The sequence below is a fragment of the Microcebus murinus genome, chromosome 10 (genome assembly GCF_040939455.1).
Source record: "Microcebus murinus isolate Inina chromosome 10, M.murinus_Inina_mat1.0, whole genome shotgun sequence".
Classification (NCBI taxonomy): domain Eukaryota; kingdom Metazoa; phylum Chordata; class Mammalia; order Primates; family Cheirogaleidae; genus Microcebus; species Microcebus murinus.
In genome coordinates this window covers 78478269-78622447 of record NC_134113.1, presented here as the reverse complement: position 1 = coordinate 78622447, position 144179 = coordinate 78478269, and the positions used below count along the sequence as shown (strand labels likewise).

Here is a 144179-nt window from a genome sequence, read left to right as displayed (position 1 = left end):
TAGATTCAGTTTACGTATTTTGGACAGAAATACCACACATGAGACGTGTTCTTCTCTAGGGTAATACAATAGGAGGTGCATGATGTCTGTTTGTCCCTTTACTGGGGATTTTATCTTTGATCATTTGGTTAAAGTGTTGCTTAACAGTTTTCTCTACTATAGAGTTAATGTTTTTGTGAGTTTATTAAGGGCTGGAGTTTGAATGTGATTACATTGTTATGAGGAAAACCCTAGACTAGTGCTGTCCAATAGAACTCTCTGTGATGATGGAATGTTCTGCACTGTCCAATATGGTAGCCATTGCCACATGTGCCATTTAACACGTGAAATAAGGCTGGTGTGGCTAAGGCAGTTTAAGGAGTATAATTTGAGTTTGAAAACTTCCAGAAAACACCCAGCACTAGCGTTTCCTAAAGAGTGTTTTCATACCCTGGTTTCCTGAAATGCTCTGAGACAAAAAGGGATCCAAGATCAAATAAGTTAGGGGTTATTCTCAGCAGCATACATTTAGAAACACAGTACTATGTGCTGCCATCTTGGGATCTACACGTCTTTGTTTTTCATTCGGTTTAGTGGTCCAGTGTAGGTGAAATTGTCAGCCAATTGCTCTGTGAGTCCCCAAACAGCTCCTTAATTAATTTGTGTAAATGGCTTACTGAAAAGCGGAGCCAAGTCTGGCAACGGTGGGATTTACACCTAAGGCTGGCCACCTGACTCCAAAAGCTGAGATATTTCTGGAACAGCAGAAATGACAATGGAGAAAATGTTATTGTAGTTCAGGATGCCTCATGAGATTTTTGTCTAAGACTGACAAAGGTAAGAGTCCTTCAAAGACATATTAGTTAGTATGTGGATGCCTTTTTAGCAATGCAAAACCAGGAAATGTTTAGCACTCACAGAATGTGGTCATCTCGGTCTTTCTAAAGGAATTAATATTAATGATCCTTTCAACTCACAGCATAGCTGTATGAGGATGTGCTTCCTTCTATTTAAGCAGAAAAATTCCTGGAACACAGTAGTAGGCGAATACCTTACTCAGAGTCACTCGGATCAAATATTCTCATACAAATGTGTTGTCATAAGAGGATCTAAGTGCCTCTTAAAAATCACACACATAATCAGTTACGGAAGGGTGTATAGGATGGTTAAAAAAGTACGAAGGAAGGAGGTTTGGAGGGCAGAGAAAGGAGAATAATTTACAAAGACAAAGAAATCTTCCAGCCAGAGATTAGAGCCAGCAATTGGCTAGTTTGAATTAGAGGGGCGTGAGCTATGTCAGTTGCCTTCCTTCTTTTACTGCAGCTGCAGCTCCTCTGGGAAGTTCTTTGCTGAGCCAGGGTTGGAGAAATTTTATTCCTGTAACTGTAACTGTTGTTTTGACTGGCTTGCCCCAGCAGTGGAGAGCTGCAGTTTGAAGAATTCTCAAGCCAGGGAACTTTATCTGGTTGATGAGTTCAGAATTCAAATACAATTTCGAAAGTGGTATCTGAGTCATTCTTGTTGTCAGAAGGTATAATTCTTATAGGCAGATGTGTTTAAAAGCGGAAGAGTTTGGGAGAATGATTTCATCCTCCATAAAAGCAGATTTCACTTTCTTTTAAGGTACCAGTGGAAGTTATGACCCAGAAATGCCCCAATAAGACCTTACAGATGGCTATTTTCACGTGCAGATTTGGCAAATGTTCGGGAAAACTACAGGGGAAAAATGGCTTTGGAATTCTTGTACTTTAAGACATACGGGGTAATACCTTGTAAAGACTCATTCTATTGCCTAAAACAACATTCAGTTACCAACTGGAAGTGTAAAAGTTCATAATTTTGTGAAAATCTTACCAATGAGTTTAACAGGCTTGCTTAATTGTTTCAGATTTTTCCATTCTTCCGTGCCTGCTTAGTCTGCCACTAGAGGGCACTGTTGGCAGTGACATCAAGAGAAAGCAAGATTAAGCATTTTGCCAAAAAGTTTTTTTGAGATCTTTTTCTGTTTTCATTTCAGCCAGTAAATAAAAATGTACATTTAAAAACTACTTTATTTACTGTTTTATTCTTATATTTTATGCAGCCCAAATACTTAACTTTTTTTAGTGTATTAATTTAATAAAAGTTAAATCATTGTAAAATTTGGTTCTAATTTTCTGACAAATGTTAAATCTAGAATCTGTCCATTTTTTCCCCCTGCAATGTTATATAATTTTGCACATCCTCTTTTGGAATGTTATTGAGCACCTGGAGAGTCATTATTTTTTATTTCCCAAACAGTGGAACAATCCTATTTTTCAAATCATACCTTTCCTGATGGCAAGGGACCTTCAGTTTATGTAGTTCAACTATTTTTCATAGGTGGAATCTCTTCTACCCACTGATGAAGAACTGTCTAAACTTAAAAACGGCAAGAGAAGCTCTTTCCATTTTGGAAGAACTGCACGATTTCTTGGAAAGTTCTTCATGTGAGGGGAAAAGTTTGCCTCTTTGGAAATGTGTTGTATTAGACAAGATATTTTTGTTGCAAATAACATAAACCAAATCAGGCTTCCTTATGAGGAAAAAAAAAGGGTGGGGGGAGAGAATATTGTTAGGAAACAAAGATGTCTCACAGGCTGTGGCTAACTGGAAACCAGAAATGTGCCAGGATTCAGTCTCTGTCTTTTGCATCTGGGTCTCTGTATGTGAACACTTCATTCATTCCTCTCAACACACCAGTATTTTCGGCTTCTTGCATCCCCATGGCAAAATATGCCTTTTGAATGACTCAGAATGACAAAGGGCTTTTGCTACCTAGCTAGAGCGGGCTGTTCCAGCATTCTGTGAAGCTGTCAGCCCCTGGATGGTGCAGTCTATGGTATGACTGTTGGCTCCCACGGTCAGGCGCCCACTCCTGTACTGCCCGCACAGTGAAGTGTGTCTCCTAGGTGGATGCTTTGCTGTATGGGTTTCCAGGCCCGTGGATGACATAAGTCCCCGACAGTGGTGCTGCCTAAGGCCGTGCAGGCAGAAAAGACAAACACAAACCTGGAAAAGGTATCTGTCCCTGTGAGGGTGACTGGCTGGCTGGCCTTTCCAGGATGGAAAGTTTCCAGGTTGTCAGCTTGCTACTAAGTGGCTGGTTGATTTCCTCGAGGAACAATGCCATATTGGAAGTTAAATGTTGGTCACTGTTGGATGTTCATAGGCAGCAATAGTTTGGTTGGCCCTGGTGGTGAGTTCTATGCTATAGGGCTCACACATAGCCTCCGTTTCTGCCACCACGTCCACTCTGTCCAGGTGTCCATCATGCTTTCTCTGGGTGACTCATGACAGAGATTGGCCAATGTCAAGGGGCTGGGTCATTTTGTCTACTTGGTTGTTCGGTGCTCATTTTATGGTAGTTGCTTTCTTGTGGTTATCCACATGTAATACACACGTCTTCATATATTCACTCGTTTGTCTATCTGCATGTCTTGGATAGACTCCTTGTCTCTGATCTTCCAGTCCTTTTCCTTTCGGTTCCCTGACCAGATGACCAGGCTATTGGCCACTTCCTAGGAATTTATATATATTCGCATCTTGGGTCATTTCTCCTACTCAAAGTGGATGACCAGTTGTACTGTTCCCAGCTCTACCACTGGAAAGATTTCCTCTCCACTGTCTTTCCCTGAATGTGGTTGTAATGAAGTCATTGTCTATTTTTTTTGTCTTGCTTCCATGTACTGAGCTAATCCATCCATAAACCAAGCTTGGACTTTTCCTTTTTCTTTCATCTGGTCATACGGGACCCCTCCATGCCCACCCCTATATCCCACCCCAAAATGTCCATAGGTGCAAGGGTGGGGGACACTGGTACAACCACACTTGGGGACATGGGATCCTGGTTCCCTGCTTGTGAAGCTCACTCATGCCTTATGTTCCTGCTTAGGCTCAGTCCCAGATATCATCACTGTCTTACAGTGGGCTACTACTGGGTCCATGTGGCTTTTTGGTTTAATAGATCCTACAGAATTGCTCTGGAATCCTAGGGGCCTGCATTGTGATTCTTTCACTAGAGTTTGCCCAGAGCTCCTTACTGCATCTTTCCCCACCTTATGCAACCTCTAACACCGTGGGGGTCTGTTGGATCATATGGACCAGGTGACAGGATATACTGTGGTCTGGTCCTGCTTTGACGTCTTTTTGTACTCAGGGCCCCACTCAAAGCTGGAAGCTTTCCATGTCACCTGATATATGGGCTGTAGAAATACCACTAGGCATGAAATACATTACCTCTAGAGCTCAAAGGAGCTGACAAGGAGTTTCTCTTCCTTCTTCGTGGTAGGAGATGCAGATGCAAGCTACAGCAATTTGTCTCATACTTTGGAGGAGATAACCCCACACACTACTGACCTACAGGACCCCCTCCCCAAAATTGTACTGAAGTAGCTAGTCATGAATCTTCATAGGTTTTATCTCCCACCTCTTGGAATGCATGTCTATGATAATACAAAATATATATCTAGTCTTGTTCCTGGTGCCTGACACAGAGATTCTAAAACACTTGGAATTCCCTGAGTGATAGGGGTAATAGAAGCACCTTATGTTATTCGTAATAGATACCTTTCAACTATATCTCAGTTTATACATTAAGATGGCTCTTGGCGGGCTCCTAGACAGCTTCAGACTGGGGGCTGGTTGCCAGAGGAACCAACCCTGTAATTAAAGGTTTCAGTTCCATCTCCAACCTCCAGGGAGGAGAGAGAAGGTAGAGATTGAGTCTAATCACCTTTAAACAATGATTTAATCAAACATGCCTATGTAGTGGAGTCTCCCTAAAATCTTGAAATGATGGAGTTCAGAGAGCTTCTGGGCTGGCGAACACATCAGGGTGCTGGGAGGGTGGCACCCCCAGAAAGGGCATGAGAGCTCTGTAGCCCTCCTCCCAAACCTTGCCTTTTGCATCTCTTCCATCTGGTTCTTCCTTAATTGTATTCTTTATGATGAAACACTAAGAGTAAGTGAACTGTTTTCCTAAGTTCTGTGAGCTGTTGTAGCAAATTATTAAACCTGAGGCAGGGGCTTTGGGAACCCCAATTTGTAGCGAAATCAGACAGAAGTGTGGGTAACCTAAGGACCCAATGCTGTGACGGAGTCTGAAGTAAGGGCAGCCTTGTGGGGACCAAGTCCCTAAACCTGTGAAGCTTGATGCTAACTCCAAGTAGTTACTGCCAGAATTGAATTGAATTTTTGCACACCCAATTGGTGTTGGAGAGCTGGAGAATTTTCTTCATGTAAGAAAGAAACCCTACACATTTGGTGTCAGAGTGTTGTGAGTAAAACAGAACCGAATGTCTTACCACGGCTTCCAGCATGCTATCTATCTCCTACTTATCCTGTCCGATAAGCATGATATCACATTGTAATGGATCAGACATTGTGTGGATGTCCAGGTGGTCCAGATCTTTTTGGACTACATAGTAGTTCCTCCTTATTTGAGGAGGGTACATTCCAAGCCCCCCAATGGATGCCTGAAACTGTGGATAGTATCAAACTCTATGTATAATGTGCACAAGTTTTGTTTTCCTTCACTATTTCACAGATAGAAGATTCATTCTTACTATAGATCTTGGCAACGTTAGAATATGAAAACTTTCACCTTTTCATTTAAAGGAAGCACTTTATGACTTTTCTTTGGCATATTAGAATTACCAGCATTTTTACTCTTGTGCTTTGGTGCCATTATTAAGTAAAATAAAAAGGTTGCTTGAACACAAGCATTGTGATACCACAGATATCAGTTGATCTGATAACCCGGATGTCTACTAAGTGACTAATGGGCAGGGAGTGTAGACAGCATCGATACATGGGACAGAGGAAAGATTCATGTCCCAGGTGAGCCAGAGCTGGATGGCGTGGGATTTTATCAGGCTACTCAGAATGATGAACAATTTAAATCTTAGGAATTGCTTATTTCTGGAATTTTCCACTTAATATTTTCAGAGCGTGGTTTACCTAGAGTAACTGAAACTGCAGAAAGCAAAACCACAGATAAGATGGGGCTACTGTTTTGTGATCAAAGGCGGGAGAATTAGCATAACCTAAAGGCAACACATATCTATGTGAATGTGATTCCTTACTCTCCTCTCTATTAGGGATGGGAAAGAATGCATTTGCCAAGTCAATGAGCACATACCATGTACCTGAGGCTTTATTAATCTGCTTTAGCAACGATAACCTCTTCCAGTACTGTAGCTGCGATTCAGGTATCGTACTACTCAGTTAAATCTGAAGTCGTCTATTGTCAGTTTCAAGGATCTGTCTAGCTTCTGAAGGAGTCAGGCTGGTTAGTGGAGATGAGAGAGGGATCATCCCTGCATCCTTTAGGTCTTTAACAGTAGCCTAATCTCTGTCATTCCTCCTGGGACACAATATTATTCTTGATTTACTATCTTGGCTAGGGACAAGGAGGACACTTTCAGAGGTTTCCACTTTATATTCCCCACTCTGATAGCTCTTGTTCCACAGAGCAATGACCCTCCAATGTGCCAATTATTCTATCTGTGAAGTCCACCGACTCTATGCACTGTGGACTGGGGAGATGGCCATTGTGTGTGTCTGCAGACCCAGTGGCTCCATTGAGAAGCTGATTTAATTAATTAATTAATTCAAAATATTAAGGGAGGTACAAATGTTTCTGTTACATGGATTACAAGCCTTGTATAATGCTTAAGTCAGGGCTTTTAGTGTGTCTGTCACCAGAATCGTGTTCATTGTACCCAGTAGGTAAGTTTTTATCCCTCAGCCCCCCATCCACCCTCCCCGTCTTGGTTTCTGATGTCCTTTACATCTCTTTGTGCCCATGTACACCCATCGTTTAGCTCCCATTTATTAGTGAGAACACGTGGTGTTTGTTTTTCCATTCCTGAGATACTTCACTTAGGATAATGTTCACCAGTTCCATCCAAGTTGCAGCAAAAGTACTCCATGGTATGTATATACATACCACACTTTCTTTATCCACTCATGAACTGATAGTCACTTAGGTTGGTATCACATCTTTGCAATTGTGAATTGTGCTGCAATAAACATTTGAGTGCAGGTGTCTTTTTTTTTTTTTTTTTTTTTTTTTTTTACAAAATGACTTCTTTTCCCTTGGGTAGATACCTAGTTAGTGGGATTGCTGGACCAAATGGTAGGCCTACATTTATTTCTTTGAGGAATCTCCATACTGTTTTCCATAGAGGTCGTACTCATTTGCAGTCTCACCAGAGAAGCCAGGGGGTGAGCACGAGGACTGACATGAACCCGGAACCTGGGCTGCCTTCCTCCACGGCCCCAAGGACATGGCACCTTCTGGGCCAACAGTCCCCTAGGGTGACAGACATGGCTGCATCTCCTGCCAGTCCCCTTGAGCTCCCCCCGCCCCCAGAAGATCATTGTGAACTCTCCATATCTCCTGACTGTGTACCCACCTCCCTTTCCCAACCCGCCATCTTGACTCCTGCCATTATAAATGTGGTGCTGCAAGGTAATTCTGAAAAAAAAAATGTTTTTTGGTCAAATCCATCTAAGAAACTCTGTAGGCTATAATATTCACCAGTTTGTTAAAAGTCCTACAGTAAGTAACTTGTTTAATAGAATGTTTTCTAGACTTATTTGACCTCAGGACTTTCCACTACCTCAACAAATAAAATCTATTAACACTCTGCAGAACTAGAGTTATGTGGAGTACATTTTGTGCAAAACAGCACTACATTATTCAGTCTCCCAGATGCTGCTGGTTATATCACCCTAAAAGGTCATTTCTGCATTATTTAATAATAATTCAACAAAGCATTTGACAAAAACTACAGTGCTAAATTTTACTAATTTTATTATTTCCTACAGAAAAACACACATTTAACTGAATATTTAAAATAAATCTACTTTAAGCCATGCCTTTCTTAAAAGAAGAAAATGGCAGATGTAAGAGAGACTAAACTATTAGCATAATAAAGTACATTTTTATTTCAAATATATTCTCCTGTCTAAATTATGAAATGAGTCGCTCTATCCATATCAGAAATGAACCATTTTGTAACACATGAAATGCAATTTTAGAAGTATTTTATATCAAAATAACAAGGAAGTTCACCAACTGAGAAATTTGTAACTGTCCATATAAAGGTCATAAAAACAGAAGTATTTTCTTCATAGGGTAGAAACACTGGCTCTCACATATATCACTTCCATTGATGTTTTTAAGTGGATTTGACTGCCAAGGTTAAAATCAAACCTGTAAAATATGTATTTTGCAGGAAATGGGTTACAGTGTATTCATTTGGTTAAGACTCATGACATAAAGTTCTTATGAACTAAGAATCAAATTGGCGTCCACTGGATCTTCTGGAATTTCTACAAAATTCTGGAGTAAATGAATATCTATGCTCTTCTTTGAGACAGAAGGAGTTTTTGGTGTGGCATCGTGACTATGATCTACTGAGTGGTAAGCTCAGTGTGTGGAATGCAGATGTATCACGCAGTTTCTATGACCCAGAATATCAGGATGTGCTTCCTCATCGCAAATACCAAATGTTCACTGAGTAACGTGTGCCTACCCTTGACTAAGAAAGTCTCATGACACTTACTTTCCAGTGTTAAATAAATGCTGATCAGTGGTTCCTGTTATAGGACATACAAAAACACAACTTCTATCTCAGAAAAATATAGTGACCCCTCCCATACCCATAATTCCAGTTAAATCAATAATCAAGTCTTGGCCAATCTTGATTCCTCTATACCTCCTCCCACTTCCCATCATTCCCATCTGGATTCAGGATGATTCTTGATTCTCTATTTTTTTTTTTTTTTTACCTACACATTGGTTTTTTGTTTTTTGTTTTTAATTTTTATAAACCTTTAATTTTGGAAGCATTTTAGGTTTACAGAAAAATTGCAAACCCAGAGAGTTACTATATATCCCATTTCTACCTTCCCTTATTATTAACATTTTATATTAGTATGATATATTTACCAGTTAAATGAATCAATATTGATGCACTATTATTAACTAAAGTCTATGGTTTATTCAGATTTCCTTAGTTTTTTGTTTTATTTTATTTTTACCTAATGTCCATTTCCTGTCCTGGGATTTTTATCCAGAATACCACATTATATTTAGTTGTTGGGTATCCTTAATCTCCTTTTGGCTGTGTGTTTCTCAGACTTTCCCTATTTTTTATGATCTTGATAGTATTGAGGAATACTGGTCAGGTATTTTTGTAGAAGATCCCTTAAATGGAACTTTTCTGATGTTTTTCTTATGTTTAGACTGGGGTTTTGGGATTTGGGAAGGAAATTTGAGAGGCAAAGTGCCATTCTCATCACATCACATCATATCAATGGTATATACTATCAGCATGACGTATCTCTGTTGATATTAATTAACCTTGATCACTTGTCAGGTTTCTTCACTGCAAAGTTACTCTCTCTCCCCATTTCCACACTGCACTGTTTGAAAGGAAATCATTATGTACAGTCCACACTTAAAGAGTGGAGAATTAGGTTCCACCTTCTTGAAGGCATTAGTATCTACACATCAATTATTTGAAATTCTTCTGCCAGATTTGTCTATTTTCCCTCATTTATTTATTTATTCAACCAATCATTGACATCAGTATGTATTCATGGGTAATTATCTTACATCTTGAGTTATAAATACTAACTTACTTTATTGTTTAAATTGTTTCATCTTTGGCCATTGGGAACTCTTTCAGTTGCTATCATTGGGAGATTTTGCACCTTTTGGTTTTTTGGTTTTTGAGTCTTTTCCTAAATTTATGTGTTAATAAATGCTTCAGGCTCACCTTGTATATTTCTTGCCCAGTCTGACAACCAGTCATTTCTGGTTTCTTTTATTGGAAAATGGTACTAGAAACTAAGATCTGGGTTCTAGGTGTGTTCATTGCTACTGGCTGGGGGGAGGGGGTCACTGCATCAAAGCCCTCTTGGCTGACAGAGCAAGGAAATATGTGCATGTATTCACATATCTATAAATCTTTCATATGCAGCTATATATAAAAATGAGTTCATACTGATGTCTCCAACTCTAATTTATTAACACATAAATCGTTCTAGATTTTTCTCCTTGCTTTTCTGTAACCTTCCCTTCCAAACAGTCAGAATCCTAGCTTCCACCATTTGACATCCCTTTACACAGCTGTTTAATTCCATTTTTTATATATAGTGATTTCCAAATTGTTAACCCATATCCCCATGGGAAACAGCTTTAGCAACCAAAATATAGTGCTTATGTACAATTCCTTTTGCCTTTAGTCTTAGATTCCACTAGTTTCCAAAGTTACTTAGGTCAGCATCTTATTCTCCTACCCCTCTGAGGCTTTGTAAAATCCCAAATTACAAAAAAACTATAATAATCAAATAGAAACAATCCATACTACCATTTTACCTCCTCAAATTAACATTAATTCCTCAATATCATCAACTAGTCAGTGTCAAAATTTTCTTCTATTATCTTATAAATGTTTTATTGTTAGCTTGAGTCACAGTATAAACAAGTCTCACCTATTGAATTTGGCTGATATAACTCTTCATGTTTCTTTTAATCTGTAGGTTTTTCTACTCTCATTTTTATCTTGCCATTTATATTTTGAAAAAATGATTGGTCATACAAAATTTTTCACATTCTAGGATTTGCTAATACTTAAGATCTTCATTCTCTGCATTTCCTATATCTAGTATTCCTATTATCTGCATTTCTTATAATTTTGTATTTAGATCCAGAAGCGAGAGCAGATTTGGTGGGAGAGAGGGAGGGCTACGATATTTCACAGGCAGTATTATGTATTTCTGACATTACATTAATAAGCAAATAGTGTCTACTTATCTCTTGTTTTTTGATAAGACTGATCAATTATTTAAGATTGTCAGTTTGGTTATATATTAATATTATAAAGCTCACCATAAGCCTTTTACCTAACCATTTTAGCAATCATTGATGATTCTTGATGAGACCCACTAGTTCATCAGGGCTTAGAAAATGATAATATTCTAATTTTGTCATTTTTAGGCATTTCTGACCTGAAATTCTTTAATAAAGAACTGTATCTATTCAACTATTTGGTTTCCTTAAATACAGTTTGTTCAGGGATGCCCTATTCTTTCCCTTTATTTTTTAGTTTTCACCCTAATAAGTCAATACCCTAGTAACCCTTATGGGTGACCAATTAATTTTTTGGTATTTTTTAGTGTCATTATGAGTTTATGGTTTTCCATATAATTTTATGCCTTTCAAAATATTGCTATTCTTCTTATTATTAATTTTGATTACCAAAGTTTCCTTTTTTTGATCCATGAGAGACTTCAATTGGTTATGTCTTTTTGACTTGAACCCAGTAGTCTTTGATAGCTTCCTGCTGTCTGGTTCTAAGGTTATCTTGTGCCATTCCTGCCTCAGACCCAGAATGAGCCATTTTTCAAGGATCCCTGGTTCCTTTTAGTAGGGTATAGTATTTAGAAACTACAATCTGGGTTCTAGGATGGCTTGTTACTTCTAAGTTGATCATTATTTTTAGGTTTTTTCAGTGCTAGAGCTACAACATGTATATTTAAAAGAAGAAATGCATCATGAGTTTATGTTGATATTTCCAATTTGAATTTAGTATCCCGTGCTTTTTACTGAGCTTCTTTTTTCTTGTATTTATTATGCCCCAAATCTTTTCTTTTTGAGACAGAGTCTTACTCTATTGCCCAGGCTAGAGTGCCGTGGCATTAGCCTAGCTCACAGCAACTTCAAACTCCTGAGCTCAAGCCATCCTCCTGCCTCAGCCTCCCAAGTAGCTGGGACTACAGGCATGCACCACCATGCCCGGCTAATTTTTTGTATATATATATTTTTAGTTGGTCAATTAATTTCTATTTTTAGTAGAGACAGGGTCTCACTCTTGCTCAGGCTGGTCTCTAACTCTTGACCTTGAGCGATCCTCCCGCCTCAGCCTCCCAGAGTGCTATGATTAGAGGCATGAGCCACTACGCTGGCCCTTATGCTCAAAATCCTGATTGCAAGTGACAATAATTTATTATTCAAAAGGAAAACATACTCTGTGATTCCATTTATACAAAATTCCCAAAACAGAAAACAATAATTTATAGTATGCAGAGATTAATGCTTAGGAGGAAATAATCATTTAAAACAGTGAAAATCGATTACCATAGAATGAGGATAGCAGTTACTTTTAGAGGAAGAGAGGGATTGCATCTGGGAATGGGCACCTGATGAGTTGCTGGCACGTTGGCAATGCGTTGCTTCTATATTCAGGTGGTGTTTACGTGGGTGTCCATTTTGTAATAGTTCCTAAATTGCTATTTATGTTTCATGACTTTTTCCTTTATGTGTTCTATTTCTGAATTTTAAAGAAAAAGGAACAAAACAACACAAACAAAATGCAACCAGAAAAACCATAGAGAGATTGAAAAAATCATGTCTCCTGATTCTCTCGGAGAAATCTCGGAAGTAGTCTGTGTTCTCTGAGATTGGCCTCCAGCCCCAAAGCAGGGGCAGAAGTGAACTGAAAGATGGCGACGGTAATCATTGAAAAGAAAGCACGTGCTGCAGCCTGAGAGAAATAATTTGCTCATTATTTATTCATTCATTCAATAAACTTTCATTGAGTTCTTCCTGTGTGCTAGGCCCTGGTCTAGGCACAGGAAAGAAAGAGCTGAGTGAATTATGACATCCCCTCTGGGAGTGTCCCCAGACAGTGGAAGAGGAGGATGGGCTAGAGGTGCTAACTTTCATCTAAATAAATCTGTACAAGAAGATGTGTCATGGATGCCAAGACAAATGCTTTCATAGACTACAGTGGGGGAAATGAGTAATAGCTCGGTGAACGATAACACGCACTCTAGTTTTTTTTTTTTTTAAACCAGAAAGCGATATTATACAGGAAATGAAGAGTTCAGAGAAGTCTTTGCAAGTTAGAAAGGATCAAGATATCTTCACAGAGGAAGGGCTATCACTATCTAAAACCTGTTTCCTATTATTCCTTGAACCCTCAAACAATGAAAACAGTTAGGATCTGAAATTCCAGAGAACGGAGAAATTTTGTTTACGCGTACAGTTCAGTAGAGTGTGGAAGGTTCTGTGTGGAAGAAGGCACAATGTTCTGTTTATGGGTGATGGGCACACTTATAAGTGTGACCCAAATGGCACAAAAGCAATTTATGTAACTAAAACATTTGTATCCTTGTGATATTCTGAAATTAAAAAAAAAAAAAACAAGTACCAAGAAGAACTAATATTTAATTACTTATTCTCTACAAGAAAAATTTAAATTAAATTTGATAAACTGAGAATGATGGCTTATGAGAGTGACATTTAGTCTTACTGCAATTTTTTTTCTCACAATATAACTGAAATTTGAGAGCTGATTTTGAGAGCTGGGAAGTATTGGGTATGATATGCTTCAACTTTCCAGGAAGATTAAGTGATTTTCCCAACATCCTACATGTAGCTAAGGAGTGATAAGGCGAGAGAGAGAATCTACATCTGTGAATTATGGATTTGTTATTCTTTCCACCAAATCCTGAAGCCATCCTGCTTTTTTGTGCCCTTTAGCATTGAGCCAGCAGGTACGATAACCTCATTTACCTGGCAATCGGGAAAGATACAGGATTCGCCTACTTAGGAGAGAGGGAAGCTCATTTAATTAGCAACTGGCTTTGCTTCATAGAGAGAAGGGGTAGTCTGTACCCTCCAGTTAAGAAGAAAGTTTGTTCTGGTGTGGGGTCTTGGATTATTCCTTGCTGGATTCAGTGACACAGGACAAGAAGCCAGTGGAGCACCGAATTTGTTTTTTAATCCCAGCTAAGAGAGAATGTTGACTGAAGAAAAAGAACTGCATGTCTGACCTGTACAAAATAAGGGTGTTGCAGATAATTCCAGCCCTTTCTGAGCCGGCCCCAGGTTTCCTGACTGCCGGGCAGCAGCAGGAACTTCCTCGTTCTCTGGACCAAATCTACAGCTAAAAGCTGAAAGCTAGTGGTCCTCCACCCCCTGTAATTTTTGCTGCCAACACTTTTAATGGTTTTGAAAGCATCTAATTCTATGTACCAACTCTTTTCTGTTTGAAATACTATACGCGGCCGGGCGCGGTGGCTCACGCCTGTAATCCTAGCTCTTGGGAGGCTGAGGCGGGCGGATTGCTCAAGGTCAGGAGTTCAAAACCAGCCTGAGCGAGACCCCGTCTCTACCATAAAAATGGAAAGAAATTAATTGGCCAACTAATATATATAATATAAAAATCAGCCGGGCATGGTGGCTCGTGCCTGTAGTCCCAGCTACTCGGGAGGCTGAGGCAGGAGGATTGCTTGAGCCCAGGAGTTTGAGGTTGCTGTGAGCTAGGCTGATGCCACGGCACTCACTCTGGCCTAGGCAAGAAAGCGAGACTCTGTCTCAAAAAAAAAAAAAAAAAAAAAAAAAAAAAAAAAAAAAAAAAGAAAAAAAAAAATGAAATACTATACGCAGGAGTACTATTCAGCCACAAGAAACCATGGTGATCTAGCACCTCTTGTATTATCCTGGATAGAGCTGGAACCCATTCTACTAAGTGAAGTAACCCAAGAATGGAAAAACAAGCACCACATGCACTCACCAGCAAATGGGTATTAACTGATCAGCACCTAAGTGGACATATAGGAACAATATTTATCGGGTGTCAGGCAGATGGGAGGGGGGAAGGGGATGGGTATATACATACATAATGAGTGTGATGGGCACCATCTGTGGGATGGACACGCTTGAAACTCTGGGGCAGGGGAGCAAGGGCAGTATATGTAACTTAAACATTTGTACCCCCAGAATATGCTGAAATAATAAAAAAAAAGAAATACTATACGTAGAATAGTTTCTACTTTTCTGACTGAAGTCTGACTGATTAAAATAGTTGTAAACAGAGTGTCTATGTCTTAAGTTGAAATGGTAGGACCAGTTTAACTCTCTGAAGGTAAAGAAAATAGGAAGATGCAAAGTAAGTTATAAAACTGAAAAAGAAATCACATTTTTACTTAAAAATGGAAAAAGTACAGCGAAGTCATAACTGTGGAGATTTTGCTTTGTCTTTTTCTAACAAACGTTAAAGATAAAGCTAAGTCTACTTTACCCTTTAGCGCCTCCCACACCATCTCCCATTCTGTTCTCCCTTCCCCAGAGTAACCACTATATTGAGTTTGTTTATATTCTTCCAACCCATATTTTACATGTGAATATATAGCAATATTTTATGTGTCTTAAAAATAGAATCAAGAGCACACATTCTCCATCTTGCATTTTCCCTTCAACATCACATTTTTGATCCATGATAATATATGTAGATCTAGTTTCACTTCAACTGCTTCATTGTGTCTCCTGACGATCATTTCACATTGTATAATATGTTCCCCTATTGATGGGCAGTTAGATTGTTTCCAGTTTTTATGCTATCTTTAAAACAACGATATAATGAGCTCCTGTTGTTTTTAATGCTGCTCGAGCCTTGAATTTTAGGGAAACTAAGCTTAGCACATAGATTTTAAAAAATGTCTTCTCACTCTTGTTTTTCTCTTATAAGACATATGTTTAACAATAATCATATACTCTAACAACTGAGAAAAGTCTTTCAAATGACCAAACAAAAGACAGAGTTTAGGTGAACAGGCTTTTCTCAACATTCTCCACTCTTTTAGCCTCTATGAAGTCATGGAGCCAGAAAGGAATCATCAGTGTTAATTATTTGCAGATCTTTGGCTTTTAAATTGCACCAATGCACATTTGCTTTTATGGTATCTTCTTGTGCCCACATCAGAAAGTATCAGCGGGACATTCTTTGCTTAATTTGGACTCTGTTCATCTACACTTTTTGCTTATACTCAATGTTAATTTCTTGTTCCTTGACAAATTCCCTGGCAGTGCAGAAGTTGATGTTGGGGCACAGTATCTGGCAAGTGTGACGATTTTCCTTAGTGACTTGACTGTTTGGGGTAGTCCTTAACGAGAGTATTTGGTGGCTCACTTGCTGACATGTTTCATGCAGAAAGATAAGCTTTTGTACAGATATAATTCCAATAGGGATGAAAATGAGTCATGGTGGTTGATCAGTGTAGGGTGGTGATGAGTCACAGGAACCAAAACATTTTGCCAAGTGCTTGGCAGACGACCAAATGCGCTGGCTTCAACTACTGAGATGTGACATTTTGGAAAATGGGAGGAAAACTGTCATATCTCACTATCTCCTCCAGGAAGATATTTGTCAGCTGCCTAGAGGAATATTTTCATTGTTGTACGTACCGATCCCCAGATGCAGAATGCCCACTCTAATGCCACCTCCTCCGATTGGCAAATTCTCATTACTCAAGACCCATCTCAGACCTGAAGCATTTCCTGCAGCACAATTGCTCACTCCCTTCGCTGAGGCCCTCAGCTGCGGGTTTCTCCTGTTATTAAACCATCTATCATGTGATACTGCAATTTACCTGTTCCTGTATTTATCTTCTCCCCCGATCTCTGGGGCAGAGACCCTGTCTCTGTCATCCTTATGTACTTAGCACACGGTACATGGTAGGGCTCAACTCATTTTTGTTTCTTTGTTAAACGGATGTGTTTCTATTTATGTAGGCACTACGAGATGATGATAATTATAGCAACGGTAATAGTTAACACTTACTGAGTACTCCTTTAGTACCAGGTGCTGTCTGAAGCACCTTAAGTATATTAACTCTCCCAACATCATCCAGGAGATGAGGACTGTAATAATCTCTTTTTACAGACGAGGAGACCGAAGCACAGAGAGGTTGAGTAACTTGTCCTAAGCCACACAGCTACTCAGCAGTGGAGTTAGGAATTGTGCTCAAGCAGTCTGACATCAGAGGTTGCATGCTTAAGCGCTGTGCTAGATGGCTTCTGTTTTTTTTCTTAGGAAGAAAATCTAAAGACGATTTTAATGAGACAGGATAAATAATTTTACATAGAAAAATAAGAATTGCAGTCACTAAAAGAGAGTGTCTCAGGATGAACTTGGAAGCTATACCTGAATGAGGGAGAGCTATATCTATTTGCCTGGGGAGAAGTCTATGATGTATCATTAAGAAACCAAATGGCAGAGTAATTGTGCAATGTGATTTTTGTGCACGTGTGTGTGAAAAAGAAGAAAATTCTAGAAGGCTTATACAGCCTGGCCCACTTCCTTTCGTACCTTTCTCCCTGCTTACAAAACATGTACCTGTTGGCTGGGCTGTAAATGTTTGTTAGGCACAGAAGGGGACGAAAGTAGGAGGCATTACTTTCGTTCTTTGCATTATTTCATTGGTTTCAGTGGCAAGATGTCATTCTTGGAAATATTTGAAGAGGAATATAATAAAGAAAAAATTTTTGAAGATTAGGAAACTGAAATTGGAGAAATCTCAGAGACGGTAACTTGCCAAGTCACACCGGGAGCAAGCAGGCAAAGTCACTTAATTCAAAGCAGTTTCCATGGCACCCTCCTAGCAGAAGCGGTAGTTTCATTCTTAACCCGGAGACCTGCAGGGGATGAGGACATCGCAGCCTGAGGCTGCTGGACCCGGCCCAGTGGCGGGTTCCGTGCTCACAGGTGCATCTCCCCGCACTCACTTCACCCCACTTGCTCCTCACTCCCTGGCTACATGCTCAATGAGGGGTCCTGGCCCCTGCCAACACCTGCCATCTCAGCCTGTCCTGGGCGAGGATGTCCTCGGGCATCCATACCTGGTCACTGATCTCACAAGGGCTCTAGCTCTTGCCTCCCCTTCTGGGTTCAGAGGAAGTTCATGCTGGGGACAGGGGACCTGGCTTCCCCAGCAGCTGCCTCGACACAGGCTCAGCCTGGAAGCCCAGGGGAAGGTTGCGGCTCTGTGCCACACCGTTGGACAGGAAATAGAAAAGAGCCAGAGGGCCGGGCGCGGTGGTCACACCTGTAATCCTAGCACTCTGGGAGGCTGAGGCGGGAGGATCACTAGAGGTCAGGAGTTTGAGACCAGCCTGAGCAAGAGGGAGACTTCGTCTCTACTAAAAATAGAAAGAAATTAATTGGCCAACTAATATATATTAAAAAAATTAGCTGGGCATGGCAGCGCATGCCTGTACTCCCAGCTACTTGGGAGGCTGAGGTTTTGGTTATCCTAGAACTTTTTCAGTTAAAAAAAAAATCACTAAAAATTTCTGTAGGCAGAAGTGGGTTTATTTATGTATTATTTGTGCAGGAGGGGCAGAGGTTTAGGCTATTCCAGCCTTTGAAATCACACTTTTGGTCAATGATGGGGGTCCCCAACTCCTGGGCCGCAGACTGGTTCCGTGGCCTGTTAGGGACTGAGCCACAGAGCTCCATCGCTCTCCCTGCCACCCCCCTCCCTGGGAGAAGAATTGTCTTCCATGAAACTTAGGAACCAGGGGGCCAGGTGAGTGGTAGGCAAGGGAGCAAAGCTTCATCTGTATTTACAGCCACTCCCCATCCCTCCTATCACTGTCTAAGCTCTGCCTCCCCCATGACACCCCTGCCCCCAACGCCTCCCCCTTGCCCCATCCACACCCCTATCTGTAGAAAAATTGTCTTCCATGAAACTGATCCCTGGTGCCAAAAAGGTTGGGGACTGCTGGTCTATGACCTTCTTATCAACCACTGTGCTATCTTTGTCAGTGCAAATGACTCCATATGCATTCCAGAACCTCTATTTTCATAATCGTTAAAAAAAGACCTTGTTTCATCTGTCCTGAGTAGATATAAGGGCAGAGAACAATGCAAAACACAAAGGATTTGGAAACATGGACACTACTTGTGCTTGCATTTTTTGCTCTATCAAATCAACTCTGTGCTTTTAGAGTAATTACTTGACCTTGCTCATCCGTAAAATGAGAAAAATATATATATTTTTTACCAGAAAGTTTGTTCAGTTTTGCCAGAAATTAATGCTCTCCATTATGTTCATAATAGCACCATTTTTAAAGTTGTTCAAGGCAAAAACTTAGGAGTAATCATAAAAATTTACTTTCATTTTAGATAACTTCTATTGCCATGTCTTCATGTTCACTAATCTTCTCTTTGGCAGTATCCAATCTGCTCTTAATTTCATCCATGCAAGGAAAGAGTTAATACAGTAGGCTTCATGTTACCAAGTTTAGAAGGACCTAGTTGTGGTGGCTGGCCCTTGACTGCCATCTGGGAACTTGGGTTTGGAATGTTCTCTACACTGATAAGGATGATTTGCCCACCTAAGACACTGAACCCTGATGTAACAGCTTACCTAGATTATCTGTGCAAATGATGTAATTTATGGTGAATACTGGCTTTCCTCCTGGGAGTCTGGAATTTTGGTAGTTGTGGCTTGTCACGCAGGCAGAAAGTACCAGAATGACCTTCCCCCAGTGAAAATCCTGGACTTTGAGTCTTAAGCAGACTCATCTGGGAAGAAACATTGCATATTTTGAAGGAAGGAGTGTGTTCTGTGTTTCCACCCCACTCATCTCCAGCCCCAGAGGGAGAACTTTGGAGGCCTGTGCCTAAATTCTTCCAGACTTCACCTGATGGGACGTTTTCCCTTGCTGGGCCTGTTGTGTATCCTTATTCCTTGATAAAACATAGCTGTGATTACTGTGCTCTGAGCCCTGTGGGCCTTTCTAGTGAGTTCTAAATTTGTGGGTGGTCATGAGATATCTGAAACACCACCCATCATATTTTTAATATCCAGGGATTTAATTTGGGTCTTTTTTTTTTTTATCTATGCACTGAAGTTTTATTTAAAATATTGAAATCGTGGAAAAAACAGACACATTCATTAATAAGGGTTTGTTGTATAAATCATTGATCATGATTGCGTTGAAGTTACAGATCAAACAAATGGCCTTAAGACATAATCAAACTTACTCAAAATGAGAACTATAAATTAAGACTAGAAGGAAAGACTATTTTTCACTTCTCAGATGGCAAAGATAAAATGTATCACATTGTCACTTAGGGTGTAGGGAAAACCTACGTTGATAGGACAGTCAACCACAGCAGGGTGAATGCCATGTTTGGAGGACAATTTGGGAACACCTTTCCACCCCCAAAATGCACATGATCTTTGACACGTCAGTTCCATTTCTGAGAATTTACGACCTACGCACACTCTAGCGTGCACTGAAAGACCTAAATGTACTGCAACATTGGTAATAGTGGTGAAGGCTGGTTAAATACATTACGTGGCGCCCACAAACTGGGATTCTATGCAGCTCTTCACTCTCTGGACAAATATTACTTAAGCATGTACTGTCACCAGGCACTGTTTTAGGGGCTGGGGACTTAAAGTTCCTTCTCTCACAGTGCTAAGATTCTGGTTGGAAAAGACAAAAATGTTCTAAATGTTTGTAATAGTCAAGTGATGCAACGTACTAAGAAGAAAAAAATCAAATGAGTAGGGGACAGAAAGCATCGGGGATATGTGTGTGCTATTCTATGGGTCAAGGAAGGTGTCTCAGGTGACATCTAGGGGGAGAGGCTAGGGGAGCGAGGAAGTGAGCCATGCAGGGGTCTGGGGCCAGGCACAGTGGGTCTTTTTTTATTTTTATATCATCCATGTCTTCTCTTAACAAACATAATCTTTTCTCTACTTTCTCGAGCATATGGAACACATTTATTATAATTGTTTTAATGTCCATGTCTACTAATTCTGTTCTGTCTATCATTTCTGGTACTGTTTCTCTGGAATAATTTATTTTACTCCTCATTAGAGGTTGTATTTTCCTGCCTTTTGGTATACTTAGCAATTGTTGATTGGGTGCCAGACATGCCGAATTTTACCTTGTTGCGTATTGGAGACTTTTTAATACTCCTTTAAATATTCTTGAGCCTTTTTTCTGGTTTGCAGTTAAGTTTCTTGGAAATAGTTTGATCTTCTTGAGGCTTGCTTTGCAACCCTGTTAGGTGCAACCAGAGCAGCCTTTGGGCAAAGTATGGAGTGGGTCCTCTTCTGTGTTCTCTACCTAATGCCCTGTGCATTATGAGGTCTTTCCACTCTGACTGCTGGGAACACACATTACTCCAAGCCCTGTGTGAGTCCCAGGGATTATCCTGCCTGCTTCCCTCAGGTGGTCCTTCCTTTGGCTTTGGGCATTAAGACTCAAGAGGAACTCAGGAAATCTCCAGAAACTTCTTTCTGTACAACTCCTCTCTCTCTCCATGCAGCTCTCTGCTGTCTGGTGCTCTGCCCTGCGACTTCAAGCTGTGTCGACCTCCCCAAATTCTCAACTCCGTCTCCTCCAATCAGGGAGACTGCGGGGCTTTGTTCGTGTTCTGCTTCTCTGTGCGCAGGCCTGGAAATGGGACAGTGAGCAGGGACACCCATGGGGCTGACCTCAGCTGCTTCCCATCTCTAAGGGAAGTCCTCCACTGCCTGTTGTCCAATGTCTGAGAGCTACTGTTTTATGCATGTTGTTCATTTCTTTTTAGTTGTTTAGGGTGGGAGGGTAAACCAAGTCCTGTTACTTCACCATAGTCACAAGGGGATGTCTACCCTTCCACACTATTCTCTGAATCATTAAGGGCCTTGACTTCTCATTGCTGGGATCAATGCCTGGCACGTAGCAGATAGTCTATTGTCAACAAACATTGTCTCTTGAATAACTAAATAACTGAATAGCTGGTTACTCTTAAGTTAAAGATACAATATTATTTTTCATTTGCCAGACTAGATACTTATTATTATTAATGCTTAAAAAAATATTGCATTTAGTTTTATGCAGGCTCGGATTAAAATCCCTGCCCTGTCACTTAGCAACTGTATCACCTTTTTCCTTCTGAGGATAGCATGTACCTTGTAAGGCAGGCATGAAAATTAAATGAGAGATGGTGTAGACAGAGCACACAGTAAATTCTCAGTGAAAATGGGAGCTCTTGCTGCTGTTCTTGGTGTCCTCAAATAGTGACCATTGGGTTGATATAGGGTTTTTACAATTCATACTTTCTTATATAATCCTGGCAACACATTTTCCCTCAAATAATTATCCAGGCTTATCATAAAGCAAATAAAAGTCCAATGGAATATTCTGGAAGAAAAAAAACCCAGGCTAATATTTGAGTATTTGGAGACATGAGAGCAGAGCTTTGCTTGTGTGGAGGGCTCTTGAAAACCCCACTCTATTTCTGGCTTTGAAGAGGAACATCTGGGCTTGCATGATAGACTTGTCTCTCAAGTATTTTTTTTTTTTACATGTTCCTTCTCATCTATGTGCCTATGCCAGAAGTTGTTTTTCACACACTCCCCTTTGTCTCCACCTTTTGTGGTGTAAGGCCTAAAATTAATAGTACGTGCTGCCTTGACGTCTGGTAAAATTGGGAGGGTCTTGAGTGGCCTAGCTGCAAATTCCCCTCCCCACTCTGCTCTCATGGATAAAGTCCCCCCCCCCAAACAACCTTTACCATTGAGGGGACCAGGTGCAGTTCCTGTTTATCCCTGAGTAGCCGATTTCAGTTCCCTGCCAGCCCAAGAAATGATTCAAACAAGCCAACTGCATCCTCCTGTGGGAACAGTGGCACCCCCCCCCATCTTCTTGGTACCTCAAAGCCTGCCCCCCCCCACAGCCCCGATCGATCGGTCACTCTCTCATGCATAGGCTGTGCAGGAGGCCATGCAAACCCATCTGTATCTCCCACTTGCACCGCCTCTCCTCACCTTTCAGCTCTGGTAGGGAATGTCAAGGCATTTGCTCCCATGAACAGGAAGTTTAGGTTAAAGGATGTGAGGGGGAGGAAAGTGTAGTCTCCCTGAGACTGCTTTAAAAATAGTTTCTAACTGCTGATTACAATATCATGATTTTATTTAGTATTAATCAATTTCCCACACAAAATAGTCCCAGTATATAATAATCAAAAGAAGATACAACTAGAACACCAGTTATCAATGGTTGTCAAGTAAGAGGTAAAAGCTGCACGTGGTTTCTACTCCAAGACCACACACTCTGCTTCTTTGGATTCTATACATACCAAATAACACAATTGATCCGATCCTCCACCCCCATACTCCAAGTATCTAAAAACTACATATTTATTAATAAAAAGGTATAGCCTACATACTGTTTCTGGACTTCACAAAGCCATAACAGAACAAGAAATAAAGGAAAATAAAATATGTGGTAAACTTGAAAAAAAAAAAGTGTACTTACTCAGCCTTTGAAAACTCTGGGAGTTTGAAGACAGGTTCCCATAAGAAATTGGGAGGGGAAATAAGAAGTGAAGCCCAGACTCTCCTGCTCTGGTTCTCCACACACTGGGAGAGGATAACACAAAGTGTGGCAGACAGGATGCCCATCCTCTTCATTCTCTCCTTCCCTTCATCCTCACCCCTCATGGGGGAGTCTTTAAATCCCATTATTCATCCATGTTATGCGGTGAGCCATGGTCAGTATTAGGAGGGGGAAAGTTTGCTTGTCTAATAACCTCTTTGGCCAAGGATCCTACTAAGGATGTTGGAATCCACTGTCACATCCCAGAATAGAACGAGGAGCAATAGTCTGGCTGGCTTGGAGAGGTGGTGGGTGGAAAGGATGGAGCCAGAGTCTTTGGGTGAAAAGAGAGAGAGAAAAGGAAGAAGTATCCGGAAAGCATCTGTCCTGTAAGAACTGACATATTTAGGGACATAATTTCTACCAGACATTAAAATAATAATACTAATATAATTAAATTTTAAAAAGAAATATATGATGTAGTTTCTGTCTATAGCTTATTCCCCCAGAAAATTCCTAGTTTTGGACACATTTAATTGAATAAGTTAATTTAAGTTAAAAGGAGAATTTTAGATGAATCTGGGAATTTTTTCATAGGCAGCTGAATTTAAAATCTTCCTGTTAGCAGGTAACAGGTTTTAGCCAGTAAAGATCTCTTCTTATATTGACTGAGTAGAATGGTCTTTCCTAAGGGAGCGAGACAGAGAATTCTACTAATATTCCATTGAACAGTTTGGGAACAAGACAAATAACACACCAGGCTCTATGCTAAGCACTTGCTTAACATGCATGATCCCATTTGACACCCATAACATCCCTAAAAGGCAGGTGTTATCACTGGTTGTGTAATTTCTGGGAAGCTACTTAACCTGAGCCCCATCTATAAAATGGGTAGAGTCACAAAACCTAGCTCATCGAGGTTGCTGTGAAAATGAAGTGACAGAATAGATATAAAGAAAGCACTTAGCCCAATTCCTAGTACACATTAGTTGCTAAAAATACTAGCTATTAAAAAGTTATGCTATTCTTTTGTTCCTAACTATTTATGGGAAGTGTTTACAGATTATGGATGTTAAAAATATTTGAAATTTTAAAAGCACTCTAAACATTAAACATCCCATCACTGGGCCATCAGTTGAGTGCAAGCTTGGATCAGTGCCTGTCGCAGCTAGACCATCTCTGAGACCACGCAGGTGTGTTTGTGTCTTCTGACCCAAGGCACACGGTGGGCAGCGCAGTGCGGGGGAATAGCACAGTGGCTACGAAGTGGAGTGTGGAGCCAGGCTGCCTGTTTTCTAATCCCAGTCCTGCCATTTAGTATCTGTGTATCCTTGGGCATTCAGAGAACCTCCCTGTGCCTTAGTTTCCTCACCTGTAAAACAGGGAGGGCAAGAATACCTACCTCAGAAGATGGTTACGAGGATGACAGGAGTCAGGGCATATAAAGTGTGCCTTGCATGTGGTGAGCACTTATAAATGGTAGTTCTGACACCTTGATGAACAGCATTTGAGTGGACCCTAATACAAAATACTAATTAAGGTGTGAGACCAGGAGTTCTTGCCCTTGTCACGTGGCGAACTCTGATAAGAATGGATTTGGGTGCTTAAACAGCTATTTTAAATGATATGTATTGCATACTATTTGCAAGGCATTGTGCTAAGCACCTGTTTTCACTTATTTATTTATTTATTTTTGAGACAGAGTCTCACTCTGTTGCCCAGGCTAGAGTACCGTGGTGTAAGCCTAGCTCACAGCAACCTCAAACTCCTGGGCTCAAGCGATCCTTCTGCCTCAGCCTCCCAGGTAGCTGGGACTACAGGCATGTGGCACCATGCCCGGATAATTATATAAATATATATATATATTTAGTTGTCCAGATAATTTCTTTCTATTTATACTAGAGTACTAGAGATGGGATCTTGCTGTTGCTCAGGCTGGTCTCGCGCTCCTGACCTTGAGCTTCTGCCTTAGCCTCCCAGAGTGTTAGGATTATAGGCGTGAGCTACCATGCCCGGGCCTGAACTTATTTAATCTTAACAATAATGCTTTATGATAGGCACTGTTGTTCTTCCCATTTTAGAGGTAAGGAAACTGAGGTGCAGAGAGGTTAAGCACCCATTGCTCCAAGCAGTAGGCAGGACTCATTACATCTGAAGGGCCATATGAATGCGGCTTAGGGTATGGAGGTCGTTCGACCACAGTGCTCACATGCTCAGCGCAGGGCTGCAGACCAGGAGGCAGCGGCTTGCTCTGGTAACTGGGAGAGGCATGCTGAGCCTTTGAAAATTCACTTACTTGTTATTGGAGAGGTCCAGATGTGTGGGCGTGGTGAGGGCCTGCAGGGGACATTCCTTATCCTTTTTTTTATTTTATTATTATTTTGGCATATTATGGGGGTACAGATTTTAAGGTTTCAATAAATGTCCATTTCCTCCCCTCCCCCCAAAAGTCTGAGTCTCCATCATGACCATCCCCCAGATGGTGCACATCTCACTCATTATGTATGTATATACCCGTCCCCCTCCCCCCTCCCCCCTGCCCAATACCCTATTACTGTAGTACCTATGTGTCCACTTAGGTGCTACTCAGTTAATACCAGTTTGCTGGAGAATATATCTGGTGCTTGTTTTTCCATTCTTGGGATACTTCCCTTAGTAGTATGGGTTCCAGCTCTAACCAGGAAAATATAAGATGTGCTATATCACCATCGTTTCTTAGGGCTGAATAGTATCCTTTCACTGTGAAGCCACTGCCCCAAGAGGCCGCCTTACTGAGCCTATTAGCAAAGGAGATCCCAGAAGAAGGTTTTGCCAAACCTTGGGTCCCTGGCATTAGGGTGAACTGATAAAAGCAAGGAGAGAGGCACGGAGAAAGCTTTCTGAAGTAGCATGCCTCTCAGTACAACACTGAGATGGGTCAGAGACGACTCCTGTCTGTCCAGAAATGACTCCTGTCTGTCCAGAAATATCCATGCTACCACCTGTCTGAAAACCCCTCTATTTTCAGAATTCCTCATTACAAAAAGGGATTCAGGGACCATGTTAAACTGTCTTCAGATAACGCTATTACCAGCGAATCCCGCGGAGTAGCTGCTTTACCTGTATTTGTTGAAAAGATCAAATTTAATGTCATCCAGCTGAGGGTGAGAAAGGGAAAAAGATATAGGAAGCCGAATGCTGTGTGTGGTGGGGGCAGGGCGGGGTGGGAGAGGGGGCGGGTGGGGGGTCTGGGACGGAAATTGGCTGCGCACCAAAGACAGTCCTGCCTGCTTCTAATTTCTCTCCAGCAGGCCCTGGAGATGTCATTCACGGGGACCTCATGTGACTCTCTGGCATGCACATTGTGTAACGCTGGCCCTTAGCAGAGAGCCTACAGGAGCGAACGCACTTTGCTTTCTGTTCTGCAGCTGCTGTATTGCAACTGAAGCACTCATCAGTCAAGTCGACAGTAAGTGGCTTCTTGTATAAATACTTGCAGAATTGTGACTTTGCAAGGGTCTCTGAAAAGCATTCTGTTCCTCAGAAGTTCTTTGAAGTTTCCTTTTGGCTCCATCAACTGTGTACAGATAGGTCCGGAGATGGAAATTGTTCTGTGCGAATTAGCTTCACCAGCACAAAGTTAGGATGAAAGATAATGCTCAAAATCCACTGCTGCAGCAGCCCCCAGAGGGCTCATCATCAGGTAACGTGCTTGGGAAATTTCTTTTGCTGTATATGATTGTCCTCATTTAGAATAGAAACTTAAAGAAACGTTTTTCTTGATTTTAAAATGTTCTTGATAAAGTTAGAAGGATATGGATAAATGAATATGAAAATCACTTGTAATTACAATAATGGGATAATTTCCATTAACAAATTTTGTTTAGAATTTTTCTGTATCTTTGTCTTTGTTTCTCTTGATCAACCAATTGATTGTGGCCACAATAATATTTTGAGATATTAGCCAATTTTTATGGTAAATTTATGGAGGTATATCTAGACAGAAAAGTGCACCAATCACAAGTATACTAAATGTTTTTATAAGCTGAACACACCTGTGTGCCTAACACTCAGTTCAAAAACCAAAACATTAGCAGCACCAGTGTGTATTTGTTCTGAATTTACTTGTACCTTGAGGCCCTTTCTTCACCTCAAGCATCTAAGATTTTCCATCTTCATGCCTTGGGAAAAGGAGGTCTCAGCAGATGTTGAGAAAAAAGAGCTTCACTTTTTGACAGAGGTCCAAGAATAAGACAAGAGATTTGGAAGGACATGAATCAGTTTGAGCCGATTTTTCTAACTCTAAGCCTCAGTAAAGGATTCTCGGATGGGGGAAGAGGAGAGAGAGGAAAGTGATCACACGGCGATCAGTCACTGGCGAGTCTCCTAGAAGGAGTGTTGGTCCTGCCCTCTGTCTAGAAACTCTGTAAGAGAAACTGTGGTTATGAGTTTTGATCCACATGGAAATATTTCCAGACTTGGTAGCTTCCTGCTTTCCATACAGTAAGGGCCCGAACGCTGGTTCAGCTCAGCCAGAGTAGCCTGCACGTTCCGTTTCTCCGCGTAGCTGTCCCTGTCCTCATGCGCCTGGCTCAGACACGCGGGTGATTCTGCTGTAGGTGGTCCCGGGTCCTCAGTCTCAGAGACATGGGTGTAGATTTTTGTCCACGCCTTGGCCGTGGTTCTCAAACTTGTCTGTATCTCAGAATTACCTGAAGATCTTATTAAATATCCAGATTCCCAGGACCCACTACTGGATTTAATATGAGTGTTCACCAACTCTTTAAGTGATTGTCATGCATCCAGGCTGGCACCTCTCAGAAGGTTAGATTTGTTATTATTATTTTTTTTATTTTTATTTTTTATTTTTATTTTTTGAGACAGAGTCTCACTCTGTTGCCCTGGCTAGAGTGCCATGGCATCAGCCTAGCTCACAGCAACCTCAAACTCCTGGGCTCAAGCGATCCTGCTGCCTCAGCCTCCCGAGTAGCTGGGACTACAGGCATGCACCACCATGCCCAGCTAATTTTTTCTATATATATTAGTTGGCCAATTAATTTCTTTCTATTTAGAGTAGAGCCAGGGTCTCGCTCTTGCTCAGGCTGGTTTTGAACTCCTGAGCTCAAAGGATCCACCCGCCTCAGCCTCCCAGAGAGCTAGGATTACAGGCGTGAGCCACGCGCCCGGCCTAGAAGGTTAGATTTGGGAACTGCTCTTCCTGTGGCCTATCAACCGCGTCATTCTATGGGGACAAAGCTCAGTGCAGTGCTGTCCAAGTGACCCAGCAGAGCCCAGTTAGAAGCTCCTGATGGAAGGGGAGAAGCTCAGATAGTGAGGCTCCATGCCTGCCTCTCATTCAACCAGCCCAGCCCCTTCTACCTAACTGTATTTGCATAAAGGATTCCAAGATCAAAAAAGTGTGTGAATCACTCTCTGGCACAATATCAACCACTCAACTACACCTTTTGCTCTGTCATTCATTATTTTATTTTTAATTAATTTTTTTTTTTTTTTTTTTTTTTTTTTTTGAGACAGAGTCTCACGCTGTTGCCCGGGCTAGAGTGAGTGCCATGGTATCAGCCTAGCTCACAGCAACCTCAAACTCCTGGGCTCAAGCGATCCTTCTGCCTCAGCCTCCCGAGTAGCTGGGACTACAGGCATGTGCCACCATGCCCGGCTAATTTTTTTCTATATATTTTTAGTTGGCCAATTGATTTCTTTCTATTTTTAGTAGAGACAGGGTCTTGCTCTTGCTCAGGCTGGTCTCGAACTCCTGACCTTTAGCGATCCACCCGCCTTGGCCTCCCAGAGTGCTAGGTTTATAGGTGTGAGCCGCTGCGCCTGGCCTCTGTAGTTTATTTATCAGCAGAGGAGTTTATGTGAGTATAAGGGAAGCCCAGAGAAGAGCTTTGCATGCCAAAGTTCTCTCCTTCTTCCCCAAAGAAGTGAGTGGTGCAGCTGAGATACTGCTGGTCTGTTCTTTCTAGCACCATGGCAGCATCCGCAGGCCTCCTGAGGCTGCCGAGAGATGCTGTCATGGATTACATTATGTCCTTTTGATTAGAAGTTCCCCACAGCCTGGCTATGGAAGGCTTTTAGAGCTCTGTTCTCAATTATTCAAAGCATACCAAGGGTACAGAGAATATTTACAATTTTAAAAAGCCCTTAAAAGCCACAGTTACAATAGACTAATTTTTTTTTTTTACCCCTCTAGAGGAGTTAATCTAAAGTGAGAGCTCCAAGTGTAATAACCCATTAGGATAATGTATAAGCCCTTGAGCAGTCACATTTAGAATATGTACTGCTAAAGCCAGCACCTGCCTCCACTAGTGTCTGGGCATGTCTTCTTGCTGCTGGTGAGGATGAAAGCACAGTCAAGGCTCCATGTATGCTGGTGGGAGCAAATGGGAAAAAAATGGAAAAAGAAGCAATAGGATGGAGCAAAACCTAGAATTTGAGACCCACCCAAAACAATTCTCTAAATCTGATACTGAAGGAGAAGTTAGAGAGGATACAAAAGCAACTTGTAGGGACTAGGTGATGTTCACTCAAAATATGGGACTGTCCAAGAAAAACAAAGGGTAGAGAAGAGGTTATCATTCTGTCACTCAAAGTCCTGTACTGGCTGCAGGGTAAGATTGTGTCTTAGTCTGTTTTGTGCTGCTATCACAGAATACCTGAGCCTGGGTAATTTATATTGAAAAGAAATTTATTGTCTCACAGTTATGGAGGCTGGAGAGTCCAAGATCAAGGGTCTAGCATCTGGGGAGAGTCTTTTTGCTGCATCATCACACGGTAGAAGGCAGGGGTGAGAGAGGGTGAGAGTGCAAGAGAGCGAACCCCCTTCCCCAAAGCCCTTTTTATAATGTCACTAATCTGTTCATAAGAGCAGAGCCCTCATGACTAAACACTCCCCATTAGGACCCACTTCCCACCTCTGTTGCATTGGAGATTAAGTTTCCAACATGTGAATTCTGGGGGGCACTGTTTAGACCATAGCAGATGGGGAATGTTGTAACCACTCAATTGGATGCAGGAAGCTAGGACTGGAAAATCAGAATAGAGTGGTGTTTTTATTTTTTTAATTTGATTTTTATCAAAGTAAACATCTCATTGAAGTATAGCTTACATACATAAAAATACAACATCATAAATGAACAGCTAGGTGAACTTTTACAAAGTGAACTTCTTTTTACAAAGTGAGCACAAGATGAAGAAATAGAATATTAACAGTCCCTTAGAAATCCAATCTTGCCTTCTCCTAATCACTGCTTCCCGGGAAGACAACTGCTGTTCTAACTACTAACACCAGAAATCAATTTAATAAATGTTCTCAAACAGTATGTGCTTTCTAAAATAAAACTGGCTTCTTTTGTGCTACACTGTCTTTGTCTTATTCATCTACGTATTTGTGAGTAGCTGTTTATTTTTATTGCTATATAATCATATGAACTTACCACTGACTCTATAGTCTGTTGTCAGACCATTTAGGTTATGCCTACTTTTTTGCTCTTACAAATAATGATGCTATGAACTTGTTTGTGTGCTTTTAAAATAGTTTTCATCTTTTATATTATTGTAAAAAGAATTCAACTGTTTTTATTGAAGAAGAAAATGTTGAACGCATGGCACAGTATTTTCTTGGAACTGAAAGTGACACTTCAGCAGTACCATTTTACTTTTCTATAACAGTAAAATATTATTAGCATGTGTATTACCAGTGGTCCTCATCACAGTCTTCTTTTTTACATTTTGAATAGTTGGAGAAATCCACACACATGATCAGAGGATTGAGAAAGTATTAGGCATCAAAAAATTAGGTTTATGGATGGGTCTCCTTTAGTTGAGATGACAAATTTATAATGTAGTTTTCTGCATTTCATTATAGTCTATAATCTGAGTGATTTTTTTCATGATAGGAAATCCTTAAACCAATTCATTATATATTATAACCCCATCTTTAAGATTCATTCAAAACTGTTGTTTCCCTGTGAATGTATTCTAATCCTGGTCTTTATACTAACATGGTTTAGTATAACTTTATATTATAATAACATGAATGACCATTAATTCATTGCTGCTTTCTCCCCATAGTCTAACTTGCAACTTATCTGTTTGTATCAGTTAGGAGCAAGTTCAGCTCCACATTACAAATGACAATATGAAACAAAACAAAATAACAGTGGTTTAAACATGATAGAAGTGTATTTATCATAAGCAGTCTAGGGATATAATATGATATCTTTAAGATAATATCAGAGATACAAGCTTTTATATTTCTTGTCAGTCATCCTAAACATATGGTTTCCATTTCTATGGTCACTCTGTGATTCAGTATGATTGCTAGTGATCCAGCTGATAGTATGTTCACATTACAAGCAAGAAGCAGTAGGAGAGGGAAAAAAAAAAGGCATGCCACCTTGGTCTAGAAAGATTTCCCAAAAGCCTCATGTACTTCCATTTACATCTCACTGGCCAGAATTTCCCTGGGAAACATGGCACACCCCATGCAAATTGGGGCTATAACTGAGGCTGGATAATTTATAAAGAAAAGAGATTGACTTGGCTTGTGGTTCTGCAGGCTGTGTAAGAAGCATGGTGCCAGCACCTGCTTCTGGTGAGGGCCTCAGGCTGCTTCCACTCATGGGGGAAGGTGAAGGGGAACTGGCGTGTGTAGAGATCTCATGGTGAGAGAGCAAGCAAGGTGGGCAGAGTTGCCAGGCTCTTTTAACAACCGGCTCTCTCTGGAACTAACAGAGGCAGAAGTCACTCACCCCCAGGGGGGGCATTAATTTATTCATAAGGGACCTTCCCCCCATGACCCAGACATTCCCATTAGGCCCCACCTCCAGTACTGGGGATCAGGTTTTAAGATGAGGTTTGGTGGGGGCCAAATAGCCAAACTATAGCAGGTAGGCATTAAAAGTGTTTGCCACACTTTCCAAGATCCTAGACAATTTTGCTCAGGGGTAGCAAGCCAATGCCATGTAGCAATGTCATAGATGCCAGAGAAGAGCACAGAGGGCTGTAGAGATGAAATTATATCTGAGACATGCCAGGGGTTAGACAGGCCTGACTTGGCTGAAGGAACTCCAGATTACTCCTGCAGGAGCACCATACTTAGTAGCATGTTTTTTCAAAATACAAGATAAGTGAAAGGAAATAAATCATTTATTTTTATCAAGAGCATGAAGACATGATGTGTTTTTGTTTGTAAGTTGGCTTTTTTTTTTTTTTTTTTGCCAGTGAGGTAAAGAAAGACAATAGAACCTCCTCTGGAGAATTTTCATTTATTAAAAAAAAAACAATCTGGCTAAGTTGGTGTTCCTGAAGGTAGGAGAATGAACTAGATTACATTTTAATGGATTTTAAAAACTAATAGGAGGCAATAAATCTAAGTTTAAATAGGTCTTACTGGATTTAAAAAATATTTATCAAATGACTAGTCTTTGACTATTGGCATTATAAAGTGTTCTCACATTTTAAAAAGTTCTAAAAAATTTCAAAACATTTAAATTCATTTGAAATTTAAATTTATATTGAAATATAGTTCTCACTGTATGTATATCCAGAAAACAATCTCTGAATATTCCCTTTTAAAATGACTGGGGGATTCTATAACTATTCATTCCTTAAATAATTTGGTGTATTTGTAATAATAATTACAGAAACAATGAAAGTAATGAACAATGATAAATTTATTTTAGTTTAATATTTGCATTTAAATAATATGGGCATGCAGGCCAACAACAATCTGAACAGTCAGGGAACAATATTACTCACTCCAGCTTTGTGGTTAACCATGGATCTCATGGTGGAATCAAAGTCTTCACTGAATATTTAATGAAAAGCACAGTTATGAGGAAAGAGATTTACCAGTCAATGTAAATGGTTAAATAATTGCATATGCTCTTCCTTTGTGATGTCTGTGCCCAAAATAACTTTGTTTACTAAAAAGAAAAATCTCAGACAAACAATTTTATCCATTTAATACTAACCATCCACTTGTTTTTCACAGGGGTTTGGAAGGCAAGAGTGGCAGAAATCTTTTATGTTATCAAGCATCTACAATGCACCAGTTTTATACAGCAATACAAATTTTTGTATCCTTGTGGAGTAAGCCTCAGGGACTTGGGTTCTCTTCTTGCTTTGCTAGTAATTGGTTGAGAGTGGACTAGATTAATAATAATTATAACAAAATGAGACTGATCTATTATTAAACTCCGTGTGTCAGTATGCTAAATTCTTTACATTCTTATCTCAATTAATTTAATCCTTTCCATAGCTCGATGAGGCAGGCGTGTTTACTGTCTCCATTTTACAGATAAGGAAATCGAAGAATAAAGAGGTTGAAAACCGACCCGAGTTTGCATGGATGCTTGGGTTGAACTGGTAGAACCGAAGTCTCTAGACTAAATGATGATTTCTAAGGCTTTTCCCCAGTTTTGACTTTCTTGGATTCTATACTTTATTACGAGGATACTGAAACCATGAGTAATGGAATATGGTCCTCAATGTTCCTGCTGTTGGACTGGTTCAGAGAAGTGATTAAAAAAAAAATCTCCCAGGATTTCCAGGGCTCCCCTAATAAGCAGCTGAGGTGCAGCTACTTCCAAGGCCGGATACACCTGGGGCCATCATTGTCACACCAAGTCCCTCTGTCACCCTCCCCAGACCCTTGCAGAGCCAATGGATGGGCTTCAAGGGCTCCATCCACCTCCTGAAATCAGAGGAAAAATTTGAATGTATTGATGTGAGTATTTCTCTGAAGGGAAACCCATAGCTTTCATATGAAGAAATATTACATTTTTTTTTTTTTCTAGAAGCTTATCAGTGAGAGAAAGTGAGATGGGAAAAATATCCTGAAGGGAAAGTGAGGCTGACAGAAAGTTTATTTCAGCATACGAAGGAGCTGGGAGCATCTCTGACCTCAGGGGCAGGAGGCAACAGAGGGAAAAACCGAAGAAATAAGAGGAAAAGCATCAGTAGGGCGTTGTTTTAGTGGAGATCGGTAGGGATAAAATTGGTGGTGGGAAGTAGGAGGGCCGACTCTTTCCCCTGAGACAAGAGGGGAGGATGGGGAAGACACAGAAGATAACAAGTTGGAAGGAAGAAAAGTTGAGAGATAAGTTACTGGTTAAAAGTAAGAGTTCAGGGATGAGATTAGAGTCAGGAGAAAAGTAGAGGAGGTTCAGGAAAGCTGTCTTGAGGGATGTGAGGCCCAGCTGGGATGGAAGAACATAGATTTGTCATGAAACAAGTCAATGTAGCCATGAGATTTTTCCTGATCATTCTGAGCAGCCTCAGATTAGAAAATATAGCTCCTGTCTAGACTTACTTACACGTCTTCCTGCGTGCATGGCTGCCACACATGGTGGCATGGTTTGTGCAGTGCTCAACTTGAGGGTGGGTATTCCTATTGGAGATGAAGTGCATTTGTATTTTACCATGATTTTCTGGCAGATGGCAGTAAAGCATCTTGTCCTCACAAAGTTGGTGTGCCACAGTGTTCCAACAGATGAAAGTAAAGTATCTTGAAGAGGGGGAGGCTTTCTCGAATTTGCAGAAAGGTGTCGTATGGTCTAGCAGCAGCCCTAGGTGCGGAGGGGTGGTAGGATGCAGAGAGGCATTCCGACCCTTTGCTGCTGTCAAAAAGTTCAGTCTTCTGTCTGCTGAACGGACCTGTGCTTTTCTGCCTTAGCTAATGCAGAATTGTTCCACTTTGTGCTGCTCTTTCCAAACTCCAAGGATCCTTGAAAATCTAGCCTCATTCCCCCTCAGATACTTTCCTGGATTCAATGCCTGATTTTTTTTTCTCTGCTGAAGTCTGTTTGTCAGCACCTTGTCTGCTTGTCACCAGGCACTAACTTGTGTTACTGTATTTTCAGATGCATGTGTCTGTGCAGTCTCTAAATGATTTGAAATCCACAGATAATAGAAGAATTAGTCAAGCCAACTGAGGAGCTATTGGAGTCAACCTTGAGCTGAAAAACCCCATCTCACATGCAGATCTGTCTGCCTCGCTGCCCAGAGATCTGATACTTGCGATGTTCAAGAATCCTTAGGATCCAGGTAATTTATTCCACGAGGCTCCACAAGACCTGCTCTACAGCTTGCCTCTCTGATGAGATATTCTTCTCTCTTCCTATGCTCACTGGTTTCTCCTTCCTGCTCCTCCCACCAGAGTCTCTGTGCTTGCCACTCCTACTGCTGAACTTTTCCCTGCATGTCCCACATGCTAGTTCCCTCACCTTCTTCAGGATTGGCTAGCATGTCACCTTCCCAGTGGTGACACCTTCCCTGTCCATCCTGTTTAAATCTCAATAACCTCATTCCAGCAGTCCCGTGTCATCCTTCCATTGTGCATTCCAGCATATCCCCGCCTTTTAACGTGCTGTATGAGTGTGCTTATTTTGTCAGTCTGCCATCCCTAAAATACAAGCTTCACGAAGGCAAGGATTTTTATCTGTTTCCTGCCCCTGGCCTGGGTTGAAAATCTCCCCAGCATCGAGCACAGTCCCTATGACATGACAGGTGCATCATTCTGTATTGCATTTATTGTTTGCAAATAGCTTCATATATTGCTCTTCTATTATAGATCATGTGTTCAATGACCGAAGTATTTCTAAACCAAAATTTGAAACCTATGGTCTGACATTTTTACGTCACTTCCAGATTTCTGTGCAGCCTGGGTATAGAGGTTGGGTGCTAGTGCTGCAATTATTTGGAGAACTTTTGATGATTCAAAGATAATAGAACAGGGATTTGAAATCCGGTTGGCTCTGAAAAAAATCTCGAACTTATCCCTACTAAATTGTGCCTGGATAGACAATAGGCTAAATCCCGATATAAATTCTTTAAGTCCCTAAAGGGGGGATCTCATGTGATCGCTGTGACAGTAGAGAGATTGCAGAGCAGTCAGATTTTTCAAGACTTCTTTCAAATCAAAATTGAACTGCCTGGTTTACTTAATAAGTTAGGTCAGTGGGTACATCCTTAGGCCACCAACATACAGTAACATCTTGTCTCTTTATTCCTGTATACATACGAAATGTATATATGAAAGGAGATGGAAAATAAAATTTTCTGGGTTTCTATTTAAAGATCCTGAGAAAAGCAATCATGTTTTATGAAACCCAAATCTCTTCAGTGGTATCTTCCCTTGTGGTAATGGCACATAGCTGATTGTACATGATTAGATAGAAGTGAAATAATTTGGAAGACAGTTCAGAATAAATATGAGAATAAAATGGAGGCCAAAACCAAGGAAGTGATTCCTCATACTCCATTTTAAACTTCAGGCTAAAAAAATTGTTGCCCTCAGCATGTTTGACAGTTTCGAGGGAAAGTGATTAATTGGCTGAGTTTGATTAGAATCAATAACAGATAACACGTTGAGACCAACTAATGTAACTCTGCCTGTTGACCCCAGGACCACATTAGCTTCTACAGTCTCCATCAGCTTTAATTTTACATTTCCCAGTAATTATATGTTTTTTATAGCTGGCAGAGATAATCTTAAAATTCTAAGGTAGTCAATCTACTTTCATGAGGAAGAAAAGAAAGCCTGGGATTTGAACACAAATCTAACTGCCACAGTAAGCAAGTGTTAATACCTATCTGTTGACCCATCGTGCTTTTCGACAATGATTTGGGAGTGTCTCTTTTCCTTTTGAACAAAATCAGTTAACGACTGGATGGATCCTTTGCCAATGTTCCCGAGTAATAACATTCCAGCATGAGAGACAAGTGGCTCTCACTAAATCGAAGAAAGAGGAAACAAAGTGGTACCTACCACATTTTGAATTTTTCCAGAGAAGCCTCTCTGGTGTCTCCAGAGTAACCACAGGATGCTCCAGACTCCTGCCGTCTTCCTAGTGCCTGGCTGGCTGCCTGTGTTTGTGTCCTGCCCCCTCACTCAGTGAGTCACAGGCTGAGGAAACAGCTGTTCACAATTAAATTAATTATCATTTGTCAACAGAATTCGGAGGCCCGGAGATTCTGTGCTCACAGAAGAGAATGCTGCCAGGCCACAGTGCACTTCAGAATGTGTGTTCCCTACATCGCCCGCCTAGTTCGGTGAAGTCTCTTTAAGTTAAGGTTTTCAAAGCAGTGACAAGATCTCTGTACAACTACTGGCATACAGTTCGCTAATCTTTCCCTCCTAACTCTAGGGCAGTGGTCCCCACATTTTTTGGCACCTGGGACTGGTTTAGTGGAAGACACTTTTTCCATGGATGGGGACAGAGGAGGGATGGTCTCAGGATGATTCAAGCGCATGACATTCATTGTGCAGTCAGACCTCTCTGCTAATGATAACCTGTGTTTGCAGCTGCTCCCCAGCGCTAGCATCACCGCCTCAGCTCCACCTCAGACCATCAGGCATTAGAGTCTCATAAGGAGTGCGCAACCTAGACCCCTCACATGCGCAGTTTACAGTAGGATTCGTGCTCCGATGAGAATCTAATGCTGCCACTGATCTGATAGGAGGTGGAGCTGGAGAGCAGCTGTAAATGCAAATGAAGCTTCCCTACTTGCCTCCTGCTGTGAGTCCTGGGGTGGGGTGGAATGGGACTTGGGGACTCCAGCTATGGGGTATTTATTTGCTCATTTGTTTGAGAATTTATTTTCCCGTAGATTTTGACATACCTTAAAACAGAAGGACAAACAGCGGAGGATAAAATGGGTATAAGAAACATCAGTGTGGGCCTACCATTAAAGCTAAATAAAGTTCCTTGGGCAGTAACCCCACAAAATTTATGAATGAGAATTCTAACCATTTCAATCCTGGGTTAAAACACTTCTTTGCTGATATAAATAATCTGCAGAGTTAAATATGATTTAGAGGACCAAGAGCTCTCACTTGCTGACTAATCCTATGGTTGTGTCTACATGGGAAAAGTTCAGCCAAAAATTCGTTAACCTTAAACTTGCCAGATAAATGAGAAAAAAAGCAAGTGTGTTTAAATTACCTGGATAGTTACTTTTGGGCTTCTCTTCTGGAAATTAAAAAAAAATGGGGGAGTTGAGAATGGAAGAGACATACTTACAAAATATTCATACTTCGTCTAATTAAAGTTCTCAATTAAAGTTAAATTCTTTCTAAATTATTTTTTACTTTTAAAATAAAAATGTTCATGTAGAAAAATAATGTGTATGAGTACCTTTCTTGAAGCATTGTTTATAATAAGAAACATTTGGGGAATAATTTAAATATCCCATAGATGAATGGGTAAATAACTTATGAGAAAAAAACGTATGAGAAATTCTACCCAATGGCCATTTTACACTGTTATTCTAGGCCTATGATGAGATAACAAAAGAAAACCCAATGATATTGAAAAACAAAAAGGAGAATAAGGATTCAGGATATAAGGATTGTATGTACTGACTTCAAGTATGTTTGTGTGTATAGCTTCCAGAATCTTTATGGTGTGGCTATAAATTTATTGGTTTAATTAAAATAATACATTAGAAAGATTTATTTTGATGCCAAAGAAAGACTGTGAAAACGTAAATGATAAGATCATAAAGGAAACCAGAAAGTTCAGTTTCTTTTTAATCTGAGTTTCAATAAGAACCGGTTTAGCAAATACCTTTTGAGCTTCCTGCTCCCTCATCCCCCAATTTGTTCAGCATTTGAAGATTTTGGATAAGCCTATAATGTGTAACGTATTCTTCTGTAACACTATCCCTTACTTTTCTCTAATCCCTCCTTTTTAAAAAGTTAGAAAGAAATAAGCAAGCAAACAAACCTACAGCTGGCAAAGAAACACTGGATAATGATAGATATCCATCGTGTTTTTTTACTAGTTGCAACAGAACTAGCAAAAACTCCACTTGGCAAGTTCAAAGAGGGTTTACTTAATAACATTTTCCTAATGTTAAGTGGAGTTTAAACTATAATACCTCTTCCTTCAAGGACATCCTTTCTGAAACCCTTGGCAATTACAAATCTGAACAAAATATACTGGTATTCTTAAATTGCCAATGACCAAAAGTAACAAATCTATTATCTAGGGGAAATGGATCAATTCAAAAAAGTTAGACATGAAGCACTTACATTTAAGGTATGAAAAAAGGAAACTTTATTTTATGGAAGCATGGAAGGGAACTAGAAACATGAAAATCACTTTTTAAGTGTTTGCAAATAGTTTGAGAACTAAAGCCTTCCCTTTCTCTTTTGCACCACGAAACGATTTTGCTTTTCTTCTGGGGATATAGGGTCAGCAACATCTCCTAATGCTGAGCCAACAGTCCCAGTTGAACAAAGACCTTAATCAACAAGCATTTGTGTAGGTTCTGTGAACCTAGTAATTCTAGATTAGTGCTTCTCTAAATTTGACGTGCACACTAACCACCCACAGAATTAAAACGTCGGCTCCAATTCAGTAGCTCTTGTGGGGGGTTTTCTAAGATGAGAGATTTCTAACGAGCTCTCAGCTATGCAATGCAATGTGCTACAGGGACTAATCTTTGACTAGCATTACTCCGGGGTACCAAAGGCAAAGTGGCATGCCTTTAGGAAAGTGAAGTAGAGTGGACAGTTGACAAAGGTGAACCTCAATGGAGCAGCCACAGTTGCACCCTGGCTGAGTGCTAGCGTTTGGTGCCCAGTGACGCCTGCAGATAAAATGAAAAATAGTTAAAGTATCTAGTTCAGGGACTCGTTACATTCTCAATCATTGTTTTTTCCTCTTCTTTCTATAAAATAATCACCAAATGAAACTAATAGGGAACATGACCAAATAGCATTTGAGCATCTTATATTGATAAAATCAAATGCCCCATTAGAGAATGGGGCAATGGGTATAATGCAATGTGCAGAAGATGTTACTTTATATCTGAAATCTCTGTTCCTTTTAGAAGAAGACTAGCTTTAACCAAAAGAGCTAGGAAGATAAACTTGCCACAAGAGAAGTAACAGGAAAGTCTCCAGTGGTGGTGGGGAGTGAGTGGATCTGGGCCCGGACTATGAAGCCAAGGAAATGAGACTAAGAAGGAAGGTTGATGGAACAACATGCTTTTAGGGGGAGAAAGTCTTTGAGAAGTTTCTAGAGATGGTGATGGCCAAACGACTTCAAACAGGTCCAAGGGTAGTGCCAGCCTGATGGGGCCATGCTGTGGGGAAGGAACAGCATGGACAGAAGGCGACACAAAAGAAAAAAAAATAAAAGATTAAAAAAAATAAAATTAAAAAAAAAAAAAGAGAAGGTGACACAAGAATGGACCATGGGGAATCAGCAGGAGGTCATTAGTGACCAGAGAAACTTCTCCTCCTAAACCATCAACAATCTCAAGAGCTACTGGGAGAGGATAACAAATTTCCCATTGCAGGGGGTTGGGTACTGGGTTAGGGGAGGTAATAAGCCAATTTTTTGTTAGCATTTTAAAAGAATAAGGGAACTCTAGCAAGCTGGAGTCCTTGGGAATATTTAAAGAGTTGATAATGTATATAAAAATAAGGTGCTAACTGAGGTAGTAATTATGGCAATAAATACAGAAAGGAGAAATGTGGCCAGAAATCAAGACTTAACACACTTTAGAGTTAACTTTAGATTTCAAGCCATAGGTGAGTCAGAGGCACTGTGAAATCTTGAACAGTAACATGAGCTAAGTGGGGCAGATTTTCATTTTGGCAAAACTGATAGGACAAGTTTAGAAAAGCTTATCAGTCGATCTTATTAACACATTTTTCAAAAGTTTTAAGATTAGAATACCTCCCCATCCTCCATCAAGTTTCTACCTGAAAAATTTATAGCATAGGCTTAGTATAATAATTCAAGCCAACTTTTCAATTTAGGTTCTTATCTCTAATCTTTACCCTTCACAGGATACCCGCCTCACTTCCTGAGACAGCTCCTTGCACATGGCAAATTTCCCTCTGGCATATTTTCATAATGGGGATTGGACAATGTGTCATTTATTAATTAGGGAACATGAGTTACATTGTGCAGATTGATGTTGACTTAACACTGAATTTCTAGGGGAAAAAAGAAACTGTCATACAAACCATGGCTGCCTTGAGTATTTTATGCTTTGTTCATTCTAATAGTAGATGATAAAGGTGAGAAGAATTTTAAGAGGCTCATGCTGATAGCAACGACAGACATTTACTCTGAAGCCAAAGCTAGATGTCGTCACCTTATTTGATCAATGATTTTTAGACTTTATAACTAACTATACATGTGCAAAAATGCCCTAGTCCATATTTTTTTTTTACTGAAATGTTTTAATTAAGGCAAGTCATAAAAAGCAAGATTAGAAAAATTGAGGCTTCTTAGGGAAAAACCCACCATGTTATAGTGGGATGAATTCTATCCTCATCTGTCACTATCCTATGTACTGGCAGATTCCAAAGGAGAATCTGGAATGACTATTTTTCTTCTACAACTTACGGAAGCAATTTCTGTGACTTATGGGAATACTTGGCCCCAGAAAACAAAGCTCATGATTTGAGTCAATCTACCTTTTTACTCTCATCTCCTTGTTGCTTCTTTTTTTCCCATGTTCTCAGTGTACCAATATAAATGATCATTTCTCAAAACCACCCAGGGCATGCCATGTACTTGCTGTAGATCCTGGTCAGCCTTCCTTTTCTCTGCCTGAAGCATATTACCTCTTAAAATCAGCTCCTTGGCACCTATTTGCAACTCTTTATTTTCTGAAGAGCTCACAGGATTTTGTATTATATTTAACTTTATTATAGTACTTTTATGATTCTTTAAATATTTGGATGCTAGTATGTTTCCTGTTGATCTATGACTTCCATAAAGGCATGAGCCATGTATTATTTTCATTCCAGTGCTTAGTGCATAATAGATGCTCAAAAAATATCTGGTGATTAAAATGCATAACAGGGAAAAATAAGCTTGTGAAATAAAAACTGAATGAACAACTCTATAAGCCGTTCACCATATCTCCACTAATCCAGATGGATTTTGTGATTCAAGGAAGAGGAAAATATGTTGAGGGGTCCTGGAAAGGTGGTGAAAGAAATTAAGAGTTAATTTGTAATCTCTAGAGCTAATAGAGAAATGTTTCAAACATGTTTTCCTTGTTTCAATTAAACTTACAATATAGCCCAAATAAAGAGACTGTGGTTTCTTGCCTGTTTTGCTGTGATTCTTGAAACATCAGGATTCAATGGGTCCATCAGCTGAACTTGGGGATATATCTTATTTTTCAAGATTGAGAAGACATTCCCCGTTGAGTTTAAAAAGACTGGATCAAGGTGAAAATTGATGTGTATCTGCTTGGTGATTTACACATAGTGGTGGTTTTAAGATGGCACAACATTTTTTGACAAGCTTTCTATTGAAAGGTAAGGTCTGTATTCCTTCTTGGCTAATGGAACATGACAGAGTGACATGGTCAGTTTCTGCATGCAGAAAGTGGCAGCTTCCACTTCCTGTTTCTTTGGACACTCACTCTCGGAACATTGGCACCACGTGTCAGGAAGCCCAGGCTGCCTTATGGAGAGGACAGTGTGGGCAAGAACATGTGATCGGGACCAGTCTGCCTGCCATGTGAACATGAGCCATGGCCGAGGTGGATTCCTTCCCCATCCCGACCTATCCCTGCACCCCTTGTGGTCCCTACGACTGCCTTCACCATAGCGGGAAGTATAAGGCATGAACTTGAAAAACATTTCCTGTGGGTAGTTATGCTCATGGTTACTATTTTCCTCCTATCTGAACTCAAATTATTCATCAACTAATATAAACATACAGTGTGCTATGCCGATAGAAGGCAGACAAAAGGTTTATTACTGATCTTTGCAATCTGTTGATATTAAGACAAAATTTGGCCACCTGGTAATCATATTGATCTCTTCTTTAGAAAAACCTTTCCCCCTCTTTTCCAGGACCATAATATGAACACATACATGACCTATTTAGAACAGTTAATACTGTTCTCTAACAATTCCAAAAGTCTTACATTTTTTCCATGTTGTTGTAAAATGTAAACAACAGGCTAGTAATCTCATGGCATTCAACATACAGAAACTATATTTAACCTAAGAAAAGTAAAATATTAGGAAAGTGACACTTCAGAAATAAAACTAAATTTCTACTTGTATCTAGTTTGCATTTATAATGTATTCCAAATAACATGAATATGAATATATCTTTATAGATATATTTTAAGTCAGTACTTCCATAAACATAGATAATTGGGTGGTACCATTTATATTGTCTAAGCACAAAGTCCTTTGGCTCACCCCAGCTTTATTAAGGTAGAATTGACAAATAAAATCATGTGTACTTACAGTGTACAGCATATTTTGAGATGTGATTCCATTGTGAAATGGTGAATCTAATTAACACATTCATTACCTCACATACTTACCGTTTTTCTGAAGTGACAACATATAAGATCTACTCTCTTAGCAATTTTCAAGTATACATTATTATTAACTGTAACCATGCTGTACAATAATAGATCTACAGAACTTATTCATCCTGTTTAAGTGAAAACTTTGTACCCTTTACCATCTCCTGTAAAATTGTATTATTGCTACAAATTTAAAACTTACTCAGATGGTTAAACTAATGTCTCCTCTACTTAGATTTGGGAGAAAGGGCCAAGAACAGCAGGAGTTTACCCCCTGCATGAACTCTAAGCTCTGATACCGATCTGAAAATTTGGATTTCTCTTCAAAGCTTATAGGCAATTAATCAAAACCACTATCATCGGAACAGTGTTTATCCTTTCATAATTTCTTTTACTATTTCCTGTCGAAATCATAAAGTGCGTGCGTGTGTGCGTGTGCATATGGGTGGGGGGTTAAAATGTTTACCTGTTCGGGGAGTATTAAGTAGTAGATAAAGTTTTGGATTTGTTTTTTCATTGTAATTCATCCCTAAAGTGAACATTACTTAACAATGCCCATTCAAATGTTACTGAAACAAGGCTCACGGTTTCTGTAAGGTATTTATATAAATGCTGCTGCCAATAACTTCAGAGAGCAATAATGAAGTGGCAAATTTCTGGCACCATAAGATAAAGCCCACTGTGGTCTAAGGCTGCTGAAACCTAAAAAAACCAATCTTCTAACTTCCATTCACACAAACTTAGAAAAATAAAATGCTGCAAACACTCAATATTTCTGATCATACCTGAATAGTCCTGCCTGAGCATCAGCATGTAGGTAGTTGATGATTTTTACGAGAGGGGATGAGTCTGTCTTCCCCAGCTGATGCTACAGTAGAGAGAGACTGACTCTCTCTCTTGAGCAGGAAGATGACACAATGTGGTGGAATGCTCCCTGGTGATATGACTGACAAGGAATCTTCTACGAATCCCAGCACTGAGCATTAATTTCTCTCTTTCTTTTAAGTGTAAAAGGTCATACACTTTATAAGAGCATGGTTCATGAAAGTAAGCAATGCTTAAATGTGCCATATTTTTTGACCACCCATGCAAGAAATAGTGGTACGGAAGAGCTCAGGGAAGATATTTTATTGATGAAGCATCAATAAATCAGACATATAGATGAAATTTTCCTGAAACTACACCATCTTCAAATATAAGGAAAACTCTTTGAGCTGAAACATATTTTGGATCTAGGAAAGCTCTGGTCATATGAGAGAAATAATTGAAAACACCCGAGCCTTACACACCGCTTGTTCCATGTGTTTCTATTACAAACCTTTGAGGCAAAGAGATTGGGAGGGAAGTCTGTTAGGGGTGAGGTTGCTTGTTGGCCATAGTCACCGGAGCCCTTTGCTTGTGTGTTTATACTCCCAGTGTGAGCATGACAATCATCACGAATGGCGACAGATGGAAGAAATATTAAACCATGAAATTAAGTTAACTTTTATCGTACACTCAATTCCTTACTAGTCGCCTCAAAATGTCATGACTACACAGTTTCTACAGTAACCATGACAAAGACAGCCTCCACAGTTTAGCCAACACAAGGTAATATGTAATGGTGCAAAGTAGCATGAAGTGTTATGGACAGTTTTCTGAAAATGTACAAGTCTACTCCTGAGTGTCCAAAGAATGAGGAAATAATGGGATCCATGTGGCCCAGCAACTAGAAAGCATTTATGTTGCATCATAAGCAAAAATACGTGAGAAATTATTTTGTCAAGCAATGGATGTCTTCTCAGATGCTTTAGACTGGAGTATGATCTAGTTTTTCCACCTTGGAAATACTAGTCAGATTTTATTAGAGGTATTTTTTAAACCATTTAAATGATTTTAAAGTGTACAATTCAGTGGCATTAAGTACATTCACAATGTTGTGAAACCACTACCATCGTCCATTTCTAGAACTTTTCTCATCGTACTAAATAGAGACTCTGTACACATAAAATAATTTCCCATTCTCCCCTCCGCAGCCCAGCCCCTGATAAACTCTATTATACTTTCCATCTCTATGAATTTTCCTGTTGAGATCAGTGAAATCATATATAATATTTGTCCTTTTGTGTCTGGCTTATTTCAATTAGCAAAATGTTTTCCGGGTTTATCTGTCTTGCAGTATATATCAGAACCTCATTGTTTTTGGCTGAATAATATTCCATTGTTTTATATACCACATTGTTAAAAATTGATTCATGTGTTGATAGACCCTTGGGCTGTTTCCATCCTTTGGCTATTGTGAATAATGCTGTATTGAACATTGGTGGACAAGCATATGTTTTAATCCCTTGGCATATTTTTTTTTTAAAAATTAGGCATTTTTAGCTTTTGGTGTTTGGATATAATAAACCACCACAATTCAGTGAGTTTCTATTCATGGTCACAACTGATACATTTTTGGGTTGTTTTACTCTTTATTTTTTTAAAGCACCCCAAGACACTATGCACTCTATCTTCCTATATACGATATCGATACATATATATATATATAAATTAAATTAAATAGAGCTACAAGGTATAGGCAGGATATCTTCTCAGAATCTGAAGCAATCATAGCTTCTCACTACAAATAGGGCCAACATTAATAACGAGAATATTCCATTTTTTCAACTTCTATGCTGTTGATAGGTGTAGATAAAATAGCTATAGAAAAAAGTATAATGGTTTAAAAAGGTAGCTCCATCACATTATTTAATTAAAACATTTTTGTTCCTTTGGCATTTCTTGTCCATGGAATTTTGTACATAGTATCATAAGCTGGAAGGTGAAACTATTTTGGCTGAATTTGAGATAAGTGGAGGCAGGTTTAAAAACTCCTAATTAGTTACTCTGTAGAAATTTCACCCAATATTTCCTTAGGAAGCTGAATTAATCTGTTCTTCAAGGAGAAAGATTCCAACTCTAGAGAATCAGACCCCCAAGGTTTATAATTCCTGACACACATGTGTTTGGAAGATGCACCTGCAGAAAGAGCAGAAGTTGTAGACCTCATAGCTGGGCAGGGTATAAAAGACTGAAATCACATGGGCACTTCATGCGACCAAAATAAAGACTGTGCTGGTTTTGCTTTTGACAAATATTTTTCTTCTTAACTGCTTTGAAAACAAATACTTTAAATTTGTCTACTAGCTCTCCTTATTCAAGAAGTGGTTATAGTAAAGTCTCAAAGAATTATCTTCTCTAAAAAGCAACCATTTCCTTGCTTGCTGATGGCTTTCTCTCCTGTGTACTGAAGGCTGGCTGTGACGTGCTGGCATCCTCTAGACTTGGATATTATTGTCCTGAACAAAAAAATAAATGGCAATGCATGGTGAAATGTAATTTCTACTGGAAATACGCTATAATTGTTATAGCAATATAAAGTAGAGCTGTTCAGAATCTTTCAACTCAAGTTAATCCTAAATTAAAACCTGGAATTAGTGGGTCTTGAATATACTCGTGGATGCAGGACAACAATAGCAGGGAAGACATTATTTCTATGATCCCTCATTTTTTGCCAAGGTGAAAGGATCATTCGGGATTCTTTTCCTGCTAACTCGACTCTGTAACGTGTGTGTGTGATTAGGTTACAGTTTTAATGGTGATGTATGAATGGGAAGGGCTCTTTGACCCCTAAGCAGCTTAGCTATCTCATTAGCTAGTCATGGATACTTCTGGACTCAAATCTAAGGATCAAAATGGTTCTGAGGCAACTAGTTTACTGACCGATTTCTAAATGTTTACAACCTTCATTTCCTTCTTGATGGCACTTGAGTAGTACCTAGTTATCTCTTCCTTTAAATATCTAAGATGTGCCCCAGACTTAAAAGAAATCAGGTAACACTTAAAATGTAATAGAAAAAAAGAAAGCTTCGTTTCCCTCTATGCAACTGGCTTGCATCTTCTGTAGAAGTCTTAGCAAGAGGCCTCAGAGCCTGAGATGCTTGTGTTCTTTACCTTCTCTATGGAAGTGGAACTGGCTACATTAGCTCAGGCATTTGATTTTCTTTAACACATTAACTGCCCTGTGAGTTGTATTTAATTCATTTAGTTTTGTGCCCGGGGCCTCATGAAGCATATGTAACTCACATGTCTTCACCTTGGGAGCCATGAGAACTATTTTTCAAGTTGCATATAACTCACACACAGAAAACATTTAGAAATAACAAAGTTTTCATTAACTTAGAAAGGATCATTTTGTTTTCAAAGTTTTTATTCTATTTTTGTAATAAAACACCATGGCCCCAAGGAAAAAAATTTCTTTTTCTAGTGTGGAGGTCAATGTGTTAAACTATAAAATGTCTTTGACCAACAGGGTGAGGAGCCAAAATGGCAGGTCTTTTTATTCTTCATGCAATTGAACCATGACACCATAAAAGTGAAGCTGAGAAGATGAGAACATAGTAGCTAGCAAACTCTGAAGGAAGCAGTTTGTAGAAAACAAATATTTATGAAATTTCAACTGATCGAAGAGTTTTGGAAGTTGGTAGATCACTTTGAAGATCGAGAGGAGAAAGGTATTAGTACAGAGATTGAAGGAATATACCATAAAGTACAGATAGAAAACACTGACATCAGAAACTGTAACCACTAGACTTTCAAAACTCCTTCAAGCAAGGTTAAAGAGAGCTAAAAAGTAGTCCTTCTTTCTGGGCTGTTAAATATTAACTCCTCACTCACAAGAACTGGCCCAAGGAGAAAATGTTATGAAAACTTCATGTCAGGGGCCCATGGAAGGATCCTTGGAGAGCTAGAAGGACATCCCACGTTTGGACTGTCCAGTTTGGACTATGCGGAACAGTAAGAGACATGTGAGCATAGCTGGGTTCATGGAAAGATTCTATATCCCATACTTTATTAGGAGTGCCTAACACAAAACATGAGAGTGCCTCCTCCGTATAAGAACTTTCACTGGACATGAATTTAATATCCCACATTTGCAATTTTGGTGCTTTCTGTATGTCCTAAGCAATTGCATACTGCAGAGGACAGCACTGGTGACATGTAATAAGACCTATTCTTCCCCTGCTCCTTCTTCTCCCTTTTGATTCTCTGTTCTAGAATCCTCAGTGTCTCCCAGCAAGTCTAAGAGTTCAGATGGCAGGTGGCAGACACATTAGGAAAATTGCCTGGCCATTCCAGAGTTCTCTAACTTGGGGAAAGTTCTGTTTTTGCAGCAGTCTGTGGCACTGCCCACATACGCTTTCTGTTAGTCACACAACAGAACTCCCACACATTCTTTGCAAAGTACTAAGGAGAGCATTTGAGAGCCTGGCTCTGAGTACACTGTATGTTTTTAATCACTTGTTGCACAGAAATGGATTAGAAGTCAAAGACCCCTGAGATTGAGCTTTGATTTGTGTGTATGTCAATAATTGCCATTCTGTTAAATTAGCAATTTTGGAAGCAGGACATGAATCTTGTTTTGCAATATGGAGCAGCCGTAAGGTTCTCTTAGTAGCCTACTGTCATGAATGACAATGTTTCTTCCAGTCCTACTTCTAAACGTGTGGTGTTTTCTCCTTTCAGGCAAGTTGGAGGTGGGATAATAAGAAGACGAAGGTAATCTTAAAGTTTAGTTGGCAGAGTGGTGTGGAAGATAGCATTGGCATTGGGCTGAGATCCTAGTCTTAGTCTCTTATTACCTATGCGACTTTGAGTAAATCACTTAATCTCTCTGAACGAAAACTTCTTCAGCCATAAACTAGAGACAATATCAGCCCCGCCCATCTCATAGGCTCAAATGAGATACTGTGAAAGCTGTGAAATTTTATACAAGTCACCAAGGACTAGCCGTGAATACCAGTAAGAACCAAACCAATAATGGTTTCGTCTCTGGACAATTTTCCAGAAATAAGCCAGACTCAGGAGCCACGGATGAGTCATCCACTGACAGATAGTGAAAATGAATAAGCAAAAGTTTGCTCCCAGTGAAAGCTTCAGAAATATCTTGGGGACACACAGGCGGTCAATCCTAAAGATACCACCAGATGGTGGTGGAGGCTCTGGGAAGACAGAGCATCTTGGGAGGCCTAGGGCTTTTCAAAACAAGGTGAGGAAAAAAATAACAACAAAAACAAAAAACATCAAAGCTACCAAAGAGTATGCTATAGAGAGGATCGATGAACAAATCTTTGACATTGTAGTTAAGCAAAGTAATAACTGAGGAAGTCTGACACAAGTTAAAACCTCTGCCAAAACTGTTATTCAGTATTCAATGAGATAATTCAGAACAGTTTTTCCAACCAAAACAAACAAAAAATTTCTTCTTTTTGCATATAATGTAATGTCCCCTTTCCAACTCATATGCAGATTCAGTGGAATGCCCTTCTGTCTACACAGAGTGGAGGGTAGTTTAATTGTAGAAGTGCTGGTGCAGATTTCAAATCTCACTGTTTGCATTTCAGCTGCAACTACTAGAGGTTATGGCAGTTGGAGGAAATGGATCCCCACACAGACAGAACTCAGATCTCTGGGAACAAGGACTCTACCAGTGGGAGCCAAGTCTGGACTCTCCAGCTCTTCGCAATTAAAGAGCCTTGGGCTTACTTCTGGCTTTAAGGTTAATTACTGGTTAATTTTGGTAACTCACCTCTTCAGACTTCAGTTACTTTTGCTCTCAAGTGAAATGGTTGGAAATAAATCCCTTTACAGTCCCAATGTCCTGTAAGAAGTGTCTGAGAAGATTCAAAGAGGGAGACTGTGGCTATCACATTTTTAGGAAGTACAGGATGCAATGCTATAGCAATGGGGAGAGTGGGCTTGTCAAAGAGTAGATGACTTGCAGAAAAATAGAAGATGATAATTAAGGAAAACCTAGGGAGAGACAAGCTGAAAGAAATTGGACAGCTGAGCAATCAGAGAAAATGTGAAAAGTTGGTACATGCATGAGGGTAGCTGGAGGGACCCTGAGAGGCCTGCCAGCTGTGTGGAGTAGTTAAATTATTAGGAAGTCATTTCTGCTAGAACAGTCCAGAATACTAAGTTAGCATTGGGGTGACTGTAATTGAATTTTAAACCAAGGAATCAACAGAAAGCCTAATCAGAAAAAAGAGCAAGAAAACATATAGATGGATCATCATAGATTAGGGCAGCAAAGGACGTAAACCAGAGAAGGACCCAGACTAAGCGGAACCCATGACTGAAAAGTCACCTCGTCATCAGGTTTCTGGAGAAGAGTTTAAGCTCAACCACTTAAAAGACAGAAAACCGCCTGTGTTCAGGTATTCTTCAATTACTTAGACATTATCATCATCAAAAGAAAGATCACACCACGTAGGCAGTAACTGGTTGAGTGATACAAGGTCATTTAGCAAATGAACAGTAGAGCAGAGTTTCTCTTCTTCCTTTTAGTGCCATTTTAAAAAACATACAACTACAGAGCATCTGCAGCCTCTTCAGCCAGAATAATTTCTCTTGTACAATTAATAATCTGTTGCTCATAGGAACGGAAATGTACTGGTGTAGTGGTAGAGTTGCTCTTTGAGTATTTGAAGTAACCCTGGAGTTCAACGGCTTGTTACTTATCCAACAACAGGGGTAGGGTGAGGATATGGGGCAAAAAGTAAAAAGATGCTACATTTCCTAATTTCCCATTCTTAGAGAGTTCATCATTCAACAGAGAGACAAAAATGGATGGCCTAAACAGCATAACTGTTTAATGAAAAATTAGTGACTACAGGATAAATAAGAATCCATGTTCTGGTGGCTCTTAAAGACATTTCTGCAAATTTTTTGCAGAAAAATTATTTTAGTCTTATTTATAAGACTAAATTTATATTTATATATAAAATTATTTTAGTCTTATTTTTCTGCAGAATAAGCAAATTTGCAATATTGTTACTTACCTTTAGAAGTTAAGTTGGCTGCATGTTGCTGTGTAACTTAAACGTCTTCTTTTTCTTGGTCCCTGAAAATTAAAAAAAAAAAATATGGGGGGTGTGGGTAGGGAAGGACAACAGTTCAGTCCGATATTACAGCATTGATTTTTTTTTTTCACATTAAAAGAGATCCTGAAATAAGCTAACAGCAAAAGGATTTTCTTTTGTTTGAAGAAGAAATCTATGGCTTAAGGATGGTATTTAATGGAGACTTGAACCAAGAGGTTTAAAAACCACCTGAAAGGTATTATTTGACTATTATTAAGTCCAAGTTTTCAATGAGTCGTTGTAAAAGGAAGCATATATTTCAAGACACAATTAATCAAGATTTTGAAGGAAGAAAAATCCATCTGGAAGATATAGTTTTAAAAAAATAGAGGTCTCCAGAATAATTTTACCGGACTGTGAAATTCCTCGAATGCTTTCCACACTTACAATTGCCACAATGCAAAGTAGCCAGGGGAGCAGGGGACAGATGGGGCTGCCTCAGGAGGGTGCAAGAGAGAATAAGTAGACTAGAAGGGGAGGCTGCCTCGCCTGCCACATTAGTTGACTCCACGCTGGTGACAAATGAGGTGACATAGTGGCCTTCCTCACTGTCACTCCCATATACTTAAGTAGGTATTGAAAGTCACTTTGTTTAAATATAATTTCCACATATGAAACTAGTATATCCAGCTGAAAGAGTACTGGATCGAATGATCCCAAGTGCAAAGGACTTCTAGACCGGAAATAAGATGTTGTTTTTATTCCTATAGAATAAGAGGCAAGAAAGCAAAATAATGTTGTAGGCACAGATAGCAACGAACTCCTCTGGGAAAAAAACAAGAGAAGCTCCTCAGTCGGACCTAACCCTTTCTTTGTCTGCAGGCTCAGAAGAATTATCAAGTTAAATTGTATTTGATTACAAAGAAACACTATCCAGATGCTGGATATGAAAATGTGAACTGCAAGGAAGATTAACAAAAATGCAGGATGTTTTTGGGTAACAATGGTGATTTTCTTTGCCACTAATAGGTTTCTGAATCTAGAGAATCAATAATCACTGTATAAACTTTCTGAATAGTGAGTTATGGACCTGGCATAGAAATAGGCTCCTAATATACTTTCCTTAGCAAAGGTAGTGGCTTAGATACAAGAATCTAGCTCGTCACTTCTCAACTTCTGGAGCTGTTTGTTGGAATGAAACAGATCTTGTAAATATTTTATGTGTGTCCCTTGATGGTTTTGAACTGCACCCTGAAAGCTTATTTTTCAAGAAAAAAAAAATACTGTATTTTAGAGCTAAAAACATTTATAGAAAATACCCATCCATAAGTTCTTGAAATTTAATGACAGGACTATCACTAGTAGTGGTGTTTATCTGTTTCAGTTTCACTGGGTGATGACAATTTTTTGGGTTATTTGAGCCTGAAACATTTAGCACCTACTAGCTTTAATCTGAATACTCAGACTTCTTAAAAGCTTATTTTTTGTTTGTGTGAAGAAATGGACATATATTTACATAATTGAGGCTATAATCTTTCATAACTAAAGGGCAATTTAAAAAGCTAGTTTTGCAATGTTGAAATGTTTTGAAACGAAAGAGCCAGGGATAATGTTACCTAATTATGCTGTTATGAAGACTAATACCTTGCAATTAATTCATTATTTGAGTATTTAAAAAACTTTTATTTCAGCTGTAAGAAGAGAGACATAAATTTGTTCTCACTTGTCTATTCTTTAAAAAAAAAAAGTCATGCAGATATATGGTGATATTACAATCTAAATTTTCTGAAAGTAAGCAACAGAAGAGAAATATAATTACCCTTGAATACATGATATAGTGTAATTTTTCTTTATACAAAATTTTCTATTTTTTGCTACTTTTATTTGATAACACAATCTGCATAGGACCTCTTGGCATTTTGCAGTGCTCCTTCAAGTTATTATGTTTTACTCAGTCTGATTTTAAGTGGTCAAAATACAGCAATTAACCTTTTCTATTCCACAGGATATTCAGATCTTTTTTTTTTGTTTGTTTAAAAATTTCTGTATAATGATTCATACAATTTAGAGTTATATTATTGACTAATATTGCCATACATATACATATATATTTATATACATATATATAATATTGACCAATACCCTACCCAGTCATAGAAAAGTGATGTTAGGCATTCCAAATTCTTAATCTGATAAATTTAAACCATGTGATACAGTCAAGCATCAATAAACAGAACAGATACTAATGTGAAGAATACATAAAGAAAATTTATCTCAAACCTGTATTGGAAGCAATTTCTTTCTTTCTTTCTTTACGTTTTCTAATCTTAATTTTAACTTTTACGTATCTATTTATTGAGACAGATTCTTGCTTTGTTGCCCGAGCTAGAGTGCAGTGGTGTCATCATAGCTCACTGCGACCTCAAACTCCTGGCCTCAAGCGATCTTCCTGCCTTGCCCTCCCAAAGTGTTAGATTACAGGAGTGAGTCACTGTGCTTGGCCTGGAAGCAATTTCTTATGGGAACGAAATACTTTGATCCCAAGACAGATAAGTCAGATCTATTTAACTGTAATGAGTAATTTCCCATAGTCCAGCTTAAGTAAAATTTCATGAATGTGATCTTAATATAGAGCTCACATTAATGAGATTTTAAATGTTTCATTTCTGCATCAGGTTATCTATGTTCTAGTTTCATTTATTTTCTAACAATTTGGTTTTCAGAGTGTGGCTCTGTAACCCTCAGAAACAAGGAGGCTTTATTATTACCATAATAATATCTGCATGGAAGATGGTAGCAGGTGTGCAGTCCACAGTTAAAATGAACCCTACTGTAGTGTATAAGAGAGATCACAGATGATAGGCAAAGCATGTAAAACAGGGTGCAAATAAAGTGCATTAAACAGTGACAATACTCACCATATTACTTTAAGACAGTGTTTGTAAAATGCTATCTTCAGACTAGTTTCTATCACTGAACCTGAGTTACGGAAGACTGACAAAATTGCCCACAATCTGCATGCTAATCTCAGCAAGAAGAAAGCACATTCTCTTTAGGTCCAGGATGAATAATGGCAAGACAATGCAAACCTATTTGCTTTGTTAAGAGGCCTTTGTCCTGTGTTGGAGGGACTCCTTCCTGGACTCAGACTCAAGGCCTTGCCTTTGTGCTCTAATAGCTCCTGATGCATATTACGGTCTATCAAAAAGGTCTGTTTTATTTTGTTTTTTTCAAAATTTTATTGTGAAAAATTTCAAACATATGGAAAATATCAATGAATAATGCAACCAAACCTGTATATCTATCACCAGATTCAATCATTATTTTGCCATATTTTCATTATCTGTCTTATATCTGTCATATATGCTTACGTCACGAAACCAACCACCAGAAAATAAGTAAAGATTTCAGTATGAATCTCCTAAGAACAGCCAGGATAACTACAACACAATTAACACACCTAAGAAAAGACCAATGACTCAATGTCTAATATCCATTCTGTATTCAAATTTGCCTGTCTTAAAAAATGTGTGCTGTAGCTGTGATTTTTGTTTTCTTTTTAACCAGTAGCCTGTTAAATGAAACTAAATCTTAAGTGGTAGCAGTGCTGTGTGGGCCATCTGGCTCAGACGCAATGATCCAACTTAACAATGGTTTAAACAAGATTATGTCTCTTTCACTTAACAGTCTGGAGATGTGCCAACACAGAGCACTTAGGGTGGCTCTTTCGTCCTCGACACATGGCTTCATCTCAGAGTTGAAATATGGCATTTCCAGCCCCTGCTATCATGCCACAGAGAAGATACAGGGAGCACAGACTCCAAGGGCATAATCCACATGTTGCACAAATGATTTTTGTTCACATTCCATTGTACAGAACGTTGACACGTAATCCCACTAGCTGCAGCAGAGGCTGAAAGAAACAGGCTTTATTCTAGGCATCCATGTGTTTAGATTTCCCCAGACCTGTGAATCTTGTGTCTAAAGGAACAGTGGTTTAGGGGCTGCAGTTAGCCATCTCTGCCATGAGGTATTCCTGGAAATGACTGAGATATGACAAACCATATTAAAATTAATGCCTAACACATTGTAATATAATGATAGGCTTATGCTTATTTATGGTAAGACTATTTTTTCCTATACTAAATAAGCTTCATGTTGTTAATATTCATTTTGCATTTTGTTAGATTTTCTTTCTCCTTCCTTGGCAGAGTAGAAACTGTCAGTGCTCATTACTGTGACCATGCTTTCTTCCCTTTCTAATTTTTCTTTTTTTTCATTAAGCTTTTTAAAAATAAGTTTTTATTTAAGTATAACATACATGCAGAAAAGTTCACAAATCATGATGGCACGGCATGATGAAAACAGTAACACATACTTGTAAACACCATTCAGATCAAGAAATGGAACATTGCAGGTAGTCTGGAAGCGCTTTTTGTATACTCTACAGGTATTACCACTTCCTTCTCCCAGAGGTAAATATAATACTGTTATCATTTTTGACACCATAGTTCAGTTTTGTATGTTTTTGAATGTTATGTACATGGAATCATCCAATGTATAATCCTTTTTGTCTGAAAGTTTTTGCTCAATATGAGATTCACTGAGATTATTGCATGTAGCAGTTCGTTCGTTTTCATTGCTTATGGGATTATATGAACATATCATTTTATTTAGTCATTATATTATTGATAAACAATTGGAATGCTTCTAGTTTTTGGCTATTACAAGAACAGTTACTGTGACCATTATTGTACATGTCTTTTGGTATACATATGTATGTATTTGTTGGGCATATATAGTTCCTGGGAATGGAATTGTTCATTTATGGGGTAATGAGATACATGCATATTTTTAGTATAGTGTTGAATAGAAGTCATCATTCTTGTCTTGAGGGTCATTATTTATTTAAAAATAAAATAGAAGAGACTATAGTAAGAAATATCAAAATGTACTGCACTTAGAAAAATCAATATTGTCTTTTGAAACTTTTGCTTCAGTTATATACATACATATATAGACATCAAGTAATGATATAAAACATAATTCTTCCTGTGGTTTTGGTAAAAAAAACATTTGAAAGCCACTATTCCTACTACTTTTGGTTGCTTGACTATTTTGTCTTTCACCCTAGAAGAAAAGTGCCTTAGTTATTTTTGTGTCTCTGGTGTCTAGCCCTGTGATTCATTGTAGGTACTCAGTAATTGTTGAATAAATTGTCTATGATAGAAAATACTTTGCACACTCCCATTACAGCATTTTCTGACTCAATCATACAGGGTGTGGTTGATTCTCACCCACAAGCACCAGCTACTGTCTCAGAGATTAATCTGGGCATGCCAATACAATTCACACTGTTAAGAAGACCACAGGGATAGGGTAAGAGAAAGGATTTCAGAGCCCTCCGTCCTCCCTCATCAAAGAGAGACAGGGAATCTGCCCACTCACATAGCTCACCATAGCTATAGCCCACAAACAACTAGCAACTGGGAAAACCACCAAGGCATCCATCCAGAACCTAGATCGCCATCAAAGCACCCACAGGCAAAGCCAAAGGTTCTTATCCAACATATGCTACAAACACACCTATAAGAGTGAGGGGAGGGGAATAAGCCCTATCTAAACAAAAGAAAATCCAAAAATAAGAAGCAACAGCTGCTGCAGTTGAGAAGGAATCAGTGTAAGAACTCTGGAAGTATGAAGAATCAGAGTGAAAGGTCACCTGCAAAAGGGAACACCAGCTCTCTAGCAATGGATACCAAACAAAATCAGAATATTTAAATGACAGATAAGGAATTCCAAATAAATAAAAAAGAGAAGTCACATTTAGCATAAGGCCATTTATGTAATTGAAAATACATAAATTATGCTATGTATATTTTATGGATCCATAGATATGTAATTATAATATACAAATGAGGGCCAGAATGATTTATTGCAATATCAAATGAGAACTGAAAAGACAATCAAAGAGAAAAATTCAAATTTATGAATTTTTTGGCAATGTGAAGCAATATGACAAAATATTAACATGAATTAATTCAGAATGATGAGTATATGGATGCTTTTTACATTATATTTTCTGTAGTTTAATGTGTTTTTTAAGACAAACTATGCTTGGTATAAATTAGGCATATGGTGTTGTAGATATTTCTTTAAAATTATCTTACTAGTTAGTCTCTAAATTCCTCCATAGCACATTTGAGAAACAAAGTTAAAAACAAGGCAACTATTCCCCGACAGAAGATAGATTTCTTTCTATCTAAGATTCTTTCTTCTGTAACTCAGCAAACTAGACTATTTAAATGTTGTAGGGTAAAAGGGGAAGGATTGAAGAACCTACAAGTAAAATGGATGAATTTTTGTTTTATCTGTTTTTCTTTGACAGTTATTGAGTGTGTGCTAATGATAGCAAATAGTTCACTAATGGGCAAATTTAAAAGATACTAGATAATTAAAAAACCATGTAACTTTCCTTGAAGAATCATGTTACATATTCTTTCAAGGAAATGAGCTGATGATTCACCATTGTTTTATACAATCAGTCATTAACCAAGCACTCATAAAATCTGTCCCTTTGTGGCCATATTTTGCAATAGAAATTAAAGAATGGTTCTTACAATTCTGGTGTATATCTGTTCATGTTGAAAATTTAATGAATAGAAAATTAAAAAGTTATATAATGATGAGCAACAATCTTTCTGAATTGCTATTACAAAATATACACATAAAGTGACATGTTTTGTGTTGAATAGTAAATTATTGAATAGCAAATTATTGAATAACTAAGGTGAGTAGCCACCACTATAAGAAATGTGCCTTAAAAATATTTGAAACCAAATTTCTTAGGAAAATAAGTTGTTCGGGACAAGTAAAATAGTGAAGGTTATCATTGATTGGAGAAAAGCATAAATTAATATACTTCTTGAGAACTTCAAATTTATTATAAAGTACAAAAACTTATATATATGTGTGTATATATATATATCTATATATACATCTATATCTATGTCTACATCTACTTCTCACAGAATTTATTGCTGAAAGAGCCTTTGAAATTCCAGACCCAAATCTTACTTTCCAGATAAGAAAACTCAGGCATAGCCGGGCGCGGTGGCTCACGCCTGTAATCCTAGCACTCTGGGAGGCTGAGGCGGGCAGATTGCTCAAGGTCAGGGGTTCGAAACCACCCTGAGCAAGAGCGAGACCCCGTTTCTCCTATAAATAGAAAGAAATTAATTGGCCAACTAATATATATAGAAAAAATTAGCCGGGCATGGTGGCGCATGCCTGTAGTCCCAGCTACTTGGGAGGCTGAGGCAGTAGGATCGCTTGAGCCCAGGAGTTTGAGGTTGCTGTGAGCTAGGCTGGCGCCACTCACTCTAGCCTGGACAACAAAGTGAGACTCTGTCTCAAAAAAAAAAAAACAAACAAACAAACAAAAAAAACTCAGGCATAGATATATGTGGTATGCAATTTTATGAAAATGTAATATATTCAGTAATTTATAAACTTTCCATCATTCCATTTCTAAAAGACACTAATTTCAGATCGCTATTTCCCCAGGACGTTCTAGCATGCCAACACCGTGGTTTTCATGCTGTTTTATGGAGAGTCCTGTGTATCTGCCAGGGTGTCTTAAAGATTACAGGTGAGGAGGGAAGGAATAAGAAGAGTTTGGGATAAATATTAGAGTGCGTTTGGGAAAGATGGATATTTTTTAGCACAGCGTGACTAATAAGATCAATTTTTCCTGCCTGATGATAAAGCAAAATGTACTTTTCAATGAACTTCAAGGATCATATATACTCCTGCTGGCCACACTGTTCTTTTGATTCATTCAACAGATATTTATCAAGAACTAACTGTGGAAGATACTGTGCTAGAGCAAATGTAAGTGAAGGGCTTACAATACTTGCTTAGAGAACCATCTATTATTGAGAATAGGAATTATTTTTAATAGTTAGCAAATTTTATCAGTTAACCAATCCCTTTTCACTAGCTGTTAACACACACACACACACACACACACACACACACACACACACACACACACACACACACTCGCACACTCCTTACTCTCCACTGGAGTAAGTATCCTTTTGACCCACCTGAGGCTGGATCAGGTCTGGCTAACTGAGACCTGGGCTGTCTACCCAACCTGCTTCCAGCAGTGCCTGTGTTGTACGGTTGAGTCACAGGACTGCAGGGATGTGTAGGGACAAAGGGACTCTGGCACCAAGGGCTGCTATCAGGGAAAAGGGTTGGTGGAATTTCCTTTTCTCTGCAAAAGAAAAACAAGAACCAAACTGAACTCAAAAGACATTTTATGCGGTGGCATTAGTGCTGAAGGCACAATTCAAGTGAAAGCATGCTTCCAGAACAAGAGAATATAGCTTTTCTAGACCTTGCGGGCAGAACTTTTATTATAACTTCAGAAGCATTTGCCTACAAATGAGTAACATGTCCTGCACCTCTGTAGACAGAGACCCAAGACCCAAGAGACCCTTGACCCAAGATTTGAAACTTCTAGATGACGCACCCCTCTCCCCACCTTAGCACTTCTACAAACTTGGGGATAACTTCACCTCTTCACCCCTCTGCAGAAGCCTTGCCCCCAATAGCAGTGCCAGTGAAAAACGCGATGGCCACGGAGATCTCAATATTCCCTAGTCACGATGGGCAGCCTTCATTGCCCCATGAGTTTTATGTGCCTGCTCACTCTATATGTTTATGCTTTTCATATGGGTCCTATTGATTTATTTGTTCATCACATATTTATTTGTCATCCAGTCATTCCCATGTGCTCAGTTACTAATTGTGAGAAGGACACAGTAAAAAAACCAACAAAACAAAACAACTTTTACCTCAAAAGAAAAACTTGCTCTGGTTCCAGCTGACATTTTGAGGTCTCTTTCTGAGGTTGCTCTTCTGCCTCTGTAGTGACTGTAGTTGTAGACCCTCCCCACCGAAACATGTGCTTTCGGAATTTTGGAGTTACTTTTGAAGATCTGTCAAATTCAATGTCAGTCTCTAATTTCTCCCATGCTTGCTTCCAGTGAATAAGAGTGTACCAGGCAACAGCCTAATGAAAACAATTCATTAACATCAATTGTGTATATTTGAGGTTTATAACATGATGTTAGGGGATACGTATAGACAGTAAAATGGTAACTATAGAGCAGCAAATTAAGATAGATTATCATCTCACATAATTACTTTTTTGTAACAAAAGCAGCTAAGAGCTACTTATTTAACAAAAATTCTAAGTGCAATACGATTTTATTAGTCCTCATGTTGTACATTAAATCTCTAGATCTGTTCATCCTACATATCTGCTATTTTATATCTTTTGACCTATATCTTCTTGTTTCCTCCCCTGCCCCTCATAATAGCAGTTTTATTCTCTATCTCTGTATATTTGACTTTTTTTTAACATTCCACTTAGAAGTGAGATCATGAAAATTTTCTTTCTTTTACCAATTTATTTATTTATTTTCTTTTTTTAAATTTCAGAATATTATGGAGGTACAAACATTTTGGTTACATAGATTGCTTTTGCATAACCCAAGCCAGAGCTACAAGTGTGCCCATCCCCTAGACAGTGTGCTCCAAACCCATGAGTTATGACCTTACCCATCCCTTCCACTCCCCTCCCACCTGCCCGGCACCTGATGAATATTACTTCCATGTGAGCACCTGAGTGTTGATCAGTTAGTACCAATGTGATGGTGAGTACATGTGGTACTTGTTTTTCCATTCTTGTGATACTTTACTTCGAAGAATGGGGCTGTAGCTCCACCCAGGATAATATAAGAGGTGCTAGTTCACCAATGTTTTTCACGGTTGAGTAGTATTCCATGGTATACATATACCACATTTTTTTTTATTTCGGCATATTATGGGGGTACAGATTTTAAGGTTTCAATAAACCTTAAAAAGGTCTGAGTCTCCCAAAGGTCTGAGTCTCCATCATGACCATCCCCCAGATGGTGCACATCTCACTCATTATGTATGCATATACCACATTTTATTAATCCACTCATGTATTGATGGACACTTGGGTTGTTTCCACATCTTTGCAATTGTGAATTGTGTGCTGTTAAACATTCACATGTTTATCATGTGAATGCAGATCTCTTTATTAAAAAATGTCTTTTTTTCCTGTGGGTAGATGTCTAGTAGTGGGATTGCTGGATCAAATGGTATTTCTATTTTTAATTCTTTGCGGCATCTCTAAATTACTTTCCACACAGGTTGTACTAATTTGCAGTCCCACCAGCGGTGTAAGGGTGTTTCTATCTCTCCACATCCATGCCGGCATTTCTTATTTTGGGACTTTTTGATAAAAGCTATTCTCACTGGGGTTAAGTGATATCTCATTGTGGTTTTGAGATGATTAGAGATGCTGAGCACTTTTCTTTATATGTTTATTGGCCATTATTCTGTTTTCTTTTGCAAAGTTCATGTCCTTTGCCCACTTTTTAATGGGGTTGTTTGATTTTTTTCTTATTAATTTTCTTAAGTTCTATAGAGATTCATGTTATCAGCCCTTTAACAGTTGTGTAGCATGTGAATATTTTCTCCCATTCTGTAGGTTGTCTATTTGCTCTAATGATAGTTTCCTTGGCTGTGCAGAAGCTTTTTAATTTGATTGGGTCTCCACTGTGATTGCTTTGGGGATCTTCTTCATAAATTCTTTGCCCAGGCTGATGTCTACAAGAGTTTTCTCAACATTTTCTTCTTGAATTCATAAAGTTTCACATTTTATGTTTAAGAGATCATGTAATATTTTCTTTTCATGTCTTGCTTATTTCACTTAGCATAATATCTTCCAGATCCACCTATGTTGTGGTAAATGGCAGAATCTCCTTTTTAAGGCTGAATAATATTCCACTGTATATCTATATATATCTATATATATATATATCACATTTTTATCCATTCATCTGTTGATGGACAATTAGATTATTTCCATGCCTTAGCTGTTGTGAATAATGCTGCAATGAACACGGGAGTGCAGAATCTTTACAAGGTAGTGATTTCATCTCCTTTGGGTATGTACCCCAAAGAGAGATTTCTGGGTCATACAGTAGTTATACTTTTAATTTATTTAGCAACCTCCAGTTTTCCATAATGGCTATACCAATCTACATTCCAACTAACAGTATACAGGGTTCCCCTTTCTCTATAACCTTGCCAACATTTGTAATCTCTTGTTATTAACAGCCATCCTACTGGATATGAGGTGATATCTCATAGTGGTTTTAATTTGCATTTTTTTTTTTTTTTTGTACTTAGTGATGTTGAGAACCTTTTCAAATACTTTTTGGCCATTTTAATGTATTCTTTGGAGAAATGTCTGTTCGGGTCCTTTGCTCATTTTTAACCAGATTATCTTTCTGCTATTAAGTTGTAAGGGTTCTTTATAAATTTTGGATATTAACCTCTACCAAATAATGGTTTGCAAATAGTTTTTCCAAGTCTGCAGGCTGCAGTTTCCTTTTGTTGATTATTTCCTTTGCTGTGCAGAAACTTTTAAATTTGATGTAGTCCCATTTATGTATTATTGGTTTTGTAGCTGGAGCTTTTGGTTGTGATAGTCAAAAAATCATTGCCATGGTCAATGTCAAGGTACTTTTCACCTATGTGAAAACTCCTAGGAGTTTTATGTACACTTTTATCCATTTTGAGTTGATTTTCGTATATAGTATAAGATAAGGTACAAAAGAATTTAAAAGTAAACTGTATAATGTCACTTATCTACTGTCAGTGGAGTACTGAACCACATGATAAGGATGTAGTAAGACATCCTGGCCCTAGCTTCTAGTTCTAAATACTACAAGCTGCATAACCTCAGACAGGTTAGTACTTACTATATTGGACTGTGTTTTCATATGTAAAATGGGGAGGAATTGCTCCTCAATTGGTAGTGAGGAATTGCTCTTACGAGGGTGCTGTAAAATTCAGTTAAGCTATTGCTTTTCATAACTATAAAGAACTGTGCAAAAAGTAGTTATAATATTAATAAGTTAAAATTTTAAACATTTCAGACACTATACTTATATTCATACATATCAGTATCTTGTTTGGGATTGGGAAATGGGCAGTAGAACTAGAGACATGGAGAAGAAAACATGTTCTCTAGGCTAGACCCCCTAGGTGGGAGTATTAAAGAGACCCATGAGCACTAAAGCTGGAGTTCAATTTCCTAACTATGTGGCAAGTACACAACATATATGTACAAAAATTATTTAGAAAAATTCTGCATAGGTACTAACAGTTATATTTTTATTCAGCATGAGAAAATTAAGCACCAAAGTGTGTCCTAACCTTCTACTTGTTCTTGTGATATGTTTTTAGTTTATAAAATTAGAGGTTTGGGCTTTATTCTGTAGCCATTGACAAACCTTCTACTTGGCTTGACAAATTAAATAGACACAAAGAAAAACATAAGGCAAATTCAGCTGAGGCTAAGCCCACAATAGACAAAGAGAAAGGTGAAATTTTTTTTTTTGAAGTTCATTTTCATGGATGACAACGAGAAAGTCCCACTTTTACTATAGATCATCAGTTAAGGATCCTCCTTCTTTAGTAGCTCAGACACAGTCATTTATATTGAAAATATGTTCATGATCTTTTTTTCAGTGTTTGTTTTAAATGAGATAATATGCCTTTCCTAGATAAGAACACTATTTTATTTTTCTCTGTATCATAGGAATTTAAAAATATTAGATAATGATGGTGATAATGGGATAAAATTTAACCTCAGCTCTAGAATGTTGGCCAGAGGAACTTTGTAAACTATTTTTAGGACAATAGAAAAATTCTTGGAGTTAAAAGATGTGGTTTTATTTTAGTTCTGTCATTTTACTAATTATGTGACTCTGAGTAAGTCATTTAACTTTCCAAGCCTCATTTTCCTCCATTGTAAAATACTTAAATATTACTGAGAAGCAAATGAGATAATACATATAGAAACAGCCCTTCAATGAGCTCCTTTTGCCTGGGATTGGTCTGTTCCATACCTGGATCTCTAATGCAAAGCAATGTACTGAGAAAGTACCAGGCATTGAACAAATATAAGATGTCTATTAGTTTTTTTAACATGTAATATAGAGGCTACAAATCCTATAAGGACAGTAATGTGACTGGTGAAAAAAAACTCTAGTCCTGTTTTAGAAATCTATAGACTCATAGAATCTCAGTGATTATACTGGACAATCTCTTTACAGAAGATAAAGTAGAAAAACAATTACATAGTTAACTTTTTAAAAATGCCCTGTAAGATAACTTTGCTTTGCCCTATCTTAAAAAAAGTATTATTCAAGTCCAGAAACAGGATCTATTCTGATCTGTATAACTGGCTGGTGTTTTAGGCAGAAAGTTGCCGGCTCTGTGACTTCTTCCACAAGGTATGAATTATTTTCTACATATAAATTATATAAATAGAAAGCAATTCCAGGGTCATGATGAAAGCTTGGTCTGTCTATGTTTCAGCATGTCTATGGGAATGTAAAACCCTGTAGTTTTAAGAAAAATCTACCCAGCAATTGCAGATAGTGAGGTCCTGTATCATTAAGTGAGAATGGAAATTAATTTGTTAAAAAAAAACCCTCTGTGCTTACATTAGAGTTTCAAGCTGACTTAAAGTCACATTTCAGCCTATTTAATGGAAATATTTTCTAGTTAAATAATGCTAATTAAATAATGCTTATGCTTTACCAAGGGTGGAATATCTCTACTCCAATGGGATGTGATTAGAAAAAGAAAACCTGAGCTGAGGTCTGAAGAGCAGATAGGACTTAATAGGTAAAAAGGGAGTAAAGAGAGTCTATAGCGAGGCAAGAGCATGTGCAAAGGCCCTGTGGATTGAAGGAGCATCAAGTACTGGAAAGCAAAAGTAGTAAAAGGGGGCCAGTGTGGTTAGAGCAGAGAGCACAGAGAACAATGGTGAGAGGTGAGTTAGGGAGGAAGAAAGGGGCAAGATCAGCGTGATTCAGGACATCTGGGTAAACTCCCTCTCACCTACAGACTCAGAACAAGTATTTCTTCCTCTCAATGCTTTTCCATTTATTATTGTTTATCAATTTTTACTAGTAGACTCTGAGTTTTTTGAGGACAGGAACTATGCAATACTTAACATTCTTTCTTCCAGCACCTAGTACCATGCCTGACAGACACTAAATATATGTAAATATTTACCATATGAATCAATCAACTAAGTTTGGTCTTTCATTAGCAAACACAATTATTTGTCCTTACAACACCCCACATAAATGGTCTGATCCTATATATGCAAAGTAGTTCAAACCACTGGGTAAAAGGAAAAGTCTAAGCAGAAAGCCTAATTCAGGTGCAGGAAATGATAATTTACTAAAATGTACGTTCCGAGAGTTCAGAGACCTGGTCTGTCTGGTTCAACACTCTGTGCCTGGAGTAGCATACATACAAAGTCCAAACCACAAACCCATTTACAGAGTGGATAACTACGACGAAAGTTCTGAGCTGAGAATGCCTTAACCCTAATGTGTGTTTTGCTAATAATTTTCTTATGAGTGAATAACTTAGATTGCATAACTGTATCTTCCCCATCAGTGAAAATTATCAGAAGTATTATAAAATTCAGTTTGAGTCCACAAAGAGATCTAAGCTGAGTGAGTGAAGGCTGCTAAGTTATGTCTGAGTGTTCTCTCTGTCTAATGACAACTGTTCTCTCAGAATTCCAAAGGGAAAGTCAATCTCAACATCAAGTATGATGTAGCAAGAAAGAAACTCAAACATAGATTCTGATAAACATATTTTGTGGGTTGGTAGTTTATATGACATGGTAAATTAGACTAAGGGTAAAAGACAGGTATTTTATAAAGATCTAAAGAATAGTTTTTAAAAAGGAATAACTTTTTCTATGACAAGAGATCCCTTTAAACCTTACTGGTGTGTCCATGGGTATATATTTATGTTAATATTATGCTGAAGGAAAGGTAGATCAAATATATAAAATTGCCAAATATTCTGAATAGATTGCACCATGCTATTACTAATACACTTAATTTTATAGTGAATAAGGTATATTCATTTCAAATTAAGACTTGTAAGCTCTTCCATTATAATATTGGTCCCTGGAGAGCAGATACTCTATCTTAATCTGTTATATTTCCAGTACTTAGTACACCTACAGGAATAGAGAATAATCTCAATAAACATTTGAGAAATGAATAAATGAATAGGAAAGGTCTGTATGTAGTACCTTCTTTATCCCACTCTTCAGGCAAAATATCACAAATAAAATCCACCCTTGACTCTGAAATTTGAAGTAGCCTCTTAGAAATATGGGATATCAAAAATTATTTTTGCCAAATTGTAAGTAGCTCTTGGACACTTTGACACTGGGAAGAGGGTGTTATTGATTTGCACCTGCTGTGGTACAGCATTTAATGATGATTCCATCCAAGCTTTTAGGGATGGAAAACAACTGAGTGAGCCAAGAGGACGAGGGCTCTCCATTTCATTGAAAAGTATTAAGAACCAGACACTAACTTGGCCATTAGGTTTGCACAGGATTGTTGTACAGTCTGGACTCGTTATAAACTTGTTTTGTTCCTTCCAAAGAAAATCTGATGGTGGCTGATGCTTTGCTTCAGAGGCTGCTGCCCACACCTGAAAGAAAATAGTTTGTTCATGACAAATGCCACTGGAGTTCAACACAGTTTCGTATACGTCACAGGGCTATTGCAACCTAATCTTTCTGAGCAGATGAGGTTTTACATTATCATGACCGTATGCTGTATAATGCCAAGCTGTGGAACACCAAACAGCTCCTATACAGGTTTAAAGGAAAGCACGAGAAAGAGTGGGAGCCCACCAGCATCAATCATCTGTTTTCTAAGCAAACGTCTTTGCTTATCGTTTAAGGATTATGTTTGCTTAGTTTTAGGAATTTCGGAATTTCATTGTAATAGGCAAATCATTTAAAAAACGGATTGGACACCTAATTGAAGAAAGCTGTGGAAATTGAACTATGAGTATTAATATATATCCAATTGGTGGACAAAGTGACATAATTAGCCAACGACAACAAAATCATATCTTATGCACAGTTCGAGTGATGGTAAATCTGGTGCTGAGTGTAAATGGGTTTCTCCTACACGATTCTAGTTTCCGTTATGTAAATCTCATACTCACTGTCACTGTGGAGTTGGCCTGCATTATGATGTTTGGAAGGAATCGGTACAAAGAAACTCTCTGTCCATTCACATTTTGCTGGAGAATATGATCCCCAATTGTGAGTTCTTTGTCATGGGAAGAGTTAATGAGCTTCACGAACAAACCCTTGACATTCACGTCAACTATTTTAATGTCTCCAAGAGAACTGGAAAACAAAACACAAAGATTATAAGGTGCCTACAGATAAGAGTGTCTTTGGCTCGCTCTAAGAACAGAATAATAATTATGCTTTGGAAGCTGCTCCTAAACTGTATATTCTAGTGGACAAGTTCTACACAGAAATGGCGTATTTTGTAATCTAAGATAAATGGCTTGATCTATTAGTTCTGTTTCTTTATCTGTGCAATAAAATTATCTATTTCACATACAATAACTTAAGAAAACCTAAAAAGTACTTTAGGTGTCAAGGTATAAATACCATAGGAAGGTCTGTTTATAATTATTTAAATTTTATACTATTCAACATAAAATCATTGAGACATGAAACTCTCAAAAGTAGATCAAGAGATAAGTTAAACCATTTAGTTTATTTCTGAAAATATGGCTGAGAATAAGAATAGCAATTATATGATTAAGAGAATTTTGAAAAGTGAAACATTATTATATACACATAAAATGGTATTTTTTTACTTTTTAAGTTGTGTTGGGAGCTTGGAATGTTCCAGGGACCAAGCTAAACATTTACACACCAGCATTTTTCAGAGCATAAGTCACAATCTATTAGTAGATCATGAAATCACTTTGGTGAGTTAGGACCAGCATCGTAAAAATAAACTATATCTCTAACAATAATAATAACCTATACTACTTATAAGCCAGGCACTTAAAAAACAATATATATCTATACCTCTCTCTCTAGCTCTATTTTTTATCTATCTTTATAAAACTCTCCAAAATTTCTTATTCACAGTTCCAAAATCCAAAAAACTCTCAAAAAACAGAAAAATTTTAAAAAACATATTTGAAGCAAAACCTGGCTCTAAACTGAGATGAAGCTATTTATAATCTTCAATAGTGGTTTGTGTGAATGTTTTCCTACAGAAAAATTAATGTTTGATTTTTGAGACTTCTCTAAGTCCTGATGGGGTGTTATGTAATATGTGTTCTAGAGACCACGTTACTTTCCTAAAATTCACCAAATTCTGAATCTAGAAATATATGAGTCACCAAATATTTTGGTGAAGTCAACTTGTAGTAACTCATTTAATCCTCACAATAACATATGTTCATATTCAACTTTTCATTGAAATATTTCTACATATTTCTTATTGAAGGGCACAGTCCAAAAAATGTGAGGAACTCTATATTATCTCATTTAATTCTCACACTAATCTAGTGAGACAGGTACTATTTTTTTTTTTTTTGAGACAGTCTCACTCTGTTGCCCGGACTAGAGTGAGTGCTGTGGCATCATCCTAGCTCACAGCAACCTCAAACTCCTGGGCTCAAGCAATCCTCCTGCCTCAGCCTCCCGAGTAGTTGGGACTACAGGCATGCACCACCATGCCCGGCTAATTTTTTCTGTATAATTTTAGGTTGCCAATTAATTTCTTTCTATTTTTAGTAGAGATGGGGGTCTCACTCTTGCTCAGGCTGGTTTTGAACTCCTGACCTCGAGCGATCCTCCCGCCTAGGCCTCCCCAGAGTGCTAGGATTACAGGCGTGAGCCACCGTGCCTGGCCAGAGACAGATACTATTTTAAGTCCCATTTTATATTGATAGAGAAACCGAAGTTTAGAGAGATCAATTCCATGTCTCGCATCGTCTCTAGTGACACTGTAACAGCATGCTGACCGGCTTCTCCAGTCTTATCCCCTCCTCAACATTCTCTCCACTTGGCTTCCAGAGCAATCTTTGTACAATCGAAACCTGATGTTGCCACTTCCCTGCTGGAAATCCTTCAATGCCTTGCCATTTCCTTCCAGAGAAAACACAAACTTTATGAGGCTCTATGTAATCTGCCAGCCTCTTTAATCTCTTTTCCCCTACTTCCCATCTCATCCTCAAACTGCCACCATAAAGAATTCCTTGCAGGAGCATAATTAATGCTGCTGCATGCTTCACCCACTGCCTACACACCTGCCATTCCCTCTTCTTCTTCCCCGTATCCTCACTAACACTTCACATTTTCAGACTTCCTGATTTTTTTCACTATCATGGGTAAAAAGTGGAATTTCATCGCTGTTTTAATTTGTTTGTCCCTGATTATAGCTCAGTCCAACAAGCTACTTATTGGCCACTCTTTTCCACTTTGATAAATTGTCTGTTCATGTCAATTTGCTCATTTTTCTATAGGCTTGTTTTGAATTTTTATGGTTGATTTATGGTATTTATAGTACAGTATTTAAATATATGCACATATTTTCCACAAGAAGAGGCTTCTGTTTAAAAAAAACTTCAGTCTCTTATGGTACAGTTTAAACGTCTAAAATTTTTACTAAATATTTTTTGCTAAATATATTAATATTTTTCTTTTCAGTTTCTGCTTCATGTGTCCTACAGAGAAACTCTTTCCCTACTCTTATGTCATATTTTCTTCTAAATATTGCAAGAATTTGCTTTTTACAGCTTTAATTTGTACATATAGGATATATATGTGTTGTACATATACGATATATATATGTGTGTGTGTATTTCATAAGGAACTAATTTTCCTAGGTATGTTTATTAAATTGTCCCTCATCTTTCTGCTGATTTGTAATGTCATCTCTGTCACAGAGCAAGTTTCTGACCATTATAAGGCTTTCTGTCTGTTCTATTGATCTAGTTTTCTATCCTATGTCTATACTAAATTGTTTTAATTTATGTTGCTTTGTATTAAGACTTGATTTTGGCTGCACAAGTCCTCTCTCATTTTCTTTCTCAAAATTGTGTTAACTGTTTTGGACTTTGACCCTTTGTTGTGGTAGGCAGAATAGGTGCTCAAAGATATCCATCCCTAATCCCTGGATCCTGTGACTATGTTATATTCTATGCCGGTATAATGAAAGTTATGGAGCTTAAGATAGGGAGACTATTCAAGTGAGCCCAATCTAATCAAATGAGCCCTTAAGGTTGGAGAATTTACTCCGCTGGAAGCAGAAGAGAGCTGCAGCAGAAGGGAGGCCAGGGTTCAAGCATGAGAAGGATTTGATGCACCGTTGCTGGCTCTCAGATGTGGGAGCCCATGTGCAAAGACTGAGCAGAGGGCTTCCAAAGTTAAGGGTGACTCCATGCTGACAGTCAGTGAGGAGATGAGGCGCTCACTCCTACAACCACAAGGAACTGGATTTCCTCAAGAACCTCAAAGAGCCTGGAAGCAGATTTCCCCCAGAGCCTCCAGATAAGAGCCCAACTGTCTGACACCTTGACTTTGACCTTGTGATACTCTAAAAGTTAGCTGAGCCAAGCCAGGCTTATGACCTATAGAACTGTGTGTTAATAAATGTGTGCCATTCATGTTATTTTAAGTGACCAAGTTGGTGGTGATTTATTACAGCAGCAATAGAAAACTAATACGTACTTCTTATGATTTTAGAATCAATTTGTCAGAAATGTTGCCCAATTGGTCTGCAGTTTCGGTCCCAATGTCCTTGTTGGAAATTTAGTCCAATGTTTCTGTTTTCTATTTTTCTGTTGATAACCCAACTGCCAGCTAATTTCTTCCTTGTTTCTTTGAAGGTAAGTGCCCTTTTTCTCGGATTGACTTTAACATTTTCTTCGTCTTCTGTTTTACATGTCTTTCTGCAATGTACCAAGCTTTGTTTGTTTGTTGTCTTTTGTTCTGATGGGAGTTGGTAGTGCTTCTTGAAATTCTGGCTTGATCTCTGTCATTAGTTTGGGAAAATTCTCTGCTGTATTTCTACCCATACTGTTCTACCTCCATCTTTCCTCTCTTTCAGTAACTTTAATTATAAGTGGTTAGATTTTTACAAAAATCTTGCCATATTTGTCCCTTGTGCTCCTTTGTAATGTCCTTGCTTTCTGTAATTCAGTCTTGATGTTTTTTTCTGAGAATATTCCAGTTCAGTAATTCTCTCTTCTGCTATATCAAATCTCTCTTCTGTTAAACCTACCTACTGAGATAGTAATTTCTGTTAGTGGATTTTTTATTTCTAGAGTTTTCTTTTGATCCTTTTAGTTAGGTTTATGCTAAATTTTTTATCTTGTCATTTAATTCTTTGAATGTTTTAGTCGTCATTAGTTTGAAATAAATCCCTGTAGATAACCACAGTATCTCAATCTACCAGGCTTTTCTCTTGTGTCCATTTTCAATCTTAAATTTTGGTCAACTTTTATCTTTTGTACACCTTGTTGTTTTTGATTTAGTGCCTACTATTACAGATTTAAAATTACAGAGATAATTTAAAACTCTGTATAATGTTTTCTCACTCCAGAGAGAATTTACATTTGCTACTGACAGGTATCTATATTGAGAATAAATCACTTTAATTAAATCAGGGTTAACTAGTTAACATATTAACTAGTGAAATAATTTGATGCTGGGCTGGTCTGTTTTGAGTACAGCCTTACTCTTGGGTGTACCATTTGAAGGTCCTGCTGAAAGCTGGGGGCACTCATCAGTGACCCTTCTTTGTGAGAAGCCTTGAAGGCTAATTTTTATTCACCCCACCTATTATCCTGCCAAAGTCTCTGATGAATTTATCAGTCTCTTAGCAGATGCTTTCAAATTGGCAGCTATTTTGAGGATAAAAGTGGCTCCAAATGTCAGGCTGTCATTCTGGGTTTCCTCTCCCAGAAGAGGAATTATGACAATAAAGGGTGTAAGCATCTATGAAATCTCTTGATACACACGACCAAATTTCCTTCAAAACAGCAGCGTCACTTCATACTCCCACTGCATTATATGAGAATGCTTGTTTTATAGAAGTTCGCTTTTGAACAGTTTACATAACAATTTCTTCTCTTCTTTTTCTATGTTATCATCATGGTTCTTACTGAATTGTGGATGTAACATTTTACTCTTATTTGACGTCTCTGGAATTTCTTTATGTCATCCTCACCTTACTGTTAACTAAATTCTCTGTGGGATGTTTTTATTTTTTGAAAGAATGCCCTTTTGTTTTTCAGACGTGCCTTTTCTCCCCAGGGGGATGAGCACTAATTTGACTTTGGTTTTTAAACAGGTAAAACCCTGGAATAGCGCAGCTATCCCCTTTGTTATCATACATATAATTGAATATTTACAGTTGCTTTCTAAAAATCTTTTATTATTTAAGTGAACTGTTTATTCATTCATCTTAAATTTTTATTTACGTGCATAAGTAGGACAAATTTCCTTGTCTGAAAGAAAAAAAAAACATTGTCCATATTAGGGCACTTTATTTGCTTTATTTTTGTGTAAGACCCAGAAAAATACATTGCACAATACATGGAAATTCACAGACCCAGGCTGTTAATCTGCTATCACACCGCCTTTAGTAGTTATCTTCTTCTCTTCCCTGTAAGGCTCCCCATTTATCTTTAGTAGGAAAGTAACTTGGGACACTTCTGCTTAGAATTTGTGATTGGCTGAGAGTGGAAAGTGATAGCCCAATCATCCTGTCAGTAGCCTTCGCATAGACTTGATTTGCAAAGAGATTGAAGAGACCCATGGCTATGTCACTTTTCAAAAAAGAATTACTTTCTATTATTTAAGCACTGATTTATCTTGTTGTTGGGTTCTCCTTGATAGCTCCATTGTATTTATCTGCTTTTAGGTTTCTGCTACTCTGCAATTTGCTAAAATTATCTTTAGAGTTTCAGTTTTGCCAACCTGTATCTACCAAACATCCTGTATACAGGTTGGCATCTGTGTTAATAGTCGTGGGAGATGTGGGCTGGTGAGGGGGTGTAGCATTTAGGACTCTTTACATTTTTAAAGGAAAAACTTGGAAGGACTCAGGGAACTTGATTAATTTCATTGGTACTATAAGAGGAGAGCCGTCACACCTAAAAGTTTTGGTGATAGATCATTAATGTAAGGGAGAGGTGAATTTGTACATCATTACCACCAGGTTCTAAATCATCCAAGGGAAGAATAAATGGGGTGTAGTCTGAATCACAGTCCTTTGGGATTATGAATAGATTTGCAACCTCATAAATTATTTTGAACCAGAACTATTCATGTGGCTATTATCTTGGTGAGCCCGAGTCCAGAGTTTACTATTAATATCATTCTAACTCTAAACTTGAGGAATACTGAATTGCCTGGAGGTAGAGATGGTAGATGGGTAGGAAGGTAACCTTCTTAATATAGTTTGATCAGTCCTGAGGCATCTAGAACTAAACCTGAAGCCAAGATAAGGTCTTAGATGTAGGGAAAAAGATCATGAATAACTAGTGAAAATTTTAATAATGTATCTACTTTGTTTGTTGTTTGCCTACAAACCCTTTTTACTGCTGCTGGCAGATATTAAACAAATCTCTAGAGACGGTGGGTGGTAGTAGGAAAGAAACAACAACTTTTTTTTTTTTTTTTTTTTTGAGACAGGGTCTTGCTCTGTTGCCTAAGCTAGAGTGCAGTGGCGTCATCACTGTTCACTCAAACTCCTGGGCTCAAGCAATCCTGCCTCAGCCTCCCGAGTAGCTGGGACTGCAAGCATGCACCACCACATCTGCCTAATTTTTCTTTTCTTTTTTGGGGGGTGGGGGCAGCGATGAGGTCTCACTCTTGCTCAGGCTGGTCTTGAACTCCTGGGCTCAAGTGATCCTCCCACCTCAGCCTCCCAAACTGCTAGGATTTACAGGTGTGAGCCACCGCGCCCAGTTGAAACAACAGCTTTGATTGAAAACAACCAAACTGAGAATAAGCTTCTGTTTCCAGTCAAGATGGAGTAATAGAAAATGGATTTATCATCTCACCTGAAACAACTAAAAATTCTGGAAAATACATAAAACAATGTTTTTGAAGATATTTGATATAGGTCAATGAAGAATAGTGATCCCTGAGAGACAGGGAACAAATGCAGTGAATCTTACAATTTCCCTAGATTATTATTATTATTTTTTGAGACAGAGTCTCACTCTGTCACCCAGGCTAGAGTGCCGTGGCGTCAGCCTAGCTCACAGCAACCTTAAGCTCCTGGGCTCAAGCGATCCTCCTGCCTCAGCCCCCCAAGTAGCTGGGACTATGGACATGCGCCACCATGCCTGGCTAATTTTTCTATATATATATTTTTAGTTGTCCATATAATTTTTTTCTATTTTTAGTAGAGACAGGGTCTCGCTTTTGCTCAGGCTGGTCTCAAACTCCTGAGCTGAAATGATCCTCCCGCCTCGAACTCCCTGAGTGCTAGGATTACAGGCGTGAGCCACTACACCTGGCCAAGGACTTTCTATTGTCATTTTGTTTCTTGTTATTTTGAAACCCCTCTCTTTACTTCTTTTTTCTTACTGTCTTCCTTTGTGATTAGGTGATTTTTCTCTAGAAGTATGCTTTAATGTTTTTATTTTTATTTTTAGTGACTCTATTACAGATATTTGCATTGTGGCAACATGAGGCTCACAAAAAACATCTTATAAATATAATATGTTATTTTAAAGAGATGACAACTTATCTTAGATCACAAAGATTAAAAACCAACAAAGGAAAAATGAAAAAAATCTCTACACTTTAACTTCACCCCCTTCATATTTTGATGTTTGGTTTTCTCAATGTACATACATATTTTATATTGCCTATTTCTTAATAGGGTGCTATAGCTATTATCGTTTTTGATAGATTTGTCTCTTGGGCTCCATATTGGAGTTATGAATGGATTACACTGCACAATTATAGTATTAGAGTGTTTTAATTTTGCCAGTGGGTTTTGTACCTTCTAATGTTTTATTTTTGTCCATTAGTATGTTTTTTTTCCTAGCATTTCTTGTAAGTCAGGTCTGGTGGTGGTGAATTCTCTCAGCTTCTGTTTGTCTAGGAAAGAATTTATCTCTCCTTCATAGTTGAAGGATAGCTTTGCTAGCTATAGTATTCTTGGATGCTATTTTTTCTTTCTTTCAGCACTTTAAAAATGTTGTGCCACTCCCTCCTGGCCTGTATGGTTTGCACTGAGAAGTCTGATGTCAGATGAATTGAAGCTTCTTTACATATTATTTGCTTCTTTTCTCTTGCTGCTTTTCAAAGCCTTGATCTTTGAGAGTTTGATTATTGTGAGAGTTTTTCCACTTCTCTGTTGTCTCAGGAACTGTCTCATCCTCATATTTGATATCGGGGATATTTGTGATGATAATCTTGGCACTGTATATTTGTTTTTGTTTTCTCGGGGGTGGAGGGATGAGGTGAAGCCAGCTTGCTTGTATGGCATCATACTTTTTTAATGCATTTAAATGGAAGCATTTGTTGAATTTTTGCCCAAAATAGCTCATCATTTTAACACTGTGGGTACTGAATGATTTGATGAGGTGATTTAGACAGTTGAGCAAATACTTAGGTATTCTCCATAGTTAAATGGTAATAGGGCAAAAGTGATTGATTTTAGGAAATATGGCAAAGGGGTAAAAAAAGTTTCCTTTATATTTGACCCTTAACTCTTGTTAACAATTTCTTTTAGCCTTCTAACACCCTCTATCAGCATGTGCTTATTACTAACATTTCACAATTCCATGTGTTGTTTATGTAATAAGTAAGGCAGAGTTATGTAAATGATAGATAAGTTAGCTCTTTTATTTCAGTCCTAATATCAACTTTCTTTCTGATCAATTCATTTTATCACAGATACTAACACCCATAAAAATGGATCAATGAAGTAAAAATTCATGCCTCTCCTTTGTCTTGAACTCAAGAATCTACTAGAAGAAAAAACTATATTAAATCCATCTGAATAATGCACCAATAATAAAAAAAGTCTCTGAATAATTGTGTTGACCCTATTTGTAGGGATTACATAGAAATGTTTCCTCTGGCAGCTCTGAAAAATTAACATTTTGTGTTTGGTTCCCTAGAAAGTTTTATCAATTGTTTTTAATTACTCAGAAGATGAAACAGTTATATTTTCAATGACTTGCTTAGGGTTTTAGATAAAATCATGTATGTAACAACAGATTGGAACTTTATTTTTTACTGATATATTGGTCCTAACCAACAGAAGATATTGAATAGTTCAAATAGACTATACCTGGCTGTAGAATGGCCAACTTCTTCAAGAATCATAGAAAAGTGTTTGTAAGTTTTCTCGATGTGGCCTGAGTGTGCAGTAAGTTTCTTTGAATCACCAAACAAAGAAAGGAAATAATCCTCTCCTTCCCCACTCACAGGTATCTCAGGACCAAGGTTCAACAGAGCATGTTTCTTTGAACCCAATATGCAGCTGACTTCTTTCAAAGAAACTAAAGACGAAAGCAACCAAGAGAATAGTAAATAAAAGGATGTTAAAAGAACATAAGGCCATTATCTTTAATCCCTGCTTCTACAAAACCATATATATTCTTTAGACATTTTACTGTCATTGTCAAACACTGTGAGAATAGCTAGAAACTTTAAACAAATGTCTATCAAATAACCAGTAAGTGGATATTTTTAGTGACATCTCAATTCCTACTGATTATTCCAGTTATCTTAACCTATCAGTTATATCATCAGCATAATGACTATTTAAATGATTGTTTAGTTGTACTAGAAGCATCATCAGTTTTTGAGTAGGTAAAACATTTGAGTCTGTCAAATTTGAATATGTTATACATAAATATAGCCTTATGCTATTTCACATTTTCTATACTCCCCAAATTATAATCCATAAATTAAAGTCTCAAGTGAGTCCTTTCTTACCAATAGTTGGTACCTTTGCAAGTGGAGACTTAAACTTGCTCTAATCACTAAAATACTTTATTGAAAGATAAAGTAATGCGTAATCAGATTCTAGTATTCTCTTAGAAGTTTTTTCTTTTGAAATTCTCACCACGAAAGATTCCAATACAACATAGTTTTCATTATTTTTCACAGAAAGAGCCATTCTGGATGAGTCTAATATTGTGTCTGCAGAGAAGGAGTTATACTAAAAAGAGGCAACATAGCAAAGTGTCTTGGATTTAGACAGATCTGCAGTTGTATTCCAGCTCTGCCATTTGCTAAGACAAGTAATCTAAACTTTCCAAGTTTTAATTTTCCTGAACATAAAATAAGAACAAAAATACTCCTTTGTATAAGAAGATAAGAGGATTGAAGATAATGTGGGTAAGGGTCCAGCATAATGTTCAGCATTTAGGTGGTATGAAATAAATGATAGCTATTACTACAGTACAAGAGTTTTGATTCATGTGACCCTGGGTCCGAAATCCTCAAAAGATTAAGACAATCTAGAGTTTGCTTTAGATTCTTATATCTTCCACAAAACCAAAACAAGGTGAATGATATAAAGGAATGAAATCATAGTTCTTCAAGAAGATTCCTAAAAGTATTTGGTTGAGAAGAATTATTTGGAATTATATTAGTTGATTCCCAGTTAAATGAGTATTTACTTAATCCTTAAATTCCTTTGGGGAAGAATAATATACAGCATGCTTCTCAACAGCTCATCCTGAAGGATAAAAGCCTTTTTTTTTTCCAAAAGGAAAGAAGATATGTTAATTTTGGTCCCAATTGTTATTTCCTCTAGAACAACAGATGGTGGTGTAACAAGTTTCGGTGGACCTAGATATCTATATACAAGAAGCAGAATCCATAGTAGCTGAAGGAGAAGAACTACATCCCAATTCAGCTCCGATCTTGCAAACGGAAGCCACTATATTTTGGGGGTTTTCCCCCATTACTAGGAGCTTTTGTAGTTTAACCCAAGTAGAGAACATATGCCATATGATTTAATGCCAAATGATGGAAAAATCTTCCTCCTTGGATCTAAAATGTGTATTTGCATTTTTAAGCATATGGATTTTGATCATTGCTAAAGGTCAGTGTAAACTTTGGAGACTTCTTTGTACATTTATCTTAGTCATACAAACAAAAAACATAGGAAATATGACTATCATGGCAGTAGAACAAAACCCCATATAACACAGTGCCAAACCCTTAGGAAAATACCAGAAACAAAATGAAATATAGACAAGAGGAAGCCAGGCTGTAAATATCCACAGAATGTTAGAGAAACATGGAGACATCAGATAGTCATGGAAGTGTTTGCACTACCAGTTTTGAAACCTGTTAGTTGACTGGTAATTGAAATAAAGACCCCCAAATCTAGCCTATTCTCAAAGAATGTGATTACATGCATGTTCAGATTCACAATTAATTTTCATTGAGTATTTACTGAGGTGATTTTCATAAATATTTTAATGAGACCCAGAGATGATAAATATTTTACTCTGTGCCTTACATTGTAGAAGGATAGAAAAACAGTAGGTCATGTATTTATAAAGACAGTTGTGTTTTCAGTAAACTAAGAAAACATACCCTCAAAGATCTCTAAACATGGTAAGAAACAGACACCCAACAGTGTGAGTATTGCTGAGTACGTTGTTGACAACAGTCAAAACTTTACTTCTTCCTACCATAGTATTGTTTTCATTTTCCTCTCCTTCAAGTTCTCTTTATTGTTTTTCCCTTTTCTCTCTATCATTTTATTATCTACTTTATATTTCCTCTCTCTCTTATCTGTCTATCCTTTACTTGAGTCATAAATCTCCCAAAGGCACAAAATATCCAAGATGTTGCTTAATCCTTTCCAGTAGCTTTCAGAGGAAGGGCAGTTAATGCTATACATTGGAATTTTTAATTCTCTAGCAATTCTAGAGCATGTTAGCAGCCTACCTACCAACCACCAGGATAACTCAAGACATCTTAATTGTGGGGGTGATATATTTGGGCACATGCATTTATCTTGTCTGACTTTGACTCCAGTTCTAAAATTAATGATGACCACAGTTAAGTTACTATGTATTTGACATTAAGAAATTAGCATTATTTGGGACAAATAATGAAACATCATTCTGGCTGAGAGGCATAGAAAGAATCTATTGAAATATATGCTTTAAAAATAGCCTAAAAATATTGGAAACATATTTTGCTTACCTACGCTGCTACCTTTAGAAGTCAGTTGTCCAATCGTCGATACTGTTATACCACTAATCTGAGATGGATAGTAACTGAGAGGCCTTTCATCGGATGATGACTGTGAAAGTGTCAGAGGTGAAGAGCCTGAACCTGTCTTTGAGAAGAAATGTACTGAAGATGGTTTTAGCACTAGGGAATCTTCAGCTTTGTCTCTACTTCTGTGTACAAAAATAAAGTAAGAAAGTCAAAACAGCTATCAACGCAAGAAGCATGGCCTATCATTATTACCTAGGGTTCTGCTTTTCGTAGGTATAATGCATCTACCACAAACACAATAATATATTTCTCATTTTAATAATATAAATAAAATGCCAAAGTGTCAACTTATTACATGCTTTTCTCTTTTTATCTATTGAAACATTAATAAATTTTCATTGTAGATGATTTTTGAAAATGTGTAAAAGTAAAAAAAAGGAAAATGATCATTATAATGTCACCAACCAGACACTTCATCATCTCCTTCCGGGTTTTTCAATGTATTTTTCACTCAAAGTTGAGACTTTATAAGCAATTTATACCTCATTTTTATCACTTATTATATCATATTTCCCCTTTCCATTAACATAAAAACATTACTATATTAGCTCATTAAATATGAAATGTCTGATTTCAAATTAAAAGTATAGTTTATAATATCTCAAACAAAAAGCAGTACAATTAATCAAAGTATGTGCCTAAACCATCTACACGGTTTTGCCATCTCAACGGTAGCTTGTTTATGCCAGCAGCAAAGAAGCCTGAGAAGCGAGGGCGATGAAATCGTGAAAGGTGTTTTCCACAGCTTGTTGAGAATTGAATATTTTTCTTTATAAGAAGTGGTCCAAAGCCTGGAAGAAGTGGTAGTCAGTTGGTGCAAGGTCTGGTGAATACGGTGGATGACAGAGAGTTTCCAAGTCCAGCTTGTGTAGTTTGAGCAGCGTTGTTTATGAGACATGTGGTTGAGCATTGTCTTGCAAGGACTGGCCTGTCTCTAGGGACCAATCTCAGCTGCTTAATCACAAGCACCCTCATCGTTTCATCCAGCTGGTTGCAGTGACAACCGCTGTAATCGATTGACCAGGTTTCAGGAAGCTGTAGTGGATAATACCAGTGCTGGACCACAAACAGACACCATTAGCTTTTTTTGGTGAATATCGGGTTTGGACTGTGTTTCAGCTCTTTATTTTTATCCAACCATTGTGCAGAACACTAGCAATTGTCAAACAGAATCCCTTTTTCATCACACGTAACAATATGGTATAGAATTGGTTTACCTTTGTGTCGTGACAGCAAAGAAAGGTAAGCTTCGAGACTTTCAAGATGATTTCTCTTCTGACGCTTGTTTAATTCATGCAGTGCCCATCTATCCAGTTCCTTTACCTTGCCCATTTATTTCAAATAGTCCAATATTATTGAAATAGTAACATCAGATGTTGCTGCTAATTCATGCATAGGTTGAGATGAATTTGCTTCCACTATAGCTTTCAGCTCATCATTATTCACCTTGGTCTCAGGTCACCCACATGGTTCATTTTCACGATTAAAATAACCAGGACGAAACTTCTCAAACCATTGATGTACTGTGTGTTCATTAGCCACATCCTTCCCAAACACTTCGTTGATATTTTGAGCTGTCTGTACTGCATTGGTTCCATGACAGAACTCATATTCAAAAATAACACGAATTTTTGACTTATCCATGGTTTCACAAAAATTGCTCTAAAAAATATGACAGATAATCACAAGCCAAACCATGCATTTGAAAGAACGAGGATGTACCTTCACAATAAACATAAAACAAGAATGTCAAAGTAAAATGTCAGAGATATCAACTGTCAAACTTAGTACTTAAGAAAATTGGACATTTCATACTTAATAACCTGTTAAATATGTCATTGTTTCCTATACCTTTTTCCTTTAATTCCTATTGCTGCTTAACTAATTTTTCTATATTAATAAACATTCTAGACCAGGCGAGGTGGCTCACGCCTGTAATCCTAGCACTCTGGGAGGCTGAAGCGGGTGGATCGCTCAAGGTCAGGAGTTCAAAACCAGCCTGAGCAAGAGTGAGACCCCGTCTCTACTATAAACAGAAAGGAATTAATTGGCCAACTAAAAATACATAGAAAAAATTAGCCGGGTATGGTGGTGCATGTCTGTAGTCCCAGCTACTCGGGAGGCTGAGGCAGAAGGATTGCTTGAGCCCAGGAGTTTGAGGTTGCTGTGAGCTAGGCTGATGCCACGGCACTCACTCTAACCTGGGCAACAGAGTGAGACTCTGTCTCAAAATAAACAAACAAACAAACAAACAAACAAACATTCTATAGTTAATGTTTGCCTTCATATAAACTCTGTGTGTGTGGGGGGGAGGGAATGGCAGAAAAGAGGGAGAAGAAAGATAATTTTCTGGTGCTATGATTATAAGTAAATCTTACTGTGAACAAAGATTTTTCTATTTTTTTTAATAAATACAAAAGCATTTAGTTCACAGTCATTTGAATAAGGTCCCTATACTACAGTACAATTATTTTACAAGTTAAACAATACTCTTGTGATATGGATCATAAAAAGGCTTGTGACACTCCATTTTACGAGTCACATTGAGACTCTTCCCAATGACCTCAAAGCAAATCTTGTGTGTGTGCACCTATGTGTGTGCATGTGTGTGTGTGTGTGGGGGGGTGTTGTGTATGTGTGTTTAATGCTTAGATTATGAGCAAAGTACTGGAAACCAAAACCCTTTATCTCTCTGAAACACTGGACAAATAGCCAGTTCAACCATCCCCTTTCTGGGGGCCACATATGTATCCACTATAAGCAGGAGCTAAGCATTTTGCTTGCATGGATTATCTCCATTTTGATCTGTTCTCCAGAGCTCTTATAAAGTCAATTTATCCAGTCTCTAGTTTTTTTTGTTTTTCTTGTTGTTGTTTTTAAGTCTCCGTGGGAGAATGAGGGTCCGGAACTTCTTAGTCCACCATCTTGCTGACGTGACCCTCAATATCTTTGTTTACCAAGAGGTATTAACAATCATTTTGTTCTACAATTTGAAAGCTCCCTCATTAGAAATCTTGTATCTGGAGAGATTTGTGATCCAAATCCACCTGCTCTAAATGTACCTCTCAGAAGGCACAGACAGCTCAGGCAAATTTTTAAAATAATTAAATGGCATTGGCTTTGAAAATGTCGTTATTGGAAAATGGCATTATCACTGGCCCAGTGCTCAGTTAGCTTGCACACTTGCCATTCTGCTGACACCCAAGCACTCAGGTTTGTCAGAAAAGCTCTAACCCATGAAGGTATGCACTGGAGTCTAATTGTGGAGGTAGTGGGAAGGAGGTCACAGAGGTATTCATAAATCGTCAAATTACAAATATTTCATCTCTGTTCAATCCGAGACACGACTATATGACACGCCGTCTCCCTGACACTGACTACAACAAGCAAGGACAGTATTTTTCTCTTTTCACATCCCTTACATCTGGGTTTCATCATAGACTGGCTGTATCTTTTCAGCATGTTCATTTTATTAAGCTCCCAATTTTTTTCCTCCAGTAAAACAATAGCATTTCCAACTAAGTTGAATTCCACAAAAGATTCCCAGTAAGACTTTGTAAATGTTGCAGTCAGAGAAACCTGGCCCAGGGCCACAGGATGTTCTTATTTTTGTAGCTGAGTAAGGAATTTCTGATGACTGCACATATCTTTGGAAGAGCTGAAAGAGTTCAGGAACAAACTCATGTGATACAGCCTACCCTCTGAACTCTCCACTTGCCTACCTATTCAACTCCTTTTGGAGAGATTTTTCTTGATGCCTAATTAGTTTTCCCCTTAGCATAAGGAATTTTCCAAACTCCTTGGTATTTTGCTCCCTCTGTAATTGATTAGCACGAAACCAGTGGCAGTTACTAAAGCTCAGTTCCAGCATTTCAGGGTTAATTTGGGAGGGACTTCATTGGTAATACCAATGACAATAATTTCTCAGAGGACCTTTAAGAACAACTATTTAAAAGATGGATTTGGAATGAATAGTAAACACAGGACATCTAGGTCCAAAGTAACAGTAGCTCTAAATTATGTATACTCAATACTATAAATATCTATTTTTTTTTTTTTTTTGAGACAGAGTCTCACTTTGTTGCCCAGGCTAGAGTGAGTACCATGGCATCAGCCTAGCTCACAGCAACCTCAGACTCCTGGGTTCAAGTGATCCTATTGCCTCAGCCTCCCGAGTAGCTGGGACTACAGGCATGCACCACCATGCCCAGCTAATTTTTTGTATATATATTTTTAGTTGGTCAATTAATTTCTTTCTATTTATAGTAGAGACGGGGTCTCGCTCTTGCTCAGGCTGGTTTCGAACTCCTGACCTAAAGCAATCCGCCAGCCTCGGCCTCCCAGAGTGCTAGGATTACAGTTGTGAGCCACTATGCCTGGCCTAAATATCTATTTTTTAAAAAAACACTGGAAAACCAATGCTAATGCTTTAGTTGATAGAATGTCTTAGTAGTAGTAGTAAAAATAGGGAGCTGTAATTTTATAAAACATCCCTACAGACATTTTTAAAACCAAAATTCTGGTAATTTTTTGTCCCTGAGTCAGCAAAATAGTTCTGAAGAGGCTGTCTACAAATTGCCTTATGATGCTGAATGGAAACTTTGGACTCTTAACTCGGTCTTATATGATGGAGATCTGTCAGGATGAACTGTTCTATTATGGAAGGACTAGAACCGCATAAAACAGTGTTTGGGGAAATAGTTGTATGCTATAGTTCATTATTTTTATTAAATTTGTGGAATCTCTTCTAGTTCTAACCACTTCATAAGATGAAACAAAAGAGATCAAGCACTCCATCAATATCCCTCTAAAACTCAGACCCTCATCCTCATCTTCTCGCATTTGTGCTTCTTACTGCTTTTGTTTCTCCACTTCATCTTTCTTTTTGTGGGCTTCATGCTGCGGGGCCTTTGAAGCTTCCTGAATGTCTTGTCTGTCTTTCATCTTGGCTACAAGGGAAGTCTCTTTTCTTTCCTAGGAAACAGATCATGACATCAGGCAATGAATATAGCTGACATTCAAGGCAGGGTTTCTTTTTAAAGTGACCTCACCTGTTAATCCAGCTGCCTTCAAGCACCTGCCAGATCTAATAATTTCTTTACCAAGCTGCTGCCAGAACCAGAATTCTCTTGTAAATACGTAAGTAACAACATAGTCAATACTGACACTGGCTCAGGATATTAGACAAAGCACGGTGAAGGTGTATAGCAGTTACTTGAAGAAGCTCAAGAGACAGGACAGTAACCTAACCTGGCAAAGAGACCTTTGTGACTACAGCTTTCACATCTGGCCAACACTGCCCCTTAGAACTATGAGGTAATGTCTCCATAGTTACAAAGTTCCAGTCTCTGAACAATTACCATGTTGATGCTGCACCTGCTTTGCAGTTTGCAGACATTAAATAACGTAACCTGCTTTTAGGAGAGCCACATCTCTTACCAGATAGACTTTGCCACCAAAATGTTTAATATCTTATTTTGAATTTCTAAATGTCAAAGCCAGTAGATAAACATCAGGGGAATTAATTACAGATCCTTCCTTCCTTCCTTCCTTCCTTCCTTCCTTCCTTCCTTCCTTCCTTCCTTCCTTCCTTCCTCCCTCCCTTCCTCCCTCCCTCCTTCCCTTCCCTTTTCCCTTCCCTTTTCCCTTCCCTTCTTTTCCCTTTTCCCTTCCCTTCCCTTCCCTTCCCTTTTCCCTTCCCTTTTCCCTTCCCTCTCCCTTCCCTTCCCTTCTCCCTTTTCCCTTCCCTTCCCTTCCCTTCCCTTCATTTCCCTTTTCCCTTCCCTTCCCTTTTCCCTTCCCTTTTCCCTTTTCCCTTCCCTTTCCTTCCCTTCCCTTTTCCCTTCCCTTCCCTTTTCCCTTCCCTTCCCTTCCCTTTCCTTTCCCTTCCCTTTTCCCTTCCCTTTCCTTCCCTTCCCTTCCCTTCCCTTCCCTTCCCTTCCCTTCCCTTCCCTTTTCCCTTCCCTTTTCCCTTCCCTTTTCCCTTCCCTTCCCTTTTCCCTTCCCCTTCCCCTTCCCCTTCCCCTTCTCCCTTCCCTTCCCTTCCCTTCCCTTCCCTTCCCTTCCCTTCCCTTCCCTTCCCTTCCCTTCCCTTCCCTTCCCTTCCCTTCCCTTCCCTTCCCTTCCCTTCCCTTCCCTTCCTTCTTTTAACAAATGTTTGAAAACATGGAAACAGGCAGCAGGAATAGAAACCATAAAATTTTAATGCATAAAGAATCCTATCAGTAGAAATAGTAAAATCAAAGCCAGAAAACTTAAATCCTTCTCCTAGTTATGCCAGTAGCATGATTTAGAAAAAAAAATCACTTAATTCAGTTTCTATTCTATATAAAAAACCCACACTTAATGTTTCATGATAATGATGGCATGAGAACAAAATTATCAAATACGAGAGTACATGATTCTACAGAGTGATAAGATATATTAATGTTGATGACTATTGGATGAGTTCATTCAACAAATATTTAAGGAACATCTACTATGTACCAGGAACTGGCTAGGTACTATGAATAAACAATTCCTGCTTTAAGCAATAATAATAAAATATCTTCTCATCTAGATTTGAAAATTGTTTCCATCCTGGAATGATGAACAGTATTTAAATACAAAAGACAATAAAGTGACTTTTAATACATCCAAAAAAAAAGACGAGGAGTATATCACCCAATAAGGTGAGTATAAATCACAGTTCCTTATCAGCATTATGGGCCAATTATGAAAATATACCACCAGGAGATTTACAAATATGTACTTATGTTTAGAAAAGAATTAAAAATGGATTTATCATTCCATGCCACTATCTCAGTGTCCCTACCTGTACCAGTCTGGATGGTTTCCCAGCTGTTAACAATTTCTCAACTTGAAGTGCATATATTACTATGAAGTCATTATGACTTCATTTGTTGTATCAGAGAGCCTATTCATATTTTCCAACATAGTTTAGAGAAATAAAATCCTGTCAGCTGAGAAAAATTTTTGAAGCCTTTAAATTTGTGAATGTTTCAATATTTATTCCCCATATGGGATATTTTTCTTATTTCCTTTCCCAAAATTATTGCATGTATGCAATGAAAACCAATTTCCTCTTTTGCTGCTGCTCAAACTAATTGAGTGGTTTACAACAGGAGACTAAGTGAACCATAGGGGACATTTTATAACTATGAAAGGACATTGATAAAGATTTGGGTGGGGCACTAGTGTCATTTAGCAGACAGGAGCCAGAGATGCTAGACTTTCTGCAATGTGGCAGATAATCCAACCCTACTTGAAAGAATTTTTCCACATACCACATGACTTTTCAGACATTCCTGCAGGTGGAAAATAGATTATAATTATCTGAGCCTAAAGCCTAGCTCCATATTTGATATGGCTACAAAATATTTTTGTAGTTTTAATAAATACCAAATTTTCCAGGAGGTAACTATTGTTAAAATTGAGGGAAGATTGTATATTGATTTGTTCAGACCTTTTCCAAGAAGACTGTATAATGATTTGTTCAGACCCTTTCTAAGAGTTGTTTATCAGTTTGGAAAAAGATCACATCATCAATGGCAATACCACTTAGTAGTATTCATGTGGTTGGTTGATATAATTTACCTGATACAGATGATAACAGTAGCAATAACACCAACAACAGCAGCAAAATCAACCTGAATCTGACAAATTCTCTACCTTGCATTTAATACAGAGGACAGAAGGGCACTTTAGCTAACAGATTAAGAGATTTAAAAGACAATTTTTAGGTGTGATATGGTATATGATTGTGTCTTTTTAAGACTACTTATAGAGATAAATACAAAAACATTTATAGATAAAATAGTATGTCATCTGAATTTGCTTCAAATTAATACAGAAGGTGTGGAGCAGATGGGGATATATTAACAGATGAAAAAGATGGGCCATGATTTGTAATTGTGGAAGCTGTTAGAAATATATGGAGAGTCATTATACATTATGACTATTTTTTGCTATAAATGTTTGAAATTCTCAGGAGTAAAAAGACTAAAACAGAAGGATGAGTTTGGGATGCACAGACTTCAGACACTGATTGCATCATCATCACGAGGCTGTCCCCAGCCCAGGAAGGACAAAGTCAGGAAGGGGAGCAGCAGACACACTGCTGGGGAGGTGTGACATTGTTTACACGGGTCTTTCACCACAGCTCTAGAAGATGGGAGGTTCATCATTTTCCAAAGGAGGAAGTGGAAGTTCAGGGAGATTAAATACCTCTCTCTAGGCTATACGGCCAGTAAACGGCAGAGTTGGGACAGTCTCGTCCATCTGTTACAAAGACACCTTTATTATACTGTTTCTGTTTTAATTCCTGTCCAGTATCTTCCTAACTCCCTCTGCGGTCATTGCCAAACACTCTTCCACTCCTGCACCAGCTTTATCCTGTTCTTTCTCTGCTCTCGTGTCAAGACACACTCTCTCCCTGGCTTCCTGGCCCTCTGTCATTTCTCATTGGACTTGCCCACTGTGGGGAAAATACCAGAATTTTGCATGGGGAATTGAAGCCCCATGAAAGTTGATATATCAAAATAGGACGATGAAAACTGGGTTTCATGTTGTGAGCTTTCTACTTTAAGAAAAAAGTAAAACTGACAAAGTTCCATATTCTGCAATTTAAAAAACAGGCAAAATATTACATATACACAATGTTTACAAATCTGAAGAATACAAAAAACTGGCTTTATACATTTTAGTCCTCTCTGTCTCTGCATATGGGGAACATTTGAACAGCAATGGATTTTATTAAATTGGTAATACAAATAAAATGTCTCGTGCCAATGAAGGCTGTATATATAAAGAGAATTTTCCTCCCTTCTCAGGCCATGGGTAATATGCAGTTAAGTGATATTCAGTTTAGGATTACAGTTTAAAACATGATGACATGCTCTATTATTTAAGATTCAAAGAGTTTGGAATATAATTGTAGAACTATAATTTCAGATTTGTACCCACATAAAACTAGTATAAATTCATATTATAAAACATCCTGCTAGTCTAACAATGTACTAGGGCAATTCATTTCCTTCCTACAGATCCACATGTAAATAACGCCGCTTCTAACCGAGATGCTATCATTTTACTTTGAAGTTAGGGTCACATGGAGGTCTTACTGGAGGTGTTCTAAGAACTGCTAAAGGATCATTTATTGGGAGATTCAAGTTTCAGGTAGTTCATTCAAAGTAATCGTCCTAGGCCTTCCAAATCACAAAATTCTGTTGCAAAAGAACACTAAGAGATCTTAGATCTGCATTCATGATGCCACAGTGTCAAACAATGGTTTGAATCCTCAGACATATCAATTTTAGCAATGATTCATAAATAACTGCATAGTTACTTGACCCTTAGATTACATGTATTTTAAGCATTGCCTTTATTCATGAATCTCTTCTATTCATACACTTTAGAGGAACATAGTACTTATTTTTCTAAGTTAGGATACCTGAGACTTGTTCAGGGGACAGAGATATATAGCATTTGATTTTATTTGGAGAATACCATGTTCTCTGTAGGATGGTTTTTTTTTTTTTTTTTTTTTTTGAGACAGAGTCTCACTTTGTTGCCCAGGCTAGAGTGAGTGCTGTGGCGTCAGCCTAGCTCACAGCAACCTCAAACTCCTGGGCTCCAGTGATCCTTCTGCCTCAGCCTCCCGGGTAGCTGGGACTACAGGCATGCGCCACCATGCCCGGCTAATTTTTTATATATATATCAGTTGGCCAATTAATTTCTTTCTATTTATAGTAGAGACGGGGTCTGGCTCTTGCTCAGGCTGGTTTTGAACTCCTGACCTTGAGCAATCCGCCCGCCTCGGCCTCCCAAGAGCTAGGATTACAGGCGTGAGCCACAGCGCCCGGCCTACTGTAGGATGTTTTTTAAAAAAATACAAATCAATAAATTTTTATTTCACCTATACACTATTATATATATTTTTACTAGCAAAAAGAAATCTACCTTATATTATTTGTATGCCATATGAACTCATAACCACCAGTGCACATGTCTTAAAATAATATAAAACACCCAACAAACTGTTGAACCAAGAGCATACGGTTGATTTTCAGTTTTCCTATTGATATGAATTTGCAATTTCATTTTCTTATGTTATACACTGGCAACCTCTAGCAGAAAAGTTGTCTGGAACCAAAGATTTGTGAAACATTATTGGAGAACAACTTGAATTGAAAAAATTCTATCCATGATCTTTTTCTCCCTCTGGATAAAGTCATTATTCAATATAACAACTGAATGTAGACTCTCTATAGCTCAGGGAACACTAGCGCCTCATAGGAACACTGGTTAAAATATATAAAAATTTTAACCTATATGAGAGGCATTGGATTAAAGGAGTAAGAAGGAGTTATTAGTAATAGAAGCCTGAGCTTGAGCCCTACCAATGCTTCGGGCACAAACACAAAACTGTATGGAGCCCGACCAAGCTCAGTGTGGAAACATACCCAGGCAGGGAGGGACCTCAACCCTGCCTTCTCTTCCTCCCTAGTTACTGCGAGTATAACAAATTTGATCAGTGGTAGCTACTGTTATTATTATTCATTATTGATAATAGCAATAGGTGGCAAAGGGGGATTAATTATTCTTGAGAAATTCCATGAAACTATCTACAGAATGAAGTCGTTTTAATTATTCTCCTGACAATTTGAAGTGTAAACAAATTTAAGTTGGCAAATAGGAATGTTTCCCTCTATGTGCAAACAAGAGAATAGAAAAATTTGGGATGATTCTAGGGATACTAAAGATACTGAGGTTTGAGTTCTGTCTTTTGTAAGAGAAGGACACTTCTAACCTTCACTAAGGAACAGGAAAGAGACCACTGGGGTGGATAATATAGTGTCTGAAATTACATTGTGTTGTTGGTTTGAAACCTTATATATAAGAAAAAGGCCTCTGAGATGGAATGAGAAAATTCATGCAGTGTTAGGAAACTGAACTCTCTAAAAGACCTTTGGCTAGATATGGATTAGTCTGCTGCAGAAGAAAGACAAGCTAGACATTTTTATTCACTAGAAATTTTCTTTAGCTGGTCTATTATTCTTAGTTTTGTTGTTACTGTTCTGTGTTTGCTTTTCTGAGTAAATGCTTTTACAATTCAGAGTCAGCCATGCTTGATAGTGAATAAATATTATTATACTACTACAGCTATCATTTATCATGTTTCTTATTTGTGTTAAGGTCTCTACATATATTATTTCATCCTTATAATGATGTATTACTATCTATCTTTCACAAATGAGGAAATTGATGTCTATAGCAGCAGTCAGGTAATTGCCCAGGGTCACACTGGAGTTCAGGTCTGTCTGACATTAGAGGCTGTATTCTCAACCATGACATTATCCCATTCCCTGCAAAATATGAACACCACCATTCACAAGGCAATGGAACAGATACTCTATAACACATAAACATGTCAGACGTGTTCCTCGCTCTTCTAGAATTTATCCTTTAGAAGAAATGAAAGTATCCATGAGTATCAACAATAAATAAATATAATGCATGACAGAATGTGATAAGAATCAAAAAGGAATGATTTGGCAAGAACTGGAATAACTCAGGAAGGAGTTACTTTGTGCGGTTAGGAAAGACTTCATGGAAAAAGTAACATATGGGTGGACCTCAAAAGTTGGATAGGATTTCAAAAGGCAGAGAACAGGAAGGAAGGCATTTCACAACTTACTCCTTCATGCATGCATTCACTCGACAAATACTCATATTAAGTGTCTGCGGTGGCTAGGCAGGGTTATGTGTACTTTCCTGGCATGCATCAAGATGCAGGGGCAGGAAGGACAAATAGAGATGGCAGAGGCGTAGTAATTGGCAAGGCAGCAAGATGGCGTGGATGGGCAGAGCGAAGCAGAGCCAGAGAGACAGGTAAGACCAGACAGGCTACGGACAGCCTTGCACATAGGCCCAGGAGTTGAATGCATTCCCAGTATGCATGATGCAACCATTTAATTGTTCCTAATGGATTAATAATTTAGATGAATTACAGGATACCAAAAGAAACTGTTGCTATCCTAGTCTGTTCTCCTGTGGGCGCCTCTGGAAGTAATCTCTTTAAAAGATCCTCTAGTTACTAGTACATTAATATTATAAGCAATAACTTGCACACTATGAGGAACGTCCTCTTTATTAGTTCAGTTAGAGTAAAATTCATTCTGCTGTTGTTATTAGGAATAGATAGAAGTAAATGCTGGGCAACATTAACAAATCATGTTTAACAGTTTGCCCAGGGCCAACTTTACCAGCCTGCGACCTGTGCAACCACACGGGGCCCCATGCACAGTAGGGCTCCATGCATGGCTTAATGATCTGCTGATACTATTTTAAAATTCTTCATAATTTCTTAACAAGGTGTCCCACAAATTATATAACTAGCTCTGAGTAGACCAGTTTTCAAATTGGCACCTAAGGAGACAAATTATCTCAGCAAATGGAAACGAAAAACAAATTGAGTTATTTAGGAAATTAAGGTAAGTGACACTCCTAAAAACAAAAGATTTGAAAAGATTTACGATCTCATATTTATGTGAAATGACTTTCAGCTCCGGTCACCAAGGGAATTTCTGTAAATATAAGAAAGGTGGCAATGGCACGAATGAGGCCAGCATCCCCTCAGGCTTTTGAGCCAGACAGGGCTCCTTCATTGATCTGCTGTAGGAGCTTATGTAAAATAACTTGCCTAGGTTTCAATTTCCTCTTCTGTAAAATGGGGAAAATGAGTACTGTTATAAGAATTTGATATAAACTATATAACTAGGGATTCAAAAACCTGTGTGTATTATTCACATCATCCATTTTATTGACCTTAATGCTAAAAAAATTTTTTCGCTTCTCTTATATATTCAGAGAGTATTGGGACTTAATTTTATTTAGTGCAAATGGCAACGGCATTTATACATGAGTCTGTATAAAGATTTGATGGAATACAAAAATGATTTTTTATATTCTTTCCAAAGTATAAATACAAATTAAAATCCTGTTCGGGTACTTAGATGTGTACAGAAATCCCTGACTTTCATAGTATTGCTAGTCTAATGAAGTAGGAACATAGATGATCCCAATTAGCAAACAATCCAAACTTGCAACGTTGAATCCTGCACGGTTACATTGGGGAGAAGGAGTAAAAAGGGGAGAGAGTTGAGAGTACTGATAGACATACCATGTGGCATGAAATATTAATAGAAGCAGTAAGACAGCAGAAAATCAGAGGTTGCAAACTTGCAACAAAGATTTAAAAATCAAAAAAGAAAACCTCTCTCTCTGAACTACTGTGCTAGCATATTTCCTTCCTTCCTTCCTTCCTTCCTTCCTTCCTTCCTTCCTTCCTTCCTTCCTTCCTTCCTTCCTTCCTTCCTTCCTTCCTTCCTTCCTTCCTTCCTTCCTCCCTCTCTTTTTCTTTAGGGAAACAAGTGTTGTGCTATTTTCATTTCTGTACTGCTCATGCATATTTACCACTGTGATGTGTTTTCTTCCCTCATGGATAGATCACACGGGCTCTCGGGGATCCAAATGACTTCCTAGTAGATCCATCTAATGGCCTTGATCCTCAGTCTCCTTTCCTGAGCACTGATGTGATTGATCACTCTTCTATCTGCACGTTCTCCTGTTTCTGTGTGTTATCACTCTCTCTTGTCCTTCCCCTCCAAATTCTCTTCCATCTCCTCTTCCTCCTTTTTATCTGCAAGTTCAGAAGATTCCCTTGTTATCAGTCCTTGACCTTTCTTGTGTGTGTTGGTTTTGGCTTTTCCTATTAAATTCATCAATCTCACTCCTTTTCATATCTTAAACCATTACATCTTCTTGGCTCCAAAATCTATAGCTTATATTTTCCTCTTGAAGTCTAGTCTAGCAATTCCAACTAGTTGCCTACTGTATGTCCCCAATGTTTCCAACGCTTCTCAGCCATGTCTAACTATTAGGGCTTCCCTAAAGGACATAGAGCCCAGCATGGCCTAGAATTAATGAGAATTCAGGCTGGCAGGAGATAGTAGCTACTGGTGAGCAAAGAAGGTCTAGAAATAACAATCTTGTGACTTCCCCATGCCTGAGGTCCGAGTGCTTCGAAATGAATAGAGCCTCAAATTGGCCGGTAGCATAACATGTCAGTGAAAGACAGAAAAAACCGCCAACTCCCACCCAGAACACTGTTTGGCTGGTCCTTCTGCCTGGGACTGTGATGCCCATTTTTTCTGCCAGTTTACTGGGGGTGGAATGGAGAGTATCCTTGTTAAATGTCAATTTTGTTCCCTAGGAAACGGGCAACTCGTAATGGGGCAGAGCTGCCTTCTTAGCCTAAGTCAATCCTTTTCCCTGTGGCTTGATTTTGCTTTTTACTTCTATCATCAGGCCCTGAAAGGTCTTCTCTGATGGCAGTTAGTTTTCACCTTCCACATGAGTCTCTGTGCTGTGACGATCCCCTTTGGTACATCATGGGACCTGCCTGAACTGGACATGAGTTTGCACGCCCCCCACCCCATCCAGACCCTATCTAAGACTATTTAGCCCTCCAAGGAGACTCTATCCTTGATGTTCAGAACTTCTATGAACCTACGACTATTGATTACAGCTCAGACCCTGCTTGGCTCTTCCCTAAGCCCTTTCTCAACTAGCATAGCCAATGTCACTGTAACAGAACAGGTGCCCACCTCCCACACACATGGAGGGGTAAGACTGACAGCGGGAAGTATGTAACAGAGACAGTGGCCTGAAAAGAATGGCAAAAATGTTTTCTGTCTCTTTAAAACCTCACCTATTCTTTTTGAGAACTACAACCTGCATCCCTGTCTCAGGGCAGTGGTTGGTGGGAGGGGGGGGATGTCTTTTATTCTTCATGCTACAGGAGATGGCTCAGGGGAACTGTCCATGAGAGTAGAGGTCCAGGAGGTCCGGGTGGGCCTCCCAGGTGGGTGGAGGTCCCGAGATTGTCTTTGCTGAGATTATCTTTGCCAGAGATGGAACAGATTACAATATAGGCTAAAGCTGAAAACCCACCCTTTGAAAGCTCTGCATTTCTACTTACGATTAGGAAAATTGGTACTTTAAGATGGGAGTCTGCCATTTTCCTCATTTGTCAGCAAATTAATAAATTTCTCTTTCCTTCTCCTCAAACTGCTTGTCCTCATTCTTCTAATGCAGATTTGGGGAAAAGTGCAGAGCTTTCAGTAACATCAGGGCATTTATAATTAAGCTCCTGAGGAGAGAACTTGATGTTCCATATTCCCTCCTGTTTATTTTTTCTTCTTCTATTATCACTTTCTCCCAGAGACCCAATACTTAAATCACTTCTTCATCTTTGAGGAATCTTTCTCCTTTTGTTACTCTAAAATAAACCATTTACTGGGTTATTTTATTCTACTTCCATGGTAACTCCCATTTGTTCCTCCACTACCTAGTTCAAACAAAGTATTCAAGAGTATTTTATTCTCTTGTGACTTGCCTTGACCCATGCAATCCTCTAACCAAAATAATCTAAGTAGTGTAGTGTCTTGGTATGTGCCCCCTGCTTTCCCACTTTCCTGTCTTTGGCCTGACTATTTCCACTGAGGAGCGACATTCTTCCCCCCCACACTGCTTCTCACTCTAAAGATCTATTCATTTCTCAAAGCCAGTTTTTCCCATCTGTGAAATGGAATTAGTACCTATTTCATAGAGGATTAAATAAATCTAACTAAGGCACTTTAAGTGGCAGTGATGTTATTATTTTTATTGTTAATATTAATATCATTAGCGCTGCCCTCCTTTCATAAAATGTTTTCTGATTCTCCCCAAACTAGAAATGATCTCTTTCCCTCCAGAATATCCATGGGGCACACTTTCCATTCCTTCCTCTGGCATCATCACTTTCTATACTATATGACAGTTATTTAATACTTTTGCAAATGCCTTATCTAATTATATTATATTAGATAAGCTCCCTGAGGTCAGGGACCATTCCTTGAGCATCTTTGTTCCCTCTGCAGTGCACAGAATAGATGCCTTATAAGGATTTGCAATAGGAAGGAACAAAATCACCACAGTGATAATTATGGTTTTATTACAACTTTACTCACAAATTGCACCTTGTTGAAATTACAAATTAACAAATCCCATTATACCTACAAATTACATAGTGAATCATTCATCTGGAGAGTGATTACCTGGCTCTCTGAGAGGTGCTGGCAGGCTCTAAATGACAGGCAAAGACCTGAAGAAGGCGGCGCTGCTGCTCAGAAAAGTAAGAAACCTGGAAGACTTTTGTCCCTGGGGAAACTTTTCAATTCTAATATCGAATTTCTTCCCTTTTTTTTGGCTGCAAGAAGCATCACTATTTTATAAACTACCAAGAAAAAAAAGCCCCAAATAAGGATTCTAATAGGGGGCTCTAGCATAGAGCTGGGACCTCCAACGGACAACTTGTATTTCTCAACCTTTTGCACTGGGAGGAGGGAGAAAAGAAAAATCTCGCCTGAGATTTTGAACCATAACTCATTACTCACATAGGCATGAGGTCTGAATACATGCTACCAGTGTGATCAAACACCTCAGGAAGAGAATTTCATTTGAAGTGGTCTCAGGTTGGTAGTGGCTCTAGTTAACTGTTGGAAATAAATGCTTCTATAAGAAATTCAATCCAGGACAACAGCAATGCCATAAGGTACCACTGATTGTACAATGCATTACAATTTCAGAGGCGTTAGATTGTAGGAAAATGCCATCTTAGAATTAATGCTGTATGTTGTTTCCATTAAGGACAGAGAAGGTCTGCAAATAACTCAATGGGGAAGATATAAAATGAAAATAAACCTCTCCTTTTTTGACATTTTGACCAGGCCAATTGCCTCAATTCCAGTGACTGGTTAGGTAATAAACCTAAACTTTATTTTTTGAGTTCAGAAAAGAAATTCTGAGACCAGGTGTGGTGACTCATGCCTGTAATCCTAGCATTCTGGGAGGCCGAGAAGGGAGGATCGTTTGAGCTCAGGAGTTCAAGACCAGCCTGAGCAAGAGCGAGACCCTGTCTCTACTAAAAAAAAAAAAAAAAAAAAAAAAATAGAAATTAGCTGGACAACTAAATATATATATATATATATATAGAAAAAATTAGCCAAGCATGGTGGCACATGCCTGTAGTCCCAGCTACCCAAGAGGCTGAGGCAGGAGGATTGCTTGAGCCCAGGGGTTTGAGGTTGCTGTGAGCTAGGCTGATGCCACAGCACTCACTCTAGCCTGGGCAACAGAGTTAGACTCTGTCTCAAAAAAAAAAAAAAGAGAGAGAGAGATTCTGAGTGGGTGGGGCAGTTCAGGGTCTGGTCCCATTGCCCTGGGAAGGAGAGGATGTGGGTTTGGGAGGTAGCAGTGAGAACCAGTTTATCTAACCCTACTGGACTGACTCCTTCTACCTGCCAGGGTCTTGACGTTACCCGCAGAGAAGCTTCTTTCTGTGCTTACCTGTCTAGTTGTCCACATGCTTAGCTGTCCTCCTTTGTCCCATCTCACAGAACACAACAGGAAGCAGCTCATTCGTCTAATTAGACATTCTACCTTATGGGGCACACGTGCGTATACATTCACACACACACACGCTTTGGGAAGACTGGCCAATCATTTTTACATTATTGTGAATAAAGCATAATCCCCACAATGTGGTGTTGCCCTAAATAGGAGTTTAAGTGACACCAGAGAGGAGGAGGAAAGGTGACCTGGGCAGATGGAAAGGGCAGGTTTGAGTGAAATACTGCACTGGTGGTCTTTGGGCAAGCAGAGCTAGGGTGGGGGCAACAGGTTCTGGAAGGCTGGGAAAACAGTGGCACCAGGAGGTGAGAACGTGCAAAAATAAATTACTCAACATTATAGCTTTTTTGCCTAGGGATCCTGGTGGGGGCAGGTAACAAAATAAAAATAGAATATGCTTTCAATGTGACTTGAAATACTGACCACACACTATATTACATATGTATGTGAATCAGTTTAATGCAAAAGTATGTAAATGAGGGAACTGTTTAATACTATACTGCTCATTGATATGAAGATTCATTACCACTAGGGTAGACTAGTGCAGACTCAGACTACAAACCAATACCTGGCAATTCCCCAATTGACATTTGTCAAGTCAGTGCTAGAGTTTTATGTGCAGTCTGTTACTATATAACAGCGTGCAATCTTGGAATTCACTAAAGCAAAATAATGAAAACAGTCTTCAAAGACCTGTAATCAGGGACATCTGCAAATCAAACTCACCTATAAAGCAATCAAAATCTAACCTTGGCCTTATCAGCCCAAAGAAATACACATAAGCCAAATTCAATTTTTGAATACATTTTGATATTTATAAAATATGATATGCAATCTATAAATTGACTCAAATCATAAAACTAAATTAAACTGATCTATTCAGCATCCCCATTCTGTTCTTGGGCAAATGAAAACATGGTGGAAAAGATAGCATCATGCTCAGACAAAGCACGAACCTAATTAATGTTATTTTCAACCTAACTTCTAAAGGAGGGGTAATTACATATTTGAGTCTCAATATGTTTCCTTCTTAGGCTGTGAGTTGTCTGTCAAGCAACTGTATGTGTGTGTGGTGGGGTATACATACACACACACACACACACACACACACACACACACACACACACACAGAGTCCTTCATATTCATGGATTCTGCATCCATGGATTTAACCAACAGCAGATCAAAAATATTCAGGAAAAAAATGAGTGATTGTATCTGTACTGAATATGTACAGACTTTTTCCTTGTCATTCTTCCCTAAACAATACAACAACTGTTTACATAACATTTACATTGCATTAAGTATTATAAGTAATCTAGACATGATTTAAAGTATACCAGCAGATGTGTATAATTATGTGCAAATGCTGTACCATTTCATACAAAGAACTTGAGCATGATGGATTTTGGTATTTGCAAGAGGTCCTGAAACTAATCTTCCATTGATACCGAGGGACAACTGTATAAAGCATCAATAATGTAATTAAACAGAACAGGTACTGTCCGTCATCTATAATATTTCCTTACATATTTGATAAGATGAATAAAATGCAGACAACCAGTCTTTACTGTAATTCTTTCAAAATCAGCATTACTTTTATCTAAATAATTATTAAGTTTGCCTGATCTACACCAAAATCATCATCAACCCATTTGATGATCAAAGCTACACTATGGATTTGTTACGTTCAGGGGCCAGATACAGCAGGTGGTTTGGATAATTTTATGACTTTTCCTCTTTTTTTTTGTTTTTTTTTTTTTTTGTTTTTTGAGAAAGAGTCTCCCTCTGTTACCCAGGCTAGAGTGCAGTGCCATTATTATAGGTCACTGCAACCTCAAACTCCTGGGCTCAAGTGATCCTCCTGCCACAGCCTCCTGAGTAGCTGGGACTACAGGCACATGTCACCATGCCCAGTTAATTTTTCTATTTTAGTAGGGACAGGGTCTCACTCTTGCTCAGGCTGGTCTCAAATTTCTGAGCTCAAGCAACCTTTCCATCTTGGCCTCCCAGAGTGTTAGGATTATTGGAGTGAGCCATCATGCCCGCCCTTTTCCTTCTTTTAATCTTAGGGTGAGAAAAGCCTGGATGTTGAAATTAGACAAACCTGAGGTTGAATTGAGAGTAATCTCTTAAAACTTTGTGACTTTGGTAAGCTAATTAACCTCTCTGAGATCTATTTCCAGTTTTTCAAAAAGGGAAAATGGATACCTCCTTTACAGGGTTGTTATAAAAACTAAGTAAGATTATGTATTTAAGGATATGGCATATAATCCTCATTGAACAGTAAGATTTAGCCTACTTGGAACTAATTTAAGTTAATAGATAAGCTTTCCATTCAGAACAGCAAACTTCTCCAATCAGAAAGAGAGTAGGAAAAGGCAGATGAGGTGCATGCCAGGGGAATTGAAATATAAAAATAAAAAATATATAAACTTTCTCTCTCAACATAAACTTCATCAAGTTCAAGACACTTTTGTAAGCAATGATACCAGCCATTTAGTCCATCCCTAAAGAACTGAGAGTCCTCGGAATTTATCCATGCCAAAACAGTCTTTTTTATATTGTTAACTGAGGAAATATGGGTGTCCTTTAAAGTTCTTTTAGGATTAGGAAATAAAAAGAAGCCAGAAGGAACCAAATCAGGATTGTAAGGTGGATGGATGCCTATTGATTTCCCCATCCAAGCTTTTGCAAAACTGCCCTTGTTTGGTGAGAGGAATGAGAAGAAGCATTCTTGTGTGTGGTGGAAAAGGACTTTCTGGTGAAGCTTTTCTGGGTGTTTTTCTGCTAAAGCTTTGGCTAATTTTCTCAAAACACTTTTATAAGAAGCAGATGTATTGTTCTTTGGTCCCCAAGACAGTCAACAAGCAAAATGCCTTGAGCATCCCCAAAACTTGTTGCCATGATCTTTGTTCTTGACCAGTCCAGTTTTGCTTTGACTAGACCATGTCTACCTCTTGGTAGCCATTGCTACGATTGTGCTTTGTCTTCAGGATCATACTGGTAAAGCCATGTTTCATTTCCTGTTACAATTCTTTGAAAAAATGCTTCAGGATCTTGATCCCACTTGTTTAAAATTTCCATTAAAAGCTTTGCTTTTGTGTTTAGCTGATCTAGATGCAACAGTTTTGGCACTCATCAAGTGGAAAGTTTGCTCAATTTAAAATTTGCCATGAGAATTGTGTAAACTGAACCAATCGAAATGTCTATGATGTTGGCTGTTGTTTGTGCTGTTAATTACTGGTTCTTTTCAATTAGGACATGAACAAAATTAATTTTTTTCTTGCAAATTTATGTGTATGATTTGTTGCTATGGGTTTCATCATCATCATCACTTCATCCCTTCTAAAAGCAAATTGTCCATCTGTGAACTGATGATTTCTTTGGGCATTGTTCCCATAAACTTTTCATAAAGCATCAATGATTTCACCATTTTCCACCCAAGCTTCATCATAAGTTTCATGTTTGTTCTTGCTTCAAATTTAGCAGAATTCATGTTGATCTGAAAGGGGCTCTTTTCAAACTGTTGTCTTATCCTTCTTAGTGCCTCAATTAAAATCTTGTTCAGACGTGTTATAACAAGTTAGTATGAGTTTATTTTGTTGCCAAAAATGTGAAATCCGTGCATAATTTTTTCATAATACAAATTTTCCAGGGTCCTTTTGAAGACCTCTTGTTTCCTGGCAGCATCTTGTAGAAGCTGTACATAAGCTATCACAATGGACTACATGCCTATTAATATGAGCAAGTTCCGACCCGTGCTGCTGATCATATGGCCAGTGTTATATACTAGGGATAAATTAAAGGCCCCGGGCAGTGCTTTGTTTGTCAAAACAGGAACTACTATTCTTTTATCTCTAAATCATCTGATTTTAAAACATCTGGATCTGTTTTCAATTGAGGCATCTGTTTGGTTGATGAAATATGAGGAGCAATTAAGTAATGTAGTTGGTAGGTCAGCTGTCAAGATTGGTAATGTTATCATGGTTATGTTATTTTTCTGACCCTCTGAACCTATTAGAACTAGGAAAGGTGATTCTGAGACAAAAAAAAAGTTGAGCACCTCTAAATTACTAAATTTACTAATGAAGCCAGAAAACAAAGAATGTTCTAAATATATTACTTGTTTGATTAAACTCTATTATCCTAGGTCTCTAATTCTAATATAATAATGAACATAGAATAGATATTATAAAGGGTTAAATTCTAGGTTTAAAATGTACAAACATGTGTCACTTAATGATGGAAATACATTCTGAGAAACGCATCATTAGGAGATTTTCTTATGTAAACATCATAGAGTGTACTTATAAAAATCTAGATGGTACAGCCTACTACACACCTTGTCTATATGATATAGCCTATTACTCCTAGGCTACAAACCTGTACAGCATGTTACTGCATGAATACTGTAGGTAATTATAATGCAATGGTAAGTATTTGTGTATCTAAACATATCTAAACATAGACTAGGTACAGTGAAAAACACAATATAATAATTTTATGGGGCTGGGAGTAGTGGCTCATGCCTGTAATCCTAGCATTCTGAAAGGTCGATGTGGACAGATCACTCAAGGTCAGGAATTCGAGACCAGCCTGAGCAAGAGCAAGACCCCATCTCTACTAAAAATAGAAATTAATTGGCCAACTAAAAATATATAGATAAAATTATCTTCGGCTGGGTGTGGTGGCTCATGCCTGTAATCCTATCACTCTGGGAGGCCTAGGTGGAAGGATCACTCAATCTCAGGAGTTCGAAAATTATCTGGGCATGGTGGCATATGCCTGTAGTCCCAGCTAATTGGGAAGCTGTGGCAGGAGGATTGCTTGACCCCGGGAGTCTGAGGTTGCTGTGAGTTAGGCTGATGCCATGGCACTTTAGCTCGGGCAACAGAGTGAGACTGTCTCAAAATAATAATAATTTTATGGGACCACTGTAGTATATACAATTCATCATTGATTGAAACATCATTATGTGGTGTGTGACTGTAGTTACTTTTATTTATACCTGCCTTTTTTTTTTATTTCTCTACTTTTACATCATCCTTATCCATGTGAAGGGATAAAAGCTTGGCATCATGCGTCCCACAGCCAAGAAGTATGAAATGTTTCTTTACGGAAGAAGGTTATATGGTAACTACATGTGGATTTTCAGGATCCACTAACTAGGATGCCAGAATGGCTAAAAGGAGAATTCCAGGCAGGGTGTCTTGGTGTGATTTCTTCCCTTCACTTCCAAGTACTGGCTGCCTCACATTTTCTGCAGCCTTAAAGATCCCAGTCTATAAATGAATATCTGTGTCCACAGAGTATGGTTATCCAACTTATCCTTCTATGATTTAACAATGAAATTAAATCAGCTTTTATTTTCACACCTGTTTACCAGTAAATTGCATACAAAAAAAAATATAACTCACCTTAGATAACTGTCTCCTAATGACAATCTTGCTCAGAAGCCTATAAAGAATCAAAGAAAACACTTAGATCAAGAGAAAGGGGGAGTACTCAAATGAGATCTCAATATGCAGAAAAATGAAATCTTCACTGATTCTCAATAAAGTTCTGGAAGTAGCAGAAGGTTTCTCATAAAACCACATATCTGAAAATTTTTAAAAATTACAACAACCTAAATTTGGTATTTAAATTCTACTCTGCATCAATATTCTTAAAGCACAGTTATGTGGAATAACATCTGTGTTTAATTTACATAATTATTGTATAGTATCTGTTAATTATATAGAATTTTAGAGTTAGAAGACAGTCTGAAATGCTAACTCTGAAATACGTACTAATCCCACACCTGAAAAACTTTATGTTACATAATATATGATAAGTTATTTAACTAATATAACAAAATGTTGAGAAATATCTTTGGTTCCTATAGGAACATAGATTTAGTCTTACCCTTTTAATCCCCTGGCTCCAGTTTGAGATATAATATCTCATTCTTAAATGTCCTCTGGATTTCCTGTATCCCAGTGATTCAAACCCTAATAGTTTCTGCTTGCGGGCAAAGGGAACACGAGTCCAGAGGTCTGCAGTAGGATCTGGCACGGAGCCTGGTGAGGCTTGGGCAGAGGGAGCAAAGAGAGTGAGGGGGGAGGACTCAGACAGGACAGAGGATGAGTGAGAGTCATGGAGAGGTGGATCCTTAGGGTCTTACTGGTCAGCGGGAAGGACATTGGCTCTTGCTCTGAGGGAGAAGGAAAGTGCTGAGCCAAGGAGCCCTGAGCCGGAGAGTGCTGGGATCTGACTTCTGTTTTAAGGGGACCACTTTGGCTTCTGTATTGAAAATAGCCTGGAGGAAATCAAGAAACAGAGAGATCAGAGAGGAGGAGAATACTGCCATCACCCAGGGAGTGCCTGTGGTACTCCGTGCCAGAGTAGTGGCTGTGGAGGTGATGAGATGCGTTCACATTCTGGAAATAGTCTGGAGGCAAAGCTGGCAGAATTTGCTGGGAGATTAGACACCAGATGAAAGAGGACACAAGATGATTCCAGGGATTTAGGCCTGAGCAACTATAGGAATTGAGCTGCCAATTTATATACATTAATATTTATATTTTTTCTTACTGAATATTTTTTTTTTTTTTGAGACAGAGTCTCACTTTGTTTCCCAGGCTAGAGTGAGTGCCGTGGTGTCAGCCTAGCTCACAGCAACCTCAAACTCCTGGGCTCAAGCAATCCTCCTGCCTCAGCCTCCCGAGTAGCTGGGACTACAGGCATGTGCCACCATGCCCAGCTCATTTTTTATATATATTTTTAGTTGACCAATTAATTTCTTTCTATGTATAGTAGAGACGGGGTCTCCCTCTTGCTCAGGCTGGTTTTGAACTCCTGACCTCGAGCAATCTGCCCGCCTTGGCCTCCCAGAGTGCTAGGATTACAGGCGTGAGCCACCGCGCCCAGCCCTGAATATTTTTATATAGATCTAAATATATGTGCTGTATATGAGGGATGTATGTGAATACATACGATATATGCAACACAGCTATTATTTATACCTTTTGAGCGTGCAATTGAAACTATCAGACATTAACTGTGAGAGAGGCTAACTGGTCACCCAAAGTTACCTTGCTAGGAAGGGACAAGCTTGGCCTTGAGATTTGCTCAGTGTAACACTGAACCTGTCCTCTTTAAGCTGTGGCACCCTGGCTCCCACACACATCTTGAGTTTGGGGTCAGCAAAAATCCTATATGATGTTTTGACATTTGAGTATTCACTTCTAATTCATGGATTTTACCTACTCGAGGATATTTTATACACCTAATCTGGAATGCAGTGTTTGGAGTATCAACTTGAGTCCAGAATTCCATGTCCCACATCTTGGAAATGTGACTAAATGTAATGCTTTTGGCGTAAAGAAACTTTCATTTTAACTTCTGGCTGTCATCTGTGAAGAAAGATTAATTAAAAAATACAACTGAGGCCAGGCGCGGTGGCTCATGCCTGTAATCCTAGCACGCTGGGACGCCGAGGTGGGCAGATCGCTCAAGGTCAGGAGTTCGAAACCAGCCTGAGCAAAAGTGAGACCCCGTGTCTACTAAAAATAGAAAGAAATTAATTGGCCAACTAAAAATATATAGAAAAAATTAGCCAGGCATGGTGGCGCAAGCCTGTAGTCCCAGCAACTCGGGAGGCTGAGGCAGGGCTGCTTGAGCCCAGGAGTTTGAGGTTGCTGTGAGCTAGGCTGATGCCACAGTACTCTAGCCCGGACAACAAAGTAAGACTGTCTCAAAAACCAAAACCAATAAAAAAAAAAAAAAAAAAAAAAAAAACCAAAAACACACACACACAACTGAAAGGGTTGAAGATTCTTTGGAGATTTAAGGAACATAAAATTCTGGCTTCAATATTGATTATATCATCAAAGTATTATTTGCATTTTTTTTTTTTGCCATCTGGAAAATGTATATTTTCATTGTAGACTAGGATCTCATACTTATTCAGTAAGAATATTTTTCTTTGGCCAAAAATGCAAACTTGGTGCTAGATATGAGTTCTAAAATATTACACTTATATTAAATTTCCAAACTTTTTTGTATCAAAAGAAATACTAGTTGAAGCACTTTCCAAGTACAATGGATGATACCTGCTAAAAACGTTACTGATTCTCATTTAAGTTGCTGATTTTTAAAAAAGAGTCTGCCCTTGAGGACAGCTGCCAGCTGGCACAGAGCACAAGGGAGATGAGAAGAGGACTCGGGCCAAAACAAACACCTGAGTCTCACAAGTGTGTCCTGTGGAGTGGACCCCTTCATGTCTCTGTAAGGCATTCAGGGTCTTGGATGCAAACGTTCCTTCCAAATGGCTAACCCTAGGCAAATTTCTTGCTCTTCTAGATTCATTGGCATTTTAAAAAAACCTGGCAGCATCCTTGGGTCCTGCTTGTTAGGACTTGCAAAATACTATGAATTTGGGCTGCAACCTTCAGCTGAATTTGGATGTAGGAAATTAGCAATTACAAAGTGTTTTTTCTGCCAAAAATCACATGCTGCCACCATTACTTTACTTTGTGATGAAATAGGTCATTTTAATCCTTTGTAGTAGGTGGAATGGTGTGCACTTGACCAACCAAAAAGGAAAATACTTCTTAACTCAAGGGAGATATTTTCAGTTACCACATGCAGGCTTATGTACATAATAGGAAAAGTAATCCTTTTCCTCCCAAGTAAAACCTTTTAAAGTAATTTTGAAATGCAATTGGCAAAACCCATTTTACTTTAATACGATACTTTATAAATTCACCAAAGTTTAACACCACCAGACCACACTAAACTAGGTTTCCAACAGCCAAGGGAAAACAGATATGAAACAATTAGACAGAAAATTGTGTTTACTTGAATTTTAAGATGTTGCATCAATTATTTTTTTTCATTGGCAATATATATCTCTGGCTGGGTGACACAGGGTTGTTCATTTTCATGCTGTTGATTAGCATGAGTGATTGGTCTGATTTGAAAATCAAATAATTCTATAGCTGGATGAGACTTTAAACATTAGTTCAACTTTCTTATTTTCCAGATGAAGAAACAAAGTCCTAGAGAACAAACTTACTTGCCCTTGGTCATTTGTCCAGTTGGTGTCAGTTAATTCTAGAATTCAATTTTTCCATCTCACAGTCTTAAATAGAAGAAAAAAGCCCAGCACGCTATGTCTTGCAGATATTTGTATCTCCCCTTCTGCATGTAAGTAAAATCCAAACATTTAGGGGACATGCCAGGGAAAGGGCAGTGTCAAAGGCAAACAGACTTTAATATAGTAAAAGTAGTATTTTTTAAATTTTTTATCCTTCCATCTGTATTATGATGGTGAAAGTTGCCCCTGGTGATACCTCAATTTACTTAGCCACTCAAGCCAAAAACCAAAAGCTATCACACCATCCACTAGACCATCAACTCTTAACCACTCCTTCTTCCCAAATAGCTCTCAAATCTTGCCTTCACTTTCCATTCTCATTGACACTGCTTTAATGCACTCCAATCCTGCAGTAGTCTTTCTATTGATCTCCTCTACTTCCAATGTCTTATTTCTCAGTAGCAAAAGCTGCCAGTTGTCCTCCATTTTCATTTTTTCACTTCCCAGCTTACCTTGCAGCTGGGTGTGACCATGTGACTAAGTGCTGGCCAATGGGAGGTAGGTAGAAGAGTCATGTGGCAGTTTCTGGAGATCTTCTTAGAAAGACAGTTGGTGGGCACACTTTGCCCTCTTTTACTTTGTCCCTACTTAACCTTGCTGTCTGGAACATGGATACTGCCATCCTAGACATTAGATTGGGGCTGCATATTACAGTAACAATATAGGAAGAAACTGAGTGACACCAGGGAGTCTCTGCTCTGGACCAGCCTTGTAAAGTAGTGTTATTTTGGATTACTGTCAATCAAACCAAACCTAATACTTTTTATACACTTGACAACTTAAATCCCACAACATATTGAAGATTATATTCCTAAAATGCAGATTTAGTCATGTCTCTATGCTTAAATGGCTCCCTATCGCTTATAGAATAAAGTTCAAACTCCTTATACAGGGCACCCTTCACGATCTGACCTCAGACTTTCTCTGTGGCCTCATCTCTTTTCATGCTTCCCTATTATCACCCTTATATCTGTGCTAATTGTCTGTATGTATGTCTTCTTTCCTGGACTATGAATACATTGAAGAAGAAATCACTTATTTTTTTTCTTCTTCCTTCCTTTTTTATAGTTGGGGGAAGGAATATGGCCTAGGCCCTCAATAATTATTTTTTGAATTGAACTTAAGTGAATTGAACTCAGAGGGTATTTATAAAAGAGGTTCAGAGAATAAGAAAACTAGGTGAATACTAGTAAATTTTCAAAAATTAGTCTATCTATATATAATTGGCAATATCCTTGGGTCCTAACTATTAGTGTTTCCCAAGTACTATGGTCTTGGGCAGCAAATTTGACTATTTTTAACTTATCTGGCTATTTTATACTATATTTCCATGAAGGCAGAGACTAGAAGTTCTTCTAAGGTTCATATTCAGGCTACTGGTATTAAGGAGAAAATAAAATAAAAGAACTGGCCATGCCTCAGAGGTAGTAGATGTGATGTGTGGGTGTATAAAAGTTAATTACTGACTATACTAAACATAAAATGTTCAGGAATAAGGTAGCAATAAAATGAAAATAAATTTGCTACCATAGCAACTAGCAATTTAATCAAATCTCCTGACTCATCTGGAATTAACATAAAGAGATTTGTAAATTGGGGTAAAATAGGAGACATAAGTGTATTTAGATGAGTATTTTTTTTGTTTTATTGAAATTTTAAATCAGGCAGTCCAATGTAAATTTGAATTATAGGCCAAGCTGTAGGGCTAATGTAAGATGGATCACAAATTCTGGGCACTTTAGGATGAGATGTGAGATCATGCTGAGTCTCACAAGTATGATGTTGATCTAAAGTAGTAAAAACCAAAAGTTTACACATAGACTAAAGCTCAAAGTAGACCACATTAAACTATATTGTTTAGGGATGGATACATAGATGGTAAAACTATCAAAGAAAGTAAGGAAATAATTGCCAAAAAAGTGCAAGTAATGGTTCCCTCTGGTTCCCTCTGGAGCAAATTCAATCCCTCTGGGGTTGAATTAGAGAGACATGGGGTTTCTAAATGGTCTATTAACATCTTAATGCCCACTCTATAATGTTAGAAAGTATATTTTAGGTAATAATGTCAGAAAATTTGATTATTTCTAACCATGCTCCTTTTATATCTAAAAATTTGTCTTAATTAATTAACGATACCAGATAATGGGGTACCGACTGGGCCATAATTTACTATCATTTAGCTTCTTCATAAATCTATCAGAAAAGTATCCAATCAGACCTTCAACTGGGCAACATGACTCTGGTTGTAATTTGTTAATCCTAAATTTTTCTTTCTTTAGGGCATGCATCCAATTAGAAAACAAAACAAAACAAAAATACCCTCAACCTTCCTGCTTCTTGACATCATACTGATTTTTTTCTGTTTAGGTGGAGAAGGCAGGGGACATTTTAGAAAAGAAAGGCAAGGTAGCAGAAAGCCCAAGATGTGCCTAGAGGGAAATCATTAATTTTTCTTAATTCCCAAGTTGACTACATGTTCAGGGAGTCATAGGACTGCCTCTTCTTGGCAACTCTACAATTGCCTTAGACGTGCACAAAAGAGCTTTCTCTTGGGTTTTTTTCTGAAGGGTTTTTAATTGCTGAAGTCAAAATATCCTGAAGATTATTTCCTAAGAAGTACCAAGAGTAAAAGACTCTTACTTCCGACTTGATCAAACTGCCCCTTAGGCTTCTATACTTTCAGGGTTTTCTGGAGGATACAGCCATGCATTTCAGTTAATAATATGGCTTTTAGTCCCTGCTAATTACAGTCACTCAAGAACTGAATGTAGATGGAAAGAAGAGAGGAAAAAAAATCAATTGAAACAAAGAATATGGACTTATTTTTCAATGTTAGTTGCTGTGGATTTTTTCTTATTTTATCTGACCCATTCTAACAGCCCTTCCTCTGAAATTGGGACAATGCAAGTTTCTATAAATTCACACTGAGAAACATCTGGGCTCTTGGCAGCCATCTGCCAAACAGAAACATGCGCCAATGGAAATGTTCTGTAGTACTATAAAGAGCAGAAAGAAATGGTAGAGGTGAGTGAGTGGTAAAAATGTCTGATACATTGCAGTAAGATGTTCCCCCTCTTAAGTCTTGCCAGAGTTCCTTGTTTACCTTTTTGATGTTCTTAATTATCAGTCTTTAACTTTGTGTAGCACTGATTTAGTGTCAGTTAATTTCATAAAAATATAACCAGATGTACAATTCTTGTAATATTCAAAATTCTATCAGGAACATGTGTGGTTGAATGTCTCAACAGGAATGTTGCAAACGTGTTTGAAAAAATAAAATCATCTACCTTTTAAAATCAAATTTTAAACACTTTCTTACAAAACCAGTTTGATATTGGTATATCTTACTCTTTGTACTCATAGTCTGTATGGGGGAAAAGGAGGTCTGTTGCATATTAATTATTAAATAAGTTCTAGAACCTGATCAATAAATCTTTTTTAAGTTGGAAGGCTCCTTAGAGATAATTCAGTATACTCTTTTCATTCTAAAGAAAAAAAAAATGTGTTGAATGAATAAAGAAAGGAATTCTATTATACTAGTGAAACAGACTAGGGACCCCTCTGAGGGGCCTGCCAGGCCTCCCAAGCATGGCAATAAAGGAAAATCTAGAGTCCCTTCAAGGGAAAGTCCGGGCACCTAGCGAGTCTTGAAAAGGGAATGGGCAACTGATGAGAACAGTGGTCCACCAGTGGAAACTAAAAGATGGCATCTTAACATATGTTCTTGAGTTGTTTTCTAGAAACCTCCATGGATAGAAAACGCAGATATGGGGGAACTGAGGAACTGAACTCTAACTACCATTCTTTGTCCTAATTTCTCCCCGAGGGTCCTGGAGACAGTAACACCCATCTTAACTTTCTGCTAATCCAAGCATCTCTGAATCCACCTATGACCCATAGCCATCACCCCCTTCGCCTTTTTGGCCAGGCCAATGTATAGCCTTCATGTACCGATTTGCAATTTTGCCTGCCTGAAATGTACGCCTGCCTTTAAAATCCCTGGCCTGTAAGCCATCAGGGAATGCGGGGCTTAAGCTGCTTGTTTTCCGTGCATGGCGCCATGCAATCAAACATCTCTTCAACACTGGGCTTCAGTGTCTCGCTTTCCTGCACCAGGTTAGCCGGCCCCAGTTTGGCTTGTTGACGCGAGGTCCATTAGGGGATCTAACAATGCAAAGGTATTTCCTGCCTTTATGAAGATGACATTCTAGTAGGTAAGAGAAGAAATATACACAAATAACCAACCAGAGTCAGAGTAATAAGTGACTTAAAATAGATAAATGAAGTCCTGGAGTTTGGGATTAGAAGAATAACCCAACTATCTGTGGTGGAATCTGAGAGGGGCAGGAGGGAAATTTTCCTCAAAAAGTGACATATGATTTGGCTGTTGAAAAATTGGAGAAAATTCATCTTAATGAACTTCAGGAGACAAAAGAGAAAGAAAAAAAATAGAAATATGGGAGAAAATTTTGACAGGAGAAACTGCATGTCAAAGAAATTGCAGATGTCGGGAATAGCATGGCTATGTATGAAAATTGAGAGGCAAAGCTAGAAAAGTGGACTGGTCTTATGTGCCAGTCTGAGAAAGAGCTACACAAACAAACAAGCAAATGACAAGGACCACGTGACCAAAAAGAATTATATTCTTGAATCAACTCTATAACATTCCCCAAAAGCCATCTCATTTAAACGACCACTTCAGGTAACAGCATCTACTGCCTCTTCAGAGTGCCTGTCCTGACTTTGTTTAGTTGTGTTTTTTCCTTATATTGACCTAAAATCATTTTCTTATAGTTTTTCCCTGTTTGTTTAAATTCTGCCTTTTATGGCCACGTGGAACAAAAGAATTCCTCTACCAAACAGTTATTCAAATAATGAAGTTGGCTTTGAAAAATTTTTTAAATCATCATTCCTATGACCAAAATCTCTCTCTTTCTTTAAGCACTCAGTACGTGACATGGCCGTGGATCTTTCCCCATTCTCGTCGCCGTACTCAGATTGAACTGTTTCCTATATCTCCCTTTAGGTGACACACTCACATTGGACACAATTCTGATGACATTAATGCACAGTGGAGCAGTGTTCTATTCTAGACATCATAGCATAACTGATAAAGTTTAAGGCCACCTTCATTTGGATTTAGTTTAGTGGGCAATGCAGGGCCACTGAAGGTTTTTGGAGCAAAGCCTTTCAGCTGGCAGTGGATTAAGGCTGGAGTGAGGAAGAGAAGAAGGCAGGTGAGGAGGTTATTGAGAAACTAGGATAATGGTCCAGGATAAAGGCAATGAGAGGCTGAATTAAAATGGCGATAGTGCGAATGGAAGGGAATGGGATGCAAGGGGCAGAGAAGGAGACATGACAGGGCTTAGTATCTCACTAGGTGGAGGAAGAGAAGCCACAGAAACTTATGAGGATATCAGTTTGGACTGGGAAATGGTGGTCTCATTGATCAGATATGAGGAAGTCACCAGGCACAACTGACTTCAGGGGAAGATGCTGGGTTGGGTTTGGACAGAAGTTTGAGGTGACAGCAGAGGCACAGCCTGAAGGAAAACGGGGAAGTCACTTGCCTCTACCAGTCACAAGTGGGAGATGCTCAAAGTAATGTCTTTCAGGAGAGAAGAGGCCCCTGGGTAGCACCTGTTTTTAGGGGATTGCAGGAGTCAGAAGCTGTAGAGGAGGAGAGTGGAGAGAGCCAGTTTAAGGCAGAGCAGGGGCTCAAGGGACGGATGAAGTTTTATTATCATCAAATGCCGGGGAAGGAGAACAAACACCGAGGCAGACCTATTGTGTTGGGCGATTAAGAAGACATAGCATTAAAGGGCAATTTTAGTGGAGTGTTAGGGACAGAAATCATACACTTAAGTGTTTGAGTATGATTAGGTCATAAGAAAGGGGAGACCACGAAGACTTATGAATTTAAAAAGTCATTGCTAGTCAAGGGAAGGAGAGGATTAACGGGGCACAAAGGAAGTTGTTTGACAGTTGTGGAAGGTACTATTTTGTTGTTGGTTTTTTCTAGGATGGAGAGACCTAGGCAAAGGCTGCAAGGAGCATAGTGAAGAGGGACTGGGATGAAGAAAATATATTCATACTGCAGCCCTTGACTATGAACTTCCATTTGAGAATATTTACAGTATCTTATCTTAAAGGACAAAAATTTAATGAAAATACTCCCAAAACAATTGATTGATAGAGAGCCTCTCTCTCTCTCTCTCTCTCTCTCTTTCTGTCTTTTACACACACTCACACACACATACATACACATACACACTTGTACATGCATACACACACACACACACACACACACCACCACCACCACCACCAGGAGTACTGCTGAACTATTTCTTTGATTTTACTTTTCCAAGCAAGTGGTCTTGAAAAATGAGCCTGATCCCGCTTCCTTAGGGAGCAAGAGCTTGCATCCAAAAGTTAGATTAGAATGGGCCTTATTTTATGCCAATCTGATTTAAATGGTTCTTTATACATTTGTATTTCCTTTGCTCACCATTTCTGATTCCTAACATTTCCTCTTTAGTTGCTTTCTCTTTATCATATGTGGTGGAACTTAAGGGTAAACTTCTATTAGTAGGAGTATTTTTTCCCTGGAACAGCAACATTTCAATCCAGGGCTAGAGAGTGCTTATTAAGCTTGTTTTACCATCTTAGGCATTAACATAATTATACCTATTCAAAGGTTTTAGTGTGTGTTCAGTGAGGTAGAGCTTTTCTTTCCTCTGCCAACTGCAGAAATAAGAAAAACACTGTGGCGTGAGATGGAAAGATAGTAAAATTAGAATTTTTCACAGTAACGCAAATGCTCCTTATTAAAACAAATGAATAAACAGCCTGAGAAAAGGACATCATTTCCTACAATTAACCTGCTCTGAGTCTCTGAGGTCCCTAACACATATGTAGACACACACACACACACACACACACACACACACACACAAACACACCCACCCACTACACATTTTGTCAGCAGCACTGAACAACTATCCATAGCTTGGAATACATTGTGGATCTCACATTTTAGGGCTTTGGACAGTCTCCATTCCTTTTCCTATAATTCTTTCTTCTTGGTATCTGCCTGATAAACTCCTACTGCTACTCAAGACTTAGCTCTAGCAATTCTGTGTCTACGACACCCTTGCTGAGTCACTCAGGTAAAATAAACTAGTCATACCTTGTATATTTCTTCACTGTCATTATCTACTTGTTGTATGCCCAGTCCCTTGCACGGTGTCTGCCACACATAGGACTGCCATAATGTTTTTTGGCTGAATAAATGAAGCTCTGATGAACCTATCTACATGCAGAAAAATAGGAAAGGAAGCCTAGGGCTGGAATGAATTTTTATATTGAAAAAAATGTAGTCACCTACATGTGTAATTTAAAGGACACCATGTGTGGTAGGCTGAAAATGGCCCCAGAGATATCTGGCTGCTAATTTCTGGGACCTTCGAATGTTACCTAATGTGGCAAAAGTGACTTTATAGCTGTGACAAAAGTAAATATCTTTTTTTTTTTTTTGAGACAGAGTCTCGCTTTGTTGCCCAGGCTAGAGTGAGTGCTGTGGCGTCAGCCTAGCTCACAGCAACCTCAAACTCCTGGGCTCAAGCAATCCTCCTGCCTCAGCCTCCTGAGTAGCTGGGACTACAGGCATGCACCACCATGCCCGGCTCATTTTTTCTATATATATTAGTTGACCAATTAATTTATTTCTATTTATAGTAGAGACGGGGTCTCGCTCTTGCTCAGGCTGGTTTCGAACTCCTGACCTCAAGCAATCCGCCTGCCTCGGCCTCCCAGAGTGCTAGGATTACAGGCGTGAATCACCTTGCCCGGGCTGAAAGTAAATATCTTGAGAAAAGATATCATGATAATATCTTGATCATCCCAAATTACCTGGGAGGGCCCAATGATGGAGTCGCAGGGCCCAATGAAGGAGGCAGAGAGAGATTTGCAGAAGAGGAGGAAGGCAAGGGGGTGATGGAAGTGGTAGGAGAAGGTGCATTGTAATGAGAGGCTGTGAGCCCAGGAATCAGAACAGTCTCCAGAGAAAAATAAAAGGCAGGGAGATGGATTCTCTCTCCTGAAGGAAATGCGGCCCTGAAGATACCTTGATTTTAACCCAGTGAGACTTATTTAGGACTCCTGACCTCCAGAACTGCAAGAGAATAAGTGAGTGTTGTTTGAAGCCACCAAGCTGGTGGTCACTTGTTGCAGCAGCACAGGAAGCCAATACACCATGGACATTTCTCCCTCTAGACTTCAACACACTCTTACAACTACTGACATCGTGATTGGGGTAGAAATGAAATCAGGATTAGTTTAGGAGCCAAAAGACCTGTGACAGTTTCGGCTCTTTCATTCTTTAGCCACACAGTTTAGTCAGAACCACTGGGCCTGACTTTCCACAGGGTAAAACAATTCCTGCCCAATCTACATCTAGGAGTTGTTATGAGCAATCATCTGGCATGAAATACACAAAAGCATTATGTAAATTGTAACGCAAATGTGATCTCTTATGATCACTATTTACTCTTTTGGACCTGAAAATTGAAGGCATCTGGCAAAATGTCTATGAGCCTCATTTGATAATTAACTTTGTAGTTCAGTGTTCTGAATAGCTCCTGGCCCATAAAACCTTGTGCATATTTGTTAAGGGAAGAAGCAAATGAATGAAAGCATGAATGAATGAAATTAGCTTACAGAAAAAAAATATTCATTATCAATAGAATCCTACTGGCGATGGGTCACCTGAAAAGGAAATCTGGGGAAGTGACACAGTACTTGGAAAAGTCGAGGGCACCTCCTACGATGGGGGTGGTGGCTACCACAGTGGAGGATGTAGGAAGGGTGTATTGAGTGAGAAATGGGACCACAGCAGATTCCTAAATGGAGTTGACATCTGAGGAGTGACTAAAGGAGAAGAAGAAAGAGCAACCAGAGGGACAGGAGAAAAGCAGAGAGGCATATCATGGACAAAGGAAGAGAGAATTTCCAAAAGGTGGGAGGGAATGATTATCAATGTCAAGTGCTGCCAATGGGTGAAAGGAAAGGTAGTGTCTAAGAAAAGTGTCCATTGTGTTTACTGAAGTGAATCATTACCAAGGTTGAAGTGGGGGGTGGTGAGAATCGTGCCCTTCCTTTCTGTCCATACATTGTTAGGCACCCTGAGCATTTCCTACTTCTCTTCTGGCCTCAGCTGCCTTTTCTGGCTCTATTTCTGACTTCTCTTGCTGCTACCAGCTGTGATGAATTCTCCAGCTCAGTCCGTGGTACCGAGCACAGACAGTACTGGTGCTGTGCACACACACATTCCCTTGATAAGCTCGCGTCATTCCAAATCCTCAACTATCAGGTCTCTGGGTGACACCTTTATTTTTTAATTTAATTTAATTAATTAATTAATTTATTTATTTATTTTGAGGCACAGTCTCACTCCGTCACCCTGGCTAGAGTGTAGTGGCATCATCGTAGCTCAATGCATCATCATAGCTCACTGCAGCCTCTAACTCCTGGGCTCAAGTGATCCTCCTGCCTTAGCCCCCCGAGTAGCTGGGACTACAGGCATGCGCCACCATGCCCAGCTATTTTTTCTATTTTTAGTAGAGATGGGGTCTTGAACTCCTGAGCTCAAGCAATCCTCCTGCTTCAGACTCCCAAAGTGCTAGGATTACAGGTGTCAGCCACCACATCCGGCCTGGGTGACACCTTTAATGATGACCTCCAGCCCAGCACATCTGGAAAAGGTACACTTTTCCAGCTATCCTGCCAAGTAGGCAACCAGGAACTGGGACCAAGACTAGAGTTGAATCTACACTTAATGATACTATCATGCCCAGTAAACTTGTTGCCTCTTCCCTTTGGGATGTTTTCCTTCCAAAGGTAATTTTCAGAAACCTAGAAGAGAATAGGGTGCCAGAGGTTAAGTGCAGAGTAGCAATTATAGAATATACCACCTTGGGAGATAGGATCAGACTGGAAAGTATGCTTAATAATATGAAAAGTGGCTGTGTTAATTTGCTAGTGCTGCCAAAACAAAGTACCACAGACCAGATAGCTTAAACAACAGAAACTTATTTTCTCACAATTCTAGAGACTGGAAGTCCAAGACCAAAGTGTTGGCCAGATTGGTTTGTTTCCTCTGAGGCCTCTTTCCTTGTCCCGTGCATGGCTATCTTCTCCCTGTTTTCTCGTTGTCTTTCCTCTGTTGGTGTGTGGGTCCCAATCTCCTCTTCTTTTAAGAACATCCATCATATTGGATTGGGGCCCACCCTAACAACTTCATTTTAAATTAATTGCTGCTGTAAAGACCGTGTCTCCCAGCGCAGTCACATTCTGAGGAACTGGGGCATAAGACTTCAACATATGAATTTGAGGGAACACAATCCAGCCTATAATAGTGGCCAAAAACAGAGTGAGGCTTAGTTCAAAGGGAGAAACTTAGGTAGCAAAATAAACTCCTTGCTCACCAGATGAGACACGGATATGCAGCAGTTGGGCAGAGGTCATTGCGTGTCACATACTGACCACAAGCCAGCAATGTGCCACAGTAAAACACACACGCACAATTTGGAAGTGAAGTAATTCAGCAGTTACTCTCTGTAGTAACTGGAAGAACCACTTCCAATTTTGAACTCCAAGCCAAAAAGGGGTGTGAAGATTTTGGACAAGATTCAAAAGAGAACCATATATTAAATAGAACCATATACTTTTAACCATTAGAAAGTAAAGATTCTGAGATTTCTCTGTCCAGGAATGAGAAGGCTGAGTATTTACCAATGCTCTTTGGCTCAAAAAATGTTGCTTAGAAGAGAATGATCAATCCATAAATTAGAGAGTGAAAGGAAAAAAATTTAGATTTGTCATATTTTTTTCTTAATGCTAGTAATTTAGTTATTCTAAGAAAGTATTTCTTAATAATGTATGTTATTAAAAACTGAAGTTTCCTGAGGTGGATTTTAAAAATAAATTATTTTTTATTTTAAGTGATGTTAGCATGATTCTGCCTAAAGTTTTACGAGCATGCAGAATATAATAATTTATTCAAGAAATATTTATTAAATACCTACCATGTACCAGACACCATTCTAGACCCAGCAGTGAACCAACAAAGTTCCTGTCCCCTTCTAGTAGGGGAGTTTACTTCTAGCAGAGGAGAGAGACTACACACACACACACACACACACACACACACACACACACACACAGTGTAAGGTCTATGAAGTAAATAAAGCAGGATAAGAGAAAGAGAGTGAACATGACTGACACTATTTTATACTGAGTAGTCAGGGATAGGTCTCTAAAAAAGAAATATTTAAACAAAGACTTGGATGAATCAATAATAATACCCAATATTTCTTTAGGCAGACATTGTGCTAAACTCTGTGTCTTTAATCCTTACAATAATTTATTTTATAACTACTCAGCAATGACAAGGAATTAACTATTGATACATGCAACAATCTGGGTGACTCTCCAGAGAATTGCGCTGAGTGAAAAAGCCAGTCCCCGAAGGTTACACACTAGATTATTCCACTTACATAACACTCCTACAAGGACAAAGTGATAGAAATGGAGACAAGATTGTGTTCTTGAGAGGTTTAGGAGGGAGCTGGGGTGAAAAGAAGTGGACATGGTTATACACGCAACATGAAGGATCCTGGTGCTGATGGAACCGTTCTGTGTCTTGACCGTATCAATGTCAATATGCTGGTGGCAATAGTGTACTCTTGTACTGGAGTTCTGTAAGATGATACCATTGGGGGAAACCAAGAGTTCTGGGCTACTGTCCCCAACACTTGGGCCACAGACCGGCACCAGTCCATGGCTGGTTAGGAACCTGGCCACACAGTAGGAAGTGAGTGGCAAGTGGGTGAGTGAAGCTTCATCTGTATTTACAGCTGCTCCCATCACTCGCATCACTGCCTGAGCTCCGCCTCCTGACAGATCAGCGGCAGCATTAGATTCTCGTAGCAGCACGAACCCTACTGTAAACTGCACATGTGAGGGATCTAGGTTCTGTGCTCCTTATGAGAATCTAATGCCTGATGATCTGAGGCAGAGCTGAGGCTGGGGAGCAGCTGCAAATACAGATTATCATTCGCAGAGAGGTTTCACTGCACAATAAATGTAATGCACTTGCATCATTCAGAAACCACTCTTCCCCAACCCCAGCCTCAGTCCATGGAAAAATTGTCTTCCATGAAACTGGTCCCTGGTGCTAAAAAAGGTTGGGGATCACTGGTCAAGGAGATCTCTCTGAATTATTTCTTACAATTGCATATGAATTTATAATTATTTCAAAATAAAAAGGCCATATATGTTATGATTTCACTTATATAACATTCTAGAAAAGGCAAAACTATAAGGACAGAAAACACATCTCTGTCTTCTAGAAGCTGAGGGTAGGGTTGACCTATAGTGGACTATAAAGGGGCACAAGGAAGTATTTTGGAGTGACAGAAATGTTGTATATTTTGAATATTGTGGTAGTTACATGACTATGTGATTATCAGAACTCAGAAATGTACACTAAAAAGCATAAATTATCCTATATATACAGTGTACCTCAATATAGCTGTTTTAAAATTAAATACTAATTTATTTTACAAAACAGGAAACTGAGGTTCGGCAAGGATAAATAACTTGCATGGCTAGTAACATGCACAGCTCTAGCTGAGTCTTGCTTTTTTCCTTAGCCGCTATTAATATTTATTTAATTATTTAAATTATTAAATTTAATTAAATGGATTATTTAATTATAATATTTAAGGTTGATATTAAATTTGAGACACTGATGGGCACAGAATTTTTATTTATTCATTTTAATGGGCAGTGCCCAGGTAATTGGTGAATGTTACAGAACTTCAGTGTCCCCGTGCGGTCTTGAGTGAGTACCACCTGTCTCTTGGTTCTGAGGTGCCACTAAAACCAGACACTTCACTGACGTCAGTCAAGCCCAGAAGGCAGGTGTCTACCGAGTAGACAAGAAGGGAATGTGATTTCTTGGGCAAGTGGAGGGGCTGGCCTTTATGAGAACAGAGAGCTTACTGACATAGATGCAGGTGGTGGGAGTTTGCAGATCTCATCTGACGGCTTCTACCGTACTAGAGGGCGAAAATGGGGAAGAAGTGATTAAAATCAAAATTTCCTGAACATGATACAACAATCTTCTTTTTTACAAAACTTCATCATGCTTAACAGAAAACTACCATGAGGAGATAGACAAGAAAGTATGTCAACTGCAATGTCAAGTGATAAACAGGTAAACAATATTATTCTCTATCGAGGGTGTGTGAGACCAGAGATGGGAGGGGTTTATTCTTCCTGAGTGAGGTAAAGGTTTTACAGAGCAGGTGAAATTTGAAGCAGTGCTTGAAAGATACAACGGTAATGGACAGGCACTGTTCTATGTATTAGATCTCCCAGACGGTCCTAGGAAAGGTAGGTGTCATTGTTGTCACAATTGTACAGGTAAGAGACTGATGTACAAACTCACACCTGGCTGTGCAGCATTGAGGCAAACCTACCTCGTCTGCCCCCAGAGCCTGCTCTCTCAATTGCTTCCCCAGTCTTTACTTTTTCAGACTATTAACACAATTTTAAAACTGCCTTAATAACTTCTTATTTATCTATCTGTGGTTGTTTATGTGTCAAATAATTGCAGGATTTTAGTTTAAATGGACATTTTGATTGATCTCAACCAAGCCCACGAAAGAGAGTCACCAGGGGAGCTTTTAGAAAATTCCAAGTCCCAGGCTGTACCCTCAGGGCCTCTGATTTAATTGGTCTTGATTGGAGCTCAGGCAGCAGTGTTTTTAGAATCATTCCCCAGGTGATTCTACTGTGCAGCTGTGGTGAGAACCACTCAGGTGAAATAGAAGAGTTCTCAGGGACAGATAAAAACATTCGATACTTGCAACAGCATTAGTAACACTTGCAATGCCACTGCTTTGGGTTAAGAATTTTCTTCCTTAAAAATCTAAATTGCTCTTTGGGTTGGAGCAATAAGTTAAGTCTCTGCAAAGATCTTAGTAGGAGTGATTCTATCAATTCTCCTTTCTCCTGGTGAGGAGACCTTTGGAAGGGGCCAGAATTAGCATACCTGAGCCTGGAAAGGAAAGGCAAAATAGGAATCAGAGAAGCCAAGATAGAACAGAAAGCCAAGAATTGCTTCATACTTGGTAAAATTATTTGACATCAATTTGAGTATTTATCAATGTAATTTACTAATTGACTCTAAGACCAATCCGACTGCTAAAATGATCTAATAATAAGCCTAAATGCATTTCAAGATCATACTTGGGCTAGTAAAGAACAAAAGTGGCTAGGCTATAAGCTTCAGGAAGGCAGGATTCTATCTTGCTATATCCATAGTACGTAGCATAGTGTTTAAAATCCAGTAGTCGTTCATTGAATTTCACTGAATGAATGAAATTCATCAACCAACTTCATCAATGTGAAATGATTTGCCCCGGAATAGGAACCAGGTTTGGTGATTGGTCTTTGCCATACCATTGTAAGAGCATTCTGTAATTTGTTTTATTTACCCATTCCCCCATTCAATGACATTTAGATTGTTTCCAATTTCTTTGCTATTAAAAACAATGCTGTGAAGGACACTTTTGTATGTGTTTGCCTGTGCACTTGTTCAGGAGTCCCTCTAGAATATATCCATAAAAGTAGAATTGCTGCATCAGGGATATGTACTCTTCAACCACATATATATTTTATATATATATGCATATATTGCAAACTAGCTTTCCAACTCTATACTGCAAGTAAAATGCAAAAGTAAAACCAAAAGAAAAGATTATCGATTTGATTTAAAAGTGTAAAAGTTCTTCTATAGGACAAAAGATACAACTAAGCTAAAGCACATTATAGCCCTTTTCGCTTCTTTCCAGGGCACGTAAAATATACAATAAACAAACTCCAAGTTTTAAGTTTGCATTTTGTAGCCAGTTCACTAGATGGCTGAGAGACCTGGGCCCCCTTTTCTTGTCTGCATTTGCCTTGTGAAGTTGTTTAAGAGAATATTCCCATCTCCAGATGGTTCCTCCGGGCAACTTGGCTGGTGGGAGGCAGGCTGCGATCCAGGAAAGAATGAGCTAAGGCTGCAGGTGCTGGTTCTGCCATTCTCCCAAAGCGAATTCCCAGCCAGTGGCAGGCGGGGTGGTGGGCGGGGAGCCCACCCTGGGCACCGCTGCCTCTCTCTTTCCCACTCATCTCCCAGGGATGGACTAGTTTTGGCAAAATGGATGGTCAGGCTGCCCTGGGCATCACTAATGCAAAAGGATTCTCACCAACACTAATCTTAGATTTGCCAGTCCCTCCTTTTTTGAGACATTGGTTATAATATTTTTGTCCTACATATAAATTCTGGCTTTAATCAAATAACTCAGTTAGAAGTGCTTAGCTCTTCTTAGGGAATCCTTTGAACTCTACATCTCGAAAAGCTCTAGTATATAAATATTCGGGAGATATGCAATATACACATATGTGACCATGTGTATTTTATGATTTAGGCTTTAACTCTGCTTTCGATTCGGGCGTACTATGCTGAGAGAAAAAGAAAAGCTTAATTACTGCCATAGTTCTCTTTAAGTTAAAACACAGCTGCCCTTCCAGAGGAAATTGTATTTTCCCACAGGTGATTTGGTTTAGATGGAATAGCAACACCTACAGAGAGATTCCTCAGACACAGGGCATTTCAACAAAAAAGCACCTTTTTTATATGTTAATGAAACATCAACATTTTCTCAGTCTAATTCCATTTAATTATATGTTCTTACTTCTAATTTTTACAGTTAGCAAAATAAAATTTTATAATTTACAAAATTACAAAATATGCTTTTAAAATTACAATTATTTTAAACATATAATTTTAAAATTATAAAACAAATTTGTTTTCTTTTTTGTCATTTCTCTGAAGGATAGGAAGAGTGGTAAAATGTACCCTTACAATGTAAATAAGTAATTCTCTTTTTTCAACAAGATAGGAGCAAATTTGCTAGCTTTTTCTGCTACAGAAAAACAAAAATTCTGTTGCCATTATTATGCGACTCTTCCATTTGTCTGTGCTCCTGGTACACACTCGTTTCTCAGAGAGCAAGGCATTCAGTTTTACTTTTCTCTGAACTGATTTCCTTTCCTTATATTGGACTTAAAAGTACGAAACTCAGCACTGCAGCCTCAGGTACTGATTCAACTCGGTTCTCTCCTAAAGCCTCACGTGGATTGTGTTCAACCCTGTAGCCACCACTGTTTGGCTTCTAGGTCCTGATTTGCTCTAGTAATGGTCAATGTTTATGAATTAAGGATTGTATCTATTCAAGGCGCACAGTGTGATGATTTGACATACATATACACTGTGTAATGACCACCACAAATTAATGAACACATCCATCACCACCCACACTGTACTTCTGATTCCCAGAAATTATTTATCTTATATCTGAAAGTTTGTACCCTTCCACCAACATCTCCCCGTGTTTGTTGAATGAATACTTCTTTTTGCCTATTTTTCTCTTTCACTTATTCATTTGTTTGTTCAATAAACAAATGTTTGTGGAGCCCCTAAAACTAGGCCTTATCCTACACACTCAAGATACAATAATGAACGAAAAAAGTTCCTCCCCTTGAGAGGGTTGCATTCTTGAGGGAGGAGACAGACTAGTAAATATGGTCAGTGAAGTGGGGGAAGGAGGGTGGGCCATGGAGAAGACTTTAGCTTTCATGCCGAGTGAGATGGGAAACTAGCAGAGGCTTCTGGGCAGAGGACTGATGTGATTTCCTTCCACAGTGAGAGGACCCCCTGGCTGCTATGGGAGGGCACATGTGGAAGCAGATAGAACAGTCAGGGTTTTCACGATTATCCGGGCCAAAAGTGATGGCAGGTTGGACCAAGGCAGCAGTCGCAAGGCTGGTGAGCAATACTTAAATTCTAAGGATCTTCCAAAGGTAATATGATTTGCTGATGGAGTGGCCATGGGATATGAAAGAAAGAGAGGAAGAGCCCTAAGATTTGGGGCATTAGAAGGGGTCACTCCTGGGGAAGGCTGCAGAGGATCAGGCTTGGGACCAGAAGGCGGTCAAGAGTTTGGATTTTGAATCTCTCCTCACCACCTGGTACTGCCTTATATGGTGAAAATACTCAATAACGACTCTGTAAGGCAGCAACTCAGGGGCCTGAAAATCCAGACACCCTCAGGGCACACAAGCAGGTAACCTAACTCATGACCTATCCAAGTGCAAAACCACGAAGCAGTGGTGGGGCCGTGAATTGGAGAGTTCATGCGTGACCCACAGGCACTGGCATAAAGTAAAAAGTGGTTCTGGAAAGTGTTGCCCTTGACCTTGAGTTTGTGGCCCCTGCAAAATCATATCAGAATCATTGGCTTCCATCCACAACACTGCTAACCTGGGCACGTAGCTGAATTTTCTAGGGCAGACACTGCATGCCCTGCCTTATTCATCATTATATTTATTTATACAACAAATATTTATTAAGCCTTCACTCTGTACCAGTCACAGTTCTACAGAAGACATGACAGCAAATGTACAGTGTCAACTAACACTTAGGGCTACATTAATCCCTCACATATTCATATATGACCCCTCTGAATCTCAACTACGAAAACAAACGAAACAAAACAAAACACAAAGGCACCAAAGGGATTCTGAGAAGTTAAAATAGATGTTTGAAGTTTAAGGACCACACACTAGAATTTACATGCTGAAATCATAGGAAGTTTTTTTCAGGAGCCCCTCTCTTATTTTACACATAATTTTAACGCACCTAAACACCTGTTATTCTAGCTCCAACAGATAAAAATAGATTGGCAGAAGAGAGCATAGGGGAAGAGCTCTAATGGAGGCAGGCATATTGGGAAGGGTTAGATGTACTAAGAAATGCCTTCTCACTGCTAGAGGGGGGGAAATTACACACATGCAGAAGTAAACACAAGAATCATTTCTATTTTTTTTTTTTTTTTGAGACAGAGTCTCGCTTTGTTGCCCAGGCTTAGTGAGTGCCGTGGCGTCAGCCTAGCTCACAGCAACCTCAAACTCCTGGGCTCAAGCAATCCTGCTGCCTCAGCCTCCCGAGTAGCTGGGACTACAGGCATGAGCCACCATGCCCGGCTAATTTTTTCTATATATATTAGTTGGCCAATTAATTTCTTTCTATTTTTATAGTAGCGACGGGGTCTTGGTCTTGCTCAGGCTGGTTTCGAACTCCTGACCTCTAGCTATCCACCCACCTCAGCCTCCCAGAGTGCTAGGATTACAGGTGTGAGCCACCACGCCCGGCCAAGAATCATTTCTAATGTGGCAATGTGAGGGGACTTCATGACTTTCTCTATGGGCAAGAGGCCTCAATAAACCTGAAGGCCTCACTATATTTTAAAGCACAATACAATCAGGGCTGGTTGTCTAGTAAGGTGTGTATTAAACTCATAAACAGCTTAAAAAAGAGGGAAAACAATCCATTCAAAAGAGTTCCCTGAAAATAATGAATGAGTGCATTTAAAAGAATTTTGTGCAGGTATTTGGTCAATGCACCAAAGTGAAATGCTTCATTTTCTAATAATACTGGGTAGCTAATCCAATCCTGTCCTCCAGCCTGTGTGCCACATCCATGGCCAACAGATGCTAAAAACACACCCTCAGACGTGCCTTCCTGGTTACAGAAACTGCCACAGACCCTCTTACATTTCTCGTGCCTTTCCTCCCTCCCATCTGCATTCCAGGGTCTAGCAAGCTTCTGACCCAGCTGCTGTGGCCCGCCCTTTGCTGCCTGTGCTCACAGGTTGCACTCGATTGCAGGATCCAGCTTCCCTGGGTCTGACTTGATGTGTGCACACCAGGTTCCCACCCTTTCCCCTGGGGCTTGTGCACCTCCCAGCCCAGCCCAGCTTTTGCCCAAACTTGGCTTGGACTTGGACTGGACCTACCAGGGCTCCTCGGGACTGTTCTGATCCTCGGCATGCCCTGAAAACACTTTTCACGTACAGAAAGGACCCAAGCATCACACCGTCAATAGGGATGCAGTGTGAGTTGTTCCTGAGTAAGTGGTTTTCTTTTCAGGAGTGGTGAACTCCGAATCACAAATCTTAGGCTTGAAAGTATCCTTAAAGTTTGCCATCAATCTGAATCTGAATACTACCAAATTCTCCCGATTTTCATTTGTTTCCCTTAATTTCAGAAACATTCATTTATGAAACAGAGAACTAGCAACAGATACTCAGTCCAAAGCTGTGATGCAGACCAAAGGTGAAGGGTTAATATAAGGATTACACCAAAGACCTTGGCTGTTTAAAGTAGAAAAAGAGCTCACCAGCCTCAGCTAGAGAGCCTGACAGTGTGGAGCTAAGAGAATAGTCCAAATCCACCCACCTTCTTATGCCTACTTTAGTGATTTTTACTTACTCAAATAATAGGAAATGATTCCTCAAAATCCTCTAACTGAGAAGGGCCCCCTTCATTTCCTATTATTTGAGTAAGTAAAACCACTAAAGTGGGCATATTTAAATAACGTATAAGGCTTTGGTAAGTTTTACAAGTTTCTAATGTTAATTTTTGTACAAAGTAAAGTGATCCTGAGCTACCTTTATTTGCATTATTTAGTTTTGTATTCTTTAGCTTAAAATTGATTACATTTAACCATGTGACCCGGGTATTAAAATACATCCAGAACACAAAATCACTTCTCCAAACAAGTTACCACATCCTCTGTCCAAAATCAAATATGGCAAGCATAGTGGTGTCCACAAATTATCCCCGCAATGGAGATTCTATTATTCTCAGTTGCTATATGGAAAAACTGAGTATACACTAAAAGTGAATAATAACATTACAACAATCGCAATAGATCTAAGAGTATTGGACACACACATAAATACATATACCAAACACACCCATCCACAGCGCAGTGTTAATGGGCTAGGTCCTTTTTGTTCACTTACTCCCTATTGTCTCCCATCAACTAATGATGAAGGCTTATAATATGACTCTGATTTCACAGCAATTCTTCAAAGTTCCCTCAACCAGCAGCTTTCAAAACTGCCTGGTCCTAAGTTTCAACTTTATTTTTCAGGCTCCTGAACTACAACGTCTTTCCGCCTCAACTCACTAGCACAGAGCGGTAAAATGGGCTGAAATCAGTAACAATACAGAACAGAATGAGCTCTGAAAGCCAGCAGCTGGAATTCTGGTTGGAGAGTCACCGTGTGTCCCCCTGCAGCTGGGGACGCCCCCAGGCCTCTGTTTCAGTATCTATAACGTCGGGGTAGTCACTGAACAAGCCCTGTGAAATGGGTCTTATGCCTTCACTGTCTGGTCTGACTTCTCTGGAGGGTTCTAGAACCTTCCATGCCTCATCCAATTGAGCCTCCAGCTTGATTGCCTTCAGGTCCTGCTCAGCCTATTAAGCCTGTTCTTTTCAGACTCCCCTGCTTACTACTTACCTTTCTGTCTTCATCTAAATAGTGGACTTCCATTTTGTCCAAAACCCTTCTCTAGCCTGGGGGCTGCCATAGCCCTGCCTGGGCTGGGTCTCAGCCTCATCACCACCAAGACAGGCCCAGGTGGTGGCCAGAGGGACAGTGCAGAGCCTGGGTCGGCACCTCTGCCTCCCTCTAGTGGTGGCCTCCAGCAGCCTATGCTGTGCACAGCTCTTGTTCACTAACATCACAGTTTTTTTGTTTGTTTTTTTTTAGACAGAGTCTCACTCTGTGGCCTGGGCTAGAGTGCTGTGGCATCAGCCTAGCTCACAGCAACCTCAAATTCCTGGGCTCAAGCAATCCTCCTGCCTCAGCCTCCCAAGTAGCTGGAACTACAGGCATGAGCCACCATGCCCGGCTATTTTTTTATATATATTTTTACTTGTCCAGCTAATTTCTTTCTATTTTTTTTTTTCTATTTTTTTTTTTTTTTTTTAGTAGAGACAGGGTCTGGCTTTTGCTCAGGCTGGTCTTGAACTCCTGAGCTTAAACAATCCACCTGCCTCGGTCTCCCAGAGTGCTAGGATTACAGGTGTGAACCACCATGCCTGGCCTAAAATCACAGTTTTAAAGAGTCTTAAAATGAGTGATTCAGGCTTCTTCACAAATTGGTTATTTCTCTTATGGGTTTTCTATAAATTTGCCCTCCTTTACTGAATGGCAAAGAAAGTAGGGTTATACTTCTCTTCTCTTCCCTCTTAGGGTACTTTTTCATCTGAAAGTACATGGCAGATACTTTTGAGTCTCTCTAAACTGCCAAAAAAAAAAAGAGTGCCAAAAAAATCATTATTCAATTAGCCTTTCAAATTTCTAAACAAGCAATATCAAACTTCTTTTTAACAGATTAAATGAAGGGGGCTCTTGAGATGCTGTCTCTAGAGCTGAGTGCTGGTTACACAGGTATGTTAAGTTGATAAAAATTAATAGACCTGAATATTCATGATATCTCTACTTTTCGTATGTATATTATACTTCAATAAATATTTTCTTAAAATTTAAGTGAACAGACCATGATTTGAAATATCGATGATATTTTTCCCTTATATAAACAATAGGTATAAATTTTCTTTCAATAAGAGTAGAAATTGCCGTGACAACTTTGTGAAATGTATTACGTACGATATGACTAATATAACTTGTGATTCTGCAGGCTGAATTTCCTAAGAGCACTAAGTGAACCCTAAAAGTTGTATCCTTTCCTGAAAAGGTGATGCATATAATATTTAAAGAATGGAATACAATGGAGATTGGAAACCTTGTTCTATAATTATTATTTTTTTTTAGTATATGTTACACTCCACTACTTTTCCAGATTTATTTCTGAGCTGGGGAGTTCTATGTAACTGATAGAATTTTTAGGAGAATAAGCATCACTCCCACTCAACCCCAAACCTCAAAAACATATTCTCAATGAGCTTGAACATCACTCGAGAATACATCAAACAATGGTTTTTCTTGATTAAAGAGATTTTGCTTTATGATTCTTATAAACAGGCCTTTAAATCCAGTCATTTGAGAAAATGTTTGATGTACTCTTGCACTGTTTTTATGGAAGAGTGGTAAATCAATAAGTCTAGCAAAGGACATTCTACAATAAAAAGGCTCTATTCTGCAGAACCCAGTTCTGTGCCCAGAAAACATCTCCATGCTACCTTTTTTCCCTCTCTCTGAGCTGATACTACAAAGGGAATTTTACACGCTAACAAGGGGGTCAGATCAAATCTATCTGGTGGTATAACCTATCCCTTCAAGGGCCAGATTCTTTCCCTGTAGCCACTGCTTATAGCTGATAATCGCTTTTTGTTCAGCTTCTCATTAGTGATAATGATGCACCTGTGAAAGGCATCCACGGAGAGAGGTTTGTTCTTTTGTTTCTTTTTTCTCTCTTTCTTTCTCTCCTTGTGAAATGGCTTTGAAAAAAATGTAAGCACAAACATTGTTAAAGGAACAATTCCAACTCGCATGATGACTTTTCCCCCACAGTACTGTGCGCAATCATTAATCAGTTCTTTTCATGGGTCATTGTATGTCACGAGAGAAATGTTAACATGCCCTAAGTGTTCTTCAGGAGCTGGGGGAGAGGGGGAATAAACAAGCCTAGAGAAAAGCGCTGGAGAGAATCACAGTTTATAAACTTGAAACAATATAAAGAGACTCTCACATATCACACATAGCACATTCAATGGAATTTTCCAGGTTCCTTCTGAAATTGTTGGTGATTTCTCTCATTTGTCTCACTAAGAGACACATTATCCATAATTTATCTAAATGTGCATATGTTTATTCCGCAGTACATATGGTAATAACTACATTTTATTGCATATATTCATGAACGTGAATTAAATTAACTTTGAGGAAAACATCTTGCTTGTAGCCAGTCCTTTTCTTTAAAAGGCAAGGGATGTTATAAAAGGTGATTTTTGAATATGGTGATTGAGTTGCATATATTACTTTAAGTTGACTTCACATAGTTTTCATAAAAACCAATTTTGTACTTTCATAATTCACCATTTAAAAATCTATGTCTATGGCTTAGAATCCATACATAATATGCGCTTTATCCTTGTTTGACCGTCCAAACTTTATGTTCCAAAAAAGGAGTTCAGAGCCCTGATGCTAGCTCTGTCTCACCCTAGCTATATTATCTTTGGTATGCTTGTAACCAATCCAAATGACAGTTTCTTCATCTACAGAGACTGCAGCTTCTTCCAAGCATTAAAATTATAGATTCTAATGATCACTCCCCCCCCAATATGTTTACATATTAATCCCTGAAACCTGGCAAGGGGTAAATTACAGATGTGATCAAGTTAAAAATCTTGACATGAGTAGATTATCCAGGTGGGCCCAATATAATCACAAGGGTCCTTACAAGAGGGCCACAGGAAGAGTGGGAGTCAGAGAGAAGGCCATGTGATGATGGGAGCAAAGATCTTAGTTCTGTGGCCCTAAGCAAAGGTATGGCAGCAGCCTCTAGAAGCTAGAAGAAGCAATGGATGGGTTTCCCCTCGAGTCTCCAGAAGGAACCAGTCCTGCCTATACCTCCACTTTAGCCTAGGGAAACAAATTCCAGACATCTGGACTCCAGAACTGTAGGAGAATAAACGTGGATTGTTTTAAGCCATCAGATGTGTGATAACTTGTTATGGCAGCCATAGGAACCTAGTTCACCATATTAGGAGAAGCATTCCCAATGGTGGTACGAGGAGCTCTATGGAGCCTCTTTCTGGTGAAACAACTATACGCAATGAACTTTGTAAAAACAACCACCACTTAAAGTCTCTGGAAATTATCAGAAGAACATACAGAAGATGGAAAAATATTTATTTAAGAAAATCTACTAACTCTTATTAAGGACAGCGACTCTGGCATTTGAGCCATAACCTGCTCTCCACCTCCCGGTTCAGTATGATAGAAGCTCTAACCTGAGTGAGTGTGGCCAAGAATGTGCATGCTTTCTTTTTCTAGCCCATAGGAGGGTTATGGTTTCTTCCAGGGTATATATAGCTAGCAGGTTTACCAATATTTCTTATCCTCTCCCACCTCCTCATTACAAAATCTCTACTCTAGGCAAGTATAACCAAGAGGTCTGGGGCTCCCTTCCTTCATCAACACCCCCTCACCCCCTACTCGTAAGGTGGGAGTTTTATCTCAGGCATGGCAAGTCAAGACCACTGGGTCCTAATCAGACTCACTTCAAGTTGCTATTAGGGTGGAAGTTCCATGCCAAGAAACAAGTAATCCAAAAAGACCAGAGGCTACCCATCCCCCCTCACCAAGTGCCCTGCTCATAGACCATGGCGTCACTGCTAGAGAAATGGGATGCTGCCTCTCCCCCAGGTCAATATTAGAGGTCAGTACACATTCAGTGATTCAGTAAATGCAATGTCCCAAGCACTGTTCCAGGCATTGGAAATAAAGCACAAGATATGAATGAATATTCCTTCAAGAATAAGTTCCTCGACATTCTTACATTCTAGTGGGTGATACAGAAAATAAACACATAAAAATGGAAATTTTAGATTGTGAGGAGCTATACAGTAAGTCATGGCAGAAAATAAATATTATAATTTATATTATTATTTATAATTAGAATGGAATGAGCAGGGGAAACTCATTCCATTATAACAGATGATAGTTGACTTGAGTCCTACATGACAAGAAGGGGCACACCATGCAGAGAACTGGAGCAAAGGCATTTTAAGCAAAGGGACCAGTAAGACCAAAGACACTGACACCTTGGTGTCTTTGAAAAATAGAGAGACCAGTGTGGTGAGTAAGCAAAGAAAAGAAGGGCATGAGATGTAAAAGGGCTTTATAGACAATAGAACATGGGATAGATAGGGAAGAAATCGGATCTGACTTACATATTCCTTTTTAATAGAAGGAAAATGTCCCTGGAAGCTCTACAGTAGATGTTCCTTTCAATTCAGTGGCCAGAATTGTGTCACGTGGTACTGGCACAAGAACAGAGATACAGATCTTTGTAACAGGACTGAGAACCCAGATATAAAACCATTCTCGTATTGTCATCTAATCTTCGACAAAGCAGAAACAAAAATATACACTGGGGAAAAGAATCTCTATTCAATAAATGGTGCTGGGAAAACTGGATAACCACATGCAGAAGATTGAAACTGGATCCCCACCTCTTACCTCTCACAAAAATCAACTCACAATGCATAACAGACTTAAACCTAAGGCACATTTCAATTTTTGAACCAATCACTGACGATAGGACTTGAACTATCATGATGGGGCCATGACTAATCAAGTGTCACTTGAATGACCAATTACCCCTGAAGACCAAGGCTCCATGGTAACTGCGCAAAACTGAGGTTCTGATGGCAAAGAAGAAGGGAGAAGTGGCTTTTGGATATGCTCCTGATGGAAAGTGCCACAGAAAATCAATGTTTGTTATCCAAGTGGAGGTAGCAGGTACTCAGTTGATTACAGCAGCATGGAATTCAGGGAAAGGGTATTGGATGGACGGCAAATGAAGTCTTCTGCACATGGGTGACATTTAAGGTCATGGACTGGGCAAGATCACCTGGAAAGACTGCAAACAGATTTAGAAGACAGTTCGGTATTATGCTCTGGCATATCCCAGTATTTTGAGATTAGATAAAGGAGGAGAAATAAAGAAGGATTGGCCAGAGCTATGTGTAGGAGAGTGTTTATCTTAAAAGCCAAGAGAGAAAAGACTTCCAAGAAGGTCTTGGACAATTGGGTCAGATAGCACTGAGAGGAAGGTGAGTGCCATGGAAACAGAAGTGCCATAGGATCTAGCAGTCATGAGACTGCAGTGGCCCTGACAGAGCAGATCCAGAAAAATTAAGCAGAAGCTTAACAGAGTCACCAAAAGAGTGAATGAAAGCTAAGGAAGTATTTCGAGGTTTGCAGTGAAATAAAACAGAGGATTATAGTAGAGGGCATCTTGATAGTCAGGGAAGTGTTTTGGTTTTTGACACTTAGGAAATTATAGAATTTGTTTGTATGTTGCCTGGAATGACCCAATGTACAGAAAACCATTGATTCCGTAGAAGAGAGGGGATTTAACTATGAGAACAAAAAATCCCCAGAAAGGTGAGAGTGGGTAGGCTCTGAGAGCGAGAAGAAAGATTCACCTCTGCTAGGAACAGACACGTTTATTTCATTTCAAAAAAGAGGGAATGCAGAGAGAACACGGGCACAGAGACTGAGAGGTGTGTAGACTTAATGAGATCAAGGTGCTCCTGCCTGATGGTTTAGATTTTTTTCAATGAAGTGTGAGCCTAAGTCATCAGCTAGGAACAGAGAGTGAGAGAATGTGGGAGGTTTAGGGCGAGAAGAAATATGAAATAGACATTTCAAACAAAGACTCAAAAGGGGACTTTATTAGGGAAAGGTAGTAGGACCCTTTGGCAGTACTGAGGGCATATTTGAGGCTTGAGATCACAGATTTAAAGTTTAACCAGGCAAGCAATTTTGATCTAATCTCCAGTAGAGGCAGGCATAGAGAAGATGGCTAGTTGGGCTCACGAAGAGCTGGAGTCTAGCCAGGTTGGCACAGGGAGAGTGGGGAGAGAGAACGGAGTATGTTTGCAGTTAAATAATTTGAATAATAGGTCATGAATTGTAAGCTGGGCAAAAAGAGAAGCAAAGTTAGGAGAGTAGTGAAAATTGTGAAAGAGTGACAGCAACCATAGACTGGAGGTTTCAATAAAATTAAGGAATAATTGCAATGGAGGTGCTAGCATAAGGGCTCTGCAAGGATAAGCAGTCATGATCATTAGAACAAGTTCCCACTTTGAAGGGTTAGGTTGCTCATACATTATTACCTTACATTTCCTGCAGTCTTTTAAAAGAGATCAAAGTCACTGCTGAGCCCAGATTGCTAATAGAGAGCACAATTATGTGTGCCTAAGAAGCAGCCGTGTGATTAGGGAATTGGTAAAGTGCTAATTCAACAATGACATGATAAAATGGGCCACAGAGCATTAGATTTTAACAATAGGGCAAGGTCACAGCAGAAGGAAAAGAGCTTGGGCTTGGAGTCAGAGCAACCTGCTTCAATCCCTGGCTGTGACACTAGCAGCTTTAGGTATTTGGGACTATTTCTCAACCACTTTGCATCCTGGATTATCCTTTAAAACTAGGATATGGTTCCTCTCTCCCAGGGTTGTTATGCACATTAAGAAAGATAATATATGTAAAGTGCCTTAAATAATAGGTTCTCGGTTAATATTAATCACTGCAGAAAAAAAAAAAAAAAAAGGAGCCATGCCCCTTCTGCTACCTGACAGATTTGGAGTCACTTTGGGAAGGTTGTAGTGGGGGTGTTGAAGGGATGGGTCAACAAGAAGGGCAAAGAAAGGATTCTCCTTATAGAGAGCCCTCATGGGTGAGGGTGAATCCTGGGTTGGTTATTGCAGGATATCTAATAATTCTGATGATAGGTTTGAAGGTCTGTTTGTAGGCAAATGACATTTTAGAGGTCAAGAATAAAACCACAATTCCTGGATTAGTACTTTTTAATTCATGGTGAACCCCAAACGAGGAGAAATGGCAGTGTTCAAGATGGGGCAGGGTGGCAGACCGGCCCCCTGCCCCAGCAAGAACAGGCTGGTTGTTTGTAGACAGCAAGTGGCAGTTAGAGTTCAGAGTTTCTAAGTGGGACCCAGAACCATCCTGGTCTTTACCTCCCACTCAGCTTCCTCTCATCTCTCCTGGCCCTCTCCAGGTACTCTGGCCTCTCTCCTGCTCCTGATTTGTCATTTCATTGTTCTATTTTCCCAGATTTACCTTGGTTGATAGCATATAATCTTCCTTTTCAATGGCCTTCTGCTTTCCTGCTGATGGACTGCTCGTACCCAGTCCAGCCCCCAGATCTGGAGAGGTGATGTCTGCCATTCATGTGTACTCATTCACCTAAATCCCTGGCTTTCCATATTCCCTGGCTTTGATTATTATAAGAGGTAAAGTACCCTGAAAATATACGGAGAAGAAACATTAGCCAACCATATTTCAGAAAGAGGGCACCAGTAATTGAATAGGTGGCCAAAACAAAATTCCAAACATAGTAAACTGTAAATGCTTTCAAATATGATGTCCTGGTAGCCTTAGAAAATCCCTAAAAGGTAGGCAAGGATCCATTGGAGCTCAGAAAGGTTAAATGCAAACTAGCTTTTTTCCAGCGATGTTGCTTTCAGAGCATTTGCATTTTAATCTTTCGACTTTATATTTCAAATAATATGAAAATTTCTCTGTGACATGGATTTATTAAATATGAGAGGTGGCTGATATACCTTGTTTAAAACCTATCAACTAAGAAAAAGCAGAATTAAAGTGACACACTTTTAAGATGACTTTTCTGGTATTCTGGAATGAGAATAATTTGGGTTTTCTCCCCGTAACTTCTCAAATCTTTCCAGTGTCATTTTCAAACATGGTTCAATAGGTTTTTGATGCCTTTATATATAATAGATCATTTGACTATTTCATAATGTTGTGTTATCTACAATAATAAATATTTTTCTTACAAAATTTCTGTAATCCAGCACGAACTAGTTTTAGAACTAGTTACAATATAAGTAAATACAAAATAAGTATTATAATCTGCAATCTAGTTTTAGAAGTAGTTACAATATGAGTAAAAAAAGTATAGTTAAATCTGTGACAGAGAATTGTGTCCACTTTATTCACTCTTTTATCTCTAGCATGTTGTCTAGTTTCTAGCACTCACCAGTTGAATGAATGAATAAATACATCAATTAATAAATTTATCATCTGAGTTCTCAGAATTATAAAAAAGCATTTATTATTTTAAAATGAATGTATTTCTATTTAAACTCTTGAAAATGGGCAAAACCTGTTTCTAGTTGACCAAAATGGTTCCTCTTGACTCTTAGAGTTTGGTAAAAATAGTCAATTTTACAGAAAATGTCAGATAATTTTGAAAGTTTATAAAAGTAGAGACTTTAAAATAAATTATTTAAAAATGTTTTCTCTTTCTATTTCTTTCTTTCTTTCTTTCTTTCTTTCTTTCTTTCTTCTTTCTTTTCTTTCTTCTTGCCTGCTATATTACTATATTACTATTATTATTACCAGAGGATTATTTAGTTATTCAAGATAGAAAATATAATTTTTAAAAATATAAATTTTTTTCACTATAAAAGTAATGTATATTTATTCGAGGAAATTTGGAAAACACAAGCCAAAAGAAACAATAAAAATCACCTAAAACTCCATTGCAATTTACACTTTTATATAGCTTTCATATCTATACATGCCTGCTCATTTATATAATCATGGGATCATACTACATATACCACTTAAACATTCTTTTTTCATTTCACAATAGTCTGTGCAATATTTTGCTCAGAAATAGCAGCTCCTTTCCTGCCATTTTCATTACATTAGAAACTTCATTTCTACAGTTATGAAAAAAATACTGTTCTTATATATCAGTGGTGAAGACAAATCCAACCATTTTCCAAAGTGCTAGGTGTTATCTAGAAAGGAAACAAAGTCAGGCAGTTAATTGCTGGCTGAGGAAAATCCAGTATTCGTTTCTTACTTGGTATGGTGGGTCTGGACCCTGGATACACCAATGCTTCCTGCTATTGCTGCCTGTTGCGTGTTGTTTCCTAGTCTTCTGTTACAAGCAGACCTGAAAATCTGGCACACAGAGCCATAGTAACCACAGTGTCAGCCAGGTTTCCTTAGCTGCATGTTAGCGACAGGACTGGACACTGCCCGGAAGTGCCTCAAACTCACTCAGCCAGAGCATTGGAAACACACAGCAGGAGGCGAGCATGTGCTCCTTCCTCACCCAGAGGGACAGTCACCTTAAAAGGAAGTCAGCCCATGAGCTTCTTGATCTCATGCCTGACAGTGATCTAACAAGCTTTTATGGGTTTTGAAGAATCTCATCTGCTTGGCAATGCATTTTTAATTATAGAGAAAATTTATTTATTTTTCCAGTTTTATCTCATATGAATTAGCCTGCAAGCAAAAGACTTTTGATAATTATTTTCCTAAGTGAACTCTTGTTTATATTGCATATTAGGTTAATGAATGCAGTGGTCATTGTAATCTTATGTGCCTGTGTGTGGGAGCTATTTCTTTTTTCTTTCTGTAGTATATGCCACATTTACTGATTTCTTATTTCATTTGACAAATATATATCAGGCGCTGTGCTAAGTGCTGGGGAATCTTAGAAGGGAATCTCAGTAATCTCTCTCAAGAATGGAGATAATACAATGCCAATACTACAAGCATTAGCCACGTGTGACTACTTAAATTAATTAAAATTAAATGAAATTAAAACTTTCCTTTCTCAGTCACACCAGGCATGTGCCAACTGCTTGATAACCACATGTACCCAGTGGCTACCATATTGGACAGCACAAATATAGAACATTGCTGTCATTGCATAAAGTTCCATTAGACAGTGCTGGTGGAGACACTAAGAGAATATCAAGCCTGCTAATAAATTATGTTTCTGAATCTATAAAATTGGATGTGTCCTTCCAAACATTTTCATGACTCTTTCTTGTAGTGGTTTCATAATTATATGAAAATTCTGTAAGAAAGCTTAAGGAGATAAGCTTCAAGGAAGAGAGTGAAGACTCACACGTGCTCATAGTTTAGGAAAGTCTCCAAAGGTCCCCCAACTTTTTATAGTTGTGCACCATTATAGGCAACATCTTTGACTGATCACCCTCAATATAAGCATTTGCATTTAAAAATAATGAATATGTGCTGTCAGCTAATACTTCGAAGCACAGTATATAGTTAGCGCTCATTAATGATAGTTGATATAAAACCCACATTTCAAATAATCTTCTTGATAATTTTGAATCTCAAGGGCCAACTACTTGTCATAGCTCATTAAGTCATCATTGTTTCAATTTCACAATGTAACTGAAAAAGAGCTTTTCTCTAGAAGTGTCTGTTCTGCAATTTTCTTGTTCCTCTTGTGTTTGCAAATTATGTTCTATCCACCATTTCTTTGCAGACTTGTTTTTAAGCCACTTGTGCATTTCCAAGGGGTAAGCTCAGTTAATGCTGGATAATGAGATTTGTAAGTCCAATTACATGAGCATATATCAGGAGCAGTAAGAACAATAGGCCTTCCTCAAGGAACCAGAGGGTTCACCTGTCAACCATGAACTCCCACTCTTCCCTTCAGCTGTTTCACACTTAACTATCCTAATATGGCCCAAGTAAGGGTTTCATTGTCATCGCACATAGTAAATATAAGGAAATCTTATTTTCTTTCTTTCTTTTTGATAAATAAAAATATAAATACTAGTTCTACCATCTTCTTCCCTCATCCCCATGGATCACCTAATGGTATATAAAACTCTGCTTTGGAGACCACTCATTTAGACTATAGTGCAATGTTGTCAGTCCTGTCCTGTCATGTATAGATGGTCTTCTATTGGGATCAGCTTTATCTAGAATTATGTTTATTTTACCATAATTTACCCTCCAAAAAATTTACCCCAGCTTACAAAACTTTATACGACATCAAATGATTTTAAATATGAAAAGAAAGCACAAGTCTTCAATCCTGTATATTTGGGCTACAAATTTGGTTATTAGTTTCCTAGAAGCCAGTGTACACAGGGGAGCAGGAATCCCAACAGAATGATCTCGATTTTACGTAAAGACAGATGTAGGGTTAGAAGAGTTTAAACAATTTTTCCAAGTTGTTCTAGCTAGTTAGGGGCAGACCAGAATGTGAATTCAGTTCTAATCCCAAAGCTATTTTTCCTTTTTTTAATTTTTAGAATAAGGTAGAGTATAAACAAAGTGAGTTTTAAAATGGGGCTAACACTACTTACCATATAAATTCTTATGAGGACTAAATTACATGGTATACTAGTTCACTAGGGCCGCTGTAGCAAAGCACCACAAACTGGGTAGCTGGACACAACAGCTCACAGTTGGTTTCAGTAGGGCTGGTTCCTTTTGAGAGTTTCCAAGGAGAATCTGCTATGTGCTCTCTATCTCTTCTGGCTTCTTACCGGAAGCTGGCAATCCTTGGTGATTTGGGTTTATAGATGTGTCCCTCCAATTTCTACCTCTGTCTTCACACCGTGTTCTTCTTGTGCCTCTGTGTCTCTTCTTGTAAGACCCAAGTCATCTTGGATTAAAGGCCCACCCTATTCCCCATCCTATTCTGGCATGACCTCATCTCAACTAATTATATCTGTAACAGCTTTATTTCCAAATAAGTTCACATTCTCAGGTTCGGAGGGTTATGACTTCAACATATCTTTGTAAGGAGACACAATTTCACCAAAAACAGATGGGGTACATAAAATAGCTTTCACCATGCCTGGCACATGGTAGGTTTTCAATACCTGTGAATTTCCTTTGCCCTCCACTAGATTAAACTTCTTAAAAGCAATGACTTTGTCTTATTCTTCTTTGGGGTCCCAATATCTTGCACGTACATAATAGATGTTTATTGATATTTTTTAAATAAATGATGACCCAAAAGCCTGGAGAGATGGCACTGTTCAAGATGGTATAGGGTGGCAGACCTACCCCCTGCCCATTAAGAACAGATTATGGTGATTAAAGTTCCGTGTTTCTAAGTGGGGTCTGACACATCCCAGTCTTTACCACACTCTCCACTCCCTCTGATCTTTCCTGGTCCTCTCCAGGTACTTAGGTCTCTCCCCTGCCTAGATTTGTCATTTCATTGTTCTGTCTTCCCAGATTTACCTTGGTTTATATTATCTAATCTCCCTTTTTAATGACCTAGTCCCAGGACTTTTTTTTTTCTCTTTTGATTTTCTCAAAGCCCCTTAGATAAGGAGTGGGTTTGGAGGAGTAATGTCTGCTATTCATGCATATTAAACCAAAGTCTCCCTGGTTTTTCAATCTCTCTGGCTTTGATTATTTACAGGAAGAAAAAGTAGCCTGAAAATATACAGCAAGGAAACATCACTTTTCAGGGACAGACATCACCATAAGTCCTCTACTTACTTATAATTTTTTATGCTATAAAATGCTGTATACTATAATATAGACTGATATGAGTGAAAAGTTAGAAACGAAGGTTAGTCTATATTCAATTACACCACTTTTGTTATTTTCAGTCATAAGCATCCACAAAAGCTAGGTTACACAAGTATAATAAAAAATGTCTTATAATGAATAGGTAAGTGTAGTTTGTACTATAAGTAGCAAAACTCACCATGCTCCTTAGCATTGCTGGATTTCTACAACTGTGGCTGTGGCTATATTTACATAAAAATGGAGAACACTTGCAAATGATTAGATTAAGTGGGTGAACTTCCTCATTATAAATTTCATATATCACACTTGCTTCACAAATTTCTTCTCTATCAATGGAACTAATTAAATATTTAATTTGTGAAACTGCAAATGAAAAGAATTATTGAATTACTCCTTTTCATTTAAAAGAAATATGACAACAAATACCAAATTCAGTCAGAAAGGAATGCTCTATGGATTTATACATACAGAAAATCAATTAATTAGAATAATGCTTTCCCAAGTTATATCTGTTTTCTTCTGTATTACATTGCTATGAACTGGATAAAATAACTTTTTAACTGTTTACAAATACGTTCATAAATGTATCTGTGTCTCCTCTTTTCTATGTAATCAAGTCTCTCATAAAGTAGGTTCTTGTCCTAGTTTGGTTATCAATTTGCAGGGAAGAACAAACCTTGGCAAGTCACTTGATCTCTCTTGGGCCTTTCTTTGCTTCCCTGTCTAATAAGGGAAATGAAATATGTTATTTTTTAGGTGCCTTCCAGCTCTTTCTTCATTCTCAGAGTCTATGAATAGAGAAGTAGATATAAAGTACATTATGCATCTTTTTACGGAAAGCTATTTTTTTTTAAAGGTTGCACATTTTTAATTGGCCAAAAAAATCAAGTATGTATTCAGAAATAAAAGAAAACCCAATCCACAAACATCCCTCTGCATATAATAATTATAGCAGAGGCATATGCCACTCATGCACCCCTGATGAGGTTCTACATGGTGCCTTTATAAATCACACACTGATTTCTTAACTAAATGAGGCCCTTCAAGTTATGCTGTGATTTTCAATGTTATGAGAGCAAAGGGCACAGTCAGTGAATTTCCATGGTTGATTCTGCACAAGTCGTTCTGCATATGCAGCCAGCTGAATCTATTTAAAGACAGAAATTCATTCACCAAAGTCACCTTCACAAATTTTAGCAAATGTGTAAGTTTAAGCAATGCTTACAGTATACCAGATTGATTGGAATTAAAATAAACACCTTGAAATTGCACTTAATTTTGAAGTAAATGTGAATTTACAAGGCAATGTCTGACACTGAGCACACCCTTTCCGTGCTGATTGTATCAGGTGTCTTCGACAAAGCAGCAAAGGGGGTCATTAGATCCTAAAGGAGCAATTAGGTAAAAGTGCTGTAATTTACCAAATGCATAATGCATGAGGCTTCCACAAGGGTTTCAGTCTATGCAAAACAGGTCAAAATAATAACAGATGTTTCTTAAAGAGACACATAATTCAATATTCTTTCTCTATGTCTACCTCTAAGGTTCCCCTTCCTATAGGATGTGATTTTGGGCAATTTAGAGATTATGTCTTGCTTCAAAAATACAATTTTTTTTAATGCTGATGAAAATATAAGATTATATAATTTTAAAATTCTCTGGCCTGAATTTATTTTGTCTTCCCATAGGGCAGGCTTTTCAGTGCAACAGCGCTAACGTGTTTAAGTCCTTGTACATGTGAAAGCACTCCTATCATCTAATGGGCATGGAGGATACTTATGTCACTGCTAGTGTCACCAAGCCAGAAGGACAGCATTCCGGACTCTGAGAATTCCTTCTAGAGGGACTAAAGAGTCTCTGTGAGCTATTAAGGTTTAAGGAGATGACATGCAGTGACAAAATTAGTGGTGAACACACACCACTCATTTTAATACACTGGTTTTGAAAAGAAGATCATTAGAACTTAAGAAACAATGGGAGAAGTTATTCTCCCAAATGGGATGTACAGATTCCCATTAAAGGCAGAATAGAAGGAACGGCGGGGGGGCGGGGGGGGCAGAGACAGAGACTGACCATGCTAATGAGAGGGCAAATGTGTGAATCCAGTTTGGGAAAGCTGAGAGCAATAAGTTAGCACCAGAGGTGTGACATCCTCAATGATGGGCTACCCTTTCTTCCAGAGAGAATAGGAAAAGGGGAGCAATAAGGAATAAGAAACTGGTGTCAGTTGAGCTGGACACTTGGCAAGGTACTTTACATAAATTTTGTACCTTAGTCATTACAAGCACCCCCGAGATAGATGGTAGCCCTCATTTTACAGATGCTTTCAAACAATTTATTTTATGCCTAGGTAAACAATTTGTCTATTAATGTGCCACTCTGCTAACATACGACAGATATAGTCTTTTGGGTCCCAAACCCATTTTACTATGCTGACAAAAGGCTGAGGAGTTGCTGTAGGGATGGGAAAAAAATGGGAGACAAGGTTGACAGTGGCCTATTTTTATTCCAGCATTAAGAGGATGTGGAGCTGAAGGCTTAAGGAGAATAGAAATTTTCATTTGTGACACACAAATTAGTCTCTAATGCTGTTTTACTTTAATCTAGCTCTTACTCAATACATGTGGCTGAATGAAACTTTAGAAATCAAACTCTGCTGGTTTAAATATGCTTTGTCTTTATGTGTGCATAATTTTCAATTAGTAATGTTCTTAACACCATTACTCTTCTCTTATCCCTCCATCTCTCTGTCAGTAGTTAAGAAATGCACAAGAAAGCTTCTATCCGAAGGAACACAGCTGATATTTTTAAATAAATAATTCCAACTTAAAGCCATGAACTCTCATGCAATTAGCTTGTCTTAGTTCAGTTCATTTTCATTGGGTTTTTGTGGAGAGACCAACTCACAACGAGGTGCTCTACAATTTGGCAAATCAAATCAAATCAATGGCAGCAAACATTTATTGAACACTGACATCCTTGTTGCAGCTTGGCCAGATTCGCTTGGTTATGTGAAGATGATGGAGTGCATCAGACACTGGATCGTACATAACTAGCCATGGGAAAGGTTCAGCCGGGAAAGCCAGTTCCCAGGCCCAGCCAGGCAGGAGAGGCCCGTATGCCAAGGACTACAGCAAGCAAGAGGCAGCATGGGCTCTGGGTAATGGGTCAAGGTAGCAGCACCAACAAGCAGCAAAGAAGGAAGTGTCCTCTTACCCTACACACAGGTGCAGTGAAGGTGGGCCCGGACCTCAGCAGTAAACACCAGCTGGCGGGAAGAGGAAATGAGAAGTCTGGCTATGAAAACTGAGCTAGCTCTGACTCTGGCCTCCCAGAAAGAAAGTAGCCAGTAAATCACCTAAATGCACAATCAAAAGTGGGTGTGGCCCAATCAAGTTTGAGCCTGACCTCCATAGATACCCGAGCGCACACACACCAAAGCAGTGAGCTGCAGAACCCCAGGCAGTGGGGGTTCTTGAGGGCAGGGTCCTGGTACAAGGCATCTGTCTATCTAAGGACTGTAGACAAAGCAACAGGGCTGAGCAAGAGCCACAGGGCTAAGAGAAAGAGCCAGGGAGGGTGACAAGGCCTTGGGTAGCCAGTTGAGCTGAAATGCAATTCTATTAGTCTGCTTGTGCTGCTAGAACAATGCCACAGGCAGAGTGGCTTAGACAAAATGTATTTCCTCACAGTCCTAGAGGCTGAAGTCCAAGATCAGTGTGCCAGCAGGGCTGGTTTCTTGTGAGGCCTCTCTTCCTGGCTTGCAGATGTCACCTTCTGTCTGTGTCCTCAGAGGGCGTTTCCTCTAAACAGTCCTGGTATGTCCTCCTCTTCTTATTGGGACAGCATTCCTGTAGGATTAGGGCCCCATCCTTACGATCTCATTTAACCTTAATTACCTCTTTAAGGCCCTGTGTCCAAACACAGTCACAGTGGCGGATAGGGGTTCAACATATGAATTGCTGTTAGGGGCAGGGCCATGATTCATTCCCTAACACCGGAAGACTTCAGGGAACTGACTTGTTCAACAAAGGTCCGAGGCATCAGCACCATCTTGCAGAAGGGGCCACCAGCCAGCATAGCGCAGCCCAGGATAGAGAGTATTCCCAGATTTCTGGATCTCTCATCTGGATATGCAAGACTGGTTCCAAACTTCACCTGCTGAGGCTGGGGTGGGGAATATAGGAGAGGGGAAGACTCTCAGCTTCTCCCTGTCCTAGTTTGATGGGCACAGGCCAGTGAACCTTAAGGGGAAATGCTTCCATGAGTACAAAGGAGGGGGCAGAGGAATTTGGGAATGGACAGAAGGCAAACAGCTTCTGCCCAGCTCCCTGCTCCCTGGGAGGTGTGGCTCAGCAAGGACAACAGCCTGCAGGCAAATCCTGACCAGGACAGGGGCACTCACAGAGTTGCTGGGGCCCTGAAGCACCCAGGGGCCTAAGCAGGTGTGAGAATGGTCATACCAGGTCAGTGGCCATGGCACCTGGGGCTGAGATCACTTTTCATGCTGACCCTACAAAGCCTCAAGTCACAGAACCAAATTGGAGGGGAACACTGGAGACCCTAGGTCACGGGCCAGGCATGACCCCTGAAGAACATGCTCGACAGGATCGTCCTGTGTTCTCATTCCAGCCCCTTCTGGGAGCTTGCTGAGCACTGGCTAGCACATCCCTCCGTCTGATTGTTGCTTATGGAGCTCTACAAGCTACTTCCAAATACATATGTTTTATACACATCAAGAGCTTTTTTGGTAAGTAATAAACATGCTTTTAGATTAAACACTTTCTGAGCGCCTACTCAAATTACAGAACT

The 144179-nt window shown here is 38.9% G+C and overlaps 1 protein-coding gene across 4 annotated transcripts; it reads right to left on the bottom strand.

Moving 5' to 3' along the window:
• Positions 1–46215: 46215 nt before the first annotated feature.
• On the bottom strand, positions 46216–136060 carry LMNTD1 (lamin tail domain containing 1). 4 transcript variants are annotated; one of them, XM_076007552.1, is made up of 12 exons: positions 135907–136060; positions 134133–134315; positions 102608–102647; positions 84531–84649; positions 79598–79797; positions 76713–76923; positions 67576–67762; positions 66931–67050; positions 60258–60475; positions 59502–59674; positions 51370–51431; positions 46216–46824 (listed from the first exon to the last, which is right to left on the bottom strand). In XM_076007552.1, the coding sequence occupies exons 2-11, from the start codon at positions 134252–134254 to the stop codon at positions 51379–51381; spliced, it is 1443 nt and encodes a 480-aa protein (XP_075863667.1). In that variant the 5' UTR covers positions 134255–134315; positions 135907–136060; the 3' UTR covers positions 46216–46824; positions 51370–51378. The 4 variants fall into 4 exon arrangements, with proteins under 4 accessions (XP_075863667.1, XP_075863668.1, XP_075863669.1 ...); XM_076007553.1 differs by lacking the exon at positions 134133–134315 and adding an exon at positions 131216–131305; XM_076007554.1 differs by lacking the exon at positions 134133–134315.
• Positions 136061–144179: the final 8119 nt, after the last annotated feature.

Bases quoted from the DNA above. Each gene is read 5' to 3' on its own strand.
- LMNTD1 (XM_076007552.1), bottom strand. From the start codon at position 134,254: ATGAGTACACATGAATGGCAGACATCACCTCTCCAGATCTGGGGGCTG. The intron at 102,648-134,132 runs GTAAATCTGGGA...GATTCTTTATAG, and splicing joins ATTATATGCTATCAACCAAG to GCTTCTGAGCAAGATTGTCA. The intron at 67,051-67,575 runs GTGAGTATGAGA...ATTTTCTTTCAG, and splicing joins AGGCCAACTCCACAGTGACA to GTGTGGGCAGCAGCCTCTGA.